Source organism: Mobula birostris, chromosome 8, assembly GCF_030028105.1.
Source record: "Mobula birostris isolate sMobBir1 chromosome 8, sMobBir1.hap1, whole genome shotgun sequence".
Taxonomy (NCBI): domain Eukaryota; kingdom Metazoa; phylum Chordata; class Chondrichthyes; order Myliobatiformes; family Myliobatidae; genus Mobula; species Mobula birostris.
In genome coordinates this window covers 305,999-440,697 of record NC_092377.1, presented here as the reverse complement: position 1 = coordinate 440,697, position 134,699 = coordinate 305,999, and the positions used below count along the sequence as shown (strand labels likewise).

The following is a 134,699-nucleotide window of genomic DNA, read 5'->3' as shown; positions in this document are numbered from 1 at the left end:
CCCTGGTGTATTCTCCCACTCACAGTGACAGAGTCTCCACTTTAATCTCCCATTCACAGTGACAGAGTCCCCAGTGTAATCTCCCACTCACCGTGACAGATTCCCCAGTGTAATCTTCCACTCACCGTGACAGAGTCCCCAGTGTAATCTCCCACTCAGAGTGAAACAGTCCCCGGTGTAATCTCTCCCTTACCGTGACAGAGTCCACGGTGTAATCTCCCACTCACAGTGACAGAGTCCCCGGTGTAATCTCTCCCTCACAGTGACAGAGTTCCCAGTGTAATCTCCCACTCACAGTGACAGTGTCCCCGGTGTAATCTCCCACTCACCGTGACAGAGACCCCAGTGCAATCTCCCAATCACAGTGACAGAGTCCCCAGTGTAATCTCCCAGTCACAGTGATAGAGTCCCCAGTGAAAACACCCATTCACCATGACAGAGCCCCGGTGTAATCTCCCACTCACAGTGACACAGTCCCCGGTGTGATCTCCCACTCACAGTGACAGAGTCCCCAGTGTAATCTCCCATTCACAGTGACACCGTCCCCAGTGTTTCTCTCCCTCACCGTGACAGAGTCCCCAGTGTAATCTCCCACTCACCGTGACAGAGTCCCCAGTGTAATCTCCAATTCACAGTGACACAGTCTCCGATGTAATCTCCCATTCACAGTGATAGAGTCCCCAGTGTAATCTCCCATTCACGGTGACACAGTCCCCAGTGTAATCTCTCCCCCCCCCCCCGTGACAGAGTCCCCAGTGTAATCTCCCACTCACAGTGACAGAGTCCCCGGTGTAATCTCTCCCCCACCGTGACAGAGTCCCCAGTGTAATCTCCCATTCACAGTGACAGAGTCCCCAGTGTAATCTCCCATTCACAGTGACAGAGTCCCCGGTGAAATCTCTCCCATTCACAGTGACAGAGTCCCCGGTGCAATCTCTCCCTCACCGTGACAGAGTCCCCAGTGTAATCTCCCACTCACAGTGACAGAGTCGTTGGTATAATTGCTCCCACACTGTGACAGAGTCACCGGAGTAATCACCCCCTCACAGTGACAGAGTCACCAGTGTAATCTCCCATTCACTGTGACAGAGTACCCGGTGAAATCTCTCCCATTCACAGTGACCGAGTCCCCGGTGTTATCTCCCACTCACAGAGACAGAGTCCACAGTGTAATCTCCCACTCATAGTGACAGAGTCCCCGGTGTAATCTCTCACTCACGGTGACAGAGTTCCCAGTGTAATCTCCCACTCACTGTGACAGAGTCCCCAGTGTAATCTCGCATTCACAGTGACAGAGTCCCCAGTGTAATCTCTCCCTCACCGTGACAGAATCCCCAGTGTAATCTCCCAATCACAGTGACAAATTCCCCGGTGTAATCTCTCCCTCACCGTGACAGATTCCACGGTGTAATCTCCCATTCACAGTGACAGAGTCCGCAGTGTAATCTCTCCCTCACCGTGACAGAGTCCCCAGTGTATTCTCCCACTCACTGTGACAGAGTCCCCAGTGTAAGCTTGCATTCACAGTGACAGAGTCCCCAGTGTAATCTCTCCCTCACCGTGACTGTGTCCCTGGTGTATTCTCCCACTCACAGTGACAGAGTCTCCACTGTAATCTCCCATTCACAGTGACAGAGTCTCCAGTGTAATCTCCCACTCACCATGACAGAGTCCCCAGTGTAATCTCGCATTCACAGTGACAGAGTCCCCAGAGTAAACTCCCACTCAGAGTGACACAGTCCCCGGCGTAATCTCTCCCTCACCGTGACAGAGTCCCCAGTGTACTCTCCCACTCACAGTGACAGAGTCTCCAGTGTAATCTCCCATTCACAGTGACAGAGTCCCCGGTGTAATCTCCCACTCACAGTGACAGAGTCCCCGGTGTAATCTCCCACTCACAGTGACAGAGTCCACGGTGTAATCTCCCACTCTCAGTGACAGAGTCCCCGGTGTAATCTCCCACTGACCGTGACAGAGTCCCCAGTGTAATCTCCCTTTCACAGTGACAGAGTCCCCAGTGTAATCTCCCAATCACAGTGACAAAGTCCACGGTGAAATCTCCCATTCACAGTGACACAGAGTCCCCTGTGTAATCTCTCCATCACAGTGACAGAGTCCAAAGTGTAATCGCCCATTCACAGTGACACAGTCCCCGGTGTAATCTCTCCCCCACCGTGACAAAGTGCCCAGTGTAATCTCCCATTCACAGTACAGAGTCCCCAGTGTAATCTCCCACTCACAGTGACAGAGTCCCTGGTGTAATCTCTCCCTCACATTGACAGAGTCCCCAGTGTAATCTCCCACTCACAGTGACAGAGTCCCCGGTGTAATCTCTCCCTCACAATGACAGAGTCGCCAGTGTAATCTCCCATTCACAGTGACAGAGTCCCCGGTGCAATCTCTCCCTCACCGTGACAGAGTCCCCGGTGTAATCTCCCACTTACAGTGACAGAGTCCCTGGTATAATTGCTCCCACACTGTGACAGAGTCACCGGAGTAATCACCCCCTCACAGTGACAGAGTCACCAGTGTAATCTCCCATTCACTGTGACAGAGTACCCGGTGAAAACTCTCCCATTCACAGTGACCGAGTCCCCGGTGTTATCTCCCACTCACAGAGACAGAGTCCACAGTGTAATCTCCCACTCATAGTGACAGAGTCCCCGGTGTAATCTCTCACTCACGGTGACAGAGTTCCCAGTGTAATCTCCCACTCACTGTGACAGAGTCCCCAGTGTAATCTCGCATTCACAGTGACAGAGTCCCCAGTGTAATCTCTCCCTCACCGTGACAGAATCCCCAGTGTAATCTCCCAATCACAGTGACAAATTCCCCGGTGTAATCTCTCCCTCACCGTGACAGATTCCACGGTGTAATCTCCCATTCACAGTGACAGAGTCCGCAGTGTACTCTCTCCCTCACCGTGACAGAGTCCCCAGTGTATTCTCCCACTCACTGTGACAGAGTCCCCAGTGTAAGCTTGCATTCACAGTGACAGAGTCCCCAGTGTAATCTCTCCCTCACCGTGACAGTGTCCCTGGTGTATTCTCCCACTCACAGTGACAGAGTCTCCACTGTAATCTCCCATTCACAGTGACAGAGTCCCCAGTGTAATCTCCCACTCACCGTGACAGATTCCCCAGTGTAATCTTCCACTCACCGTGACAGAGTCCCCAGTGTAATCTCCCACTCAGAGTGAAACAGTCCCCGGTGTAATCTCTCCCTTACCGTGACAGAGTCCACGGTGTAATCTCCCACTCACAGTGACAGAGTCCCCGGTGTAATCTCTCCCTCACAGTGACAGAGTTCCCAGTGTAATCTCCCACTCACAGTGACAGTGTCCCCGGTGTAATCTCCCACTCACCGTGACAGAGACCCCAGTGCAATCTCCCAATCACAGTGACAGAGTCCCCAGTGTAATCTCCCAGTCACAGTGATAGAGTCCCCAGTGAAAACACCCATTCACCGTGACAGAGCCCCGGTGTAATCTCCCACTCACAGTGACACAGTCCCCGGTGTGATCTCCCACTCACAGTGACAGAGTCCCCAGTGTAATCTCCCATTCACAGTGACACCGTCCCCAGTGTTTCTCTCCCTCACCGTGACAGAGTCCCCAGTGTAATCTCCCACTCACCGTGACAGAGTCCCCAGTGTAATCTCCAATTCACAGTGACACAGTCTCCGATGTAATCTCCCATTCACAGTGATAGAGTCCCCAGTGTAATCTCCCATTCACGGTGACACAGTCCCCAGTGTAATCTCTCCCCCCCCCCCCCCGTGACAGAGTCCCCAGTGTAATCTCCCACTCACAGTGACAGAGTCCCCGGTGTAATCTCTCCCCCACCGTGACAGAGTCCCCAGTGTAATCTCCCATTCACAGTGACAGAGTCCCCAGTGTAATCTCCCATTCACAGTGACAGAGTCCCCGGTGAAATCTCTCCCATTCACAGTGACAGTCCCCAGTGTAATCTCTCCCCCCCCCCCCCGTGACAGAGTCCCCAGTGTAATCTCCCACTCACAGTGACACAGTCCCCGGTGTAATCTCTCCCCCACCGTGACAGAGTCCCCAGTGTAATCTCCCATTCACAGTGACAGAGTCCCCAGTGTAATCTCCCACTCACAGTGACAGAGTCCCCAGTGTAACCTCCCACTCACAGTGACAGAGTCCCCGGTGTAATCTCTCCCTCACTGTGACAGAGTCCCCAGTGTAATCTCCCATTCATAGTGACACAGTCCCCGGTGTAATCTCTGCCTCACAGTGACAGAGTTCCCGGTGTAATCTCCCATTCACAGTGACAGGGTCCCCAGTGTAATCTCTCCCTCACCATGACAGAGTACCCAGTGTAATCTCCCATTTACAGTGACACAGTCCCGGTTGTAATCTCTCCCTCACCGTGACAGAGTCCCTAGTATAATCTCTCCCTCACCGTGACAGAGTCCCCAGTGTAATCTCCCACTCACAGTGACAGAGTCCCCGGTGTAATCTCTCCCGCACCGTGACAGAGTCCCCGGTGTAATCTCCGATTCACAGTGACAGAGTCCCCAGTGTAATCTCTCTCTCACTGTCACAGAGTCCCCAGTGTAATCTCCCACTCAGAGTGACACAGTCCCCGGTGTAATTTCTCCCTCACCATGACAGAGTCCCCAGTGTAATCTCCCACTCACAGTGACACAGTCCCCGGTGGAATCTCTCCCCCACTGTGACAGAGTCCCCAGTGTAATCTCCCATTCACAGTGACAGAGTCCCCAATGTAATCTCCCACTCACAGTGACAGAGTCCCCAGTGTAATCTCCCATTCACAGTGACAGAGTACCCAGTGAAATCTCTCCCATTCACAGTGACAGTCCCCAGTGTAACCTCCCACTCACAGTGACAGAGTCCCCAGTGTAACCTCCCACTCACAGTGACAGAGTCCCCGGTGTAATCTCTCCCTCACTGTGACAGAGTCCCCAGTGTAATCTCCCACTCACAGTGACAGAGTCCCCAGTGGAATCTCCCATTCATAGTGACAGAGTCCCTGGTGAACTCTCCCACTCACAGTGACAGAGTCCCGGGTGTAATCTCCCAGTCACAGTGACACAGTCCCCGGTGTAATCTCTGCCTCACAGTGACGGAATTCCCGGTGTAATCTCCCATTCACAGTGACAGGGTCCCCAGTGTAATCTCTCCCTCACCATGACAGAGTCTCCAGTGTAATCTCCCATTTACAGTGACACAGTCCCGGTTGTAATCTCTCCCTCACCGTGACAGAGTCCCTAGTATAATCTCTCCCTCACCGTGACAGAGTCCCCAGTGTAATCTCCCACTCACAGTGACAGAGTCCCCGGTGTAATCTCTCCCGCACCGTGACAGAGTCCCCGGTGTAATCTCCGATTCACAGTGACAGAGTCCCCAGTGTAATCTCTCTCTCACCGTCACAGAGTCCCCAGTTTAATCTCCCACTCAGAGTGACACAGTCCCCGGTGTAATTTCTCCCTCACCATGACAGAGTCCCCAGTGTAATCTCCCATTCACAGTGACAGAGTCCCCAGTGTAATCTCTCCCTCACCGTGACATAGTCCCCAGTGTAATCTCCCAATCACAGTGACACAGTCACCGGTGTAATCTCTCCCTCACTGTGACAGAGTCCCCATTGTAATCTCCCACTCACAGTGACAGAGTCCCCAGTGTAATCTCCCACTCACAGTGACAGAGTACCCAGTGTAATCTCCCATTCCCAGTGACAGAGTCCCCGGTGTAATCTCCCACTCACTGTGACACAGTCCCCTGTATAATCACTACCTCACAGTTACAGAGTCCCCAGTGTAATCTTTCCCTCACAGGGACACAGTCCCCTGTGTAATCTCTCCCTCACAGTTACAGAGTCCCAAGTGTAATCTCCCACTCACAGTGACAGAGTCCCCAGTGTAATCTCCCATTCACAGTGACACTATCCCCAGTGTAATCTCCCACTCACAGTGACAGAGTCCCCAGTGTAATCTCCCATTCACAGTGACACTATCACCAGTGTAATCTCCCACTCACAGTGACAGATTCCCAGTTTAATCTCGCATTCACAGTGACAGAGTCCCCAGTGTATTCTCCCACTCACCGTGACAGAGTCCCCGGTGTAATCTCGCATTCACAGTGACAGAGTCCCCAGTGTAATCTCCCACTCACAGTGACAGAGTCCCAAGTGTAATCTCCCATTCACAGTGACAGTGTCCCTGGTGTATTCTCCCACTCACAGTGACAGAGTCCCCAGTGTAATCTCCCACTCACCGTCACAGAGTCCCCAGTGTAATCTCGCATTCACAGTGACAGAGTCCCCAGTTTAATCTCCCACTCAGAGTGACAGAGTCCCCACGGTAATCTCCCATTCACAGTGACAGTGTCCCCAGTGTAATCTCCCACTCACAGTGAAATAGACCCTGGTGTAATCTCTCCCTTACCGTGACAGAGTCCACGGTGTAATCTCCCACTCACAGTGACAGAGTCCACAGTGCAATCTCCCACTCACAGTGACAGAGTCCCCAGTGTAATCTCACATTCACAGTGACACAGTCCCCGGTGTAATCTCTCCCCCACCATGACAGTGTCCCCAGTGTAATCTCCCACTCACAGTGAAATAGACCCTGGTGTAATCTCTCCCTTACCGTGACAGAGTCCCCGGTGTAATCTCCCACTCACTGTGACACAGTCCCCTGTGTAATCACTCCCTCAAAGTTACAGAGACCCCAGTGTAATCTTTCCCTCACAGGGACACAGTCCCCGGTGTAATCTCTCCCTCACAGTTACAGGGTCCCAAGTGTAATCTCCCACTCACAGTGACAGAGTCCCCAGTGTAATCTCCCATTCACAGTGACACTATCCCCAGTGTAATCTCCCACTCACAGTGACACTATCACCAGTGTAATCTCCCACTCACAGTGACAGATTTCCAGTTTAATCTCGCATTCACAGTGACAGAGTCCCCAGTCTATTCTCCCACTCACCGTGACAGAGTCCCCGGTGTAATCTCGCATTCACAGTGACAGAGTCCCCAGTGTAATCTCCCATTCACAGTGACAGAGTCCCCAGTGTAATCTCCCATTCACAGTGACAGAGTCCCCAGTGTAATCTCTCCCTCACCGTGACAGTGTCCCTGGTGTATTCTCCCACTCACAGTGACAGAGTCTCCACTGTAATCTCCCATTCACAGTGACAGAGTCTCCAGTGTAATCTCCCACTCACCATGACAGAGTCCCCAGTGTAATCTCGCATTCACAGTGACAGAGTCCCCAGTGTAATCTCCCACTTACCGTGACAGATTCCCCAGTGTAATCTTCCACTCACCGTGACAGAGTCCCCAGTGTAATCTCCCACTCAGAGTGAAACAGTCCCCGGTGTAATCTCTCCCTTACCGTGACAGAGTCCACGGTGTAATCTCCCACTCACAGTGACAGAGTCCCCGGTGTAATCTCTCCCTCACAGTGACAGAGTTCCCAGTGTAATCTCCCACTCACAGTGACAGTGTCCCCGGTGTAATCTCCCACTCACCGTGACAGAGACCCCAGTGCAATCTCCCAATCACAGTGACAGAGTCCCCAGTGTAATCTCCCAGTCACAGTGATAGAGTCCCCAGTGTAAACACCCATTCACCGTGACAGAGCCCCGGTGTAATCTCCCACTCACAGTGACACAGTCCCCGGTGTAATCTCCCACTCACAGTGACAGAGTACCCAGTGTAATCTCCCATTCCCAGTGACAGAGTCCCCGGTGTAATCTCCCACTCACTGTGACACAGTCCCCTGTGTAATCACTCCCTCACAGTTACAGAGTCCCCAGTGTAATCTTTCCCTCACAGGGACACAGTCCCCTGTGTAATCTCTCCCTCACAGTTACAGAGTCCCAAGTGTAATCTCCCACTCACAGTGACAGAGTCCCCAGTGTAATCTCCCATTCACAGTGACACTATCCCCAGTGTAATCTCCCACTCACAGTGACAGAGTCCCCAGTGTAATCTCCCATTCACAGTGACACTATCACCAGTGTAATCTCCCACTCACAGTGACAGATTCCCAGTTTAATCTCGCATTCACAGTGACAGAGTCCCCAGTGTATTCTCCCACTCACCGTGACAGAGTCCCCGGTGTAATCTCGCATTCACAGTGACAGAGTCCCCAGTGTAATCTCCCACTCACAGTGACAGAGTCCCAAGTGTAATCTCCCATTCACAGTGACAGTGTCCCTGGTGTATTCTCCCACTCACAGTGACAGAGTCCCCAGTGTAATCTCCCACTCACCGTCACAGAGTCCCCAGTGTAATCTCGCATTCACAGTGACAGAGTCCCCAGTTTAATCTCCCACTCAGAGTGACAGAGTCCCCACGGTAATCTCCCATTCACAGTGACAGTGTCCCCAGTGTAATCTCCCACTCACAGTGACACAGTCCCCGGTGTAATCTCTCCCCCACCGTGACAGTGTCTCCAGTGTAATCTCCCACTCACAGTGAAATAGACCCTGGTGTAATCTCTCCCTTACCGTGACAGAGTCCCCGGTGTAATCTCCCACTCACTGTGACACAGTCCCCTGTGTAATCACTCCCTCAAAGTTACAGAGACCCCAGTGTAATCTTTCCCTCACAGGGACACAGTCCCCGGTGTAATCTCTCCCTCACAGTTACAGGGTCCCAAGTGTAATCTCCCACTCACAGTGACAGAGTCCCCAGTGTAATCTCCCATTCACAGTGACACTATCCCCAGTGTAATCTCCCACTCACAGTGACACTATCACCAGTGTAATCTCCCACTCACAGTGACAGATTTCCAGTTTAATCTCGCATTCACAGTGACAGAGTCCCCAGTCTATTCTCCCACTCACCGTGACAGAGTCCCCGGCGTAATCTCTCCCTCACCGTGACAGAGTCCCTAGTGTACTCTCCCACTCACAGTGACATAGTCTCCAGTGTAATCTCCCACTCACAGTGACAGAGTCCCCGGTGTAATCTCTCCCTCACTGTGACAGAGTCCCCATTGTAATCTCCCACTCAAAGTGACAGAGTCCCCATTGTAATCTCCCACTCACAGTGACAGAGTCCCCAGTGTAATCTCCCACTCACAGTGACAGAGTACCCAGTGTAATCTCCCATTCCCAGTGACAGAGTCCCCGGTGTAATCTCCCACTCACTGTGACACAGTCCCCTGTGTAATCACTCCCTCACAGTTACAGAGTCCCCAGTGTAATCTTTCCCTCACAGGGACACAGTCCCCTGTGTAATCTCTCCCTCACAGTTACAGAGTCCCAAGTGTAATCTCCCACTCACAGTGACAGAGTCCCCAGTGTAATCTCCCATTCACAGTGACACTATCCCCAGTGTAATCTCCCACTCACAGTGACAGGGTCCCCAGTGTAATCTCCCATTCACAGTGACACTATCACCAGTGTAATCTCCCACTCACAGTGACAGATTCCCAGTTTAATCTCGCATTCACAGTGACAGAGTCCCCAGTGTATTCTCCCACTCACCGTGACAGAGTCCCCGGTGTAATCTCGCATTCACAGTGACAGAGTCCCCAGTGTAATCTCCCACTCACAGTGACAGTGTCCCTGGTGTATTCTCCCACTCACAGTGACAGAGTCCCCAGTGTAATCTCCCACTCACCGTCACAGAGTCCCCAGTGTAATCTCGCATTCACAGTGACAGAGTCCCCAGTTTAATCTCCCACTCAGAGTGACAGAGTCCCCACGGTAATCTCCCATTCACAGTGACAGTGTCCCCAGTGTAATCTCCCACTCACAGTGAAATAGACCCTGGTGTATTCTCTCCCTTACCGTGACAGAGTCCACGGTGTAATCTCCCACTCACAGTGACAGAGTCCACAGTGCAATCTCCCACTCACAGTGACAGAGTCCCCAGTGTAATCTCACATTCACAGTGACACAGTCCCTGGTGTAATCTCTCCCCCACCGTGACAGAGTCCCCAGTGTATTCTCCCACTCACAGTGACAGAATCCCCAGTGTAATCTCTCCCTCACCGTGACAGAGTCCCCAGAGTAAACTCCCACTCAGAGTAACACAGGCCCCGGCGTAATCTCTCCCTCACCGTGACAGAGTCCCCAGTGTACTCTCCCACTCACAGTGACAGAGTCTCCAGTGTAATCTCCCATTCACAGTGACAGAGTCCCCGGTGTAATCTCCCACTCACAGTGACAGAGTCCCCGGTGTAATCTCCCACTCACAGTGACAGAGTCCACGGTGTAATCTCCCACTCTCAGTGACAGAGTCCCCGGTGTAATCTCCCACTGTCCGTGACAGAGTCCCCAGTGTAATCTCCCTTTCACAGTGACAGAGTCCCCAGTGTAATCTCCCAATCACAGTGACAAAGTCCACGGTGAAATCTCCCATTCACAGTGACACAGAGTCCCCTGTGTAATCTCTCCATCACAGTGACAGAGTCCAAAGTGTAATCGCCCATTCACAGTGACACAGTCCCCGGTGTAATCTCTCCCCCACCGTGACAGAGTGCCCAGTGTAATCTCCCATTCACAGTACAGAGTCCCCAGTGTAATCTCCCACTCACAGTGACAGAGTCCCCGGTGTAATCTCTCCCTCACAATGACAGAGTCCCCAGTGTAATCTCCCACTCACAGTGACAGAGTCCCCGGTGTAATCTCTCCCTCACAATGACAGAGTCGCCAGTGTAATCTCCCATTCACAGTGACAGAGTCCCCGGTGCAATCTCTCCCTCACCGTGACAGAGTCCCCGGTGTAATCTCCCACTCACAGTGACAGAGTCGTTGGTATAATTGCTCCCACACTGTGACAGAGTCACCGGAGTAATCACCCCCTCACAGTGACAGAGTCACCAGTGTAATCTCCCATTCACTGTGACAGAGTACCCGGTGAAATCTCTCCCATTCACAGTGACCGAGTCCCCGGTGTTATCTCCCACTCACAGAGACAGAGTCCACAGTGTAATCTCCCACTCATAGTGACAGAGTCCCCGGTGTAATCTCTCACTCACGGTGACAGAGTTCCCAGTGTAATCTCCCACTCACTGTGACAGAGTCCCCAGTGTAATCTCGCATTCACAGTGACAGAGTCCCCAGTGTAATCTCTCCCTCACCGTGACAGAATCCCCAGTGTAATCTCCCAATCACAGTGACAAATTCCCCGGTGTAATCTCTCCCTCACCGTGACAGATTCCACGGTGTAATCTCCCATTCACAGTGACAGAGTCCGCAGTGTAATCTCTCCCTCACCGTGACAGAGTCCCCAGTGTATTCTCCCACTCACTGTGACAGAGTCCCCAGTGTAAGCTTGCATTCACAGTGACAGAGTCCCCAGTGTAATCTCTCCCTCACCGTGACTGTGTCCCTGGTGTATTCTCCCACTCACAGTGACAGAGTCTCCACTGTAATCTCCCATTCACAGTGACAGAGTCTCCAGTGTAATCTCCCACTCACCATGACAGAGTCCCCAGTGTAATCTCGCATTCACAGTGACAGAGTCCCCAGAGTAAACTCCCACTCAGAGTGACACAGTCCCCGGCGTAATCTCTCCCTCACCGTGACAGAGTCCCCAGTGTACTCTCCCACTCACAGTGACAGAGTCTCCAGTGTAATCTCCCATTCACAGTGACAGAGTCCCCGGTGTAATCTCCCACTCACAGTGACAGAGTCCCCGGTGTAATCTCCCACTCACAGTGACAGAGTCCACGGTGTAATCTCCCACTCTCAGTGACAGAGTCCCCGGTGTAATCTCCCACTGACCGTGACAGAGTCCCCAGTGTAATCTCCCTTTCACAGTGACAGAGTCCCCAGTGTAATCTCCCAATCACAGTGACAAAGTCCACGGTGAAATCTCCCATTCACAGTGACACAGAGTCCCCTGTGTAATCTCTCCATCACAGTGACAGAGTCCAAAGTGTAATCGCCCATTCACAGTGACACAGTCCCCGGTGTAATCTCTCCCCCACCGTGACAGAGTGCCCAGTGTAATCTCCCATTCACAGTACAGAGTCCCCAGTGTAATCTCCCACTCACAGTGACAGAGTCCCTGGTGTAATCTCTCCCTCACATTGACAGAGTCCCCAGTGTAATCTCCCACTCACAGTGACAGAGTCCCCGGTGTAATCTCTCCCTCACAATGACAGAGTCGCCAGTGTAATCTCCCATTCACAGTGACAGAGTCCCCGGTGCAATCTCTCCCTCACCGTGACAGAGTCCCCGGTGTAATCTCCCACTTACAGTGACAGAGTCCCTGGTATAATTGCTCCCACACTGTGACAGAGTCACCGGAGTAATCACCCCCTCACAGTGACAGAGTCACCAGTGTAATCTCCCATTCACTGTGACAGAGTACCCGGTGAAAACTCTCCCATTCACAGTGACCGAGTCCCCGGTGTTATCTCCCACTCACAGAGACAGAGTCCACAGTGTAATCTCCCACTCATAGTGACAGAGTCCCCGGTGTAATCTCTCACTCACGGTGACAGAGTTCCCAGTGTAATCTCCCACTCACTGTGACAGAGTCCCCAGTGTAATCTCGCATTCACAGTGACAGAGTCCCCAGTGTAATCTCTCCCTCACCGTGACAGAATCCCCAGTGTAATCTCCCAATCACAGTGACAAATTCCCCGGTGTAATCTCTCCCTCACCGTGACAGATTCCACGGTGTAATCTCCCATTCACAGTGACAGAGTCCGCAGTGTACTCTCTCCCTCACCGTGACAGAGTCCCCAGTGTATTCTCCCACTCACTGTGACAGAGTCCCCAGTGTAAGCTTGCATTCACAGTGACAGAGTCCCTAGTGTAATCTCTCCCTCACCGTGACAGTGTCCCTGGTGTATTCTCCCACTCACAGTGACAGAGTCTCCACTTTAATCTCCCATTCACAGTGACAGAGTCCCCAGTGTAATCTCCCACTCACCGTGACAGATTCCCCAGTGTAATCTTCCACTCACCGTGACAGAGTCCCCAGTGTAATCTCCCACTCAGAGTGAAACAGTCCCCGGTGTAATCTCTCCCTTACCGTGACAGAGTCCACGGTGTAATCTCCCACTCACAGTGACAGAGTCCCCGGTGTAATCTCTCCCTCACAGTGACAGAGTTCCCAGTGTAATCTCCCACTCACAGTGACAGTGTCCCCGGTGTAATCTCCCACTCACCGTGACAGAGACCCCAGTGCAATCTCCCAATCACAGTGACAGAGTCCCCAGTGTAATCTCCCAGTCACAGTGATAGAGTCCCCAGTGAAAACACCCATTCACCATGACAGAGCCCCGGTGTAATCTCCCACTCACAGTGACACAGTCCCCGGTGTGATCTCCCACTCACAGTGACAGAGTCCCCAGTGTAATCTCCCATTCACAGTGACACCGTCCCCAGTGTTTCTCTCCCTCACCGTGACAGAGTCCCCAGTGTAATCTCCCACTCACCGTGACAGAGTCCCCAGTGTAATCTCCAATTCACAGTGACACAGTCTCCGATGTAATCTCCCATTCACAGTGATAGAGTCCCCAGTGTAATCTCCCATTCACGGTGACACAGTCCCCAGTGTAATCTCTCCCCCCCCCCCCGTGACAGAGTCCCCAGTGTAATCTCCCACTCACAGTGACAGAGTCCCCGGTGTAATCTCTCCCCCACCGTGACAGAGTCCCCAGTGTAATCTCCCATTCACAGTGACAGAGTCCCCAGTGTAATCTCCCATTCACAGTGACAGAGTCCCCGGTGAAATCTCTCCCATTCACAGTGACAGAGTCCCCGGTGCAATCTCTCCCTCACCGTGACAGAGTCCCCAGTGTAATCTCCCACTCACAGTGACAGAGTCGTTGGTATAATTGCTCCCACACTGTGACAGAGTCACCGGAGTAATCACCCCCTCACAGTGACAGAGTCACCAGTGTAATCTCCCATTCACTGTGACAGAGTACCCGGTGAAATCTCTCCCATTCACAGTGACCGAGTCCCCGGTGTTATCTCCCACTCACAGAGACAGAGTCCACAGTGTAATCTCCCACTCATAGTGACAGAGTCCCCGGTGTAATCTCTCACTCACGGTGACAGAGTTCCCAGTGTAATCTCCCACTCACTGTGACAGAGTCCCCAGTGTAATCTCGCATTCACAGTGACAGAGTCCCCAGTGTAATCTCTCCCTCACCGTGACAGAATCCCCAGTGTAATCTCCCAATCACAGTGACAAATTCCCCGGTGTAATCTCTCCCTCACCGTGACAGATTCCACGGTGTAATCTCCCATTCACAGTGACAGAGTCCGCAGTGTAATCTCTCCCTCACCGTGACAGAGTCCCCAGTGTATTCTCCCACTCACTGTGACAGAGTCCCCAGTGTAAGCTTGCATTCACAGTGACAGAGTCCCCAGTGTAATCTCTCCCTCACCGTGACTGTGTCCCTGGTGTATTCTCCCACTCACAGTGACAGAGTCTCCACTGTAATCTCCCATTCACAGTGACAGAGTCTCCAGTGTAATCTCCCACTCACCATGACAGAGTCCCCAGTGTAATCTCGCATTCACAGTGACAGAGTCCCCAGAGTAAACTCCCACTCAGAGTGACACAGTCCCCGGCGTAATCTCTCCCTCACCGTGACAGAGTCCCCAGTGTACTCTCCCACTCACAGTGACAGAGTCTCCAGTGTAATCTCCCATTCACAGTGACAGAGTCCCCGGTGTAATCTCCCACTCACAGTGACAGAGTCCCCGGTGTAATCTCCCACTCACAGTGACAGAGTCCACGGTGTAATCTCCCACTCTCAGTGACAGAGTCCCCGGTGTAATCTCCCACTGACCGTGACAGAGTCCCCAGTGTAATCTCCCTTTCACAGTGACAGAGTCCCCAGTGTAATCTCCCAATCACAGTGACAAAGTCCACGGTGAAATCTCCCATTCACAGTGACACAGAGTCCCCTGTGTAATCTCTCCATCACAGTGACAGAGTCCAAAGTGTAATCGCCCATTCACAGTGACACAGTCCCCGGTGTAATCTCTCCCCCACCGTGACAGAGTGCCCAGTGTAATCTCCCATTCACAGTACAGAGTCCCCAGTGTAATCTCCCACTCACAGTGACAGAGTCCCTGGTGTAATCTCTCCCTCACATTGACAGAGTCCCCAGTGTAATCTCCCACTCACAGTGACAGAGTCCCCGGTGTAATCTCTCCCTCACAATGACAGAGTCGCCAGTGTAATCTCCCATTCACAGTGACAGAGTCCCCGGTGCAATCTCTCCCTCACCGTGACAGAGTCCCCGGTGTAATCTCCCACTTACAGTGACAGAGTCCCTGGTATAATTGCTCCCACACTGTGACAGAGTCACCGGAGTAATCACCCCCTCACAGTGACAGAGTCACCAGTGTAATCTCCCATTCACTGTGACAGAGTACCCGGTGAAAACTCTCCCATTCACAGTGACCGAGTCCCCGGTGTTATCTCCCACTCACAGAGACAGAGTCCACAGTGTAATCTCCCACTCATAGTGACAGAGTCCCCGGTGTAATCTCTCACTCACGGTGACAGAGTTCCCAGTGTAATCTCCCACTCACTGTGACAGAGTCCCCAGTGTAATCTCGCATTCACAGTGACAGAGTCCCCAGTGTAATCTCTCCCTCACCGTGACAGAATCCCCAGTGTAATCTCCCAATCACAGTGACAAATTCCCCGGTGTAATCTCTCCCTCACCGTGACAGATTCCACGGTGTAATCTCCCATTCACAGTGACAGAGTCCGCAGTGTACTCTCTCCCTCACCGTGACAGAGTCCCCAGTGTATTCTCCCACTCACTGTGACAGAGTCCCCAGTGTAAGCTTGCATTCACAGTGACAGAGTCCCCAGTGTAATCTCTCCCTCACCGTGACAGTGTCCCTGGTGTATTCTCCCACTCACAGTGACAGAGTCTCCACTGTAATCTCCCATTCACAGTGACAGAGTCCCCAGTGTAATCTCCCACTCACCGTGACAGATTCCCCAGTGTAATCTTCCACTCACCGTGACAGAGTCCCCAGTGTAATCTCCCACTCAGAGTGAAACAGTCCCCGGTGTAATCTCTCCCTTACCGTGACAGAGTCCACGGTGTAATCTCCCACTCACAGTGACAGAGTCCCCGGTGTAATCTCTCCCTCACAGTGACAGAGTTCCCAGTGTAATCTCCCACTCACAGTGACAGTGTCCCCGGTGTAATCTCCCACTCACCGTGACAGAGACCCCAGTGCAATCTCCCAATCACAGTGACAGAGTCCCCAGTGTAATCTCCCAGTCACAGTGATAGAGTCCCCAGTGAAAACACCCATTCACCGTGACAGAGCCCCGGTGTAATCTCCCACTCACAGTGACACAGTCCCCGGTGTGATCTCCCACTCACAGTGACAGAGTCCCCAGTGTAATCTCCCATTCACAGTGACACCGTCCCCAGTGTTTCTCTCCCTCACCGTGACAGAGTCCCCAGTGTAATCTCCCACTCACCGTGACAGAGTCCCCAGTGTAATCTCCAATTCACAGTGACACAGTCTCCGATGTAATCTCCCATTCACAGTGATAGAGTCCCCAGTGTAATCTCCCATTCACGGTGACACAGTCCCCAGTGTAATCTCTCCCCCCCCCCCCGTGACAGAGTCCCCAGTGTAATCTCCCACTCACAGTGACAGAGTCCCCGGTGTAATCTCTCCCCCACCGTGACAGAGTCCCCAGTGTAATCTCCCATTCACAGTGACAGAGTCCCCAGTGTAATCTCCCATTCACAGTGACAGAGTCCCCGGTGAAATCTCTCCCATTCACAGTGACAGTCCCCAGTGTAATCTCTCCCCCCCCCCCGTGACAGAGTCCCCAGTGTAATCTCCCACTCACAGTGACACAGTCCCCGGTGTAATCTCTCCCCCACCGTGACAGAGTCCCCAGTGTAATCTCCCATTCACAGTGACAGAGTCCCCAGTGTAATCTCCCACTCACAGTGACAGAGTCCCCAGTGTAACCTCCCACTCACAGTGACAGAGTCCCCGGTGTAATCTCTCCCTCACTGTGACAGAGTCCCCAGTGTAATCTCCCATTCATAGTGACACAGTCCCCGGTGTAATCTCTGCCTCACAGTGACAGAGTTCCCGGTGTAATCTCCCATTCACAGTGACAGGGTCCCCAGTGTAATCTCTCCCTCACCATGACAGAGTACCCAGTGTAATCTCCCATTTACAGTGACACAGTCCCGGTTGTAATCTCTCCCTCACCGTGACAGAGTCCCTAGTATAATCTCTCCCTCACCGTGACAGAGTCCCCAGTGTAATCTCCCACTCACAGTGACAGAGTCCCCGGTGTAATCTCTCCCGCACCGTGACAGAGTCCCCGGTGTAATCTCCGATTCACAGTGACAGAGTCCCCAGTGTAATCTCTCTCTCACTGTCACAGAGTCCCCAGTGTAATCTCCCACTCAGAGTGACACAGTCCCCGGTGTAATTTCTCCCTCACCATGACAGAGTCCCCAGTGTAATCTCCCACTCACAGTGACACAGTCCCCGGTGGAATCTCTCCCCCACTGTGACAGAGTCCCCAGTGTAATCTCCCATTCACAGTGACAGAGTCCCCAATGTAATCTCCCACTCACAGTGACAGAGTCCCCAGTGTAATCTCCCATTCACAGTGACAGAGTACCCAGTGAAATCTCTCCCATTCACAGTGACAGTCCCCAGTGTAACCTCCCACTCACAGTGACAGAGTCCCCAGTGTAACCTCCCACTCACAGTGACAGAGTCCCCGGTGTAATCTCTCCCTCACTGTGACAGAGTCCCCAGTGTAATCTCCCACTCACAGTGACAGAGTCCCCAGTGGAATCTCCCATTCATAGTGACAGAGTCCCTGGTGAACTCTCCCACTCACAGTGACAGAGTCCCGGGTGTAATCTCCCAGTCACAGTGACACAGTCCCCGGTGTAATCTCTGCCTCACAGTGACGGAATTCCCGGTGTAATCTCCCATTCACAGTGACAGGGTCCCCAGTGTAATCTCTCCCTCACCATGACAGAGTCTCCAGTGTAATCTCCCATTTACAGTGACACAGTCCCGGTTGTAATCTCTCCCTCACCGTGACAGAGTCCCTAGTATAATCTCTCCCTCACCGTGACAGAGTCCCCAGTGTAATCTCCCACTCACAGTGACAGAGTCCCCGGTGTAATCTCTCCCGCACCGTGACAGAGTCCCCGGTGTAATCTCCGATTCACAGTGACAGAGTCCCCAGTGTAATCTCTCTCTCACCGTCACAGAGTCCCCAGTTTAATCTCCCACTCAGAGTGACACAGTCCCCGGTGTAATTTCTCCCTCACCATGACAGAGTCCCCAGTGTAATCTCCCATTCACAGTGACAGAGTCCCCAGTGTAATCTCTCCCTCACCGTGACATAGTCCCCAGTGTAATCTCCCAATCACAGTGACACAGTCACCGGTGTAATCTCTCCCTCACTGTGACAGAGTCCCCATTGTAATCTCCCACTCACAGTGACAGAGTCCCCAGTGTAATCTCCCACTCACAGTGACAGAGTACCTAGTGTAATCTCCCATTCCCAGTGACAGAGTCCCCGGTGTAATCTCCCACTCACTGTGACACAGTCCCCTGTATAATCACTACCTCACAGTTACAGAGTCCCCAGTGTAATCTTTCCCTCACAGGGACACAGTCCCCTGTGTAATCTCTCCCTCACAGTTACAGAGTCCCAAGTGTAATCTCCCACTCACAGTGACAGAGTCCCCAGTGTAATCTCCCATTCACAGTGACACTATCCCCAGTGTAATCTCCCACTCACAGTGACAGAGTCCCCAGTGTAATCTCCCATTCACAGTGACACTATCACCAGTGTAATCTCCCACTCACAGTGACAGATTCCCAGTTTAATCTCGCATTCACAGTGACAGAGTCCCCAGTGTATTCTCCCACTCACCGTGACAGAGTCCCCGGTGTAATCTCGCATTCACAGTGACAGAGTCCCCAGTGTAATCTCCCACTCACAGTGACAGAGTCCCAAGTGTAATCTCCCATTCACAGTGACAGTGTCCCTGGTGTATTCTCCCACTCACAGTGACAGAGTCCCCAGTGTAATCTCCCACTCACCGTCACAGAGTCCCCAGTGTAATCTCGCATTCACAGTGACAGAGTCCCCAGTTTAATCTCCCACTCAGAGTGACAGAGTCCCCACGGTAATCTCCCATTCACAGTGACAGTGTCCCCAGTGTAATCTCCCACTCACAGTGAAATAGACCCTGGTGTAATCTCTCCCTTACCGTGACAGAGTCCACGGTGTAATCTCCCACTCACAGTGACAGAGTCCACAGTGCAATCTCCCACTCACAGTGACAGAGTCCCCAGTGTAATCTCACATTCACAGTGACACAGTCCCCGGTGTAATCTCTCCCCTACCGTGACAGAGTCCCCAGTGTATTCTCCCACTCACAGTGACACAGTCCCCGGTGTAATCTCTCCCCCACCGTGACAGTGTCCCCAGTGTAATCTCCCACTCACAGTGAAATAGACCCTGGTGTAATCTCTCCCTTACCGTGACAGAGTCCCCGGTGTAATCTCCCACTCACTGTGACACAGTCCCCTGTGTAATCACTCCCTCAAAGTTACAGAGACCCCAGTGTAATCTTTCCCTCACAGGGACACAGTCCCCGGTGTAATCTCTCCCTCACAGTTACAGGGTCCCAAGTGTAATCTCCCACTCACAGTGACAGAGTCCCCAGTGTAATCTCCCATTCACAGTGACACTATCCCCAGTGTAATCTCCCACTCACAGTGACACTATCACCAGTGTAATCTCCCACTCACAGTGACAGATTTCCAGTTTAATCTCGCATTCACAGTGACAGAGTCCCCAGTCTATTCTCCCACTCACCGTGACAGAGTCCCCGGTGTAATCTCGCATTCACAGTGACAGAGTCCCCAGTGTAATCTCCCATTCACAGTGACAGAGTCCCCAGTGTAATCTCCCATTCACAGTGACAGAGTCCCCAGTGTAATCTCTCCCTCACCGTGACAGTGTCCCTGGTGTATTCTCCCACTCACAGTGACAGAGTCTCCACTGTAATCTCCCATTCACAGTGACAGAGTCTCCAGTGTAATCTCCCACTCACCATGACAGAGTCCCCAGTGTAATCTCGCATTCACAGTGACAGAGTCCCCAGTGTAATCTCCCACTCACCGTGACAGATTCCCCAGTGTAATCTTCCACTCACCGTGACAGAGTCCCCAGTGTAATCTCCCACTCAGAGTGAAACAGTCCCCGGTGTAATCTCTCCCTTACCGTGACAGAGTCCACGGTGTAATCTCCCACTCACAGTGACAGAGTCCCCGGTGTAATCTCTCCCTCACAGTGACAGAGTTCCCAGTGTAATCTCCCACTCACAGTGACAGTGTCCCCGGTGTAATCTCCCACTCACCGTGACAGAGACCCCAGTGCAATCTCCCAATCACAGTGACAGAGTCCCCAGTGTAATCTCCCAGTCACAGTGATAGAGTCCCCAGTGTAAACACCCATTCACCGTGACAGAGCCCCGGTGTAATCTCCCACTCACAGTGACACAGTCCCCGGTGTAATCTCCCACTCACAGTGACAGAGTCCCCAGTGTAATCTCCCATTCACAGTGACACCGTCCCCAGTGTTTCTCTCCCTCACCGTGACAGAGTCCCCAGTGTAATCTCCCACTCACCGTGACAGAGTCCCCAGTGTAATCTCCAATTCACAGTGACACAGTCTCCGATGTAATCTCCCATTCACAGTGACAGAGTCCCCAGTGTAATCTCCCATTCACGGTGACACAGTCCCCAGTGTAATCTCTCCCCCCCCCCGTGACAGAGTCCCCAGTGTAATCTCCCACTCACAGTGACAGAGTCCCCGGTGTAATCTCTCCCCCACCGTGACAGAGTCCCCAGTGTAATCTCCCATTCACAGTGACAGAGTCCCCAATGTAATCTCCCACTCACAGTGACAGAGTCCCCAGTGTAACCTCCCACTCACAGTGACAGAGTCCCCGGTGTAATCTCTCCCTCACTGTGACAGAGTCCCCAGTGTAATCTCCCATTCATAGTGACACAGTCCCCGGTGTAATCTCTGCCTCACAGTGACAGAGTTCCCGGTGTAATCTCCCATTCACAGTGACAGGATCCCCAGTGTAATCTCTCCCTCACCATGACAGAGTACCCAGTGTAATCTCCCATTTACAGTGACACAGTCCCGGTTGTAATCTCTCCCTCACCGTGACAGAGTCCCTAGTATATTCTCTCCCTCACCGTGACAGAGTCCCCAGTGTAATCTCCCACTCACAGTGACAGAGTCCCCGGTGTAATCTCTCCCGCACCGTGACAGAGTCCCCGGTGTAATCTCCGATTCACAGTGACAGAGTCCCCAGTGTAATCTCTCCCTCACCGTCACAGAGTCCCCAGTGTAATCTCCCACTCCGAGTGACACAGTCCCCGGTGTAATTTCTCCCTCACCGTGACAGAGTCCCCGGTGTAATCTCTCCCTCACCGTGACAGTGTCCCCAGTGTAATCTCTCCCTCACCATGACAGAGTCCCCAGTGTAATCTCCCATTCACAGTGACAGAGTCCCCAGTGTAATCTCCCATTTACAGTGACACAGTCCCGGTTGTAATCTCTCCCTCACCGTGACAGAGTCCCTAGTATAATCTCTCCCTCACCGTGACAGAGTCCCCAGTGTAATCTCCCACTCACAGTGACAGAGTCCCCGGTGTAATCTCTCCCGCACCGTGACAGAGTCCCCGGTGTAATCTCCGATTCACAGTGACAGAGTCCCCAGTGTAATCTCTCTCTCACTGTCACAGAGTCCCCAGTGTAATCTCCCACTCAGAGTGACACAGTCCCCGGTGTAATTTCTCCCTCACCATGACAGAGTCCCCAGTGTAATCTCCCACTCACAGTGACACAGTCCCTGGTGGAATCTCTCCCCCACTGTGACAGAGTCCCCAGTGTAATCTCCCATTCACAGTGACAGAGTCCCCAATGTAATCTCCCACTCACAGTGACAGAGTCCCCAGTGTAATCTCCCATTCACAGTGACAGAGTACCCAGTGAAATCTCTCCCATTCACAGTGACAGTCCCCAGTGTAACCTCCCACTCACAGTGACAGAGTCCCCAGTGTAACCTCCCACTCACAGTGACAGAGTCCCCGGTGTAATCTCTCCCTCACTGTGACAGAATCCCCAGTGTAATCTCCCACTCACAGTGACAGAGTCCCCAGTGGAATCTCCCATTCATAGTGACAGAGTCCCTGGTGTACTCTCCCACTCACAGTGACAGAGTCCCGGGTGTAATCTCCCAGTCACAGTGACACAGTCCCCGGTGTAATCTCTGCCTCACAGTGACAGAATTCCCGGTGTAATCTCCCATTCACAGTGACAGGGTCCCCAGTGTAATCTCTCCCTCACCATGACAGAGTCCCCAGTGTAATCTCCCATTTACAGTGACACAGTCCCGTTTGTAATCTCTCCCTCACCGTGACAGAGTCCCTAGTATAATCTCTCCCTCACCGTGACAGAGTCCCCAGTGTAATCTCCCACTCACAGTGACAGAGTCCCCGGTGTAATCTCTCCCGCACCGTGACAGAGTCCCCGGTGTAATCTCCGATTCACAGTGACAGAGTCCCCAGTGTAATCTCTCTCTCACCGTCACAGAGTCCCCAGTTTAATCTCCCAGTCAGAGTGACACAGTCCCCGGTGTAATTCCTCCCTCACCATGACAGAGTCCCCAGTGTAATCTCCCATTCACAGTGACAGAGTCCCCAGTGTAATCTCTCCCTCACCGTGACATAGTCCCCAGTGTAATCTCCCAATCACAGTGACACAGTCACCGGTGTAATCTCTCCCTCACAGTGACATAATCCTGTGTTTAATCTCTCCCTCCCAGTGATAGTGTCGCTAGTACTTTTGCTTTCTCACAGAAATAGACTCCTTGGTTCAATCACTGCCGAATAAAACCATAAGATTAGAAGACACAGGAGCACAATTAGGCCATTCAACCCATCGAGTCTGCTCCAAAATTCCATCATCGCTGGTCCCAGATCCCACTCGAACCCATACACCTGCCTTCTCGCCATATCTCTGGATGCCCTGACCAATCAGGAAACAATGAACTTCTACCTTAAATATACCCATGGACTTGGCCTCTTCCACAGTCTGTGGCAGAGCATTCCACGGAGATACTGTTCTCTGGCTAAACAAATTACTCCTAACTTCTGTTCTAAAATGTTGTCCCTCAAATCTGAGGCTGTGCCTCTAGTTCTGGACATTCTCTCTATGGAAACATCCTCTCCACATCCACCCTATCTAGTCCTCTCAACATTCGTTAGGTTTCAATGAGATCCCCCTGCATTCTTCTCAATTCCAGTGAGTACAGTCCCAAAGCTGCCAAACACTCCTCATATGTTAACATCTTCATTCCTGGAATCATCCTCGTGAAACTCCTCTGGACTCTTCCAATGATAAAACATCTTTTTTGAGATATGGCGCCCAAAACTGTTGACAATAGTCTAAGTATGGCCTGTCTAGTGTCTGATAAAGGCTCAGGATTATCTCCTGCCTTTATAATCTATTTCCCTTGAAATAAATGCCAACATTGCATTTGCATCCTTTATCACAGAGTCAACCTGTAAATTAACCTTCTGGGAGTCCCTTTACAGAAACCATGCTGACTTTGACTTATCTTATCATTAGCCTCCAAGTACCCTGAAACCTCTTCCTTAATAATAGACTCCAACACTTTCCCAACCACTGAGATTAGGCTAACCGGCCTATAATTTTCTTTCTTTTGCCTTCCTCCCTTCTTAAAGAGTGGCGTGACATTTGCAATCTTCCTGTCCTCTGAGACCATGCCAGAATCAATTGATTCTTGAAAGATCATGACCAATGCATCTGTCATCTCTTCAGCAACCTCTCTCAGGACCCTGGGATGTAGTCCATCTGCTCCAAGTGACTTATCCACCTTAAGAACTTTGAGTTTGCCTAGCACCTTTTCCTTTGTAATAGCAATGGCACTCACTCCTGCTCCCTGTGTTACGTACCCCGTAACTGGGTTGCCAAACCAGCAGAAATGGAACACTCGTTGGAGTCTGTGATTACTAGGAACTAATAAAGTTTTATTAAAGAAATAAGTAATACAGTACACTAATCACAAGGATATAAATGTAACAGGTTAGCAATGATAATACGCAGATATACACAGAAATAGGGTAATAGGAATCAACCAAGCTCTATCGCAGTCTAGGGGTAAAATGATCAGTCTTAAGTGAAGCAGAGTTCAGTACAGTTTAATGCAGTTCGAAGTAATCGTTGTTGTTGTATGGTTGGGTGGGGGAAAGAGAGAGAAAAAGTGAGAGATGCAGTTGGTTTCGGGCAGACCTTTTGATGTCTTCTGATCCCGCTGTGGTCACTGACTGTGACCCCTCTGTTCCGGATACGATCGTTCTTCCGCGGTGAACCTGGCACCCAGGCAAGGGCAGACACACACCCCAGGTTCCAACCAATCGTACCTTTACACCCTGCGAGCCTTTGACCAATTCCCACGAACCGCCCTCCAAACTCCACCAACTTGTGGGGGCACACTGCTCTTTCCAGGGTCTTGTGGCATGTCATGCCTTAGCAAAAACTGCTCTTTTGATCCCCTTGCTGGGGTATCACCTGTCCATCAAACTTCAAACAGTTCAGGTTCAAAGCAACCGGTCTGTCAATATCTGAATTGTGTTTCTTTCTGGTTGATCTCTCTCTCTCTCTTATTAGCATTTTGAATGTTTCTCCATTGTCTTCTGTTATCTCTCTCATTAGCATCATCCGTCTGGTAGCTCTGCTTGGCGTCACACATCACACCCCCACCCTTAAAAAGATTTTTGCTGGGGTAAAAATTATGGGCATGAATTCACATTATAAGATACACACTAATATACAGGTAGTCATCAGTTATTCGGCTAATACAGAGAACTTTAAGTTTTAACACCTTGACAGACAATCAGCAATCACATTGTCAGTTCCTTTTATATGTTTTATCTTAATATCAAATTCCTGTAATACCAGGCTCCAACTCAACAAGCATTTGTTTTTATCCTTCATTGTGGCCAAAAACACTAATGGATTGTGATCAGTGTAAATTATCAGTGGTTTCCGTGCCGGACAAATATAAACCTCAAAATGTTGTAATGCTAGTATGATTGCCAGTAATTCCTTCTCCACAGTGAAATAATTTCTCTGATGGACATTAAACTTCTTAGAAAAGTAAGCCACTGGATGTTCAATTTCTTCTTTGTCTGTCTGCAACAGCACCGCCCCTGCTGCTTCGTTGCTAGCATCTGTTGCTAGGGAGAAGGGTTTTGAAAAGTCAGGCGCATTCAATACAGGGTGGTGACACAGAATCACCTTCAGACTCTCGAAGGCTTGTTGACAAAGGTCGTTCCACACAAACTTCGCATTCTTCGGCAAGAGCTTAGTAAGAGGGAGGGTAATATCCACAAAGTTTTTGCAAAACTTCCGATAGTACTCCACCACCCCCAAGAACCTTCTCAGGGCTCTCTTGTCCGTCGGGATGGGAACTTCAGAGATAGCCGGCACCTTAGCCTGCATCGGTGCCAGCTGCCCCTATCCTACCACGTATCCCAGATAAGTGACCTTCGCGTGGCCAAACCCACTTTTTGCAAGGTTCACTGTCAGGTTGGCTTCAGACAGCCATTTAAACAGTTCCTCTACTGCCACAATGTGCTCCTCCCACGTGTCACTCCAGACCACTAAATCATCAATATACGCTTCTGCGTTCTTTAACCTTTTTATCACTGAATTAATCATCCTTTGGAAGGTCCCTGGGGCGTTCTTCATGCCAAAAGGTAAAACATTATACTCGTATAACCTGGATGGAGTGACAAATGCTGAGATTTCTCTAGCCCGGTCGGTTAAAGGAACGCACCAGTACCCTTTCAGCAAATCAATCTTTGTGATGTACATAGTTCTCCCCACTTTATCGATGCAATTGTCTACCCTTGGGATGGGGTAAGCATCAGTTTTTGTGATGACGTTCAACTTTCTGTAATCTGTACACGATCGTATGCTCCCATCGGGTTTCAGGACAACCACACAGGGAGAAGCCCATTCCGATTTGGATGGCCTAATAATACCTGTGGCTAGCATGTGTTCAATTTCTTTCTCCACTAGCTTGCCCTTCTCCAAGTTCATCCTATAAGGGTGTTGCTTAATAGGCTGATCTGATGTAATGACAACATCATGTACCGTCCCCTTGAATCGCCTCGGGACATCCAGACATACGTCTGCATGCCGGTTAATTAGCTTTATCAGCAGTTCGCTCTGTTCAGGGGTTAAGTGAGAGACCTTATCAGCAAAATTGGCCAAAACAATAGAGTTCTCCAATCTGGTCGGCACCATATTTATCTTTTCAAGATGGGTTTCCCCCTTATCATTTGGCATCCCAGCCTCATTTATTTTTGTGATAACACTGACTAGATCTGCTTCGTTATCGTGGTAAGCTTTTAACATATTAACATGCATTAACTGTGTCGGCTTACATCTACAATACTCAATAATATCCTTCCTCATGTCTGGCCAGTAAAACTCTTTCATAATTCTATCGACTGTTTTCCTCATCCCAAAATGTCCACCGAGGGGTATCTTGTGGGCCAGGTTAAAGATCTCATCCCTATAAATTTTCGGCACTACCACCTGGTGTACCACCCCCCACTCTTCATCTGCGGGTACGGTACTTGGTCTCCACTTCTTCATCAGTACTCCCTCCTTCACATAATAGCCCACTAGTTCCCTTTTTATTTCTGCTTCGGAGAGAGCTGTCTCCATCAAAACCATCAGCTCCTCGTCTCGTTCCTGTGCCTCGTCTCGTTCCTGTTCCTTCCTCGCTAATGATAAATCTACCTCAACTCCCTCACTTCCTTCCACTCCACTATGCTCCTTCTTCTCACTTTCTAACCCCTCCTGGTACAAGGCTGGTAAAAACGTCTCGGCTAAATCTACATTTGCTTTGGCAGCCTTTCTCGACATGCGCTGAGTTACTGCGCAAAGGGGAAAAACCTGTGAGTCCATGGGCGGGGTCTCAGTCCTGGCAGGCTTGCTCGTCAGCTTTACTGCCGGGTACACATCTCCACCTGCAAGGTCATTACCGAGTAAGACCTCCACGTCTTCCATCAGTAATTCGGGCCTCACCCCTATCGTGACCAGTCCGGAGACCAAGTCACTTTTTAGGTGTATCTGGTGCAAAGGTACTGCTTCAGTCCCTTTCCCAATGCCTTTTATCACACTGATCTCCTCAGTCTCAGTCTCTGCACTAAAGTCTAATACCCTTCTTAAGATGAATGACTGACAAGCCCAGTGTCTCTCCAGATCCGTACTGGAACTGGGGTTGACCCCTCCTTCATCGACACCAATCCGGCCGAAATAAACTTCTCGTGTCCTTCTTGAACTCTATCAGACCTCTTCTCCCCTAGCGGTTTGTTTGCCGGCTCAATACAGCCAGTCGGAGTCGAGTTTTTCCTTTCCCCGTCTCCTTCTTTGGGGCAAAACACCTGGACGCAATGTGACCAGCTTTCCCACAACTTTAGCATACGACTCCAGGAGACTTCCTACCAAACTGCTTCCTGTCTTCCTTATCCTTCTCACTAGTCCCCGGCTTACTTTCTGGCTTTTCCGGCGGACTTTCTCCGCCCTCTCGACTACCCTTCTGGTAGCTCCTACTTGAGGTAAACTTTGTTTTGTGTGTTAACGCATACTCATCCGCTAACTTAGCAATTGCTGCTAAGGTTTCTGCCTCTTTCTCATCTAGATAGGGCCTCATACCTTCAGGGACACAACCTTTAAACTGCTCAATCAGTATTAGCTGTAGCAGTCTGTCATAATTCCCAGTGACCCCTTTCGAGGCGCACCAACGCTCACAATACATCTGCATCTCACGGGCAAACTCTAAATACTTGCGGCCCCACTGCTTCCTCACATTCCGGAAACTCTGCCGGTATGCCTCCGGGACCAACTCATAAATCCTGAGTATAGCCTCTTTCACCACATCATACCTCTGGGCATCTTCTGCTGACAACGCTGAATAAGCTCGTTGGGCCTTCTGCTTAAGTACGCTCTGAAGCAAAACATCCCGCTTATCCCTCGGCCAGTCCTGACTTGCAGCGACTTTTTCAAAAATGTAGAAAGTACTGATCAACATCGGCCTCCTCAAATGGGGGAACCAACCTAACCTCCTGGGTCGCCCTGAACCCTCCACCTTGGTTCGGCATTTGGCCCCCCTCTAGCGTCATCCTTAACTTCTCCAGCTCAAACTCCCTTTCCTTCTGCTTCTCTCTCTTTTCCCGTTCTAGCTGCCTTTCTCTCTCTTCCCATTCTAACTGCTTTACTCTCTCTTCCGGTTCTAGCTGCTTCTCTTCTCGTTCTAATTGCCTTACCCAGAACTCGTGCTTGAGCCTTAATTCTTCCATCTGCAGCTGCACCGCCTCTCCACCAGCTTTGCCCGTAGACACCACCTCCAGCTCTCCGTGGGGAAACACCTTTAGATACATAATGCTCTATGATAGCTCTGTGCATCTCCACTCTCCTCATTGTCGACTTCCCCTTAAAAAGATTCAACCGTTTGGCAACAGTTGCCAATTCTGATTTCCTGGCATCCTCTAATGCCTCCAAGGTTGGCGCCTTTAGAAATTCCTCAATCTCCATTTCTGCCGTTTGCCTTTTCTTTCTTTCGGGAATTTTAACCCAATCAATTTACCCAGTCCCAATTTTGGCTTTCAAAATCCCGGACGAGATCCCCACTTAGTTACGTACCCCGTAACCGGTTTGCCAAACCAGCAGAAATAGAACGCTCGTTAGAGTCTGTGATTACTAGGAACTAATAAAGTTTTATTAAAGGAGTAAGTAATACAATACACTGATCGCAAGGATATAAATGTAACAGGTTAACAATGATAATGCACACATATACACAGAAATAGGGTAATAGGAATCAACCAAGCTCTATCGCAGTCTAGGGGTAAAATGATCAGTCTTAAGTGAAGCAGAGTTCAGTTCAGTTTAGTGCAGTTCGAAGTAATCGCTGTTGTTTTACCATTGGAGGGGAGAGAGAGAGAGAGAGAGAGGGAGATAGAGAGAGAAAGAGAGAGAGAGAGAGGAGGGAGAGAGAGAGAGAGGGAGAGAGAGAGAGAGAGAGAGAGAGAGGGAGAGAGAGAGAGAGAGTGTGAGAGATGCAGTTGGTTTCGGGCAGACCTTTTGATGTCTTCTGATCCCGCTGTGGTCACCGACGGCGACCCTTCTGTTCCGGATACGATCGTTCTTCCGCGGTGAACCCGGCACCCAGGCAAGGGCAGACACACACCCCAGGTTCCCACCGATCATACCTTTACACCCTCCGAGCCTTTGACCAATTCCCGCGAACCGCCCTCCAAACTCCACCAACTTGTGGGGGCACACTGCTCTTTCCAGGGTCTCGTGGCATGTCATGCCTTAGCAAAAACTGATCTTTTTATCCCCCTGCTGGGGTATCACCTGTCCATCAAACTTCAAACAGTTCAGGTTCAAAGCAAATGGTTTGTCAATATCTGAATTGTCTTTCTTTCTCGTTAATCTCTCTCTCTCTCTCTTATTAGCATTTTGAATGTGTCTCCATTGTCTTCCATTATCTCTCTTATTAGCATCATCCTTCCGGTATCTCTGCTTGACGTCACACATGACACCTGACAGTCACAGACCTCTGGCACACTGCTAGTGTCTTCCACAGTGAAGACTGATGCAAAGTACCCATTAAGTTCATCTGCCATTTCTTCCTCCCCCATTACTACCTCACCAGCATCATTTTCCAGTGGTCCAATATTGACTCTCACCTCCCTTTTACTCTTTAGATAACCAAAAAAGCTTTTGGTATCCTGCTTCATATTACTGGCAAGTCTGCTCTCATATTTCATCCTTTCTCTTGTAGTTTTTTCAGTTGCCTGTTGTTGGACTTTCAAAACTTCCCAGTCATCCAATTTTCCACTCACATCCACTACATTATATCCCTTTCCTTGGTTTTTATGCTGTCCTTAACTTCCCTTGTCAGTCATGGTTGCCTACCCCTGCCACTTGAGAATGGGTGTATGTGTGTGTAAGTTGGGTGTGATTATGGTTGGTGTGTGTGTGGAGCTGAGCGTATGTACAGGTGGTATATGTAGGGGTGGTGTGTGCAGGGGCATATATGTGTGTAGTGGAGGGGGGTATGTGTGTGTAAGAGTGAGATTACAAAGGGGTGTTTATGTGTGTAGGGATGCTTCTGCGTAGCGTGGGTGTGCGTTGGCATGTGTGTGTATGGGGATGTATGTAGAGGAGTGGGTTTGTAGGGGTGTATGTAGCGGGATGTGTATGTGCATTGGGCTGTATGTTTGCTTAGGGGTGTATGTGTCTGTACGGGTGGAACTTGTACTGTGAGTGTGTGTAGGGATGTATGTGTGTGTAAGTGTCTGTGTAGGGGTGTATGCGTGCGTAAGGTTGAGTTTGTGCAGGAGCGTATGTGTGTATGGCTGTGAGAGTGTCGGGGTGTATGATTACATAGCGGTGGGTTTGTATCGGGCTGTATTTCTGTGTAGGGATATATGTGCATTTATGGGTGGGTGTGTGTGGGGTGGCTGTTTGTATAGAGATAGGTGTAGTGTTGTATGTGTGTGTGTGTGGATGACTGTGGGTAATGGTGTATGAGTGTGTTAGGGTGAGAGTGTGTACTGCTGTACGTATGTTCGGCGAAGGTGCCGCTGTGAAGGAGAGTATGTGTGCAGAGGTGAGTTTAGTGGTGAATGTGTGTGTAGGGGTGGGTGTTTGTGAAAGAGTGGGCGTGTGCAGAGGTATGTGTGTGCAGGGGTGCCTTGCAGTGTGTGGCTGTGTGTGTTTGTGTGTGTGTGTGTGTGTGTGTGTGTGTGTAAGAGTTGGTGTGTGTAAGGGTGGGAGTGTGTAGTGCTGAGTGTGTGTGTAGGAGTGTATGTGTGTGTAGAGAGGTGTATGTGAGTGTAAGGGTCTATGTGTGTGTAGGGGTTTGTGTGTGTGGGGTGAGTGTGTAGGGGTAGAGCTTTGTAGGGGTTAGTGTGAATGGTGTGTGTGTCTAGGAATGTATGTGTGCTTAGGAGTAGGTGTGTGTAGGGGTGGGTCTGTGTTTAGTAGTGTATAGGAGGGAGTCTGTGTTGTGTTGTGTTGTATTAGTACTTGATGTGGATGTGTAGGGTTGTATGTGTGCTGGGGTTTTCCGGTGTGTGTTGGGATCTATGTGTGTATGCATGTGTAGGAGTGGGTTTGTGTCAGGGTGTATGTTTGTGTAAGGGTGCGAGCATGCAGGGGTGCGAGTGTGTGTAGGTGTGTATGTGTTTCTAGGGGTGTATGCATTTGTAGGGGTGGGTGTGTGTTGCAGTGTGGAGCAGTGGTTGTGTAGGGGTAGGTGCATGAAGAGGTTTATGTTTGTAGTAGTGGTTGTGTAGGGCTGTATGTGTGTGTAGGGTCGGGTGTGGGCGTCGGGTCAGGTGTGACTAGGGGTGCGTCCAGCAACAGGTGTGTGAATGGGTGTATATGTGTGTGTAGGAGAGGGTGTGTATGTAGGGGTGTATGTGTGCGTGTAGGGGCAGGGGTGTGAATGGGTGTATGTGTGTGTGTGGAGGAAGGTGTGTGTTGGGATCTATGTTTGTAGCAGTGGTTGCGTAGGGTTGTATGTGTGTGTCGGGTTGAGTGTGTGTCTGAGCCGGGGGTGTGTCAAGGGTGGGTGTATGTTTTGGTGTATGTTTGTAGTGGTGGTTGTGTAGGGTTGTATGCATGTGTTGGGTTGGGTGTGTCTAGGGGCAGGGGTGTGTCAGGGGTGGGGTTGTGTAGTGGCGGGTGTGTGTGAGGTATATGTTTGTATCTAGGGGTGGGTGTGTATAGGGGTGTATGTAGTGTATGTATGTAGTATGTGTATGTATGTACGTAGTGGTGGGTGCATGTTGGGTGGAGGTGTGAATGGGTGTATGTGTGTGTGCAGGGGAGGGTGTGTGTCGGGGTCTATGTTTGTAGCAGTGATTGTGTAGGGTTGTATATGTGTCAGGGTGGGTGTGTGTCTGGGAGCGAGGGGAGTGTACGGGTGGGTGTGTCTAGGGTGCAGGTTGTCTAGGGATGGGTGTGTGTGTGTTGGGGTGTATGTTTGTAGCAGTGGTTGTGTAGGGTTGTATGTGTGTGTCAGATTGGGTTTGTCTAGGGATGTGGTGTGTCTAGGGGTGGGGGTGTGAATGGGTGTATGTGTGTGTGTAGGGGTGGGTGTGTGTTGGGGTGTATGTTTGTAGCAGTGGTTGTTTAGGGTTGTATGTGTGTGTCAGGGCCGGGGGTGTGTAGGGGTGGGTGCGTGTGTTGGGGGCTCTGCAGTGTGAGTGTGTGGGGGGTGTTGGGGTGTATGTGTGTGTTGGAGGAATCTGTAGTGTGTGTGTGTTGGGAGGCTCAGTTGTGTGAATGTGTGTAGGGGTGTATGTGTGTGTTGAGGAATCTGTAGTGTGTGTGTGTAGGGGTGTATGTGTGTGTTGGGTGGACTCTACAGCGTTAGTGTATATTTGTGTTGGTGGTCTCTGTAGTGCAAGTGTGTGTAGGGGTGCATGTATGTGTTGGGGGATCTCTGTAGTGTGTGTGTATGTGTGTGTTGGGGGTTCTCTGTAGTTTGAGTGTGTGTTGGGGTGTAACTGTGTGTTGGACTCTGTAGAGGTGTATGTGTGTGTTGGAGGTCTCTGTAGTGAGTGTGTGTTAGGGATCTCTGGTTTGAGTGTGTGTAGAGGTGTATGTGTGTGTTGATTCTGTCGTGTGAGTGTGTGTAGGGTGGACTCTGTTTTCGGAGTGTGTGGGTGTGCAGGGCTATGTGTGAGTATACCTGTGTATTTGGACGTGGCAGTGCGTGTCGATGTGGGTTTGTAGGCAGGGTACGGGTGTGCTGTAGTGTGTGTGTGTGTGTGTGTGTGTGTGTGTGTGTGTAGATGTGTGCGTCTGTGCTGTAGTGTGTGTGGGTATGGTTGTGTGTGTGTGTGTGTGTGTGTGTGTGTTTATGTAGAGGTGTATGTGTGTGGGGTTGGGGGTGTGTGTGTGTGGGTTGGGTGTGTGTGTGTAGAGGTGTATGTGTGTGGGGTTGGGGGTGTGTCTGTGTGTGTGTGTGGGTTGGGTGTGTGTGTGTGGAGGTGTATGTGTGAGGGGTTGGGGGTGTGTCTGTGTGTGTGTGTGGGTTGGGTGTGTGTGTGTAGAGGTGTATATGTGTGGGTTGGGTGTGTGTGTTTAGAGGTGTATGTGTGTGCGGTTCGGGGTGTGTTTGTGTAGAGGTGTATGTGTGTGGGTTGGGTGTGTGTGTGTATGTAGAGGTGTATGTGTGTGGGGTTGGGTGTGTGTGTGTAGAGGTGTATGTGTGTGGAGTTGGGTGTGTTTGTGTAGGGGTGTGTGTGTAGAGGTGTATGTGTGTGGGGTTGGGTGTGTGTGTGTAGAGGTGTATGTGTGTGGGGTTGAGTGTGTGTGTGTAGGGGGTGTGTGTGTAGAGGTGTAAGTGTGTGTGGGTTGGGTGTGTGTGTGTAGAGGTGTATGTGTGTGGGGTTGGGTGTGTGTGTGTAGAGGTGTATGTGTGTGGGGTTGGGTGTGTGTGTGTAGAGGTGTATGTGTGTGGAGTTGGGTGTGTTTGTGTAGGGGTGTGTGTGTAGAGGTGTATGTGTGTGGGGTTGGGTGTGTGTGTGTAGAGGTGTATGTGTGTGGGGTTGGGTGTGTGTGTGTAGGGGGTGTGTGTGTAGAGGTGTAAGTGTGTGTGGGTTGGGTGTGTGTGTGTAGAGGTGTATGTGTGTGGGGTTGGGTGTGTGTGTGTAGAGGTGTATGTCTGTGGGGTTGGGTGTGTGTATGTGGGGGGGTGTGTGTAGAGGTGTATGTGTGTGGGGTTGGGTGTGTGTGTGTAGAGGTGTATGTGCGTGGGATTGGGTGTGTGTGTGTAGAGGTGTATGTGTGTGGGGTTGGGTGTGTGTGTGTAGGGGGTGTGTGTGGGTTGGGTGTGTGTGTGTGTGTGTGTGTGTAGAGGTGTATGTGTGTGGGGTTGGGTGTGTGTGTGTGTAGAGGTGTATGTGTGTGGGGTTGGGTGTGTGTGTGTAGAGGTGTATATGTGTGGGTTGGGTGTGTGTGTTTAGGGGTGTATATGTGTGCGGTTGGGGGTATGTTTGTGTAGAGGTGTATGTGTGTGTGGGTTAGGTGTGTGTGTGTAGAGGTGTATGTGTGTGGAGTTGGGTGTGTTTGTGTAGGGGTGTGTGTGTGTAGAGGTGTATGTGTGTGGGGTTGGGTGTGTGTGTACAGGTGTATGTGTGTGGGGTTGGGTGTGTGTGTGTGTAGGGGGTGTGTGTGTAGAGGTGTAAGCGTGTGTGGGTTGGGTGTGTGTGTGTAGAGGTGTATGTGTGTGGGGTTGGGTGTGTGTGTGTAGAGGTGTATGTGTGTGGGGTTGGGTGTGTGTGTGTAGGGGGGGTGTGTGTAGAGGTGTATGTGTGTGGGGTTGGGTGTGTGTGTGTAGAGGTGTATGTGTGTGGGGTTGGGTGTGTGTGTGTAGAGGTGTATGTGTGTGGGGTTGGGTGTGTGTGTGTAGGGGGGGTGTGTGTAGAGGTGTATGTGTGTGGGGTTGGGTGTGTGTGTGTAGAGGTGTATGTGTGTGGGATTGGGTGTGTGTGTGTAGAGGTGTATATGTGTGGGTTGGGTGTGTGTGTTTAGGGGTGTATATGTGTGCGGTTGGGTGTGTGTGTGTACGGGGGGTGTGTGTAGAGGTGTATGTGTGTGGGGTTGGGTGTCTGTGTGTAGAGGTGTATGTGTGTGGGGTTGGGTGTGTGTGTGTAGAGGTGTATGTGTGTGGGGTTGGGTGTGTGTGTGTAGAGGTGTATATGTGTGGGTTGGGTGTGTGTGTTTAGAGGTGTATGTGTGTGCGGTGGGGGTATGTTTGTATAGAGGGGTATGTGTGTGGGGTTGGGTGTGTGTGTGTAGAGGTGTATGTGTGTGGGGTTGGGTGTGTGTGTGTAGGGGGTGTGTGTGTAGAGGTGTATGTGTGTGTGGGCTGGGTGTGTGTGTGTAAAGGTGTATGTGTGTGGGGTTGGGTGTGTGTGTGTAGAGGTGTATGTGTGTGGGTTGGGTGTGTGTGTGTAGGGGGTGTGTGTGTAGAGGTGTAAGTGTGTGTGGGTTGGGTGTGTGTGTGTAGAGGTGTATGTGTGTGGGGTTGGGTGTGTGTGTGTAGAGGTGTATGTGTGTGGGGTTGGGTGTGTGTGTGTAGAGGTGTATGTGTGTGGAGTTGGGTGTGTTTGTGTAGGGGTGTGTGTGTAGAGGTGTATGTGTGTGGGGTTGGGTGTGTGTGTGTAGAGGTGTATGTGTGTGGGGTTGGGTGTGTGTGTGTAGGGGTGTGTGTGTAGAGGTGTAAGTGTGTGTGGGTTGGGTGTGTGTGTGTAGAGGTGTATGTGTGTGGGGTTGGGTGTGTGTGTGTAGAGGTGTATGTGTGTGGGGTTGGGTGTGTGTATGTGGGGGGGTGTGTGTAGAGGTGTATGTGTGTGGGGTTGGGTGTGTGTGTGTAGAGGTGTATGTGCGTGGGATTGGGTGTGTGTGTGTAGAGGTGTATGTGTGTGGGGTTGGGTGTGTGTGTGTAGGGGGTGTGTGTGGGTTGGGTGTGTGTGTGTGTGTGTGTGTGTGTAGAGGTGTATGTGTGTGGGGTTGGGTGTGTGTGTGTAGAGGTGTATGTGTGTGGGGTTGGGTGTGTGTGTGTAGAGGTGTATATGTGTGGGTTGGGTGTGTGTGTTTAGGGGTGTATATGTGTGCGGTTGGGGGTATGTTTGTGTAGAGGTGTATGTGTGTGTGGGTTAGGTGTGTGTGTGTAGAGGTGTATGTGTGTGGAGTTGGGTGTGTTTGTGTAGGGGTGTGTGTGTGTAGAGGTGTATGTGTGTGGGGTTGGGTGTGTGTGTACAGGTGTATGTGTGTGGGGTTGGGTGTGTGTGTGTGTAGGGGGTGTGTGTGTAGAGGTGTAAGCGTGTGTGGGTTGGGTGTGTGTGTGTAGAGGTGTATGTGTGTGGGGTTGGGTGTGTGTGTGTAGAGGTGTATGTGTGTGGGGTTGGGTGTGTGTGTGTAGGGGGGGTGTGTGTAGAGGTGTATGTGTGTGGGGTTGGGTGTGTGTGTGTAGAGGTGTATGTGTGTGGGGTTGGGTGTGTGTGTGTAGAGGTGTATGTGTGTGGGGTTGGGTGTGTGTGTGTAGGGGGGGTGTGTGTAGAGGTGTATGTGTGTGGGGTTGGGTGTGTGTGTGTAGAGGTGTATGTGTGTGGGATTGGGTGTGTGTGTGTAGAGGTGTATATGTGTGGGTTGGGTGTGTGTGTTTAGGGGTGTATGTGTGTGCGGTTGGGTGTGTGTGTGTACGGGGGGTGTGTGTAGAGGTGTATGTGTGTGGGGTTGGGTGTCTGTGTGTAGAGGTGTATGTGTGTGGGGTTGGGTGTGTGTGTGTAGAGGTGTATGTGTGTGGGGTTGGGTGTGTGTGTGTAGAGGTGTATATGTGTGGGTTGGGTGTGTGTGTTTAGAGGTGTATGTGTGTGCGGTGGGGGTATGTTTGTATAGAGGGGTATGTGTGTGGGGTTGGGTGTGTGTGTGTAGAGGTGTATGTGTGTGGGGTTGGGTGTGTGTGTGTAGGGGGTGTGTGTGTAGAGGTGTATGTGTGTGTGGGCTGGGTGTGTGTGTGTAAAGGTGTATGTGTGTGGGGTTGGGTGTGTGTGTGTAGAGGTGTATGTGTGTGGGTTGGGTGTGTGTGTGTAGAGGTGTATGTGTGTGGGGTTGGGTGTGTGTGTGTAGAGGTGTATGTGTGTGGGGTTGGGTGTGTGTGTGTAGAGGTGTATGTGTGTGGGGTTGGGTGTGTGTGTGTAGGGTGTGTGTGTGTAGAGGTGTATGTGTGTGTGGGTTGGGTGTGTGTGTGTAGAGGTGTATGTGTGTGGGGTTGGGTGTGTGTGTGTAGAGGTGTATGTGAGTGGAGTTGGGTGTGTGTGTGTAGGGGTGTGTGTGTAGAGGTGTATGTGTGTGGGGTTGGGTGTGTGTGTATACAGGTGTATGTGTGTGGGGTTGGGTGTGTGTGCGTAGGGGGTGTGTGTGTAGAGGTGTATGTGTGTGTGGGTTGGGTGTGTGTGTGTAGAGGTGTATGTGTGTGTGGTTGGGGGTGTTTGTGTAGAGGTGTATATGTGTGGGTTGGGTGTGTGTGTTTAGAGGTGTATGTGTGTGCGGTTGGGGGTATGTTTGTATAGAGGTGTATGTGTGTGTGGGTTGGGTGTGTGTGTGTAGAGGTGTATGTGTGTGGGGTTGGGTGTGTGCGTGTAGAGGTGTATGTGTGTGGGGTTGGGTGTGTGTGTGTAGGGGGGTGTGTGTAGAAGTGTATGTGTGTGGGGTTGGGTGTGTGTGTGTAGGGGGGTGTGTGTAGAGGTGTATGTGTGTGGGGTTGGGTGTGTGTGTGTAGGGGGTGTGTGTGTAGAGGTGTATGTGTATGTGGTTTGGGTGTGTGTGTGTAGAGGTGTATGTGTGTGGGGTTGGGTGTGTGTGTGTAGAGGTGTATGTGTGTGGGGTTGGGTGTGTGTGTGTAGAGGTGTATGTGTGTGGGGTTGGGTGTGTGTGTGTAGAGGTGTATATGTGTGGGTTGGGTGTGTGTGTTTAGAGGTGTATGTGTGTGCGGTTGGGGGTATGTTTGTATAGAGGTGTATGTGTGTGTGTGTGTAGAGGTGTATGTGTGTGGGGTTGGGTGTGTGTGTGTGTAGAGGTGTATGTGTGTGGGGTTGGGTGTGTGTGTGCAGGGGGGGTGTGTAGAGGTGTATGTGTGTGGGGTTGGGTGTGTGTGTGTGTAGAGGTGTATGTGTGTGGGGTTGGGTGTGTGTGTGTAGAGGTGTATGTGTGTGGGGTTGGGTGTGTGTGTGTAGGGGGTGTGTGTGTAGAGGTGTATGTGTGTGTGGGGTTGGGTGTGTGTGTGTAGAGGTGTATGTGTGTGGGGTTGGGTGTGTGTGTATAGAGGTGTATGTGTGTGGGTTGGGTGTGTGTGTGTAGAGGTGTATGTGTGTGGGGTTGGGTGTGTGTGTAGAGGTGTATGTGTGTGGGGTTGGGTGTGTGTGTGTAGAGGTGTATGTGTGTGGGGTTGGGTGTGTGTGTGTAGAGGTTTATGTGTGTGGGGTTGGGTGTGTGTGTGTAGGGGGTGTGTGTGTAGAGGTGTATGTGTGTGTGGGTTGGGTGTGTGTGTGTAGAGGTGTATGTGTGTGGGGTTGGGTGTGTGTGTGTAGAGGTGTATGTGTGTGGGGTTGGGTGTGTGTGTGTAGAGGTGTATGTGTGTGGGTTGGGTGTGTGTGTGTAGAGGTATGTGTGTGGGGTTGGGTGTGTGTGTGTAGAGGTGTATGTGTGTGGGGTTGGGTGTGTGTGTGTAGAGGTGTATGTGTGTGGGGTTGGGTGTGTGTGTGTAGAGGTGTATATGTGTGGGTTGGGTGTGTGTGTTTAGAGGTGTATGTGTGTGCGGTTGGGGGTATGTTTGTATAGAGGTGTATGTGTGTGTGGGTTGGGTGTGTGTGTGTAGAGGTGGGTGTGTGTGTGTAGAGGTGTATGTGTGTGGGGTTGGGTGTGTGTGTGCAGGGGGGGTGTGTGTAGAGGTGTATGTGTGTGGGGTTGGGTGTGTGTGTGTGTGTGTAGAGGTGTATGTGTGTGGGGTTGGGCGTGTGTGTGTAGAGGTGTATGTGTGTGGGGTTGGGTGTGTGTGTGTAGGGGGTGTGTGTGTAGAGGTGTATGTGTGTGTGGGCTGGGTGTGTGTGTGTAGAGGTGTATGTGTGTGGGGTTGGGTGTGTGTGTGTAGAGGTGTATGTGTGTGTGGGCTGGGTGTGTGTGTGTAGAGGTGTATGTGTGTGGGGTTGGGTGTGTGTGTGTAGAGGTGTATGTGTGTGGGGTTGGGTGTGTGTGTGTACAGGTGTATGTGTGTGGGTTGGGTGTGTGTGTGTAGAGGTGTATGTGTGTGTGGGCTGGGTGTGTGTGTGTGTAGAGGTGTATGTGTGTGGGGTTGGGTGTGTGTGTGTAGAGGTGTATGTGTGTGGGTTGGGTGTGTGTGTGTAGAGGTGTATGTGTGTGGGGTTGGGTGTGTGTGTGTAGAGGTGTATGTGTGTGGGGTTGGGTGTGTGTGTGTAGAGGTGTATGTGTGTGGGTTGGGTGTGTGTGTGTAGAGGTGTATGTGTGTGTGGGCTGGGTGTGTGTGTGTAGAGGTGTATGTGTGTGGGGTTGGGTGTGTGTGTGTAGAGGTGTATGTGTGTGGGGTTGGGTGTGTGTGTGTAGAGGTGTATGTGTGTGGGTTGGGTGTGTGTGTGTAGAGGTGTATGTGTGTGGGGTTGGGTGTGTGTGTGTAGAGGTGTATGTGTGTGGGGTTGGGTGTGTGTGTGTAGAGGTGTATGTGTGTGGGGTTGGGTGTGTATGTGTAGAGGTGTATGTGTGTGGGGTTGGGTGTGTGTGTGTAGGGTGTGTGTGTGTAGAGGTGTATGTGTGTGTGGGTTGGGTGTGTGTGTGTAGAGGTGTATGTGTGTGCGGTTGGGGGTGTGTTTGTGTAGAGGTGTATGTGTGTGTGGGTTGGGTGTGTGTGTGTAGAGTTGTATGTGTGTGGAGTTGGGTGTGTGTGTGTAGGGGGGGTGTGTGTAGAGGTGTATGTGTGTGGGGTTGGGTGTGTGTGTATACAGGTGTATGTGTGTGGGGTTGGGTGTGTGTGTGTAGAGGTGTATGTGTGTGCGGTTGGGGGTATGTTTGTATAGAGGTGTATGTGTGTGGGGTTGTGTGTGTGTGTGTGTAGAGGTGTATGTGTGTGGGGTTGGGTGTGTGTGTGTAGAGGTGTATGTGTGTGGGGTTGGGTGTGTGTGTGTAGAGGTGTATGTGTGTGGGTTGGGTGTGTGTGTGTAGAGGTGTATGTGTGTGGGGTTGGGTGTGTGTGTAGAGGTGTATGTGTGTGGGGTTGGGTGTGTATGTGTAGAGGTGTATGTGTGTGGGGTTGGGTGTGTGTGTGTAGAGGTGTATGTGTGTGGGGTTGGGTGTGTGTGTGTAGGGGGTGTGTGTGTAGAGGTGTATGTGTGTGTGGGTTGGGTGTGTGTGTGTAGAGGTGTATGTGTGTGGGGTTGGGTGTGTGTGTGTAGAGGTGTATGTGTGTGGGTTGGGTGTGTGTGTGTAGAGGTATGTGTGTGGGGTTGGGTGTGTGTGTGTAGAGGTGTATGTGTGTGGGGTTGGGGGTGTGTCTGTGTGTGTGTGTGGGTTGGGTGTGTGTGTGTAGAGGTGTATATGTGTGGGCTGGGTGTGTGTGTTTAGAGGTGTATGTGTGTGGGGTTGGGTGTGTGTGTGTAGAGGTGTATGTGTGTGGGGTTGGGTGTGTGTGTGTAGAGATGTATGTGTGTGGGTTGGGTGTGTGTGTGTAGAGGTGTATGTGTGTGGGGTTGGGTGTGTGTGTAGAGGTGTATGTGTGTGGGGTTGGGTGTGTGTGTGTAGAGGTGTATGTGTGTGGGGTTGGGTGTGTGTGTGTAGGGGGTGTGTGTGTAGAGGTGTATGTGTGTGTGGGTTGGGTGTGTGTGTGTAGAGGTGTATGTGTGTGGGGTTGGGTGTGTGTGTGTAGAGGTGTATGTGTGTGGGTTGGGTGTGTGTGTGTAGAGGTATGTGTGTGGGGTTGGGTGTGTGTGTGTAGAGGTGTATGTGTGGGGGGTTGGGGGTGTGTCTGTGTGTGTGTGTGGGTTGGGTGTGTGTGTGTAGAGGTGTATATGTGTGGGTTGGGTGTGTGTGTTTAGAGGTGTATGTGTGTGGGGTTGGGTGTGTGTGTGTAGCGGTGTATGTGTGTGGGGTTGGGTGTGTGTGTGTGTAGAGGTGTATGTGTGTGTGGGGTTGGGTGTGTGTGTGTAGAGGTGTATGTGTGTGGGTTGGGTGTGTGTGTGTAGAGGTGTATGTGTGTGGGGTTGTGTGTGTGTGTGTAGAGGTGTATGTGTGTGGGTTGGGTGTGTGTGTGTAGAGGTGTATGTGTGTGGGTTGGGTGTGTGTGTGTAGAGGTGTATGTGTGTGGGTTGGGTGTGTGTGTGTAGAGGTGTATGTGTGTGGGTTTGGAGGTGTATGTGTATGGGTCGGGGGTGTGTGTGTTTGCAGGTCTGGGTGTGTCGGTCGAGTCTGTGGTGACAGGTAACCGGGCCAGAGCTTCTTAATGTTGAGTTGAGCGCCGAGCTCCGCTCTGAGTTTCGGGAAGGGCGGGGGGAGAGTTCCTGGAAGAAACCGCATTTGGCAGCAGATATTTTTCTTACATTCCGGAGCTGAGTTTAACAAGGAACAGATGTGAGGAAACCAGAAAAACAGAGCGGGGGCAGGAAGGAGAAGGAGACGGAGAGGATTGGGGCAAGCGACGAGAATCGCAACATCGAACTGGATGAAATTTGGACAGATACCGAGGTAAGGATTTGTGGCAAGGGGGGTCCCATTCCGCTCTGTCCCGGGAGGTCTCCGATCCCCTCCGTTCTGGGCGGGTTTTGACCCACCCGGTTCGACACTCGGTGCGGATGCTAGAGAAAGTTGCGTCCCGTCCAGATGCGAGTTTAACATCTTGTGAATCTTACTAGGACGTCGTGAGGCAAATTCCTGGAGACATTCGGGGACAAGATGCGAGGGCTGAACTTGTGTGCCGCTCTTTGTCTTGTCTCGTTATCGCTCTTCACCCGCGGGGTGAGTTACTCCCAGAGGTACCCCTTGTACACCGGAGGAACCGGGCGGCTGGACGGGCAGGAGAGTCAGCCAGGAGCGGGACCGCGGGCTACCAGTCGATACAGGTAAGGCCGGGGACCGGACCGGACGGGATCGGGATCGGCTGATTATCATCAGGGAGGGAGGCAGGCAGGTGGGAGAGAATGACGGAGGGAAGGTGGGAGTGGGAGTGGAAGGGATGGAGGAGAGTTCGGAGAGATGAGAGAGAAGTAAGGCGGTACTGGGGAAAGGGGGCCGCTGAATTGGAGGTAATTTTCACCCAGTCTTTAGTGTGAATAATCCCCTTTGAAAACGGTCCATTCTTCCCTGTCCCTCTCCGCTGATCCTCCCCCCGAGTTCCGAGACATTTGCCCTCACAGATTTAGTGGATGTTCCGCCGTATAGTTATTATAGGAAAATCCGGTCTTAACTCTCCGAACTTTCTCCCTGATTGAGAAAAGCGGCGGTCGAGCCTGCGGGAAGGTGAGGCTGGGACAAACTGAATTTAACCGAGAAGGCTGTGAGTCACGTTTGCGGAGCGGCTCACTTCCCAAATAAAAGGAAGGTTAGAGAAGTGTACGACACAGGTCAAGGTGTCTCACCTGATGACAGAACAAGAACGAAGTACCCCTATATTTGGCCGGGACAACTTCCTTTCTGAGTGCAGGCATTAGGATATAACACCGGGGGGTTTGGCTAGGATTCTGTGTACTTCGGTACGGCAGTCGACAAGACCAGAACGACGGAGCAGAATTAGACCGCTCCGCCATCCCATCCTGGCTCATTTATTATCCCTTTCTCAGGCCTTCTCCCCGCAACCTTTGATTTCCTGATCAATCAAGAACCTATCAGCCTCTGGTTTAAATATACCCAATGACTTGGCCTCCACAACCGTTTGCGACAATGAATTCCAAAGATTCACCACTCTCAGGCTAAATAAATTCCTCCTTGTGTCTTCTAAATGGACCTCCCTTTACTCTGAGGCTGTGCCGTCTGGTCCTAGACTCCACACTATTGGAAACACCCTCTCCGCATCCACTCTGCCCAGGCCTTTCAATATTCTATAGGTTTCAATAGGTCACCTCCCCTTTGCAGAAGGAGGTAGGATGTACCTCCCATGTAAGGAGGGTTTGAGCTGAGGTCACGTGTGACCATCCAGGTCACCATACAAGCAGAGTAGTGAACATAGAAACATAGAAAACCTACAGCACAATACAGGCCCTCCGGCCCACAAAGTTGTGCCAAACATGTCCCTACTTTAGAAATTACTAGACTTCCCCATAACTCTCTGTTTTTCTAAGCTCCATGCACCTATCCAAAAGTCTCCTAAAAGACCCTATTGTATCTGCCTCCTCCACCACCATTGCCGGCAGCCCATTCCATGCACTCACCACTTTCTGTGTAAAAAAAACTTACCCCTGACATCTCTTCTGTACCTACTCCCCAGCACCTTAAACCTGTGTCCTCTTGTGGCAGCCATTTCAGCCCTGGGAAAAAGCCTCTGACTATCCACACGATCAATGCCTTGTACACTTCTATCAGGTCAACATAGAACAGGCCACTCGGCCCACGAATATTGTGCCGACCTTTTTATGCATAATTTGCCGGAACTATAGAGTGTATGTGGGATAATTTGGAGAGTGAGGCGAGGGTCTGAAATCCCACTGGCATCAAAGTTAATGAAAATCACAAATTGTCAGTGGTATTAAAGTGTGAATTTAGCAGGTTTGATACATTTTCAGACGATAGGAAAGCTGATGGTGTTGTGAGTAGTGAGCTCGGCGGGAGGTGGAAGAGTTTGGCAGAGTGTTGGCAAATGGACTGTAATCCCAAAAAGTGGAAGTTATGTCATTTTAAAACATTCTTCCCCACAGGCAGTTAATCTGAGCAACCATTTTAGTTCACCACTCCCCCAGCCCCGTCATGGCATTTCACTGTAAACACTTCTGATAATGTTGTTTACACTGTAATGATATGCTGGTATTTCTGTATTTATCCACATTTTATTCCATATCCACACTTTAACCTCTAACTTTGTTGTTTATAATTGTTGGTTTTTTTGTTACTTGTTGTTCCCTAACCAACATAGACCACAGCAAATTCCTAATACATTTAAGGCCGATACAGAAAGTAAAATGGCATGGGATCCAAGGAGACCTTCTTTTGTGGATTCAGAATTGGCTTGCCCACAGAAGGCAAAGGGTAGTTGTAAATGGTTCATAGAAACATAGAAAACCTACAGCACAATACAGGTCCTTCGGCCCATAATGCCGTGCCAAACATGTACTTACTTTAGAAATTACCTGGGGTTACCCATAGCCCTTCATTTTAGTAAGCTGCATATCCAGGAGTCTCTTAAAAGACCCTATTGTATCCGTCTCCAACACTGTTGCCGGCAGCCCATTCCACGCGCTCACCACTCTGTGCGTAAAATATTTACCCCAACATCTCCTCTGTTCCTACCTCCAAGCACCTTAAAACTGTGCCCTCTTGTGTTGGCCATTTCAGCCCTGGGAAAGATAGGCTGGGCTTGTTTTCTCTGGGGCGAAGGAGGCCGAGAGGTGACCTGATAGAAGTTGAAGTGAGGGGCCTGTTTTGTGCTGTACAATCCCATACCTTTCTGACTCCAGATGAGATCAATAGAGGTGCAGATAGGGTAAACAGTCAGAATTTTAAGGATGTTAGGAACAATCTAAATGGACGAGCCATGACTAGTAAGTTTCAAGATGATATGAAAATTGTTTGTATGTATTTATTTTATTTGGAGATACATCGTCCCAATGAGCTGCATGGTCCAGAAAACCATCAAGTTAACTCTAACCTAATCACAGACAATTCACAATGACCAATTAACCTACTAACTGGTTCATCTTCAGACAGTGAGAGAATAGCGGAAATGCACGCAATCATGAGACGAGCAGAAAAACTATTCAGAGATAGTGACAGAATTGTACTTTGAACTCTGATGCCCCAAGCTGTAATAGCATCGCTCAAGCTGCTGCAATATCATGATGTTGTTGATAATGAGCACCGTAATTGGGTGAAACGCTGTGATACCATGGTGTTGTTCATAACAAGGATTGTAATTGTACAAACTGCTGCAGTGCCATAGTGTTGTTCATACCAAGGACTGTAATTGAACAAACTGCTGTGATACCATGCTGCCGTTGATAATGAGGACTGTAATTGAAGTAACAGTTGCGATACCATGGTGTTGTTGATAATGAGAACTGTAATTGGATGAACCGTTGCATTACCATGTTGTTGCTTGTAATGAGGACTGTATTTGGATGAACCATTGTGATACCATGGTGTTGTTCATACCAAGAACTGTCATTGGATTAACCATTGTGATACCATGGTGTTGTTGATAATGAGCAGAGTAATTGGATGAACCGTTGTGATACCATAATATCATTGAAAATAAGGACTGTAATTAGATTAGATTAGAATAGATTATGAGGACACTCAGTCCTCATTTATTGTCATTTAGAAATGCATGAATTAAAAAATCATACAATGTTCCTCCAGAATTATATCACAAGAAACACAGGACAAACCAAGACTAAAACTGACAAAACCACATAATTATAACATATAGTTACAACAGTGCAAAGCAATACCGTAATTTGATAAAGAGCAGACCATAGGGACGGTAAAAAAAGTCTCTAAGTCCCAATAGCCCCATCATCTCATGCAGACAGCAGAAGGGAGAAACTCTCCCTGCCATGAACCTCCAAGCGCCGCAAACTTGCCGATGCAGCACCATTGGAAGCACCCGACCGCAGCGGACTCTGAGTCCGTCCGAAAACTTCGAGCCTCCGACAAGTCCTTCAGCACCGAGCACCATCCTCTGCCAAGCACTTCGACACCACCCCAGCCACTGAACAACAAGCAAAGCTGAGGATTCGGGGCCTTCCCCTCTAGAGATTTTGGACCACACAGTAGCAGCAAGCGAAGCAGGCATTTCAGAAGTTTCACCAGATGTTCCTCTGTGCTCTCACATCTGTCTCCAGCAAATCAGGATTGTGCACGGACCCTACTTGACAGATAACAGACATCACCACCGGAGTGGCTGCTGCGAGCTGCGTCGCACCGCCACCTTCTCTGTTGTTTCGGACAAACTGTTGCAATACCATGGTGTTGTTTATAACAAAGACTGTAATTGGACGAGCCACTGCGATACCATGGTATTGTTGATAATGAGGACTGTAATTGGATGAACATTTGCATTACCATGGTGTTGTTGTAATGAGTAGTGTAACTGGACAACATACTGCAATGCATGATGTTGTTTATAACAAAGTCTGTAATTGGATGAACCATTAGATAGCCATGCTGACTATTCCTAATCAGATTATGCCTCTCCATCTTCCCCAACAACTTTCCCAACACTGAAGTCAAACTCACTGGTCTATCCTGGGTTATCTCTACTCCGTATCTTGAACAAGGGAACAACATTTGCAACCTTCCAATCCTCTGGTACTTCTCCCACCCCTATTGAAGATGCAAAGATCATCGCAAGAGGCTCAGCAATCTCCTCCCTCACTTCCCACAGTAGCCTGGGGTAGATCTCATCCGGTCCCAGTGACTTATCTAACTTAATGCTTTTCAAAAGCTCCAGCACATCCTCTTTCTTAACGTCTGTATCTCAAGCATTTCAGTCTGCTGTGAGTCATCCCTACAATTGCCAAGGTCCTTTTCTCTGGTGAATTCTGAAGCAAAGTATTCATTAAGTACCTCAGCTACTTCCTCCAACTCCATGCACATGTTTCACCTATCACACCTGATTGGTCCTATTCTCATATGGCTTATCCTCTTGTTCTTCACATACTTGTAGAACGTCTGGGGTTTTCCTTAATCCTGCTCACCAAGGGCTTCTCATGGCCCCTTCAGGCTCTCCTAATTCCATTGTTAAGCTCCTTCCTAGGAACTTTGTAATTTTCTAGATCTCTAACAGTACCTAGTTTCTTGAATCTTTTGTAAACTTTTCTTTTCTTCTTAACTAGATTTTCTACATCCTTTGTACACCATGGTTCTTTAACTCTACCATCCTTTTCCCATCTCAATGGAACATACCTATGCAGAACTCCATGCAAATGTTCCCTGAACATTTGCCACATTTCTGCCATGCATTTCCCTGAGAGCATCTGTTCCCAAGTTCCTGCCCAATAGCTTCATATTTCTCTCTAACCCAATTAAATGTTTTCCCAAATTGTCTGGTCCTATGCCTCTCCAGCGCTATGGTGAAGAAGATAGAGTTGTGGTCGCTACCTCCAAAATGTTCTCCCACCGAGTGATCTGACACCTGAATGTTCTCCCACCGAGCGATCTGACACCTGACCAGGTTCGTTTCCCAATACCAAATCAAGTACAGCCTCTCCTCTAGTTGGCTTATTTACATATTGTGTCAGGAAACCTTCCTGAACACACCTAGCAACTTCCACCCCATCTAAATAAGGAGATGCTAATCAATATTAGGAAAGTTAAAATCTCCCATCACAACAACCCTATTATTATTGCACCATTCCAGAATCTGCCTCCCTATCTGCTCCTTGATATCCCTGTTACTGGGGGATCTACAAAAAACACCCAGTAGAGTTATTGCCCCTCTCCTGTTTTTTGACTTGTACCCACACTGACTCCGTCGACCATCCCTCCATAACTACCATTTCTGCAGCTGTGACACTATCCCTAATTAGCAATGCCATGCCCCACCTCATTTGCCTCCTTCTCTGTTCCTTTTGAAGCCCGGAACACTCAGCAGCCATTCCTGCCCCTGAGACAAGTCTCTGTAATGGCCACAACATCATAGTTCCATGTATTGATCCATGCTCTAAGTTCATCCACCTTGTTTATGATACTCCTTGCATTAAAACAGACACATCTCAAACCATCAGGCTGAGTGCATCTTTGCTCTAGCATCTGTCTATCTTCCCTCACAGACTCCTACAAGCTGTCTCTACTTGTGCTCCAACCTCCCCATCCTCTGCCTCTTCACTTCGGTTCCCACCCCCTGCAAATCTAGTTTAATGAGGGGATTTCGGGGTAAGTTTTTCACACAGAGGGTGGTGGGTGTGTGGAATGCATGGCTGGCAGTGGTGGTGGAAGCAAATACAATAGGGTCTTTTAAGAGCCTCTCAGGTAGGTACATGGAGCTTAGAAAAATAGAGGGCTATGTGCTGGGGAAATTCTCGGCAGTCTCTAGAGTAAATTTGTTTTCAAGGGACTGTTTAATGTCTTTTTCTCAGTTAGTGGATAAATATGATTTATCTGATGTACACTTTTTTAGATATTTACAAATTAGGAATTTTTTACGTGGTTTGTTGTCAAATTACCCTTCTGCTTATCCACCTAATATGACAGATGTCCTCTTTCAGTTTAAACCATTTCAAAAAGGGTTGATAGCTATAAACGGTTATTGAACTCACGAATGATATCTAATGATAAAATTAAACGTGCTTGGGAATTGGAAGTTCAAGGGTCATTTTCAGATAATCAATGGAGTAATATTTTTCATTTGGTTAACAACTCATCTATTGTGCCTGTCATTCCTTGATACAGTTCAAGGTAGTGCATCGGGCCCGTATGTCAAAGGATAAACCAGCACGTATTTTCTCCAATATCAATCCTATTTGTGACAGATGTAATACTGAGCTGGCCACTTTAACTCATATGTATTGGTCTCTATAAAACTAGATAACTTTTGGAGAGATGTTTTTACAACACTATCAAAAGTCTTGGTCTGGATCTACAACCTAATTTGCTTACGGCAATTTTGGGGATTATCCCATCGGAAGCAGGAAACATTCCTGTTTCCGCTCAACATATGATAGCCTTTTCGACTTTATTGGCCAGGAGAGCCATTTCTTGAAGTGGAAAGATGCTAACCCACCGACTGTGTTTTATTGGCTCTCCTCCATCATGTCCTGTTTAAGTGTAGAGAAAATAAGAAGTCAGACATTTGATACATCCTTTACACAAAATAATCTGCAGATGCTGGGGTCAAAGCAACACTCACAACACGCTGGAGGAACTCAGCAGGTCAGGCAGCATCCGTGGAAACGATCAGTCAACGACTCAGGCTGGAACCCTTCGTCAGGACTGTAGGGGGAAGAGGCAGAGGCCCTATAAAGAAGGTGGGGGAGGGTGGGAAGGAGAAGGCTGGTAGGTTCCAGGGGAAAGATAAAGGGGTGGGGGAGGGGAAGCAGGGAGGTGATAGGCAGGAAAGGTGAAGAAAGATTAGGGGAAAATACAATGGGTAGTAGAAGGAGGCGGAACCATGAGGGAGGTGGTAGGCAGCTGGGGGAGGGGCAGAGTGACACAGGAATAGAGGAAGGGAGGGGGAGGGAATTACTGAAAGTTGGAGAATTCTATGTTCATACCAAGGGGCTGGAGACTACCTAGACGGTATATGAGGTGTGTTCCACCTCCTTCCTGAGTTTGGTCTCATCATGGAAGTAGAGGAGGCCATGTATGGACATATCTGAATGGGAATGTGAAGCAGAGTTGAAGTAGGTGGCAACCGGAAGATCCCGTCTGCTGCTTTTATACTAGTTTAACAATATCAATGATTTTGACAATGTCCATCTTAGTCTCGGTTTGTATTGGTACTGATATATATATATTTGAGATAATTCTCCTCTTGATGTATCTATGCTCCTTTTAAATCAATAAAAAGATTAATAAAGAGGGTGATGTGTGGTGTTGATCTGAAGGTAATTGTTTCACATGGAGATGGTGATGTGTAGTGTGGATCTGATGGTAGTGAGGAGGGAGGAAAAGATGGCGGCACGATGCATCTCACAGCGGCCACTTCGGTGGTGATTTTTGTTATTTGTCAAGTAGGGTGCCGTGCACAATCCTGATTTGATGGAGACAGACGTGAGAGCACGGAGGAGCATCTGGTGAAACTTCTGAAATGTCTGCTTCGCTGCTGCTGCTACTGTGTGGTCCAGAATCTCTGGAGGGGAAGACCCCGAGCCCTCAGCTTTGCTTGTTGCTTGGTGGCCGGGGCAAGGTCGAAGTGCTGGGCAAGGCTGGTGTTCGGTGCTCAGTGTTGGAGAGCTGGTCGGAGGCTCGAAGTTTTCAGACAGACTCAGAGTCCGCTGCGGTCGGGTGTTTCCAAAGGTGCTGCATCGGCAAGTTTGCGGCGCTTGGAGGTTCATGGCAGGGAGAGTTTCTCCCTTCTGCCGTCTGCCTAAGATGATGAGGCTATCGGGACTTTGAGACTCTTTTTTTACCGTGCCCATGGTGTGATCTTTATCAAATTACGGTATTGCTTTGCACTGTTGTAACTATATGTTATAACTATGTGGTTTTGTAAGCTTTCGTCTTGGTTTGTCCCGTGTTTCTTGTAATATCATTCTGGAGGGATATTGTATCATTTTTTAATGTATGCATTTCTAAATGACAATAAATGAGGACTGAGTGTCCTCATAATCTAAAAAAAATTGTTTTACTCTGTGAGGGTGATGTGTAGTATGGATCTGATGGTAATTGTTTCACACAGAGAGGGTGATGTATAGTGTGGTTCTGAGGGTAATTCTCTCACACCGAGAGGGTGATGTGTCGTTTGGATCTGATGGTAATTGTCCCACTCCCTGAAGGTGATGTGTAGTGTGGCACTGATGGTAATTGTCTCACACGGAGAGGGGGAGGTGTTGTGTGGATCTGATGGTAATTTTCTGACACGGGGAGGGTGATGTGACGTGCAGATCTGAAGGTAATTTTCTCACACCAAGAGGGTGATATGTAATGATACTGAGGAGCAGATTGGGAGGCAGATTTTGGAAAGGTGCAAAAATAACAGGGTTGTTATCATGGGTGACTTTAACTTCCCGAATATTGATTGGCACCTGATTAGTTCCAAGGGTTCAGATGGGGCAGAGTTTGTTAAGTGTTTACAGGACGGATTCCTGTCACAGTATGTTGACAGGCCGACTAGGGGAAATGCCATAGTAGATCTAGTATTAGGTAACGAACCGGGTCAGGTCACAGATCTCTCAGTGGGTGAGCATCTGGGGGATAGTGACCACTGATCCCCGGCCTTTAGCATTATCATGGAAAAGGATAGAATCAGAGTGGACAGGAAAATTTTTAATTGGGGAAGGGCAAATTATGAGGCTGTAAGGCTAGAACCTGCGGCTGTGAATTGGGATGATGTTTTTGCAGGGAAATGTACTATGGACATGTGGTCAATGTTTAGAGATCTCTTACGGGATGTTAGGGATAAATTTGTCCCGGTGAGGAAGATAAAGAATGGTAGAGTGAAGGAACCATGGGTGATAAGTGAGGTGGAAAATCTAGTCAGGTGGAAGAAAGCAGCAGCATACATGAGGTTTAGGAAGCAAGGATCAGATGGGTTTATTGAGGAATTTCGGGTAGCAAGAAAGGAGCTTAAGAAGGGGCTGAGAAGAGCAAGAAGGGGGCATGAGAAGACCTTGGCGAGTAGGGTAAAGGAAAACCCCAAGGAATTCTTCAATTATGTGAAGAACAAAAGGATGACAGGAGTGAAGGTAAGACCAATTAGAGATAAAGGTGGGAAGATGTGCCTGGAGGCTGTGGAAGTGAGCGAGGTCCTCAATGAATATTTCTCTTCGGTATTCACCAAAAAGAGGGAACTTGATGACGGTGAGGACAATATGAATGAGGTTGATGTTCTGGAGCATGTTGATATTGAGGGAGAGTAGGTGTTGGAGTTATTAAAATACATTAGGACAGATAAGTCCCCAGGGCCTGACAGAATATTCCCCAGGCTGCTCCACGAGGCAAGAGAAGAGATTGCTGAGCCTCTGGCTAGGATCTTTATGTCCTCATTGTCTACAGGAATGGTACCGGAGGATTGGAGGGAGGCGAGTGTTGTCCCCTTGTTCAATAAAGGTAGTAGGGATAGTCCGGGTAATTATAGACCAGTGAGCCTTGCGTCTGTGGTGGGAAAGCTGTTGGAAAAGATTCTTACAGATAGGATCTATAGGCATTTAGAAAATCATGGTCTGATCAGGGACAGTCAGCCTGGCTTTGTGAAGGGCAGATCGTGTCTAACAAGCCTAATAGAGTTCTTTGAGGAGGTGACCAGGCATATAGATGAGGGTAGTGCAGTGGATGTGATCTATATGGATTTTAGTAAACCATTTGACAAAGTTCCACATGGTAGGCTTATTCAGAAAGTCAGAAGGCATGGGATCCAGGGAAGTTTGGCCAGGTGGATTCAGAATTGGCTTGCCTGCAGAAGGCAGAGGGTGGTGGTGGAGGGAGCACATTCAGATTGGAGGATTGTGACTAGTGGTGTCCCACAAGGATTGGTTCTGGGACCTCTACTTTTCGTGATTTTTATTAACGACCTGGATGTGGGGGTAGAAGGGTGGGTTGGCAAGTTTGCAGACGACACAAAGGTTGGTGCTGTTGTAGATAGTGTAGAGGATTGTCAAAGATTGCAGAGAGACATTGCTGGTATGCAGGAGTGGGCTGAGAAGTGGCAGATGGAGTTCAACCCGGAGAAGAGTGAGGGTGTACACTTTGGAAGGACAAACTTCAAGGCAGAGTACAAAGTAAATGGCAGCATACTTGGTAGTGTGGAGGAGCAGAGGGATCTGGGGTTACATGTCTACAGATCCCTGAAAGTTGCCTCATAGGTAGATTGGGTAGTTAAGAAAGCTTATGGGGTGTTAGCTTTCATAAATTGAGGGATAGAGTTTAAGAGTCGCGATGTAATGATGCAGCTCTGTAAAACTCTGGTTCGGCCACACCTGGAGTATTGTGTCCAGTTCTGGTCACCTCACTATAGGAAGGATGTGGAAGCATTGGAAAGGGTACAGAGGAGATTTACCAGGATGCTGCCTGGTTTAGAAAGTATGCATTATGATCAGAGATTAAGGGAGCTAAGGCTTTATTCTTTGGAGAGAAGGAGGATGAGAGGAGACATGATAGAGGTATACAAGATAATAAGAGGAATAGATAGAGCGCATAGCCAGTGCCTCTTCACCAGGACACCACTGCTCAATACAAGAGGACATGGCTTTAAGGTAAGGGGTGGGAAGTTCAAGGGAGATTTTAGAGGAAGGTTTTTTACTCAGAGAGTGGTTGGTGCAGGAATGCACTGCCTGAGTCAGTGGTGGAGGCAGATACACTAGTGAAGTTTAAGAGACTACTAGACAGGTATATGGAGGAATTTAAGGTGGGGGCTTATACGGGAGGCAGGGTTTGAGGGTCGGCAGAACAACGTGTGCCGAAGGGCCTGTACTGTGCTGTACTATTCTATGTTCTATGTTCTATAGTGTGGATCTGATGGTAATTGTCTCAGTCTCTGAGAGTGAGGTGCAGTGTGTATCTGACGTAAATTATCTCACAAGCTGAGGGTTATCTGTCGTGTGGTTCTGATGGTAATTGTATCATATGGAAATGGTGATATGTAGTGTGGATTTGATGGTAATTGTCTCACATGGAGAGGGTGATTTGTAGTGTGTATCTGATGTAAGTTATCTCACAAGCTGAGGGTTATCTGTCGTCTGGATCTGATGGTAATTGTATCATACGGAAATGGTGATATGTAGTGTGGATTTGATGGTAATTGTCTCACATGGAGAGGATGATGTGTAGTGTGGGTCCGGTGGGAATTCTTTCACACGGAGAGGGTGATATGTAGTGTGGATCTGTTGGTAGTTGTCTTCCTTTGAGAGGGTGATGTGCAGTGCGGATCTGATTGTAATGGTCTCACACGGAGAGGGTGATGTGTAGTGTGGATCAGATGGTCATTGTCTTACACGGAGGGGGTGTGTGTAGTATGGATCTGATGGTAATTGTTTCACTCTGTGAGGGTGATATGTGGTGTGGATCTGATAGTTATTGTCTCACACGGACAGGGCGATGTGTCGTGTGGATCTCATGGTAATTGTTTTACACAGAGAGGGTGATGTGTAGTGTGGATCTGATCGTAACTCTCTCACCCTTTTATAGTAATCTGTAGTCTGGAACTGATGGTAATTATCTCACACAGAGAGGGTAATATGTCATGTGGATCTGATGGCAATTGTCTCACACAGAGAGACAATAGACAATAGGTGCAGGAAGTAGGCCATTCTGCCCTTCGAGCCAGCACCGCCATTCACTGTGATCCTGGCTGATCATCCACAATCAGTATCCAGTTCCTGCCTTATCCCCATAACCTTTCATTCCGCTATCTTTAAGAGCTCTATCCATCTCTTTCTTGAAAGCATCCAGAGACTTGGCCTCCACAGCCTTCTGGGGCAGAGCATTCCATATATCCACCACTCTCTGGGTGAAAAGGTTTTTTCTCAACTCCGTTCTAAATGGCCTACCCCTTATTCTTAAACTGTGGCCTCTGGTTCTGGACTCACCCATCAGCAGGAACATGCTTCCTGCCTCCAGCGTGTCCAATCTCTTAATAATCTTATATGTTTCAATAAGATCCCCTCTCAGCCTTCTAAATTCCAGAGTATACAAGCCCAGTTGCTCCAATCTTTCGAAATATGACAGTCCCGCTATCCCGGGAATTAACCTTGTGAACCTATGCTGCACTCCCTCAATAGCAAGAATGTCCTTCCTCAAATTTGGAGACCAAACCTGCACACAGCACTCCAGGTGTGGTCTCACCAGGGCCCTGTACAGCTGCAGAAGGACCTCTTTGCTCTTATACTCAATTCCCCTTCTTATGAAGGCCAGCATGCCATTAGCTTTCTTCACTGCCTGCTGTACTTGCATGCTTGCTTTCAGTGACTGATGTACAAGAACACCTAGATCTCGTTGTACTTCCCCTTTTCCTAACTTGACTCAATTTAGATAATAATCTGCCTTCCTGTTCTTACCACCAAAGTGGATAAGCTCACATTTATCCACATTAAACTGCATCTGCCATGCATCTGCCCACTCACCCAGCCTGTCCAAGTCACCCTGCATTCTCATAACATCCTCCTCACATTTCACACTGCCACCCAGCTTTGTGTCATCAGCAAACTTGCTAATGTTACTTTTAATTCACTCATCTAAATCATTAATGTATATTGTAAACAGCTGCGGTCCCAGCACTGAACCCTGCAGTACCCCACTGGTCACCACCTGCCATTCCGAAAGGGACCCATTAATCACCACTCTTTGTTTTCTGTCAGCCAGCCAATTTTCAATCCATGTCAGTACTCTGCCCCCAATACCATGTGCCCTAATTTTGCCCACTAATCTCCTATGTGGGACTTTATCAAAGGCTTTCTGAAAGTCCAGGTACACTACATCCACTGGCTCTCCTTTGTCCATTTTCATAGTTACATCCTCAAAAAATCCCAGAAGATTAGTCAAGCATGATTTCCCTTTCGTAAATCCATGCTGACTCGGACCAATCCTGTTACTACTATCCAGATGTGTCGTAATTTCATCTTTTATAATTGACTCCAGCATCTTTCCCATCACCGACATCAGGCTAACCGGTCTATAATTCCCTGGGATGATATGTAGTGTGGATCTGATGGTAATTGTTTCTCATGGACAGGGCGATGTGTCGGGTGGATCTGATGGTAATTGTCTCACACGGGGAGGGTGATGTGTAGTGTGGATCTGATGGTAATTGTTTCTCATGGACAGGGCGATGTGTCGGGTGGATCTGATGGTAACTGTTTTACATGGAGTGGTTGATGTGTAGTGTGGATCTGATAGTAATTGTCTCACACCGAGAGGATGATGTGTAGTGTGGATCTGATGTTAAATGTGTCACATGGAGAGGGTGGTCTGTTGTGTGGATCTGATGGTAATTATTTCACAGGGAGAGGGTGATGTGTAGTGTGAATCTGACTGTAATTGTCTCACCTTGTGAGGACATTATGTAGTGTGTATCTGATGGTAATTGTCTCACACGAACAGGGTGATGCATTATGTGGATCTGATTGTAAATATTTTACACATTGGGGGTGATGTGTAGCTTGTATCTGATTGAAATTGTTTCACACGGTGAGGGTGATGTGTAGTGTGAATCTGATGGTAATTGTCTCAGTCTCTGAGAGTGAGGTGCAATGTGTATCTGATGTAAATTAGACTGCAGAAAATAGCCGAAAGGGCATATCCTGAGTCTCAGTGCGGTTTCAGGTCAGAACGCTCCACAAGCAACATGATCTTCTCCCTTCGACAGCTACAAGAGAAATGCAGAGAGCAAAGACAACCACTCTACATCGCTTTCATTGACCTTACGAAGGCCTTCGACCTTGTGAGCAGAGACGGCCTGTTCAAAATCCTCGCCAGGATTGGTTGTCCCCCGAGGCTCCTTGGGATAGTTCAGTCATTCCACACAGTTCAGTTCAACGGCTCTTCTTCGGAGGCCTTCAACATCCGCAGTGGTGTGAAGCAGGGCTGTGTCCTTGCCCCCACCCTGTTCGGCATCTTCTTCGCAGTCATGCTGAAGCACGCCCTTGGAACATCAACTGATGGTGTCTACCTCCACACCAGATCGGATGAGAGGCTGTTCAGTCTGTCCCGGCTGAGGGCAAAAACCAAGGTTCGTGAAGTACTCATCAGGGACATGTTGTTTGCAGACGATGCGGCAACACACTCTGAAGAGCAACTGCAACGCCTCATGGACAGCTTCTCAAGAGCCTGCCAGGACTTCAGCTTGACCATCAGCCTGAAGAAAACCAATGTGTTGGGCCAATGTGTTGGGCCAAGAAAACCAATGTGTTGAACCTTTGTGTCATCAGCAAATTTACTAACCCATCCCTCCGTTTCCTCATCCAGGTCAATGTGTTTAGTCTCATCACAAAATATTCAATCAGGGTTGTCAGGCCTGACCTGCCTTTGACAAAGCCATGCTGACTATTCCTAATCATATTATGCCTCTCCAAATGTTCATAAATCCTGCCTCTCAGGATCTTCGCCATCAACATACCAACCACTGAAGTAAGACTCACTGGTCTATAATTTCCTGGGCTATCTCTACAACCTTTCTTGAATGAGGGAACAAAATCTGCAACCCTCCAATCCTCCGGAACCTCTCCCACCCCCATTGATGATGTAAAGATCATTGCCAGAGGCTCATTAATCTCCTCCCTCACCTCCCACAGTAGCCTGGGGTACATCTCATCCAGTCCCAGAGACTTATCCAACTTGATGCTTTCCAAAAGTTCCAGCACATCCTCTTTCTTAATGTCTATATGCTCAAGCTTTTCAGTCCACTGCAAGTCATCCCTACAATCAGCAAGATCCTTTTCCATAGTGAATACTGAAGCAAAGTATTTAGTAAGTACCTCCAGTATGTCCTCCAGTTCCCAACACACTTTTCCACTGTCACACTTGATTGGTCCTAGTCTCTCACGTCTTATCCTCTTGCTGTTCACATACTTGTAGAATGCCTTGGGGTGTTCCCACCCACCGACCCAGCAACCATTATATCCCAACTCTTCTACGGCCCCACCACCCATCGACCTAGCAACCATTGTATCCTAACTCTGCCCCGGCACCACCACCATTCGACCCAGGAACCACTATGTCCCAACTTTGCCCCATACCCATCAACCAAACCACCGCAATGTCCCAACTCTGCCCCAGCCCCATCGAACCAGCAACTATTGTATCCCAACTCTGCAATTCCTATCAGCGGAGTCACAGCTGATAAAGGCCACATTGCCCAACGTATTCCCACGACCCATGTAGCCGGCTTTAGGGAACAGTTGACAGCAAAGGCTCACTATCAGCACTGAGTTTACACCAGCACGGGAATCTGAAATAATAAAATGCCATTTTGTTAGTAATCCAAAGTTAAATTTGAATCATTAAAATATATGCAATGGAATGGAACTTTTTACGCACTTTTCTGTGTGCTCCAGAACTCTGAGGTGCTTGAAAAGATAAGCACGTCACCCTCTGGAGAGATTTAGAAGTGCAGGCTGTAAATAACGTAACTGTGACCCAATAGATTACCATAATGCAGCACAGTGAGGTAATATGTGATCGTACACCACGATGGGGTAATGAGAGATAATCGTACCCCACGGTGTGGTAATGTGTGATAATCGTACCCCACGGTGTGGTAATGAGTGATAATCGTACCCCACGGTGTGGTAATGTGTGATAATCGTACCCCACAGTGTGGTAATGTGTGATCAAACCCCACGGTGGGGTAATGTATGATAATCGTACTCTGGGGTATGATTTTGTGTGATAATTGTACACCAGAGTTTGGTAATGAGTGATAATTGTACCCCACGGTGTGGTAATGACTGATAATTTTACCCCACGGAGTGGTAATGTGTGATAATTGTACCCCACTGTGGGGTAATGTATGATCGTACCCCACGGTGTGGTAATGTGTGATTGTATCCCACAGTGTTGTAATGTGTGATAATCGTACCCCACGGTGTGGTAATATGTGATAATCGTACTCCAGGGTGTGATATTGTATGATAATTTTACACCAGAGTTTGGTAATGTGTGATAATCGTACTCCACGGTGTGGTAATGAGAGATAATCGTACCCCACGGTGTGGTAATGTGTGATAATCGTACCCCACAGTGTGGTAATGTGTGATAATCGTACCCCACGGTGTGGTAATGAGTGATAATCGTACCCCACGGTGTGGTAATGAGAGATAATCGTACTCCATGGTGTGGTAATGAGTGATAATCGTACCCCAAAGTGTGGTAATGAGGGATAATCGTACCCCACGGTGTGGTAATAAGAGATAATCGTACCCCACGGTGTGGTAATGTGTGATAATCGTACCCCACGGTGTGGTAATGAGTGATCAAACCCCACGGTGGGGTAATGTGTGATAATCGTACTCTGGGGTATGATTTTGTGTGATAATTGTACACCAGAGTTTGGTAATGAGTGATAATTGTACCCCACGGTGTGGTAATGACTGATAATTTTACCCCACGGAGTGGTAATGTGTGATAATTGTACCCCACTGTGGGGTAATGTATGATCGTACCCCACGGTGTTGTAATGTGTGATAATCGTACCCCACGGTGTTGTAATATGTGATAATCGTACTCCAGGGTGTGATATTGTATGATAATTGTACACCAGAGTTTGGTAATGTGTGATAATTGTAGCCCATGGTGTGTTAATGAGAGATAATCATACCCCACGGTGTGGTAATGTGTGATCGTACTCCACGGTGTGGTAATGAGAGATAATCATACCCCACGGTGTGGTAATGTGTGATCGTACTCCACGGTGTGGTAATGAGAGATAATCATACCCCACGGTGTGGTAATGTGTGATCGTATCCCACGATTTGGAAATTTGTGATAATTGTACCCACAGTAGTAAAAGCATTCTGGTTCATTGGTTATAATGGTGGTGTTCAGAGGCAAACAAGTTCTTGGAATGATCTTATTACACACAAAGATATAAACCTGAATATGTAGCTTCGTGGTGGACCATATCATGTACATACAGTATCATTGTACATACTCCTGTTATTCCATATACAGTATTGTTGTACATACAGTATCATTGTACATACTCCTGTTTTTCCATATACAGTATCATTGTATAAAATGGCGGAGAAGACTCGATGGGCCGAATGGCCGACTTCTGCTCCTTTGTCTTATGATCTTATTGTACATATTCCTGTTTTTCCATATGCAGTATCATTGTACGTACTCCTGTTATTCCATATACAGTATCATTGTACATACAATACAACTTTGGACAGCCATTTCAGTCCAGAATCTTGTACTGATCTTGTCAATTTGTACTAAATATCCTCTTCTTGTGTCTCATCCACATCCCTCCGTGCTCTTCCTATCCATGTGCCAATCTAAAATCCTCTTAAACTCCACTAGATTTCCTGTTTCCTGGCTACCGATTCCAACCACCTACCATTCTCTAAATTGAGTTAACTTGATTTCTTACATCCTTCACACACATGAGGAGTAAAAATCTTTTCGTTATGTCTCCATCTAAATGTGCAATGTGCATTCATAGTAACTTATAATAATTAGAACAGTCAATGTAATACAGAGTACACTCATGTCAGCGTAAATTAATCAGTCTGATGGCCCTGTGGAAGAAGCTGTCCCGGAGCCTGTTGGTCCTGGCTTTTATGCTGCACTACTGACTCCCAGATGGTAGCAGCTGGGATAGATTGTGGTTGGGATGGCTTGGGTCCGCAATGATCCTACAGGCCCTTATTACACATCTGTCCTTGTAAATGTCCTGAATCATGGGAAGTTCACAACTACAGATGCACTGCACTGTCCGCACCACTCTCTGCAGAGTCCTGCGATTAAGGGAGGTACAGTTTCCACACCAGGCAGTGGTGCAGCCAGTCAGGATGCTGTCAAATGTGCCCCTGTAGAAAGTTCAAGTTCTCTGCATAACATACCTGCACCTTTAGGTAAGTCTGTGTCTTAGCTATTGCTTTCCTCACGCTTGAGTTCTCTGTGGTGGTGCTGATGTTTTTTTTCGCTGGTGGGGGAAGGGGAATTGTTGGTCGCTGCCGCTTATACGTGGGAGGGGGGAGCTGGGGGGGAACTTCAGGGTTCTAACATTTAACTGTTGTTCATTCTTTGGGGGCACTCCTCTGTTTTTGTGGATGGTTACGAAGAAAAAGATGTTTGTTGTATATAGTTCTCTGACATTAAACTGTACCTTTGAACCTTTAAACTTCCCTCTCTGACCTTATAAGCATGTCCTCTGATGCTTGGCATGTCTATCCTCGGGGAAAGATTCTGAATGCTTTCCCCGGTTACGCTTCTCATAACATTAAAAAAAACTCTTGTCAGCTCTGCCCTCAGCCTCGGGAGAACAACCCATGTTTGCTTGACCTCTCGTAGCCTCTAATCCAGGCTACCCTCCCCACAGTCTTTACATCCTTCCTAGAAAGGGGTGGCCACAACTGCACACAATACTCCACAAGTGTGGTCTGATTAAAGTTTTATACAACTACAGTATAACCTCCAACTCTTGTACTCCAGCATGCTTTACAATCTTATCTACTTTCAGTGATGCATGGTCCTGAACCCCAAGACCCTTCTGTACCTCAGTGCTGTTAAGAGGTCTATCATTAACTGTATACTTTCTCCTTTCATTGACCTCCCAAAGGGCAACACCTCACACTTGCCCAGATTAAACTCCATCTGCCCCATCTCTCCCCAAATCTGTAACTGCATCTCAGATGTCCCTGTACATCAACATGCCCCACGTTCCTTTCACTATTGTCCAAATCCTTCTCCTCGGTAAATACCAGTACCAAGTACTCATATGGTACTTCAGCCACTTGCCCTGACTCCAAATACAAATTCCCTCCTTTATCCCTGAGTGACCTAGTTTTCTCAATATCAGTGTAAAATGCTTTGGGATTCTCATTGATCCTACTCACCAAGCCTCATCAAGACAAACACACACAAGACTGTCCTCTTCTTAAGGAGCTCCATCTCATCTGCAATGGAGCTTTGTCAGGGAGAGTCACCACCTTCCTCAATCTCCCCTCAGTCTTCTGGGAAATTCCCTGCTGCTCAGGGAAGTACAGTTCTTCAATGCTTTCACTAGGCAAATACTCCATCGGTTTGTGTCCTTCCCGAAACATTCGAACTTCCCCCAGCCCTGAATGTGTCAACACTTTCAAAAGATCCCTCAACTGCCTCCTGTCATTCCATCACAGTCTCCTTCTTTTCCTGGATCGTCTCCAATCTCGCACATGCCATAACCGTAACAGAAATCTTTCCCCTAACTATATTCTGGTGTAATCAATAGACACTATTTCTAATTGCCAACTCTGTCAGAAGTCAGTTACCTGAATAGGCTGTGGTTTGTGTGACGGGAACATTTGTATTTAGCAGTCCATTTCAGCACTGACGAAAAATGATCCTTGTTGATACAGCTGTCCTTTGGATTTCAGTTGCCTTCCTTGCTCATATTGATATAACCTCCATCTCTTTTTCACCAAATATTGAGGACTGTTCATTATAAACATATTCTTTATATTTCTCCAATGAACCTCTGGATTAGGAGCAGGAGTAGGCCTGTTCCACCATTCAATGAAAGAGTTATGGTTGATTGAATTGGAACCTCAGCATCCCATCTCCAAAATCCTGTGACACCTTTGCTCCATCTACATCTGCCTTTCAAAGTGTCTGCTTGCACCACCTCCTGATGAAGACAGTTTCCAGGATTAGAGCATGGGGGAATACTTTTTTACCTCATAATTCTGTGACGGGGGTAATCCTTGGTCTCAATTTCCCCATGACCAGACATTCTCTCCACAAGGTCTCTCTGGGCCGATTACATTATGATGAAGTTTCCTCTCACTTTCTTAAACAAGTAGATTTAAACCTCACGCACGGCAGTGGGGCAGAAGTTATTGTTGAACCTTGGGGGGTGAGTCTTCAGGTTCGTGTACCTCCTGCCAGATGGCAGTATTGAGAAGAGGATATAGATGGTGAGGTCCCTGATGATGAATGTCTCCTTCTTGAGAACTGTAGCGGTAATGAAACTTGAACTGAGCCCACCACTCTCATCTTGTCCTGTACAAGAGTTCCCACCACTCTCACATCGTCCCGCACAGGAGTTCCCACCACTCTCACATCATCTCGTACGGGAGTTCCCACCACTCTCATCTCGTCCCGTACAGGAGTTCCCACCACTCTCATCTCGTCCCGTACGGGAGATCCCACCACTCTCATCTCGTCCTGTACAGCAGTTCCAACCACTCTCACATCGTCCTGTACAGGAGTTCCCACCACTCTCATCTCGTCCCGTACAGGAGTTCCCACCACTCTCATCTCGTCCCGTACGGGAGTTCCCACCACTCTCATATCATCCTGTACAGGAGTTCCCATCCCTCTCATATCGTCCTGTACAGGAGTTCCCACCACTCTCATCTCGTCCTGTACAGGAGTTCCCACCACTCTCATCTCATCCTGTACAGGAGCTCCAACCACTCTCACATCGTCCTGTACGGGAGTTCCCAGCACTCTCATCTCATCCCATACGGGAGTTCCCACCACTCTCGTCTCGTCCCGTACAGGAGTTCCCACTGCTCTGACATCGTCCTCTACGGGAGTTCCCACCGCTCTCATCTCGTCCCGTACAGGAGTTTCCACCGCTCTCATCTCGTCCCGTATGGGAGTTCCCACCACTCCAATCTCGTCCCGTACGGGAGTTCCCACCACTCTCATCTCGTCCTGTACGGGAGTTCCCACAACTCTCATCTCATCCTGTACAGGAGTTCCCACCACTCTTATATTGTCCTGTACAGGAGTTCCCATACCAGGCCACAATGCATCAGTCACTGTACATCTGTAGGAATTTGTCAGTTTTGATGACGTGACATGTTAAATCTCCTTTTAAACTCCTGGGAAAGTAGAGACCCAGCTGCCTTCCTGTAATATGGAGACCAGAACTGATGGTACTCGAGCTGTGAGCAAACCAAAACCTTATATAGCTGCTCTTTGACTTCCTAACTTTATACTCAATGTCCCAACCAAGTGTACCGTATGCGATCTTTACCATCCTGTCTACTTGTGCTCTTAAATGTAGTGATTGGGTTTGACACTGTTACTTCCTTTAGCACTCATCCTCTCTGCAAAAAAAAACTCATTAAATCCACTTTAGAAATGGCAGGATTCTTAGGAGCACTGACATACAGAGGGATTTTGGGTCACAAGTCTGAGAGCTCTCCGAAAGTGGTAACGCAAGTAGATAGGGAGTGAAGAAGGCAGACAGGCTACTTGCATTCATCAGTTGGAGCACTGAGTAGTGAAATCAGCAAGTCATGTCACAGCTACAGAAAACCTTTTTCAGCCACATTTGAATGGTGTGCAGTTCTGGTCACCCAATTACAGGAAAGGTGTGGAGACTTTGGAGAAGAGGTAGAAGGGTTTCACCAGGATTAGAACATATAAAGTAGAAAACATGAACACAAGAAGGTTTACCTGAAGTAGGGTGTGACTGGGTGTCCAAAGGACTTCTCCCAGCAGGGAGTAACTGCACTGGGGCCTGCCAGTTCTCAGGTATTGTGCCTTGTTGAGTCTTGTTGACGACATTTCCCATCCAGGTGCAGATCCGGATTTCACCAGGAATTGTGGGGATTGTGGTACAAGGCACCATTCTCCAGTGCATCTGAAAATAAATACCTGCTTCTCCAACTTTGCAATGGCCATCTCCACTAGAAACCCTGTGAAGCTAATTAAGTGCAAGACACACTCAGGCCACATTACTTGCTACCTCTTGTACTTAATAGAGTAGCCACTGAGTGTATGTTCATGGTCTGCTGATGTTGTAGTCCATCCACTTCAAGGTTCAAAGTGCTGAGCGTTCAGAAACACTCTTCTGCACACCATGGTTGTAGCATGTGGTTATTTGAGTTACTGTCGCCTTTGTCAGCTTGAAGCAGTCCGGCCATTTTCCTCCGACCTCTCTCATTAACAAAGCATTTCTGCCCACAGAACTGCTACTCACTAGACTTCTTTTCCACCATTCTCTGTCCGCTCACTTGATGTTTTTTTTTCTGTTTTTCATACTGTTCTCTGTAAACTCTGGAGATTTTTATATGAAAATCCCAGGTGATCAGCAGTTTCTGAGATACTCAAACCACCCCACCTGGCACCAACAATTATTCCACAGTCAAAGTCACTTACATCACAGTTCTTGGCCAGTCCTGATGAAGGATCTCAACCCAAAACATCAACTGTACCCTTTTCCATAGATACTGCCTGGCCTGGGGAGTTCCCCAGCATTTAGTGTGTGTTGCTTAGCTTTCCAGCATCTGCAGATTTTTCCAAGTTTGGAATCCCATTTCTTCTCCACTCTGAACCACTGAACCTCTTGACCATGTTTGCATGCTTGTATGCTTTGAGTTGCTGCCACGCGATTGGCTGATTAAATATTAACAAGCAGATGTACAGGTGTAGCTAATAAAGTGACCACTGATTGTACCTTTCAGCTCAATTAAGTTTAACTTTTCAAATTGTGCAAGTGTGGAACGAGCTGCCAGTGGAAGCAGTGGATATGCAACATCTGAGCAGAAAGATGGATGACAGGGGTAGGGAAGGCTATGGTTCAGATGCAGGTCAATGAAACGAGACAGAATAACAGCTCAGCATGTAGATGGGCTGAAGAGCGTGCAGCAGTGGTCTATGACTCAACTATTCTGAAGCTGTTTTGAGGGGTTGGTACTCAGGTCTAATTTATCTTGTTTTTGACAGGAACTGGTGCGCTTATGTGGTGACACGAACGGTGTCCTGTGTCATAGAGGATGGTGTGGCAACATACGTCAGGCCAGAGTATCAGCCCTGTGGATGGGGCCAGATGCAGTGCTCACGGACAGTGAGGTAAGTGTTTTAATGACATCTCCTAAAGTTAGACAATGGGTTATAGCAGCGGCAGACAAGAATGTCCAATGCCCATGACTGGGACATAATGCCTGTTGATGAGAGGTCAGCGGCTGTCTTTTCCTCTCACTATTCCCATCACAGAGTCATACAGCATGGAAACAGGCCGTTCAGCCCGACTCGTCCATGCTAACTGTGTTTCTCATCTTCCTGTATTTGGCCCATAGCCCTCTAATTGTCTCCTGTCTCCAAGTCCAGGCAGCATCCTCTGTGCTCTTTGTAGCATTTTTCATATTTGGTTCAGTTCAGTGCTTTGAGCAGCGTGCACTGCACAGCATTGGGGAAAGTTATTGTCGGAGATGTAATTGGAAAGGCAGGGACTGTCAAGGCATTGTTATCATGGCTTTGTCTGTGTATCGCAAATCCAAATGAGGTTTTGAAGAAAAGACCATGAAGAGTGAAGTGGGGAGGGGATGGATGTTGTCTACATGAACTTTGGCAAGGCCTTTGACTAGGTTTATCATGAGCTAGCCAATTGAATACAAAATTGGCTTAGTTATCTTTCAGACTTGAGGCCTGTGACCAGCGCTGTACCACAGGGATTGGTGCTGGGTCCACTGATGCTTGTTATCCATATGAACTATTTGACACCAGAATTAGTGATGTTGTGGACAGTGAAGGAGGTTATCTAAGACTAAGATTACAACACAATCTAGATGGAATGACCATCAAGTGGGAGGTCTTTCCTCCCACTAGTCCTCCATTTTTTGTTCACCCATGTGCTTATCTAAGTGTTTCCAAAATTCCGTCATGTATATGTCTCTAGCACCATCCTTGTAGTGTGTTCCATGCATTTACCACTCTCTCACCTACGTCTGACATCTCCCCTTTACTTTCCTCCAGCCACCTTTAAATTCTGTCTCTCATATTAGCCATTGCCACTGGATGTCTGCTCTATCTATGCCTTTTATCATCTTAAATCATGTCACCTCTCATCCTCCTTCACTCCAAAGAGAAAAAGCTCTGTATCACTCACTCTATCCTCACAGGACATGCTGTCTAATCCAGGCAGCATTCAGGGAAATCTTTACACCCTCTCTAAAGCTTCCACATTCTTCCTATAATGAGCCAACTAGCATTAAACACAATATTCCAAGTGCGGTCTAACGAGTGTTTTATAGATCTACAATATTACCTCGTGGCTCTTGAAATTAATCACCATAAGAGCATAAGATATAAGAGCAGAATTAGGCCATTTGGCCTGTCGAGTCTGCTCTGCCATTGCATCATGGCTGATCCAATTTTCATCTCGGTACCAATCTCCTGCCTTCACCCCATATCCCTTCATACCCTGACCAATAAAGAATCTATCAACCTCTGCCTTAAATAAACACAAAGTCTTGGCCTCCACAGCTGCCTGTGGCAAAGAATTCCAGAGATTCACCAAGAAAGAAATTCCACCTCATCTCTGGTCTAAAAGGACATCTCTCTATTCTGAGGCTGTGCCTTCTGGTCTTAGGCTCTCCCATCATAGGAAACATCCTCTCCACATCCACTCTATCCAGGCCTTTCACCATTCAAAGGGTTTCAATTAGGTCACCCAGCCATCAAACACTCTTCATATGACAAGCCATTCAATCCTGGAATCATTTTTATGAACCTCCTTTGAACATTCTTCAGTTTCAGTTTTTCCTTTCGAAGATAAGGGGCTCAAAACTGTTCACAATTCTCAAGGTGAGGCCTCACCAGTGCTTTATAAAGTCTCAACATTACATCCTTGCCTTTATATTCTAGTCCTCTTGAAATGAATGCTAACATTGCATTTGCCTTCCTCAGCATAGACTCAACCTGCAAATTAATCTTTAGATTGTTCGGCACAAGGACTCTGACCCTTTGTACCTCAGACTTTTGAATTTTCTCTCCATTTAGAAAATAATCAGCCTTTTCATTTCTCCTACCAAAGTGCATGACCATACACTTCCCAACACCGTATTCCATTTGCTATTTCTTTGCCCATTCTCCTAATCTGTCTAAGTCTTTCTGTAGCCTCTCTACTTTCTCAGAACTACCTGCCCCTCCACCTATCTTCGTATCGTCTGCAAACTTTGAAACAAAGACATCAATTCCATCATCCAAATCATTGACATATAATGTAAAAAGTATCGGTCCCAACATAGACCCCTGTGGAACAATGCTAGTCACTGGCAGCCAACCGGAAAAGGCTCCCTTTATTCCCACACATTGCCTCCAGCTAATCAGTCACAGCTTTAACATTGCTAGAATCTTTCCTGTACTACCATGGTCCTGTAGTTGATTAAGCAGCCTCGCATGTGGCACATTGTCAAAGGCCTTCTGGAAATCCAAGTACACGACATCAGTCGGTTCTCATTTTGTCTCTCCTGCTTGTTATTTCTTTAAAGAATTCCAATAGATTTGTCAGGAAAGATTCAGAAAGCCATGCCTACTTTATCATGTGCCTCGACTCCAAAAACCACATCCAACCAATCAACTAACAATTTCCCAACCACTGAGTTCAGTCTAACTGGCCTATAATTCCCTTTTGTCTGCCTCTATCCCTTCTTGAAGAGTGAAGTGACTTTTGCAATTTTCCAGTCTTCTGGAACCATTCCATAATCTAGTGACTCATGAAAGATTGTTACTAATGCCTCCATAACCTCTTCAGCACCTCATTCAGATCCCTGGGATGTACACCATCTGGTCCAGGTGATTTATCTACCTGCAGACCTTTCAGTTTCCCAAGGATCTTCTCTCTAGTAATGGTAACCACACACTTCATGAGCCCTGACACCTGGAACTTCCACCAAACTGCCAGTGTCTTCTAAGTCAACACGAAAGCAACATACTTATTCTGTTCATCTACCATTTCCTTGTACCCAATTACTACCTCTCCAGCATCGTTTTTCAGCAGTCAGAAATCCACCCTTGCCTCCATAAGACCATAAGACATAGGAGCAGAATTAGCCATTCGGCCCATCAAGTTTGCTCTGCCATTCCATCATGGCTGATCGCGGATCCCACTCAACCCCATACATCTGCCTTCTCACCGTAGGGAGGTGCCGGAGGATTGGAGAATGGCAAATGTAGCTCCCTTGTTTAGAATAGAATAGGATAGTACAGCACAGTACAGGCCCTTTGGCCCACATTGTTGTGCCGACCCTCAAACCCTGCCTCCCATATAACCCCCCACCTTAAATTCCTCCATATACCTGTGTAGTAGTCTCTTAAAAAAGGTAATAGGGAGAATCCTGGGAACTACAGACTGGTGAGTCTTATGTTGGTGGTCTGCAAACTATTGGAAAGGATTCTTAAAGATAGGATCTATGAGCATTTGGAGAAGTCCAGTCTACTCAACGATAGTCAACATGACTTTGTGAAGGGAAGGTCGTGCCTCACTAGCCTAATTGAGTTTTTTGAAGAGGTAACAAAAGAAATTGATGAGGGTAGGGTGGTAGATGTGATTTACATGGATTTTAGCAAGGCATTTGACAAGATCCCCCATGAGAGACTCATCCAGAAAGTCATGAGGCATGAGATCAGTGGAACATTGGCTGTTTGGATAAAAAATTGGCTTAAAGGAAGAAAGCAGAGGGTAGTAGTGGAAAGAAAGTATTCTGCCTGGAGGTCGGTGACTAGTGGAGTGCCGCAGGGATCTGTCCTGTGACCTCTGCTCTTTGTGATTTTTATAAATGACCTTTGATGAAGAGGTGGAAGGATGGGCGAGTAAGTTTGCGGATGACACGAAGATTGGAGGAGTTGTGGATGGAGCTGTAGGTTGTCAAAGGTTACAAGACGATATAGACAGGATGCAGAGTTGGGCAGAAAAGTGGCAGATGGAGTTCAATCCTGATAAGTGTGAGGTGATGTGTTTTGGAAGGACAAACCAGAAGGCTGAGTACAGGGTTAATGGTCGGTTACTTAAGAGTGTGGATGAACAGAGGGACCTTGGGATTCAAATCCATACATCTCTCAAGGTCGCTGCACAGATTGATAGGATAGTTAAGAAAGCCTATGGGATGCTAGGCTTCATTAATAGGGGGATTGAGTTCAAGAGTAGAGAGGTCATGTTACAACTCTACAAATCTCTGGTGAGACCACACTTAGAGTATTGTGTTCAGTTCTGGTCACCTCATTATAGGAAAGATGTGGAAGCTATGGAGAGGATGCAGAGGAGATTTACCAGGATGTTGCCTGGATTGGAAAACAAGTCTAATGAGGCAAGCTTAGCAGAGCTGGGATTTTTTCTCTTTGGAGTGTAGAAGGATGAGAGGGGACTTGATAAAGGTCTACAAGATTATGAGAGACATAGATAGGGTGGATAGACAGTACCTGTTTCCCAGGGCACGAATAGCAAACACCAGAGGCCATATGTACAAAGTTAAGGGAGGGAAGTTTAGGGGAGACATCAGGGGTAAGTTTTTTTACACAGAGGGTTGTGGGTGCCTGGAATGACTTGCCGGGGATGGTGGTCGAGGCTAAAACATTAGGGGTATTTAAGAGCCTCTTGGACAGGTGCACAGATGAAAGAAAAATAGAGGGCTATAGGGTAGTGTGGGTTTAGTACTTTTTATTTTAGGAATATATGGGTGGGCACAACATCAAGGGCCAAAGGGCCTGTACTGTGCTGTAGTATTCTAGTATCTAGTGTCTAGTATCCTTTGATGCTCTGATCAATCAGGAAGTGATCAACTTCCGCCTTAAATATACCCATGAACTTGGCCTCCACCGCAATCTGTGGCAGAACATTCCACAGATTCACTACTCTCTGGCTAAAAAAAAATTCTCCTTACCTCTGTACTAAAAGGTTGCCCCTCAATTTTGAGGCTGTGCTCTCTAGTTCATATTCTCTCCACATCCACCCTATCTAGTCCTTCCAACATTCGGTAGCTTTCAATGAGATCCCCGCGCATTCTTCTAAATTCCGGTGAGTACAGGCCCAAAGCTGCCAAATGCTCCTCAAATCTTAACCCCTTCATTCTGGGAATAATCTGGACTCTCTCCAATGACAACACATCTTTTCTGAGATATGGGGCCCAAAACTGCTGACAATACTCCAAGTGCCTCTCTTTTACCCTTACGTATCTTAAGAAACTTTTGGTATCCTCTTTAATTATATTGGCTAGCTTACTTTCATATTCCATCTTTAACTAATTAATGACTACTTAGTTGCCTTCTGTTGGTAATTAAAAGATTTCCAATCCTCTAACTTCCCACTAATTTTTTCTATGTTATATGCCTTCTCTTTGGCTTTTATATTGATTTTGACTTCTCTTGTTAGCCTTGGTTGTATCGTCTTGCCTTTAGAGTACTTCTTCCTCTTTGGGATGTATATATCCCGTGTCGTCCAAATTGCTTCCAGACCTCCAACCATTGCTGCTCTGCTGTTCCTCCTGCCAGTGTTCTTTGCCAATCAATTCTGGCCAACTCTTCCCTCACGCTTCTGTAATTCCTTTTACTCCACTGTTATACTGATACATCCGACTTCTCAAATTCTCTCTCTCCTTCTCAAATTTCAGGGTGAATTGATCACTTACCCCAGAGGGTTGTTTTAGCTTAAGCTACCTAATGAGAGAGGAAGGATGAGGAACCTAACTGTGGCACCGTAGTCCAGGGAGGGAGGAAAGAAGAGAAATGTAATGATAATTGGGGATAATATAGTCAGGGGAATAGACAGAGTTCTCTGTCATGAGGATAGAGTGTCCCAAGTGCCTGCCTGGTGCCTGGGTTCAAGACATCAAATCTGACCAACAGAGGAATTTGCAGTGGCAAGGGTAAGAGCCAGTTGTGAGGTCCATGTGGGTACCAATGACATAGGCTGAACAAGGAAAGAGGTTCTGCTGAGGGAATTTGAGCAGCTAGGGACTAAATTAAAGAGCAGAACCAAAAAGGTGGTAATCTCTGAGTCACGTGCAAATTGGCATTGGGTCAAGACGATTACAGAGTTAAATGCGTGGCTCAAGGATTGGTGTGGGAGAAGTGGGTTTGAATTCATGGAAAATTGGCACCAGTATTAGGGAAGGAGGGAGCTGTACCAATGGGACGGGCTCCACCTGATCTGTGATGGGACCTGGATCCTGGCGAATTGCATAACTAGGAACGTGGGTAGGGCTTTAAACCAAACAGTAGGAGGGGTGGGTTCAACAGATTGGAGAAGTATGGATAAAGTAAAAAAAAAGTGTGGATAAAGATAAAGAAAAAACAAAAGATAAAAAAAGAGAAAAGGAAGAATGGAATGAAGAAAAGTCATGCAAAAGTGTAAAAGATTACAAGTTTTAAAAGCACAATGAGTGTAGGGACAACACACACAAAAAATGCTGGTGAACGCAGCAGACCAGGCAGCATCTCTAGGAAGAGGTACAGTCGACGTTTCGGGCTGAGACCCTTCGTCAGGGCTAACTGAAAGAAGAGATAGTAAGAGATTTGAAAGTGGGAGGGGGAGGGGGAGATCCAAAATGATAGAAGACAGGAGGGAGAGGGATGGAGCCAAGAGCTGGACAGGTGATGGGCAACCCATCCTCTGGGCTTCCCCCTCCCCTTTTCTTTCTCCCTAGGCCTCCCATCCCATGATTCTCACCCTTCTCCAGCCTTGTATCCCGTTTGCCCATCAACTTTCCAGCTCTTAGCTCCATCCCTCCCCCTCCTGTCTTCTCCTATCATTTTGGATCTCCCCCTCACCCTCCCACTTACAAATCTCTTACTATCTCTTCTTTAAGTTAGTCCTGACGAAGGGTCTCGGCCTGAAACATCAACTGTACCTCTTCCTAGAGATGCTGCCTGGCCTGCTGCGTTCGCCAGCATTTTTTGTGTGTGTTGCTTGAATTTCTAGCATCTGCAGATTTCCTTGTGTTTGCATTTTAAATGTAAGGGCACTTTATTTACACAATGAATGTATGGGCACTTTATCTGAATGCCCATAGTATTTGAAATAAGTAAAAGATTACAAGTTTTAAAAGCACAATGAGTGTAAGGGCACTTTGTCCGAATGCCCATAGTATTCGAAACAAGGTCAGTGAACTTGTGGCACAAATCAGTGCAAAGGGGTATGATTTAGTGGCCATTACAGAGACGTGGTTGCAAGGGGGAAGAGGATTGGAAATCAAATATCCAAGGATATCAGGTAATCCCGAAGGATAGGCAGGAAGGTAAGGGAGATGGCGCTCTAAATTAAGGATGAGATCGGGGTGATAGTGAGAGATGATATAAGATCCAAGGAGCAGAATGTTGAATCCATCTGGGTAGAGATTAGGAATAGTAATGGGAAAAAAATCAGTGGTGGGAGTTGTCTATTGGTCACCGAATAATAGCATTGCAGTGGCACAGTCAATAAACAGAAATATCTGAGGCATGTAAGAATGGAACAGCAGTTATCATAGGGGATTTAGCTTGCACATAAATTGGGTGAATCAAGTTGGTCGAGGCAGTCTTGAGGAGGACTTCATAGAATGTATCCCTGATGGCTTTCTTGAACAGCATGTTACTGAACCTACAAGGGAATGTGTTATCTTAGATCTGGTGTTCTGCGATGAGACTGGTAAAATTAATGATCTTGTAGTTAAGGATACTCTTGGAAAGAGTGACCACAGTATGATTGAATTTCTTGTACAAATAGAGGGGGCAGTAGTTCAATCAAAAACCAGTGTACCATGCCTAAACAATGGAGACTACAATGGGATGAGGGAGGATTTGGCTAGTAGAGACTGCATGCAGTTCTGGTCTCCTTACTTGAGGAAGGATATACTGGCTTTGGAGGCAGTGCAGAGGAGGTTCACCAGGTTGAGTCCAGAGATGAGGGGGTTAGACTATGAGGAGAGATTGAGTCACCTGGGTCTGTAATTCAGAAGAAGGACAGGAGATCTTATAGAAACATATAAAATTATGAAAGAGATAGATAAGATAGAAGCAGGAAAGTTGTTTCCACTGGTATGTGAGACAAGAACAAAGGGACATAGCCTCAAGATTTGGGGGAGTAGATTTAGGATGAAGATGAGGAGGAACTACTTTTCTCAGAGAGTGAATTTCCAACCCTCTGTGAAGTTCTCTGCCCAATGAAACAGTTGAGGCTACCACAGTAAATATATTTAAGACAAGGTTGAATAGGTTTTTGCACAGTAGGGGAATTAAGGGTTATGGGGAAAAGGCAGGTAGGTGGAGATGAGTCCATGGCCCAACCAGCTGGGATTTTATTGAATGGTGGAGCAGGCTCGATGGGCCAGATAGCCTATTCCTGCTCCTATTTCTTATGTTCTTATGTTCTCATAATCAATTCTGTTTCATTGCATAACACCCAGTCCAGAACAGCTGGTCCCTAATGGGCTCAAACACAAGCTGCACTAAAAAGCCATCTCATAGGCATTCCAGAAACTCCCCCTCTCGGAATCCCACACCAACCCGCTTTTCCCAATGTACCTGCATATCGAAATCCTCCATGACGATTGTAACATAGCCCTTTTGGCATGCATTTTCTATCTCCCGTTGTAATTTGTAGACCACGTCCTTACTACCGATTGGTGGCTTGCATAAAACTCCCATTAGGGTCTTTTTACCCTTGCAGTTCCTTAGCTCTATCCACAATGATTCAACACTTGCCAACCCTATGTCACCTCTTTCTAATAATTTGACTTCACTTTTTACCAACAGAGCAACACTACCCCTTCTGCCTTCCTGCCTATCCTTTTGATACAATGTGTATCCCTGGACATTGGGCTTCCATCTGAAACCTTCATTCAGCCATGATTCAGTGATGCCTACAACATCATACAAGCCAATCTGTAACTGTGCTACAAGTTCATCAACCGTACTCTGTATACTGTGAACATTCAAATATAACACCTTCAGTCCTGCGTTCATACATTTTGATTTTGTCCACCTTTTACATTGCAACTCATCCTATTGACTGAAATTTTGCCTAACACCAGCCTCGCTTTGCTAGCTGTCTCACTGCACACTCCTTTTTGTAAATCAACTACCTCAGCACTGTCACTCTGGTTCTCACCCCGCTGCCAAATTAGTTTAAATCCTTCCTAACAACTCGAGTTAACCTGCCTACGAGGATATTGAACCTCCTTAGTTCAGATGTAACCCGTTCCTCTTGTACAGGTCATATCTACCCCAGAAGAGATCCCAATGATCCATAAATAGAACATAGTACTGTACAGCACAGTACAGGCCATTCGGCCCAGAATGTTGTGCCGACCCTCAAACACTGCCTCCCATATAAGCCCCCACCTTAAATTCCTCCATATACCTGTCTAGTAGTCTCGTAAACTTCACTAGTGTATCTGCCTCCACCACTGACTCAGGCAGTGTATTCCACACACCAACCACTCTCTGAGTAAAAAACCTTCCTCTAATATCCCCCTTGAACTTCCCACCCCTTACCTTAAAGCCATTTCCTCTTGTATTGAGCAGTGGTGCCCTGGGGAAGAGGTGCTGGCTGAACACTCTATCTATTCCTCTTATTATCTTGTACACCTCTATTATGTCTCCTCTCATCCTCCTTCTCTCCAAAGAGTAAAGCCCTAGCTCCCTTAGTCTCTGATCATAATGCATACTCTCTAGACCAGGCAGCATCCTGGTAAATCGCCTCTGTACCTTTTCCAATGCTTCCACATCCTTCCTATAGTGAGGCGACCAGAACTGGACACAGTACTTCAAATGTGGCCTAACCAGAATTTTATAGAGCTGCATCATTACCTCGCGACTCTTAAACTCTATCCCTCGACTTATGAAAGCAAACACCCCATAAGCTTTCTTAACTACCCTATCCACCTGTGAGGCAACTTTCAGGGATCTGTGGACATGTACCCCCAGATCCCTCTGCTCCTCCACACTACCAAGTATCCTACCGTTTACTTTGTACTCTGCCTTGGAGTTTGTCCTTCCAAAGTGTACCACCTCACACTTCTCCGGGTTGAACTCCATCTGCCACTTCTCAGCCCACTTCTGCATCCTATCAATGTCTCTCTGCAATCTTTGACAATCCTCTACACTATCTACAACACCACCAACCTTTGTGTTGTCTGCAAACTTGCCAACCCACCCTTCTACCCCCACATCCAGGCCCATGCAACAGTTCCTCAGCCATGCATTCACCCGCCAGCTCATCCTATTGTTATATGACAGTGGCAGAAATGCAGAGATTACTTCCATGGTGGTCCCGTTTCTCAGTTTTCTACCTAGCTCCCTAAAAATTCTCTTCAGAACCTCCTCACCTTGCCTACCTATGTCATTGCCAAGACTTCTGGCTGCTCACACCCCACCCTTGAGAATACCATGGACCCTATCTGAGACATCCCTGATCTGGGCACCAAAGAGGCAACATACTATTCAGAAAGTCAGAAGGCATGGAATCCAGGGAAGTTTGGCCAGGTGGATTCAGAATTGGCTTGCCTGCAGAAAGCAGAGGGTCGTGGTGGAGGGAGTACATTCGGAATGGAGGGTTGTGACTAGTGGTGTCCCACAAGGATCGGTTCTGGGACCTCTACTTTTCGTGATTTTTATTAACGACCTAGATGTGGGGGTAGAAGGGTGGGTTGGCAAGTTTGCAGATGACACAAAGGTTGGTGGTGTTGTAGATAGTGTAGAGGATTGTCGAAGATTGCAGAGAGACATTGATAGGATGCAGAAGTGGGCTGAGAAGTGGCAGATGGAGTTCAATCCGGAGAAGTGTGAGGTGGTACACTTTGGAAGGACAAACTCCAAGGCAGAGTACAAAGTAAATGGCAGGATACTTGGTAGTGTGGAGGAGCAGAGGGATCTGGGGGTACCTGTCCACAGATCCCTGAAAGTTGCCTCACAGGTGGATAGGGTAGTTAAGAAAGCTTATGGGGTGTTAGCTTTCATAAGTCGAGGGATAGAATTTAAGAGTCGCAATGTAATGATGCAGCTCTATAAAACATTGGTTAGGCCACACTTGGAGTACTGTGTCCAGTTCTGGTCACCTCACTATAGGAAGGAGGTGGAAGTATTGGAAAGGGTACAGAGGAGATGTACTGGTTTAGAGAGTATGGATTATGATCAGAGATTCAGGGAGTTAGGACATTACTCTTTAGAGAGGAGGAGAATGAGAGGAGACATAATAGAGGTGTACAAGATATTAAGAGGAATAGATAGAGTGGACAGCCAGCGCCGCTTCCCCAGGGCACCACTGCTCAATACAAGAGGCCATGGCTTTAAGGTAAGGGGTGGGAATTTCAAGGGGGATATTAGAGGAAGGTTTTATACTCAGAGAGTGGTTGGTGCGTGGAATGCACTGCCTGAGTCAGTGGTGGAGGCAGATACACTAGTGAAATTTAAGGTGGGGGCTTATATGGGAGGCAGGGTTTGAGGGTCGGCACAACAATGTGGCCAAAGTGCCTGTACTGTGCTGTACTATTCTATGTTCACTATGTTCTATGTTCTCTAGATGTCTCTATCGTGCCCACAGAACCTCGTTTCTATTCCTCTGATGAAGGAATCCCCTATCAACACTGCAGTTTTCTTCACCTCTTTGCTCTTCTGAGCCATAACACCAGACTCAGAGCCAGAGACCCGGTCACTGTGGCTCCCCCCGGAAGTTCATCCCCCTCAACAGTATCTAAAGTGTTATACTTATTATTGAGGGAATGGCCACAGGTGTACTCTGTACTGGCTGTTCATTTCCCCTCCTCCTCTTAACTGTCACCCAGTTACCTGTCTCCTGCAACCTAGGGGTGACTACCTCCCTGTAGCTCCTATCACCTCCTCGTTCTCCCATATGAGTCAAAGATCATCGAGCTGCAGCTCCAGTTCCTCCGTACGTCTCTCAGGAGCTGCAACCTGGTGCAGATGTGCTTATCCAGGAGACTGGAGGTCTCTCCGACTTCCCAGACTCCACTCAGAGTACGATACATTGTCTCTGGAGCCATTCTGGCTAAACCACTGTGCCCTAACACGAGGAATGAACAAGTAAGAACGGAGAGACAGTAACTTACAAGATGAAGAGCAAAAGGATAAGATGTGAGAGAATAGGACCTATCAAATGTGACAGGGGAAAAGTATGTATGGAACTGGAGGAGATAGCTGAGGTACTTAATGAGTACTTTGCATCAGTATTCACAATGGAAAAGGATCTTGGTGATTGTAGGGATGACTTACTGTGAATTGAAAAGCTTGAGCAAATAGACATTAAGAAAGAGGACGTGCTATAGTTTTTGGAAAGCATCAAGTTGGATAAGTCGCCAGGATTGGATGAAATGTACCCCAGGCTACTGTGGGAGGTGAGGGAGGAGATTGCTGAGCCTCTGGCGATGATCTTTGCGTCATCAAGGGGTCAGGAGTGATTACGGAGGATTGGAGAGTTGCAGATGTTTTTCCCTTATTCAAGAAAGGGAGTAGAGATAGCCCAGGAAATTATAGACCAGTGAGTCTTACTTCAGTAGTTGGTAAGTTGATGGAAAAAGTCCTGAGAGGCAGGATTTATGAACATTTGGAGAGGTATAATATGATAAGGAATATTCAGCATGGCTTTGTCAAAAGCAGGTCGTGTCTTACTAGCCTGATTGAATTTTTTGAAGATGTCACTAAACACATTGATGAAGGTAGAGCAATAGATGTAGTGTATTTGGATTTCAGTAAGGCATTTGATAAGGTTCCCCATGCAAGGCTTATTGAGAAAGTAAAGAGGAATGGGATCCAAGGGAACATTGCTTTGTGGATCCAGAACTGGCTTGCCCACAGAAGGCAAAGAGTAGTTGTAGACGGGTCATATTCTGCATGGAGGTCAGTGACCAGTGGTGTGCCTCAGGGATCTGTTCTGGGACTCCTTCTCTTCGTGATTTTTATAAATGACCTGGATGAAGAAGTGGAGGGATGGATTAGTAAATTTGCTGATGATACAAAGGTTGAGGGTGTTGTGGATAGTGTGGAGAGCTGTCAGAGGCTACAGCGGGACATTGATAGGATGCAAAACTGGGCTGAGAAGTGGCAGATGGAGTTCAACCCAGATAAGTGTGAGGTGGTTCATTTTGGTAGATCAAATATGATGACAGAATATAGTATTAATGGTAAGACTCTTGGCAGTGTGGAGGATTAGAGGGTTCTTGGGGTCAGAGTCCATAGGACACTCAAAACTGCTGCGCAGGTTGACTCTGTGGTTAAGAAGGCACATGGTGCATTGGCCTTCATCAACCATAGGATTGAGTTTAAAAGCTGAGAGGTAATCTCACAGCTATATAGGGCCCTGGTCAGACCCCACTTGGAGTACTGTGCTCAATTCTGGTCACCTCACTACAGGAAGGATATGGAAACCATAGAAAGGGTGCAGAGGAGATTTACAAGGATGTTGCCTGGATTGGGGAGCATGCCTTATGAGAATAGGTTGAGTGAACTTGGCCTTTTCTCCTTGGAGTGACGGAGGATAAGAGGTGACCTGATAGAGGTGTATAAGATGATGAGAGGCATTGATCGTGTGGATAGTCAGAGGCTTTCTCCCAGGGCTGACATTGCTATCATGAGAGGGCACAGTTTTAAGGTGCTTGGAAGTGGACACAGAGGAGATGTCAGGGGTAAGTTTTTTATTTAGAGAGTGGTGAGTGCATGGAATGGGCTGCCAGCAACGGTGCTGGAGGCGGATACGATAGGGTCTTTTAAGAGACTCCTGGATAATTACATGGAGCTTCGAAAAATAGAGGGCTATGTGTAACCCTAGGTAATTTCTAAAGTAAGTACATGTTTGGCACAACATTGTGGGCTGAAGGGCCTGTATTGTGCTGTAGTTTTTCTCTGTTTCTATGAGCCATGCCACTTTAAAAACATAGGCTGTGGCCATTCTTATGAATGTGCCAATCAGCTTATGCAGCAACTTTGAGGGATCTCTGGACGTGGACATCAAGATCCTTCTTTCTCCACACTGTTAAGAATCTTGGCATTAATCTTGTATTCTGCCTTCAATTTCAACCTTCCAAAGTGAATCACTTCCCACTTTTCTAGGTTGAACTGCATCTGCCACTTCTCAGCCCAGCTCTGAATCCTATCAATATCCCATTATAACCTACAATAACTTTCCATGCTTTGCACAACACCACCAACTTTTGTATCATCTGCAAACATTCCACTTCCTTATTCAATTCTTTTATAAAAATCACAACGAGCTGGCATCCCAGAACAAATCCCTACAGAAGACCACTGGTCACTGACCCCCAGGCAAAATACATTCCTTTAACAACCGCCTTATGCCTTCTGTGGGCAAGCCAATTCTGTATCTGGATCCCACTGTTCCTCCTGGCCTTGCTTCCATGTATGGGTCTCATAGCTACTGATTGTCCTCCTATGAAATTTGCCTCTCAAAGGTATCGTTCCTTTATGAAACCACGATACAAAATTGCCTACAAAATGGTTTCTGAAATGGAATGGAGGTGTTGTCACGGTTATTCCGGAGATGACTGTTCAGTGAGTCTACCTGGATTGATTGAGGAAGAGAGCTCAAGGCCTGATAACAAACAACCAGAGGAAGGTAAGGCACTCTGTTTCTGGCCATTCAGCCCCTTCCTGCATTGTACACCACACTGGGTGGGGCTTGGTCCTGTCATCAGCAGCTCCACACTTCCTAGCAGGTCATTGATTATCTCCTCATTGTCTGATCACAGGTGGAAACAACTTGGATAAATCTCGTCAGATGGAGGAGAAGATCCACAGCCTAACCCAGCAAGTCCATAAACTGCAGAACACCATTGAAACAATGACAGAGAAGTTTCAAGAGGAAATGCAGAGAGTGATCGAGAGAGCAGTGAACGGGGAACAGCCAGCCGATGCTGCCTCTCACACAGACATGAAGGAGACCATCAATGAGATTCAGAACAAACTCCAACAGATTGACAACCGAGTGAGGGAGCATGATACTGAGATTGACCTCTTGAATACCATTGGAGCATCTGGAACAGCTGGCACCCCATCTGAGGTCGGCCAGAAGTTGTCTGACCTGAAGGAGGAACTGGTACAGGAGGTGGAACTTCGAATTCAGCACTCCTGTTTCTCTTGTCGGGCTGACATCAAAATTCTACGACAGCAGCAGGAGACATTCAGGCAAAGGCTGCAAGATCTGGGAAGAATATTTAATAGGACTGAGCAGCACAATCGGCTTCTCATAGAGGGCATGCACAAACACCTCACTGGGCTGACTACTTCAGTGGATGACTCCTGCTGCCGGGAAACAGAGAGCATTCAGGCAAAGGTGGAGGATATTGAAGGCAAGCTTGTGTCCCTCTCTGATGTGGTGACTGGACTGGAACAGAGGTTACACAGAAAGTCTCCATCTCCTGGTTTCTCTTCAGGAACCTCTCTGTGGGATGATCAATTGCAAAATCTTGGACAGAAACTGAATCTGACTGAGATGCGCCTTGAGAAGCACATTGTGAGCCAGCTGGAGCATCTGAGAAATGAATTTGGGGATAAAATCCATGAGAATGAGGAACGGATCAACACAGTGGTGTCTGTTCTGGGCAACTCCACAGCCTTTGATGACTGGCTGAGAGAGACAGTTCGTGGAATAGGTGAGGATGTCACAACTCTGAAGAAGAACATGGGGGAAGATGGACACAACCTGGAGTCAGTGGTGAGTCAACTGCACCAACTGGAGTCTAAGGTGGAAGCGGCTGTCAGTGACTGTGCTCAGAACTGTAACTCTTCACTTCTCACTCAGGATGGACAAGATACTGCTCAGATGTTGGAGCTTTTAACAAAGCTTCAGATAAGGCCAGCAGAGAATGAGATGAACATTCAGGACACTGGGAAGAGGGTGCATAACCTGACCACAGGAGGACGTTCACTGAGAAACAGACTACAACAGTTTGGGGAGGAAGTTAAGCAGTTGGAATCAATGTCTCATTCTAATGAGGACCAAATGAGATTCGTTAACTCTGGCCTCAGGGACTTGGAAGGTAAACTGCAGTCTTCAGCTGAGACCAGTTTAATGATCTGTAACACCATGAAAGATGAAGTCCTTCGGAGCGGGGAGGAAACAAAGAGAAAAGTTGAACAGCTGAGTGAGGAGCTGGAAAAAGTGAGGCAGAGATTCAGCCGTTTGGAGAGTGATTGCAGACACTCCTGCTCACGAGTTCAGACTGAATTCAACAAATTTAAAGTGGAGCTTGGTGACCCAAACAAACAGTATGAAGACTTGCTATTAAAAATAGAAAACTTCAACAATACGCTCCAAAGGCTTGGAATGTTTGGTGGCAATTTGGGGATTGATCTCGGATCGATAAATGGGGAGCTACGAGATGTCATCTTAACCTTCAACTCAGTAAATAATACAATAAAGGCCCTTCAAGACATTGTCCATCAGCAAGGCCACAACACCGATAAACTGAACACGACCTTCTACATAAATGCCAATAAACTGAAGACAGACATCAGCAAGTTCCAGGAGAAAACATCTCACATTGAGGACATAGACAAAAAGCTTGAAATCCTCCAGGATGACTTAGGGAAGGTGAGAAGCCAGATAGTGGTGGAGGGCAGTAAATTCAAAATTTCTGGAGAAAGGCTAGAAGAACGAATGTCCAGGATGGAGCAAGTCTGCAACAAGCTAGATTCTGTCTCGCAGAGTTTGGAGAAGATCAAAGAGGGTTTAAACCGACACGTTTCAAGCCTGTGGAATTGCCAACAGGATTTCAATGCCTCATTGCAGAGACACTCTGAAGAGTTACAAAATATCAAAAATACTCACCTAACAAATCTCAAACAGAAAATATCATTGCTCAATCATTCGGTGTCTGAGATACACACAGAAATTCACAACTTCACCATGCAGGAATTCACAGGTGAGTTCAATGACGAAATCGAACTAAAACAGATTCATTCTGTTCTGGTGGGAATAATCTGTCACTGCATAACACGAGGGCACAGTACTGGTGGGGATGGGTCTGTCACTGTATAACACTGGCATACAGTACCAGTGGTGATGGGTCTTTCACTGTATAACACTGGGGTACAGTACCATTGGAAATGGGTTTGTCACTGTATAACACTGGGCTACAGTACTATTGGAACTAGGTCTCTCACTGTATAACACCGGGGTACAGTACTGGTGGGGATGGGTCTGTCACTGTATAACACCAGGGTACAGTACCTTTGGGGATGGGTCTGTCACTATATAGCTGTGGGGTACAGTAACCATGGGGATCACTCTGTCACTGTATAACACTGGTGCGCAGTACCAGTAGTGATGGGTCTGTCAGTGTATGAATCCACCAGCTATCTCACCCTAGATCCCTTACAATGTACAGTATATCACCTTCCAGACTCAATGTGGACAGCATACACAAAATTCTGGAGGACTTCATCAGGTCTGGCTGCATCTATGGTGCTAGATAAACAATCGACGTTTTGGCTCAGTAAGAAAGTGGGAAGTAGCCTGAATAAGATGGTGGGGGGAGGGGCAACGTGTACAAGCTGGCAGGTGATAGGTGAGAACAGGTGAGGGGGACAGTGGGTGGGTGTGGATAAAGTAAGAAGCTGGGAGGAAAAGATAAAGGGCTGAAGAAGGAATCTGATTGGAGGGGAGAGTGGACTATGGAAGAAAGGAAGGAAGGGGACAACTAGAGGTAGGTGATGGGCAGATGAGAGGAAGAAGCAGGGTGAGAGGATAACTAGAAAGGGGAATGGAAAATGAGAGAAGAAGTTGGGGAAGAAGTTATCAGGTTAGGAAAATCAATGTTCATATGTCAGGTTGGAGGCTTCCCAGATGAATTATGGGGTATTGTGCCTCCAACCTGAGGGTGGCCTCATCGTAGCAGTAGAGAATGCCATGGACTGACATGTCAGAAAGTAGCCACTCATTTCAATTCAACTTCCTATTCCCATCCTGAAAGCTTTTTTTAATCAATAGAAAGAGGGTCAGAATCACCTTTAATATCCCTGGTATATTTTGTGAAATTTGTTAACTTTGCAGCAGTAGTACTATGCAATACGTGATAACAGAGGGGAAAAAACTAGAATTTCTGTAAGTATATATATATTTTTTTTCCTCTGGGTTTACTGCCGAAGCTTTCCCCATGAGTGGGTGTAGCTGCCAGGCAGCAGAGGTTTGAGATCAGAGTTTCCCTTCTCCTAGATCATATTCTGCATTGAGGTCGGTGACCAGTGGTGTGCCTCAGGGATCTGTTCTGGGATCCCTACTCTTTGTGATTTTTATAAATGACCTAGATGAGGAAGTGGAGGGATGGGTTAGTAAGTTTGCTGATGACACAAATGTTGGGGGTGTTGTGGATAGTGTGGACGGCTGTCAGAGGTTACAGCACAACAACAGGATGCAAAACTGGGCTGAGAAGTGGCAGATGGAGTTCAACCCAGGTAACTGTGAGGTGGTTTATTTTGGTAGGTCAAATATGATGGCAGAATAGAGTAGTGTGGAGGATCAGAGGAATCTTGGGGTCCAAGTCCATAGGACACTCAAAGCTTCTATGCAGGTTGACTCTGTGGTTAAGAAGGCATATGGTGCATTGGCCTTCATGAACCGTGGGATTGAGTTTAAGAGCCAAGAGGTAATGTTGCAACTATAGAGGACCCTGGTCAGACCCTTCTTAGAGTACTGTGCTCAGTTCTGGTCGCCTCACTACTGGAAGGATGTGGAAACCATAGAAAGGGTGCAGAGGAGATTTACAAGGATGTTGCCTGGATTGGGGAGCATGCCTTATGATAATAGGTTAAGTGAACTTGGCCTTTTCTCCTTGGAGCGACAGAGGATCAGAGCTGACCTGATAGAGGTGTACAAGATAATGAGAGGCATTGATTGCATGGATAGTCTGAGGCTTTATCTGAGGGTTGAAATGGCTAGCATGAGAGGGCATAGTTTTAAGGTGCTTGGAAGTAGGTACAGAGGAGATATCAGGGGTAAGTTTTTTTATGCAGAGGGTGGTGGTGAGTACATGGAATGGGCTGCCGGTGGCGGTGGTGGACGTGGAAACCATAGGGTCTTTTAAGAGACTCCTGGATGGATACATGGAACTGAGAAACATAGAGGGCTATGGGTAAGCCCAGGTAGTACTAAGGTAAGGACATGTTTGGCACAGCTTTGTGGGCCGAAGGGTCTGTATTGTGTTGTAGGTTTTCTATGTTCTATGTTCTAGATATATATATATTTAAATAAGTCCTGTTTTAAAAAAAGGAAGTGAGAAAGTAGTGTGGTAGTGTTCATGGGCTCAACGTCCATTCGGAAATTGGATGGCAGAGGGGATAGATAGATAGATAGATATACTTTATTAATCCCGAGGGAAATTTGGTTTCGTTACAGCCGCACCATCAGGATGAAACTGTTGATGCTTTCTTGATGGTCTCTCCTTCCTGACAGTTACAAGGAGAAGAGACCATTTCCTGGGTGGTGAGGGTCATTAATGATGGAGGCCGCATTGTGAGGTACTGCTTGTTGAAGATGCAGTCGCTCTGTGAAGGAGGCTGGTGCCCATGATGGAGCTGGCTAACTTTACACCTCTCTGCACCTTACTTCGATCCTGTACAGTAGCACCCCTCCACTCCACCACCGCGGCCACCAACCACCCCCCCCCAGGCCAGATGGTAATGCAACCAGTCACAATGTTCTCCATTCTACATCTGTAGAAATCTGTGAGTGCTTTTGGTGACATACCAAATCTCCACAAACTCCGAATGAAATATAGCCACTGTCTTGTCTTCTTCATAGCTTCATTGATATATTGGTTCCAGGTTAGATCCTCCGAGATATTGACACCCAGGGAACATGAAATTGCTCACTCTCTTCACTTCTGATCCGCCTATGAGGATTGTTGTGTGTTCCCTTATCTTATCCTTTCTGAAGTCCACAATCAGCTCTTCAGTCTTACTGACGTTAAGGTTGTTGCTGTGACACTGCTCAACTAACTGGTGTATCTTATTCCTGTACACTTCCTCATCACCATCTGATCTTCTACAAACAATGGCGGTATCATCAGCAAACTTATAGATGGCATTTGAGCTATGCCTAGCTACCCAGTCATGAGTATAGAGAGGGTAGAGCAGTGGGCTAAGCACACATCCCTGAGGTGTGCCAGTGTTGATCAGTGAGGTGGAGACATTATTATCAATTGTGGTCTTAAGTTAGGAAGTCATGGATCCAGTTGCAGAGCGAGGTACCGAGGCCCAGGTTCTGTAGCTTTTCATTCAGAACTGTAGGAATGATGGTGTTAAATGCTGAACTATAATCGATGAACAGCATCCTGGCATAGGTATTTGTATTTTCCAGGTGATCTAAAGCCATGTTGACAGCCAGTGAGATTGTAGACCTATTGTGGAGATAAGCAAATTGCAGTAGGCCCCAGTCCTTGCAGAGGCAGCAGTTGATTCCAGTCATAACCGACCTCTCAAAGCTCTTCATCACTGTAGATGTGAGTGCTACTGGATATTGGTTTTAAGGCAGCTCTCCCTGCTCTTCCTGGGCACTGGTATGATTGTACTTTTGAAGCAGATGGGAAGTTCCAGCTGTAACAATGAGAGATTGGAAATGTCTTTGAGCACCTCTGACAGTTGATTGGCACAGATCTTCAGAGCCTTACCAGGTAGATCATCGGAGCCTGTTACCTTGCGTGGGTTCACCCTTTTGAAGGCCTGACATCGGCCTCCGAAACAGGGATATCAGGGTCACCAGGTGCAGCAGGGATCTTCACAGCTGTAGTTATCTTCTCCCTTTCAAAGTGAGCACAAAAAGCATTTAACTCATCTGGGAGAGAAGCATTACTGCCGTTCATGATGTTGGGTTTCGCCTTATTGAAAGTAATGTCCTGAAATAATCCCTGCCAGAGTTGATGTGCATCCAATATCACCTCCAAACTCACTTGAAATTGTCCTTTAGCTCTTGAAATAGCCCTCTGCAAATTATACCTTGTACAGATCTGGGTCATCAGACTTGAATGCCATAGCTCTAGCCCTCAACAGACTATGAATCTCCTGGTTCATCCACGGCTTTTGATTGGGTATGTACAGTAAGTTGTGGTAGGCACACATTCATCCACACGGGTTTTAATGAAGTCAGTGACAGCTATGACATACTCATTCAGACTCGAAGATAAATCTCTGAATACGGTCAGGTCCACTGATTCAAAGCAGTCTTGTAGGCGTTCCTGTGCTTCCCTTGTCCATACCGTCCTGGTACTGAGTACCGGTGCTTCAGTCTTCAGTCTCTGCCTATAATCGGGGAATAGTGGAACAGCCAGGTGATCAGACTTCCCAAAGTGTGGGTGTGGAATAGCACAGTAAGTGCTCTTGATGGTGGTGTAACAGTGGTCCAGTGTGATGGTTCCTCTGGTACTACAAGTGATTTGTTAGAAATAATTATTTAGAGACCTTTCCAAGCTGGCCTGGTTAAAATCCCCCAGAGAAATGGGAAAACATTGGGATGTGCTGCTTCATGCCTGTTGATCACATCACTTAGTTTGTTTAGAGCCTGTTTGACATTGGCCTAAGGTGTAATGTACACCACTACCAAAAGATCACGGAAATCTTAGCAGTAAGTAAAATGGATGACACTTGATCACGAGGTGTTCCAGGTCTGGTGAACAGGACTCGAACAGCATCGCCATGTTTGTACACAATAAGGAGTTAGTCATGAAGCTCATTCCTCTCCAACTGTTGTATCTTGGCAGTGTATTGTGAATCAGTCAATCTGAATCATTGTGTCCAGAATGAAGGGGTTAACCAAGATTCCATGAAGCAAAACACACAAGTGATCCTACTGTCTCTCTGATACAGACAGCACCCTAGCTCTGAGATCATCAATTTTATTTACCTGGGACTGTAGGTTTGCCAGCAAGATGGGCAGTACTGGGAGTCGAAAGTTTTGTTTTCATAAACGAACTCCTAGCCCAGCTTGGCAACCTCTCTTTCGCCATCTTAAAAGCGAACCATCCCAGTGCCTGCAACCAGTTTTGTTGATTTTAAGTAGCAATAGATTTACTTTAATCGCATGAAAATGGCGATACTAACAGTACAGATTTTAGATGTAGATGTGGTTTCCATCTGTAGCAGTCTGAGATGGGAGTATTCGATAGGAGCCTTTGATGGGAATAAAGGGAGCCTTTTCTGGTTGGCTGCTGGTGACTATTGATGCTCCACAGGGGTCTGTGTTGGGGCCAATTCTTTTTACGTTATATGTCAATGATTTCGATGATGTAATTGATGGCTGTGTTGCAAAGTATGCAGACGATATGAAGCTACGTGGAGGGACAGGTTGTTTTGAGAAAGCAGGGAGGCCACGGAAGGACTTAGACAGATTAGGAGAATGGGCAAAGAAATGACAGATGGAATACAGTGTCGGGAAGTGTACGGACATGCACTTCGGTAGAAAAATACAAGTGTAGACGATTTTCGAAACGGAGAGAAAATTCAAAAATCTGAGGTACAAAGGGACTTTGGGAGTCCTCATGCAGGATTCCCTAAAGATTAATTTTCAGGTTGAGTCAGTGGTGAGGAAGGTAAATGCAATGTTAGCATTTATTTCAAAAGGACTAACATATAAAAGCAAGGACATAATGTCGGGATTTTATAAAGCGCTGTAAGGCCTCACTTGGAGTATTGTGAGCAGTTTTGGGCCCCTTACCTAAGAAAGGATGTGTTGAAACTGGAGAGGGCTCAAGGGAGGTTCATGAATATGTTTCCGATTTGAAAGGCTTTCCATGTGAAGAGCATTTGATGGCCCTGGACCTGTACTCACTAGAAATCAAAAGAATGAGGGGTGACCTCATTGATCTTTCAAAAGTCGATAGATTCTGGCATGGTTCCGGATGACTGGAAGATTGCAAATGTCACTCCGCTATTTAAGAAGGGGGCAAGGAAGCAAAAAGGAAATTATAGACCTGTTAGCTTGACATCGGTGGTTGGGAAGTTGTTGGAGTCGATTGTCAAGGATGAAGTTACAGAGTACCTGGAGGCATATGACAAGATAGGCAGAACTCAGCATGGATTCCTTAAAGGAAAATCCTGCCTGACAAACCTATTACAATTTTTTGAGGAAATTACCAGTAGGCTGGACAAGGGAGATGCAGTGAATGTTGTATATTTGGATTTTCAGAAGGCCTTTGACAAGGTGCCACACATGAGGCTACTTAACACGATAAGAGCCCATGGAATTATGGGAAAGTTACATACGTGGATAGAGCATTGGCTGATTGGCAGGAAACAGAGAGTGGGAATAAAGGGATCCTATTCTGGTTGGCTGCCGGTTACCAGTGGTGTTCCACAGGGATCAGTGTTGGGGCCGCTTCTTTTTACATTGTACATCAACGATTTGGATTATGGAATAGATGGCTTTGTGGCTAAGTTTGCTGACGATACGAAGATAGGTGAAGGGGCCGGTAGTGCTGAGGAAATGGAGAGTCTGCAGAGAGACTTGGATAGATTGGAAGAATGGGCAGAGAAGTGGCAAATGTAGTACAATGTTGGAAAGTGTATGGTTATGCACTTTGGCAGAAAAAATAAACGGGCAGACTATTATTTAAATGGGGAAAGAATTCAAAGTTCTGAGATGCAATGGGACTTGGGAGTCCTCGTACAGGATACCCCTAAAGTTAACCTCCAGGTTGAGTCAGTAGTGAAGAAGGCGAATGCAATGTTGGCATTCATTTCTAGAGGAATAGAGTATAGGAGCAGGGATGTGATGTTGAGGCTCTATAAGGCGCTGGTGAGACCTCACTTGGAGTACTGTGGGCAGAAAGGATGTGCTGACGTTGGAGAGGGTACAGAGAAGATTCACTAGAATGATTCTGGGAATGAGAGGGTTAACATATGAGGAACGCTAGTCCACTCTTGGACTGTATTCCTTGGAGCTTAGAAGAATGAGGGGAGACCTCATAGAAACATTTCAAATGTTAAAAGGCATGGACAGAGTGGATGTGGCAAAGTTGTTTCCCATGATGGGGGAGTCTAGTACGAGAGGGCATGACTTAAGGATTGAAGGGCGCCCATTCAGAACAGAAATGCGAAGAAATTTTTTTAGTCAGAGGGTGGTGAATCTATGGAATTTGTTGCCACGGGCAGCAGTGGAGGCAAAGTCATTGGGTGTATTTAAGGCAGAGATTGATAGGTATCTGAGTAGCCAGGGCATCAAAGGTTATGGTGAGAAGGCGGGGGAGTGGGAATAAATAGGAGAAAATGGATCAGCTCATGATAAAATGGCGGAGCAGACTCGATGGGCTGAATGGCCTACTTCTGCTCCTTTGTCTTATGGTCTTATGGTCTAAATAGTGGAAGACCTTGATAGAGTGGATGTGGAGAGGATGTTTCCCATGGTGGGAGAGTATTAACCATAAGACCATTAAATATAGGAGCAGAATTAGGCCATTTGGCCCAGCGACTCTGCCCTGCCATTTCATCAAGGCTGATCCAATTTTCCTCTCAGCCCCAATCTCCTGCCTTCTCACTATATCCCTCCATGCTCTGACCAATCAAGAATCTATCAACCTCTGTCTTAAATATACACAAAGACTTTTCCTCTGCAGCTGCCTGTGGCAACGAATGCTGCAATTTACCACTCTCTGGCAAAAGAAATTCCTCATCTCCATTCTAAATGGATGTCCCTCTTTTCTGAGGTTGGGTTGTGTCATCTGGCCTTAGACTCTTAATTAGAGCTTTAAAAGCTGCAACATAATTTTCTGACTTTTGAACTCAGTGCCTCAATTAATAAAGGCAAGCATACCATATGCCTTCTTAACCTTCTGATCAACCTGTGTAGCCAATTTCATGGAGCTATAAACTTGGACCCCTAGGTCTCTCTGCTCAGCAGCACTCTTGCCTTCGACAGTGTTCTATCTCAAGTAAATACATGTTTGGCACAGTATTTGGGCCGAAGGGCATGTATCGTGCTGTAGGTTTTCTATCTTTCCATGTTTCTATCTGTTTACATTTGTCCTGCCAAAGTTTACTAACTACGGACAGTTTATTTAATTTACATTTGACCTACCAGCGTTTACTAACCAGGGACAGTTTAGTTCATTTACATTTGACCTATCAGAATTTACTAACTTAGAAACATAAAACATAGAAACATAGAAAACCATAATGAATGCAGTGGATAGAGGGGAACAGGTGGATGTCATATACTTGGATTTCCAGAAGGCGTTCGATAAGGTGTCGCACAAGAGACTTATAAATAAGATACGGATGCATGGAGTCGGAGGAAGTGTATTGGCATGGATAGTGGATTGGTTAACCAGTAGAAGGCAGAGAGTTGATATAAATGGATGTTTCTCTGGTTGGCAGTCAGTAGTGAGTGGGGTGCCGCAGGGGTCGGTGCTGGCCCCACAGCTGTTTACCATTTATATTGAAGATTTGGAAGAGGGTACTGAGTGTGGTGGAGCAAAATTTGCTGATGACACTAAACTGAGTGGAAAAGCAAATTGTACAGAGGATGTGGAGAGTCTGCAGAGGGATATAGATAGGTTAAGTGAGTGGGCCAAGGTCTGGTAGATGGAATACAACGTTGGTAAATGCGAAATCATCCACTTTGGAAGGAATAATAGAAGAGCAGATTATTATTTAAATGGTGAAAGATTGCAGCATGCTGTTGTGCAAAGGGACTTGGGAGAGCTTGTTCATGAACTGCAAAACGTTGGCTTGCAGATACAACAGGTTGTTAAGAAGGCAAGCAGAATGTTGGTCTTCATTGCTAGAGGGACTGAATTCAAGAGCAGGGAGGTCATGCTGCAACTATACAGGGTACTGGTGAGGCTGCACCTGGAGTACTGTGTGCAGTTCTGGTCTCCATACTTGAGGAAGGATATACTGGCTTTGGAGGCAGTGCAGAGGAGGTTCACCAGGTTGATTCCAGGGATGAAGGGGTTAACCTATGAGGAAAGATTGAGTCGCCTGGGACTATACTTTCTGGCGTTCAGAAGAATGAGAGGGGATCTTATAGAAACATACAAAATTTTGAAAGGGATAGATAAGATAAAAGTAGGAAAGTTGTTTCCATTGGTAGGTGAGACTAGAACTAGGGGACATTGCCTCAAGGTTCAGGGGAGAAGATTTAGGATGGAGATGAGGAGAAACTGTTTTTCTCAGAGAGTGGTGAATCTGTGGAATTCTCTGCCTAGGGAAGCAGTTGAGGCTTCTTCACTAAACATAGAAAAAATAGGTGCAGGAGTAGGCCATTCGGCCCTATGAGCCTGCACCGCCATTTATTATGATCATGGCTGATCATCCAACTCAGAACCCTGCACCAGCCTTCCCTCCATACCCCCTGATCCCTGTAGCCACAAGGGCCATATCTAACTCCCTCTTAAATATAGCCAATGAACTGGCCTCAACTGTTTCCTGTGGCAGAGAATTCCACAGATTCACCACTCTCTGTGTGAAGAAGTTTTTCCTAATCTCGGTCCTAAAAGGCTTCCCCTTTATCCTCAAACTGTGACCCCTCGTTCTGGACTTCCCCAACATCGGGAACAATCTTCCTGTATCTAGCCTGTCCAATCCCTTTAGGATTTTATACGTTTCAATCAGATCCCCCTCAATCTTCTAAATTCCAATGAGTACAAGCCCAGTTCATCCAGTCTTTCTTCATATGAAAGTCCTGCCATCCCAGGAATCAATCTGGTGAACCTTCTTTGTACTCCCTCTATGGCAAGGATGTCTTTCCTCAGATTAGGGGACCAAAACTGCACACAATACTCTAGGTGCGGTCTCACCAAGGCCTTGTACAACTGCAGTAGTACCTCCCTGTTCCTGTACTCGAATCCTCTCGCTATAAATGCCAGCATACCATTTGCCTTTTTCACCGCCTGCTGTACCTGCATGCCCACTTTCAATGACTGGTGTATAATGACACCCAGGTCTCGTTGCACCTCCCCTTTTCCTAATTGGCCACCATTCAGATAATAATCTGTTTTCCTATTTTTGCCACCAAAGTGGATAACTTCACATTTATCCACATTAAATTGCATCTGCCATGAATTTGCCCACTCACCCAACCTATCCAAGTCACACTGCATCCTCTTAGCATCCTCCTCACAGCTAACACTGCCGCCCAGCTTCGTGTCATCCGCAAACTTGGAGATGCTGCATTTAATTCCCTCATCCAAGTCATTAACATATATTGTAAACAACTGGGGTCCCAGCACTGAGCCTTGCGGTACCCCACTAGTCACTGCCTGCCATTCTGAAAAGGTCCCGTTTATTCCCACTCTTTGCTCCTGTCTGCTAACCAATTCTCTATCCACATCAATACCTTACCCCCAATACCGTGTGCTTTAAGCTTGCACTCTAATCTCCTGTGTGGGACCTTGTCAAAAGCCTTTTGAAAATCCAAATATACCACATCCATTGGTTCTCCCCTATCCACTCTACTGGTTACATCCTCAAAAAATTCTATGAGATTCGTCAGACATGATTTTCCTTTCACAAATCCATGCTGACTTTGTCCGATGATTTCACCGCTTTCCAAATGTGCTGTTATCACATCTTTGATAACTGACTTCAGCAGTTTCCCCACCACCGACGTTAGGCTGACCGGTCTATAATTCCCCGGTTTCTCTCTCCCTCCTTTTTAAGATACAGTTCGATAGGTTTTTACATAGTAAGGGATTTAAGAGTTATGGAGAAAAGACAGGTAGATGGAGCTGAGTTTATGGACAGATCAGCCATGATCTTATTGAATGGTGGGGCAGGATCGATGGGCCGGATGGCCTACTCCTGCTCCTTGTTCTTATGTTCTACAGCACAATACAGGCCCTTCAACTCACAATGCTGTGCGAAACACGTACTTACTTTCAAAATTACCTAGGGTTACCCATTCTAGGCTCTATGTACCTATCTAAGACCCCTTCATATCTGCCTCCACCACCGTTGCTGGCAGCCCATTCCACACACTCACCACTCTCTGCATAAAAAATTTACCCCTGACATCTCCTCTGTACCTACTTCCAAGCAACTTAAAACTGTGCCCTCTCATGATAACTATCTCAGCCCTGGGAAAAGCCTCTGACTATCCACATGATCAATGCCCCTCATCATCTTATACACCTCTATCAGGTCACCTCTCATCCTCCATTGCTCAAAGGAGAAACGGCCAAGTTTACTCATCCTATTCTCATAAGGCATGCTCCTCAATCCAGACAACATCCTTCTAGCAACACACACAAAATGCTCATGGAACACAGAAGGCCAGGCAGCATCCATAGGAAGAGGTACAGGCAACTTTTCGGGCCGAGACCCTTCGTCAGGACTAACTGAAAGAAGAAATAGTAAGAGATTTGAGGGGGAGGGGGAGATCCAAAATGATAGGAGAAGACAGGAGGGGGAGGGATGGAGCTAAGAGATGGAAGGTTGATTGGCAAAAGGGATACCAGGCTGGAGAAGGGAAAGGATCATGGGACGGGAGGCCTAGGGAGAAAGAAAGAGGGAGGAGAGCCCAGAGGAAGATGGAGAGCAGGCAATGAGTTATAGTAAGAGGGACAGAGAGAGAAAAAAGAGAGAGAAAGAAAGGGGAAAGAAAGAATGAATAAATAAATAAATAAATAAATAAATAAATATGAATAAATGGATGGATGGATTGAGAAGGTAAGAAGGGGAGGAGGGGCATTAGCGGAAGTTAGAGAAGTCAATGTTCATACCATCAGGTTGGAGGCTACCCAGACAGAATATAAGGTGTTGTTCCTCCAACCTGAGTGTGGCTTCATCTTTACAGTAGAGGAGGCCGTGGATAGATATATCAGAATGGGAATGGGACATGGAATTAAAATATGTGGCCACGGGGAGATCCTGCTTTCTCTGGTGGACAGAGCGTAGGTGTTCAGCAAAGCGGTCTCCCAGTCTGCGTTGGGTCTCACCAATATATAGAAGGCCACATCGGGAGCACCGGACTCAGTATATCACCCCAGCCGACTCACAGGTGAAGTGTCGCCTCACCTGGAAGGACTGTCTGGGGCCCTGAATGGTGATAAGGGAGGAAGTGTAAGGGCATGTGTAGCACTTGTTCCGCTTACAAGGATAAGTGCCGGGAGGGAGAACGGTGGGAAGGAATAGGGGGGATGAATGGACAAGGGAGTCGCGTAGGGAGCGATCCCTGCGGAAAGCAGAGGTGGGGAGGGGGGTAAAGATGTGCTTGGTGGTGGGATCCCGTTGGAGGTGGCGGAAGTTATGGAGAATTATATGTTGGACCCGGAGGCTGGTGGGGTGGTAGGTGAGGACAATGGGAGCCCTATTCTTAGTGGGGTAGTGGGAGGATGGAGTGAGAGAAGATGTGCGTGAAATGGGAGAGATGCATTTGAGAGCAGAGTTGATGGTGGAGGAAGGGAAGACCTTTTCTTTAAAAAAGGAGGACATCTCCTTCGTCCTGGAATGAAAAATCTCATCCTGAGAGCAGATGCAGCAGAGATGGAGGAATTGCGAGAAGGGGATGGCAGGGAGGAAGTGTAAGGGCATCTGTAGGCTTATAAGGCTATGGACTCTCACAGCTACCTGGACTATTCCTCTTCCCACCCTGTCTCTTGCAAAAATACCATCCCCTTCTCGTGAGGGATTCCGTTGGAGGTGGCAGCAGTTACGGAGAATAATATGTTGGACCCGAAGGCTTACGGAGAATAATATGTTGAACATCTTTCCCTCCCCCCCACCCCCGCCCTCTGCTTTCCGCAGGGATCGCTCTCTACGTGACTCCCTTGTCCATTCGTTCCCCCCTTCCCTCCCCACTGATCTCCCTCTTGGCACTTATCCTTGTAAGTGGAACAAGTGCTACACATGCCCTTACACTTCCTCCCTTATCACCATTCAGGGCCCCAAACAGTCCTTCCAGGTGAGGCGACACTTCACCTGTGAGTCGGCTGGGGTGATATACTGCGTCCGGTGCTCCTGATGTGGCCTTCTATATATTGGCGAGACCTGACGCAGACTGGGAGACCGCTTTGCTGAACATCCACGCTCTGTCCGCCAGAGAAAGCAGGATCTCCCAGTGGCCACACATTTTAATTCCACATCCCATTCCCATTCTGATATGTCTATCCACGGCCTCCTCTACTGTAAAGATGAAGCCACACTCAGGTTGAAGGAACTACACCTTATATTCCATCTGGGTAGCCTCCAACCTGATGGCATGAACATTGACTTCTCTAACTTCCGCTAATGCCCCACCTCCCCCTCGTACCCCATCCGTTATTTATTTTTATACACACATTCTTTCTCTCACTCTCCTTTTTCTCCCTCTGTCCCTCAGACTATACCCCTTGCCCATCCCCTGGGTTCCCCCCCCCCTTGTCTTTCTCCCTGGGCCTCCTGTCCCATGATCCTCTCGTATCCCCTTTGCCAATCACCTGTCCAGCTCTTGGCTCCATTCGTCCCCCTCCTGTCTTCTCCTATCATTTTGGTTCTCCCCCTCCCCCTCCCACTTTCAAATCTCTTACTAACACTTCCTTCATGTTAGTCCTGAAGAAGGGTCTCAGCCTGAAACGTCGACTGTACCTCTTCCTAGAGATGCTGCCTGACCTGCTGCGTTCACCAGCAACTTTGATGTGTGTTGCTTGAATTTCCAGCATCTGCAGAATTCCTGTTGTTAACATCTGCAACCCTCCAATCCTCTGGAACCTCTCCCATCCCCATTGATGATGCAAAGATCATTGCCAGAGGCTCAGCAATTGCCTCCCTCACCTCCCACAGTAGCCTGGGGTATATCTCATCCGGTCCCAGTGACATATCCAACTTGATGCTCTCCAAAAACTTCAGCATATCCTCCTTAATGTCTATATGCTCAAGTCCACTGTAAGTCAACCCTACAATTGCCAAGGTCTTTTTCCATAGAGAATACTGAAGCAAAGTATTCATTAAGTACCTCCATTACCTCCTCTGGTTCCATACATACTTTTCCACTGTCAAACTTGATTAGTCCTATAATCTCACATCTTATCCTCTTGTTCTTCACATACTTGTAGAATTCCTTGGGGTTTTCCTTAATCCTGCTCACCAAGGCTTTCTCATGGCCTCTTCTGGCTCTCCTAATTTCATTCATAAGCTCTTTCCTGCTAACCTTATAATTTTCTAGCTCTCTATCATTACCTAGTTTTTTGAGCCTTTCATAAGCTTTTCTTTTCTTCTTCACTAGATTTTCTACAGGCTTTGTACACCATGGTTCCTGTACCCTACCATCCTTTCCCTGTCTCATTGGAACGTACCTTTGCAGAACTCCACACATATATCCCCTGAATACTTGCTACATTTCTGCCATACATTTCACTGAGAATGTCTGCTCCCAACTTATGCCCCCAAATTCCTGCCTGATAGCTTCATATCTCCCTTTACTCCAATTAAGTGTTTTCCTGACTTGTATGCTCCTGTCTCTCTCCAATGCCATGGTAAAGGAGATAGAATTGTGATCACTGTCTCCAAAATGCTCTCCCATTGAGAGACCTGACAACTGATCAGGTTCATTTCCCAATACCAGATCAAGTACAGCCTCTCTTCTTGTAGGCTTGTCTAAATATTGTGTCAGAAAACTTTCCTGAACACACCTAACAAACTCTACCCCATCTAACCCTTTGCTCTAGGGAGATGCCAATCAATATTGGGGAAATTAAAATCCCCCATCACGACAACCCTGCTATTATCGCACCTTTCCAGAATCTGTCTCCCTATCTGCTCCTCAAGGTCCCTGTTACTATTGGGTGATCTATAAAAACACCCAGTAGAGTTATTGACCCTTTCCTGTTTCTAACTTCCACCCACAGAGACTCTGTAGACAACCCATCCATGACTTTCTTCTTTTCCACAGCCGTGACACTATCTCTGATCAGCAGTGCCATGCCCCACCTCTTTTGTCTGCCTCCCTGACCTTTCTGTACTCGACGTAACCATTCCTGCCCTTGAGCCATCCAGGTCTCTGTAATGGCCACAGCATCATAGCTCCAAGTACTGATCCATGCTCTAAGCTCATCTGCTTTGTTCATGCTACTCCTTGCATTAAAATAGACACATCTCAAACCATCAGTCTGAGTGCATCCCTTCTCTATCCCCTGCCTATCCTCCTTCTCACACTGTGTACAAGCTTTCCCTATTTGTGAGCCAACCGCCCCTTCCTCCATCACATCAGTTCGGATTCCAACCCCCAGCAGTTCTAGTTTAAACTCTCCCCAATAGCCTCAGCAAATCTCCCCGCCAGGATATTGGTCTCTCTCAGATTCAAGTGCAACTCATCCTTATTGTACAGTTCATGCCTGTCCTAAAAGAGGTCCCAGTGATCCAGAAATCTGAATCCCTGCCGCCTGCTCCAATCCCTCAGTCACGCATTTATCCTCCACCACACTTTATTCCTATACTCACTGTCTCAGGCAGTAATCCTGAGATTACTACCCTTGTGGTCCTGCTTCTGACTATCTTTCCTTACTCCCTGTAGTCTGTTTTCAGGACCTCCTCCCTTTTCCTACCTATGCCATTGGTACCAATATGTACCACGTCCTCTGGCTGTTCACCTTCCCACTTCAGGATATCGTGGACATGACCAGAAACAACCCAGACAGTTTATTTCGTATACCTTCGTCCTACCAGGGTTTACTAACTTGGGACAGTTTATTAAGTGGGGCGACACTTCACCTGTGAGTCTGTTGGGGTTACCTACTGTATCTGGTGCTCCCAGTGTGGCCTCCTGTATATCGGTGAGACCTGACATAAATTGAGAGACCACTTCGCTGAACATCTACCCTCTGTCCATGGGATCTCCCAGTGGCCACCCATTTTAATTCAACTTCCTAGTCCCATTCTGATATGTCCATCCATGGCCTCCTCTACTGTCATGATGAGGCCACACTCAGGTTGGAGGAGCAACACCTTATATTTCATCTGGGTAGCCTCCAACCTGATAGTATGAACATCGATTTCTTGAACTTCCGGTCATGCTCCCCCCACCCCCTTCACCAATCCCATTCCCCTCTCTCTCCTTATCACTTTACCTGCCTATCATATTCCTCTGGGCTCCGCTCCTTTTCTTTCTTCCATGGCCTTAGAGCCATAGAACACTACAGCACAGAAAACAGGCCATTCAGCCCTTCTAGTCTGTGCTGAAACTTTATTCCGCTAGTCCCATTGACCTGCACCCAGTCCATAACCCTCCATGTATCTATCCAATTTATTCTTAAAATTTAGGAGTGCTCCCACATTTACCACATCAGACAGCAGCTCGTTCCACACTCCCACCACTCTCTGAGTGAAGAAGATCCCCCTAATGTTCCCCCTAAACCTTTCCCCTTTCACCCTAAAGCCGTGTCCTCTCGTATTTATCTCTCCTAATCTAAGTGGAAAGAGCCTACTCACATTTACTCTGTCTATATCCCTCATAATTTTGTAAACCTCTATCAAATCCCCCCTCATTCTTCTATGCTCCAAGGAATAAAGTCCTAACCTGTTCAATCTTTCCCTGTAGCTCAACTCCTGAAGACCCGGCAATATCCTAGTAAATCTTCTCTGCACTCTTTCAATCTTACTGATATCCTTCCTATAGTTAGGTGACCAGAACTGCACACAATACTCCAAATAATGTCTAATACAACTTCACCGTAACATCCCAACTCTGATACTCAATACTTTGATTTATGAATGTCAGAATGCCAAAAGCCTTCTTTACAACCTGTGACACCAATTTCAAGGAATTATGTATCTGAACTCCCAGATCCCTTTGTTCCTTCGCACTCCTTAGTGCCCTACCATTTATTGTGTATGTCCTACCTTGATTTGTCCTTCCAAAATGCAACACCTCACACTTGTCTGCATTAAATTCCATCTGCCATTTTCTGGCCCATTTTTCCAGTGATATAGACAACAAACAACAATGGTCCCAGCACAGATCCCTGAGGCACACCACTAGTCACAGGCCTCAAGTCTGAGAAGCAATCATCCACTACCACTCTCTGTCTTCTCCCGCACGGTCAATTGTTCTCTCCAATCAGATTCACCCTTCTCCAGCCTTGTATCTCTTTCACCAATCAACTTTCCAACTCTTTACTTCACCCCTCCCCACTCCCACCTATCACCTTGGGGTTCTCCCTCCTCTCGCCTAACTTCCTTACTCTGACTCCTCATCTTTAGACAGTGGGAGGAAACCAGAGCACCCAGAGGAAACCCACACATTGCATGGGGAGGACATCCAGACTCCTTACAGAGGACACTGAGATTGAACGCTGAGCTGTAATAGTACCATGCTAACTGCTACACTACCGTGCTGTTATTCTGGAAGTGAGTGTAAGTGCTCCTGGACAATAATTGCTCTTCTGGGACATTGGTGTAATGCCATCTTGTTGATAGAAGTTGTGGATTTAGAAGTATAAATAGTCAGACTGGTGCCTCTGTGTGCTGTTGTTAAAGAATGTACCATGGTTGTACTTGTGTTCCAGATTTGCAGAGGTTCATATTGTGGCTGAATCACCCAGCCAAGTGCAGCTTCAATCCTCTCAGGGGAGGAGTTGGTAACAACAGGAGAGAGTGAGGGTAATGCTTGGGTGGGTGGGGAGCAGGGGGAAGAGGGGTGGTAGAGGTGGAGTATCATTCAGTTCCTCTCCAAGTAACCAGGATTATGGAAACAGTGGTTCAATTTATCGGCTTGTGAAGACAGTGTGACAAGTTCAGATCTGCTTCTTCATTCTGTTGTCTTTTCCAGGTGCTGAAGGACCTCGTGGACCTCCTGGACCACCTGGACCCCAAGGTAATGCGTACATCCTAAATCCACGGTCTTCCACCTTCCACCACTTCCACTCATTGATATGCCTACTTCCACAGGGGTTTAGATATCAGGCCATGTTCTCCTTAAAAGCTCCACTGTCCATCATCAGCAACCTGCTGGCTGTTGTTGACAAGAGTTATTGGGCACACTGAACAACAACATGCTGAAGACAGTTGGTGTCTTCTAGCATTTTGTGTGTGTTGCTCCAAGTTCTGTTGATTCAGGAATCATTTCTATCAACCAGCAAGTTGTGTCTGTCACACAACTTTTTAAGAGAGCTTCAAGAGGGTTGCATTTGGTAAAAGAAACCAGGGCAGGACTCACAGAGTAAAATGATAGGGCCCTGGGGAGTGTTACAGAACAGAGTCCCAGAAGTATGAGTAGGTAGTTCCTGGAGAATACAGACATAGGTAGACAGTATGATAAAGAAAACATTTGGCTGAGATATAGTGGAACATCTGACATGCATACAGAGATTCAGAGGTAGGTCGTTTACACAGAGGGGTGGGTATGTTGACTGCACTGCCAGAGGTGGTGAGGCTAATACATTAGGGACATTGAAAAGATGCTTAGATAAGCACATGGATTTATTAAAATGGAGGATAATGAAGAAGGGATGGTTAGATTGATCATGGAGTAAGTTTATATAGATTGGTACAACATTGCGGACCAAACTAGGTAAATGTGACTGTGGTGTATGGATTGATTTCTTTTTCTTTCAGTACAATGACTCCCCTCAGTACTAATTATTGACTGATAACTTTGATTTCTTAGGCCCTCTGCAAAGTGAATATACACGTTAACTTCACCTCCAAGTGTGTGTCTTTATTTACAGGGGTGCAGTGCTAGCCGGAGCACGCCGGAGCACACCGGAGCGCATCTGGCACCTCTTTAAGAAAAAAGCCGAAATAAACAAGTTAATTAATTAGGTGCCACCCAAGGTGATTTGAGTATCTCAGAAGCTGCTGATCTCAGCAGTGGATCAAGCTGAGGATTTAACAAGATGTTTTTGCTCATAGAACAGCAACACACTGGATGTTTTTTTGTTTTTGGCATCATTCTTTGTAAACTCCAGAGTCTGCTGTGCATAAAAAATCCCAGGAGATCAGCAGTTTCTGAGATACTCAAATCACCTTGAGTGGCACCTAGTTAATTAGTTTGCTTATTTCTTCTTTTTTCTTAAAGATGTGCCGGTCGCACTCCAGTGCGCTCCGGCTAGCACTGCACCCCTGTTTATTTATTTCATATTTAGTTGTACAGTCACAACAAATTGGCGACAAGTACAAACCTGAATGTCTGTAAATATCACCAACTGCACTGACAGTTACGAGATGACAGGACTCAGAGGAAGGGAGAGAGACAGTGAGAGGAAAGAGTGAACCAGTACAGAGAAAGCAGTCATGGATGCTAGCACAGGGATGCATGAATGACAGTGCACAGTACACAGTGGGAGATGCACAACTCTCACTGCAAAGCTAAAATGAAAGTAACATGGTGATGACCTTAGTTGGGAAAGATGACAAACTTGATAGTGCTATTGAGGACTGGGAATCATATGTCAAGAGGTTTGAACTGTATTGTAATGCTAACAACATGGATGAGGAAAGAAAGTCTCCACACTTTTTCGCATAATGGGTGTTAAAATGTAGTCTCTTACGCAATTTAGTAACTCCGGAAAAGTCAGCAAGCAAGATGTCTGACGAAATTGTTGAAATTTTACAAAAACACTTGAGCCCAAGAAATAGAAATAGCTGAAAGATTTAGCTTTCACAAAAGAAACCTGTCAAAGGATGAAAGCATTTCTTAATACTTTGCAGAACTGCGCAAACTTTCCCAATATGTTAACTTTGAAGAGGGACTTTCTGATGCTTTAAGGGACAGGCTTGTATGTGGCATGGATAGTCAAGGAATTCAAAAGAGACTACTATCAGAAAGAGGACCTAACCTGAGAATGGACTTTGACTATTGCAACATCAATGGAGAGAGCAGCAACAGATGCATCAGAATTACAGAAAATGGGTTTAGAATATGAAACACACAAAATCTCCCTGAATGGAGTAAGAAGCCAAAAATGTTATCGATGTGGCAAATCCTCTCATTATGCAAATTACTGTTTGTTCAAAGAAAAAGTTTGCAGAAAGTGTCACAGACAAGGCCTCATAGAGTGTGCAAATCAGACGAAAAGCACAACCAAAGAGAAAAACCACACCGAGTGAAAAGCTTCAAACACAAAACTAAACAAATTCATAAAATGACTGAATGTGAAACTGAATCAGACAACACAGAGTCTGACAAAGATGAGCTTTTATGCCTAGAACTGTATAGCATTACTGAAGCAGATCACAAAAGCATATGGATAACAACTGATGTGTCTGGTGTCAAACTGAAACTGGAGCTGGATACAGGGCCAGCTTCATCTGTAATTTCAGAGGACGACTACAAGAGACTGTTTTCGAAGCTAACACTAGTAAGACTTCAGTGATGCTTAAGACCTACACAGGTGAAGAAGTGTCTTCTAAAAACAATTTGAAAATGAATGTGATGTATAGTGGGGAAAAAACAGCAGTTACAGTATTGCTTATATATTGAAAAGTGGAGGGCCATCTCTTTCAGACATGAATGGTTGAGAACAATCCAACTAGACTGGCAAACAGTCAAAGCTCTCAATATGTCATCAACAGGCAACAGCATCCCATATGGTAGCACTAATCAGAGACTGGCACAGCTGCTTAATGCTAATAAGAAGGGGTTTGAGAAGGGTATTGGTAAACTCAAAGGCATGAAGGCCAGAATTGAACTGGATGTAGCAGCAACACCAATATTCCATAAAGCGTGACCATTGTGTTCTAAAGTGGATGCTGAACTTCAGAGCTTGGAGGCGTCTGTTAATTCTCCCCAAGGTTGAGTGGAGCAACTGGGCCATGCCCATTGTCTCAGTAATCAAGAAAGGGAAGGCCAGAGCTGTTCGCATATGCAGGGACTGCAAAGCGAGCATCAGCCCTGTGCTGCGTACTATCCCCTGCCGTGGCAAAGACATTTTTTCATCTTTGGTAGGCAGGAAGAGGTTTTCAAAGATTGACTTGTCACAAGCCTATCTGCAAATGGAGATTGAGGAGTCAAGCATGAAGTTCCTCAAAAGCAACACTCATAAGGGACTGTTCCAGTATAATCATTTCGTCTTTGGTGCTGCATCAGCTGCAGTAATTTGGCAAAGAGCAATGGAACAAGTGATCCAAGATATCCTAGGTATGCAATGCTACCTTGATGACATCATTGTGTCTGGCAAGAATGGTGAAGAGCACCTCCAGAACCTTGGTAAATTGCTTACCAGGCTGAGTGAGTATGTTATGTTCTGTGTGCAAAGAGAGAAATGTGAGTTTTTCAAGAATGAAATCTCATATTGTGCACATGTCATTGACAAGCATTGCTTACGTAAGTCACAAGAGAAGGTTGAAGCAATGTTGCATGTACTCAAACTGGGAAATGTTTCACGACTCAGGTCATACTTGGGCCTTGTAAACTACTACCACTGGTATCTCTCAAATCTTGCTGCAGTGCTGCATCCATTGAATGCATTGTTGCAGACATGAACAAAGTGGACATGGTCAAAACGATGTGAAAGAGCATTCAAGGAAAAAAAAGGAGATCAATAACATCTGATGAACCGCTCACCCATTATGATCCGTTTCTGCCCATCAGACAGGTGTGTGAGGCATCCTCTTATAGCATTGGAGCTGTTTTGTCACACATTATGAAAGTTGGATCTGAATGCCCAATTGTACTTACATCAAGATCACAGATGAGTGAAGAACGCAACTAAGCTCAGATCAACCGTGAGTCTCTTAGTCTAGTACGGGGAGTAAAGAAGTTCCAACACTACCTCGACCGGCAAAGGTTTACTCCAGTGACAGACCACCTGCCCGTTATTTTCAATGAAGGGAATCCCGGTGATGTTTGCTACCCGGCTACAACATTGGGCACTTTTCCTAGGAGTCCACTCTTATGACCTAGAGTTCAAGGTTACCAAACAACCCAACAACATTTACAGCTTGTCACATATTCCACTGTTGACAACTGAAGAAAAAAGTCTCATTCTGTGACCCAGCAGAGGTGTTCCACACGGCTGTTAGTAACAAATTCTGAAATACAAAGAGAAATAAGGAATGACCCGACATTGTCAAAAATCTGTGACATCACCATGCAAAGATGGCCAGCTCATGGTAATCCTGCGATTCCAGAGTTCTCAGTTAGACGAGACCAACTATCAGTATGTCAAATAACCCTGATGTGTAGACCTCATGTTGTGGTTCCCTCTAACCAGCACACCAGAGTGTTAGAGAACCTGCACGAAGGACACCTGTGGTGGTATACAATCAAAATGAAGAGTCTCGCCTGCCTAGAGCTACATGTTGTGGCCAGGAATAGATGGACAGTTTGAAAATTTGACCAAACGTTGTTCAGGATACCACAAAGTTCAAAAGGCACCCCTGTGTGTGGCTGTCTTCAGCACAGCAAAGAGTACATATTGAACTTTGCTGGGCCAGTCATGGACTCCATGCTTCTGATTGCTGTGGATGCTCATTCAAAGTGGCCTCAGGTCATACCTATGAAGTCAACCACATCAAAAAAGATTGTTTCTGCTCTGAGGACTAGCTTGTCTGGAAATGACTTACCAGAACAAGCTGTGAGTGACAATAACCACAATACACATCAGGAGAGTTCAGACTATTCATGAAGAAGAATGGCATTAAGCATTTCAAGTCAGTTCCTCACCACCCAGCAATGAATGTGTTAGCTGAAAGGTTTGTCCAAACCTTCAAGAAGTCCACTAAAGCTATAGGCAAGGAGGACATTTCTCTTCAACACAAGGTGGACAATTTCCTTTTTATGTATCGTAGCTCTGTTCCTGCAATGACAAATCAAACACCTGTAATGCTGTTCATGAGCTGGAATCTGAGATCTCACATAGATCTCCTGAACCCAGTTCTATGGTGGGAAGAACAGAATAACAGTTCAGCCAGTTGTCAAGTAAATTAACAAGGAGCTTCGAGGCTGAAGATCATACATGGAGACATCTTGTGGACCAGATACTCGATGCTCAGTCAAAGAACACACCTGGGTCATATGTGTCCCACAAGACGGACATGTTGCATCCATCGGACTTGTCCCTCAGTGATGATCATGTCACCAACAGCAAAGTGACACCTACAACAGAGAATGGTGTCTTTGACAAGATACCTGCCAAACCTGATGACACTCCAGTGGCACTGTCCTGAAAGAAACAGAGTGCCATCAAAAAGACTGGATATTTAGTACAGTGAAGTTAGTTATGGTCTGTTTTTTTTTAAAAGAAGAAAACTCTAGACAACACTGTTATTGTGAAAGCATGTTTATTTAAACATGGTCTGTTAAAGGGAAATTGAATGTTTTGTTACATATACAGTTTTACGTTTTTTTGAACCCTCGGTGACTTTAGACCTCTCAACCCAAAGTATGTGGAGACTGGATTTGGCAGACTGCGTGGAGGAAATAGCCAGCTGGTTCAACGGGCAGGAAGGTGTTTCCCAGCACGTGTCGTGGAGCATGAAGAGCACAGCAAGACACATAGATCACCCTGGTTATCCACTGCATCCTGACCTATCTCCAGTCGTCTTGCAAGTCACAACATTGCAAATACACACCCCCAAGGATGTCAGTGTTCCTTATTGTTCATGATGATCGCGCGTGCGCGCACACACATGCGCATCTTCCACAATGAACACAGATGCAAAGTACCCATTAAGATCATCTATTAAGTTCACCCATTAAGCGGCAGATGGAATACAGTGTCAAGAAGTGTATGGTCATGCACTTTGGTAGAAGAAATAGAAGGGTAGACTATTTTCTAAATGGAGAGAAAATTCAAAAATCTGAGATACATAGGGATTTGGGAGTCCTTGTGCAGGATTCCCAAAAGGTTAATTTGCTGGCTGAGTGACTGGTGAGGAAGGTAAATGCAATGTTTGCATTCATTTTGAGAAGACTAGAATTTAAAAGCGAGATGTTATGTTAAGGCATTCTAAAGCACTGGTGAGAACTTACTTGAGTATTGTGATCAGTTTTGGGCCCCTTATCTTAGAAAGGATGTGCTGACATTGGGGAGGTTCACAAAAATGATTCTGGGATTGAAACGCTTATCATGTGAGGTTCTGGGACTCTAGTCCCTGTAATTCAGAAGAATGTGAGATGACCTCATTGAAGGCTATTGAATGTTGAAAGGCCTTGATAGAGTTGATGTAGATAGGATATTTCCTATGAGGAGGGGCTCGCCCAGGCAGATTAGAGGAGGATACGGGTGATGATGACGACAGAGCAGATTTGGCTGAAGTTTTGGGAATAAGGCGCAGGATCGATATGCCCACGGAACAAGTTCTCAAATGGCAGGGTTAGGCAACCATGGCTGACAAGGGAAGTTAAGGGCTGCATAAAAGCCAAGGAAAGAGTATATGGGTAGCAAAAGTAAGTGAGAAGTTGGATGATTGGGAAGCTTTTAAAATCCAACAAAAGACAACTAAAAAGGCTATAAGAAGGGAAAAGATGAAATAGAACATAGAACATAGAATAGTACAGCACAGTACAGGCCCTTCGGCCCACAATGTTGTGCCGACCCTCAAACCCTGCCTCCCATGTAAGCCCCCACCTTAAATTCCTCCATATACCTGTCTAGTAGTCTCTTAAACTTCACTAGTGTATCTGCCTCCATCACTGACTCAGGCAGTGTATTCCACGCACCAACCACTTTCTGAGTAAAAAACCTTCCTCTAATATCCCCCTTGAACTTCCCACCCCTTACCTTAAAGCCATGTCCTCTTGTATTGAGCAGTGGTGCCCTGGGGAAGAGCTGCTGGCTATCCACTCTATCTATTCCTCTTATTGTCTTGGACACCTCTATCATGTCTCCTCTCATCCTCCTTCTCGCCAAAGAGTAAAGCCCTAGCTCGCTTAATCTCTGATCATAATGCATATTTTCTAAACCAGGCAACATCCTGGTAAATCTCCTCTGTACCCTTTCCAATGCTTCCACACCCTTCCTATAGTGAGGTGACCAGAACTGGACACAGTACTCCAAGTGTGGCCTAACCAGAGTTTTATTACATCGCGACTCTTAAACTCTATCCCTCGACTTATGAAAGCTAACATCCCATAAGCTTTCTTAACTACCCTATCCACCTGTGAGGCAACTTTCAGGGATCTGTGGACATGTACCCCGAGATCCCTCTGCTCCTCCACACTACCAAGTATCCTGCCATTTACTTTGTACTCTGCCTTGGAGTTTGTCCTTCCAAAGTATACCACCTCACACTTCTCCAGGTTGAACTTCATCTGCCACTTCTCAGCCCACTTCTGCATCCTATCAATGTCTCTCTGCAATCTTCGACAATCCTCTACACTATCTACAACACCACCAACCTTTGTGTCGTCTGCAAATTTGCCAACCCACCCTTCTACCCCCACATCCAGGTCGTTAATAAAAATCACGAAAAGTAAAGGTCCCAGTACAGAAACTTGTGGGACACCACTAGTCACAATCCTCCAATCTGAATGTATTCCCTCCACCACCACCCTCTGCCTTCTGTAGGCAAGCTAATTCTGAATCCACCTGGCCAAACTTCCCTGGATCCCATGCCTTCTAACTTTCTGAATAAGCCTACCGTGTGGAATATGAGGACAAACTAGCCAATAACTTAAAGCAGGATACAAAAAGTTTTTTTCAGTTATATAAAGAGTAAAAGGGAGGTGAGAGTTGATACTGGACAACTGGAAAATGATGCTGGTGAGGTAGTAATGGGGAACAAAGAAATGGCAGATGAACTTCATTGTGGAAGACACTAGCAGTGTGCCAGAGGTCCATGAGTGTCAGGGAGCAGGAATGAATATCATCAAGTCTGTGGTGAAGAAGGTAAATGCAATGTTGGCACTTATTTCAAGGGGAATAGAATATAAAAACAAGGTGATAATGCTGAGACTTAATAAGACACTAGTCAGGCTGTAGTTGGAATATTGTCAACAGTTTTGGGCCCCATATCTCAGAAAGGATATGTTGTCTTTGGAAAGAGTCCAGAGGAGGTTCACGAGGATGATTCCGAATTAAGAGGTTAACATATGAGGAGCATTTGGGAATGTTGGTCTTGTACTCACTGGAGGAGGGGGGATCTCATTGAAAACCACAGAATGTTGAAATGACAAGATAGGGTGGATGTGGAAAGGATGTTTCCTACGACGGGGGTATCCAGAACTAGAGGGCACAGCCTCAAAATTGAGGGGTGACCTTTTATAACAGGTAAGGAAGACTTTTTAGCCAGAGAATAGTGAACCTATGGAATGCTCTGGAACAGACTGCAGTGGAAGTCAAGTCCGTGGGTATATTTAAGGCAGAAATTGATCATTTCCTGATCGGTCTGGCATCAAAAGATATAGTGAGGAGTCAGGAGAGGGAAGAGCAAGAGTCAGATACTAGAGAGTACCATTGTGGCTGTCTCCCTTAACAATAAGTACTCCTGTTTGAGTACTTTTCCTGGAATGGCCTACCTGGGGGAAGCAACAGTGGCCTTGCCTCTGGCACAGAGTCTGGCCCTGTGGCTCAGAAGGGTAGAGAAAGGAAGTGGATGGCAGCAGGGATAGAGGACTCTATAGTTAGGGGGTCAGGCAGGTGATTCTGTGGTCGCAAGAAAGAAACGCGGATGGTAGTTTGCCTCCCAGGTGCCAGGGTCCGGGATGTTTCTGATCGCGTCCACGATATCCTGAAGTGGGAAGGTGAGCAGCCGGAGGTCGTGGTATATATTGGTACCAATGACATGGGCAGGAAAAGGGAGGAGGTCCTGAAAACAGACTACAGGGAGTTAGGAAGGAAGTAGAGAAGCAGGACCTCAAAGGTAGTCATCTCAGGATTATTGCCTGTGCCACATGACAGTATGTATAGGAATAGAGTGAGGTGGAGGATAAATGCATGGCTGAGGGATTGGAGCAGGGGGCAGAGATTCAGATTTCTGGATCATTGGGACCTCTTTTGAGGCAGGCGTGAACTGTACAAAAAGGACTGGTTGCATTTGAATCCAAGGGGGACCAATATCCTGGCGGGGAGGTTTGCTAAGGTTACTGGGAAGAGTTTAAACTAGAATTGCTGGGGGGTGGGAACGGAACTGAAGAGATGTAGGAAGGAGCTTCTGGCTCACAAATATAAGACCATAAGACAAAGGAGCAGAAGTAGGCCATTCAGCCCATTGAGTCTGCTCCGCCATTTTATCATGAGCTGATCCATTCTCCTATTTAGTCCCACTCCCCCGCCTTCTCACCATAACCTTTGATGCCCTGGCTACTCAGATACCCATCAATCTCTGCCTTAAATACACCCAATGACTTGGCCTCCACTGCTGCCCGTGGCAACAAATTCCATAGATTCACCACCCTCTGACTAAAAAATTTCTTCCCATTTCTGTTCTGAATGGGCGCCCTTCAATCCTTGATTCATGTCCTCTCGTACTAGACTCCCCCATCATGGGAAACAATTTTGCCACATCCACTCTGTCCATGCCTTTTAACATTCGAAATGTTTCTATGAGGTCTCCCCTCATTCTTCTAAACTCCAAGGAATACAGTCCAAGAGCAGACAAACATTCCTCATATGTTAACCCTCTCATTCCCAGATTCATTCTAGTGAATCTTCTCTGTACCCTCTCCAACGTCAGCACATCCTTTTTTAAATAAGGAGACCAAAACTGCCCACAGTACTCCAAGTGAGGTCTCACCAGCGCCTTACAGAGCCTCAGCATCACATCCCTGCTCCTATACTCTATTCCTCTAGAAATGAATGCCAACATTGCATTCACCTTCTTCACTACTGACTCAACCTGGAGGTTAACTTTAAGGGTATCCTGTACGAGGACTCCCAAGTCCCGTTGCATCTCAGAACTTTGAATTCTTTCCCCATTTAAATAATAGTCTGCCCGTTTATTTTTTCTGCCAAAGTGTATAACCATACACTTTCCAACATTGTACTTCATTTGCCACTTCTCTGCCCATTCTTCCAATCTATCCAAGTCTCTCTGCAGACTCTCCATTTTCTCAGCACTATCGGCGCCTCCACCTATCTTCGTATCGCCAGCAAACTTAGCCACAAAGCCATATATTCCATAATCCAAATCGTTGATGTACAATGTAAAAAGAAGCGGCCCCAACACTGATCCCTGTGGAACACCACTCGTAACTGGCAGCCAACCAGAATAGGATCCCTTTATTCCCACTCTCTGTTTCCTGCCAATCGGCCAACGCTCTATCCACGTATGTAACTTTCCCATAATTCCATGGGCTCTTATCTTGTTAAGTAGCCTCATGTGTGGCAACTTGTCAAGGGCCTTCTGAAAATCCAAATATACAACATCCACTGCATCTCCCTTGTCTAGCCTACTGGTAATTTCCTCAAAAAATTGTAATAGGTTTGTCAGGCAGGATTTTCCTTTAAGGAACCCATGCTGAGTTCTGCCTATCTTGTCATATGCCTCCAGGTACTCTGTAACCTCATCCTTGACAATTGACTCCAACAATTTCCCAACCACCGATGTCAAGCTAACAGGTCTATAATTTCCTTTTTGCTTCCTTACCCCCTTCTTAAATAGCGGAGTGACATTTGCAATCTTCCAGTCTTCCGGAACCATGCCAGAATCTATCAACTTTTGAAAGATCATCGCTAATGCCTCCGCAATCTCCACAGCTACTTCCTTCAGAACACGAGGGTGATTTCCATCTGGTCCAGGAGATTTATCTACCTTTAGCCTATTCAGCTTCCTGAGTACTTTCTCTGTCGTAATTGTGACTGCACACACTTCTCCTCCCTGCCACCCTTGAGTGTCCGGTATACTGCTGATGTCTTCCTCAGTGAAGACTGATGCAAAATACTCGTTCAGTTCCTCTGCCATCTCCTTATCTCCCATTACAATTTCTCCAGCATCATTTTCTATTGGTCCTATATCTACTCTCACCTGTCTTTTACTCTTTATATACTTGACAAAGCTTTTAGTATCCTCTTTGATATTATTTGCTAGCTTCCTTTCATAGTTAATCTTTTCTCTCTTAATGACCTTCTTGGTTTCCTTTTGTAAGCTTTTAAAAACTTCCCAGTCCTCTGTCTTCCCACTAATTTTTGCTTCCTTGTATGCTCTCTCCTTTGCTTTAACTTTGGCTTTGACTTCTCTTGTCAACCACGGTTGCATCCTTTTTCCACTCAAAAATTTCTTCTTTTTTGGAATATACCTGTCTTGCACATTCCTCATTTCTCGCATAAACTCCAGCCACTGCTGCTCTGCCGTCTTTCCCACCAGTGTCCCTTTCCAGTCAACTTTGGCCAGTTCCTCTCTCATACCACTGTAATTTCCTTTACTCCACTGAAACACCGACACATCAGATTTCGGCTTCTCTTTTTCAAATTTCACAGTGAACTCAATCATGTTATGATCACTGTCTCCTAAGGGTTCCTTCACCTCAATCTCTCTAATCACCTCCGGTTCATTACACAATACCCAATCCAGTACAGCCGATCCCCTAGTGGGCTCAACAACAAGCTGTTCTAAAAAGCCATCTCGCAGACATTCTACAAATTCTCTCTCTTGAGATCCAGTGCTGACCTGATTTTCCTAATCTACTCACTTGTTAAAATCCCCCACAATTATCATAACACTGCCCTTCTGACAAGCCTTTTCTATTTCCAGCTGTAATTTGTAGTCCACATCCCTGCAGCTGTTTGGAGGCCTATAAATAACTGCCATCAGGGTCCTTTTACCCCTGCTATTTCTTAGCTCAACCCATAAAGATTCTGCACCTTCCGATCCTATATCACCTCTTTCTAATGATTTAATATCATTTCTTACCAATAAAGCCACATCTCCCCCTCTGCCTACCTTCCTATCCTTCCGATACACCGTGTATCCTTGGACGTTCAGCTCCCAGAGACATGCATCCTTTAGCCAGGTCTCAGTGATGGCCACAATATCATACCTGCCAATCTGTAGCTGTACAACAAGATCATCCACCTTATTCCTTATGCTGCGTGCATTTAAGTACAACACCTTAAGACCAGTATTTGATACTTTTTGCTTTGATTTCACTGCAACTTTATTGCACTGCAACTCATCCCAATGGCTACAAATTTGCCCCATCACCTGCCTGTCTTTCCTGACATCTTTACTGCTCACTATCTTAGATTTATTTCTGTTTTCCCCTTCCTCCGCTCTATCATTCCAGTTCCCATCCCCCGGCCAAATTAGTTTAAACCCTCCCTAACAGCTCTATTAGACTTTCCAACCAGGATATTGGTCCCCTTCGGGTTCAGGTGTAAGCTGTCCATTTTGAACAGGTCATACTTCCCCCGGAAGAGATCCCAATTATCCAAGAATCTGAAGCCCTGCCCCCTACACCAGTCTCTCAGCCACGCATTCATCTGCCTGATCCGACTATTCTTGCCCTCGCTAGCACGTGGCACAGGTAGCAATCCCGAGATTACTACCCTGGAGGTCCTGCTTCTCAGCTTCCTTCCTAGAAAGTTTGGAGACAGTGCAAGAGGGAGGATAGGCAGATGGTAGAGAAGGATGCACTCAGACTGATGGTTTGAAATATGTATACTGTATTTTAATGCAAAAAGCATCATGAACAAAGCGGATGAGCTTAGAATGTGGAGCAGTATTTGGAGCTGTGATGTTGTGGCCATTACAGAGACTTGGATGGTTCAGGGGCAGGAAAGGCTACTTAGAGTGCCAGACTTTAGCTGTTTCTGAAAGGACAGGGAGGGAAGCAAAAGATATGGGGGCGTGGCACTGCTGATCAGAGAGAGTTTCACGGCTGCAGAAAAGGAGGAAGTCATGGAGCGGTTGTCTATGGAGTCTCTGTGTGTGGAAATTAGAAACAGGAAGGAGTGAATAACTCTACAGGGACATCGAGGAGCAGATAGGGAGACAGATTCTGGAAAGGGGTAATAATAACAGGGTTGTCATGATGGGAGATTTTATTTCCCCAATATTGATTGGCATCTCCCTAGAGCAAGGGATTCAGATGGGGTGGAGTTTGTCAGATGCGTTCAGGAAGGTTTTCTGACACAATATGTAGATAAGCCTTCAAGAGGAGAGGCTGTACTTGATCTGGTTTTGGGAAATGAACCTGGTCAGATCTCAGGTCTCTCAGCGGGAGAGTATTTTGGAGATCGTGATCACAAGTCTATCTCCTTTATCATAGCACTGGAGAGGGATAGGAACAGACAAGTTCGGAAAGCGTTTAAATGGAGGAAGGGAAAATATAAAGCTATCAGGCAGGAACTTGGAAGCATGAATTAGGAACAGATGTTCTCAGGGAAATGTATGGCAGAATGTGGCAAATGTTCGGGGAATATTTGCGTGGTATTCTGCATAGGTACATTCCAGTGAAACAGGGAAAGGATGGTAGGGTACAGGAACCATGGTGTACAATGGCTGTTGTAAATCTAGTCAAGAAGAAAAGAAAAGCTTATGAAAGGTTCAAAAAACTAGGTAATGATAGAGATCTAGAAGATTATAAGGCTAGTAGGAAGGAGCTTAAAAATGAAATTCGGATAGCCAAATGGGGCCATGAGAAGGCCTTGACGAGCAAGATGAAAGAAAACCCCAAGGCATTCTACAAGTACATGAAGAGCAAGAGGATAAGACGTGAGAGAACAGGACCAATCAAGTGTGACGGTGGAAAAGTGTGTATGGAACTGGAGGAGATGGCAGAGATACTTAATGAACACTTTGCTTCAGTATTCGCTATAGAAGAAGATCTTGGCGATTGAAAGGAGGACTTAAAATGGATTGAAAAGCTTGAGCATATAGACATTAAGAAAGAGGATGTGCTGGAACTTTTGGAAAGCACCGAATTGTATAAGTTGAGGCCAGTTCATTGGCTATATTTAAGAGGGAGTTAGATATGGCCCTTGTGGCTAAAGGGATCAGGCAGTATGGAGAGAAGGCAGGTACAGGGTTCGGAGTTGGATGATCAGTCCTGATCATACTGAATGGCAGTGCAGGCTCAAAGGGCCGAATGGCCTACTCCTGCACCTATTTTCTATGTTTAAGTCTCTGGGAGCAGATGAGATGTACCTCAGGTTACTGTGGGAGGCAAGGAAGGAGATTGCTAAGCCTCTGTAATGACCTTTGCATCATCAATGGAGATGGATGAGGTTCCGGCGGATAGGAGGGTGGATTGCCTTGTTCAAGAAAGGGAGTAGAGATAGCCCAGGACATTATAGACCAGTGAGTCTTACTTCAGTGGTTGGTAAGTTGATGGAGAAGATCCTGAGAGACAGGATTTTAGAATATTTGGAGAGGCATAATCCTTCAGGAGGGTGAACCCAAAGAAAATATCCAGCACAGATGGGGTATCTTGCTGACTAAAGAAGACCTACGTTGGTCAACTGGCTGGAGTGATCACTGAGATCTTTAACCTCTTGCTTCGACTGTCTGAGATACACACTTGTTTCAATACACCGGTGCCTGAGAAGAACATTATAACCTGCCTCAATGACTACTGTCCAGTCTCACTTACATCCACTGTAATGAAGTACTTTGAGAAGTTGGTGATGAAACATACAATTCTTGCCTGAGCAGCAACTTGAATCTGCTCCATTTTGCCTACTGGCTGAACAGGTCCATAGGAGATGCTGCTTTATTGGTTCTTCAATCAAACCTGGACAGCATCAGGGTGCTCTTTATCAACTATAGCTCAGCATTCAATGCTACCATCTCCTAACAACCAATCAATAAGCTTCAAGATCTTGGCGTCAATGCCTCCTTGTGCAATTGAATCCTAGATTTTCTCACTTGCAGACCCCAGTCACTCTGATTGGCAGCAACATCTGCTCCACAATCTCCAATACCACAGATGCACAACAAGGCTGTGGGCTTAGCTCTCGACTCTATTAGCTTTACATTTACAGTGTGAATGTGTGGCTAAGTACAGCTCCAATGCATTGTTTAAGTTTGCTGATGACACCACTGTCGTAGGCTGAATCAAAGGTGGTGACAAATCAGCAAATAGGAGGGAGGTGAAAAATCTGGTTGATTGATGCCACAACAGCAACTTCTTACTCAGTGTCAGGAAGACGAAGGAGATGGTTAGTGACTTCACGTGGTGGAAACTAAACATCCATGAGCCAGTCTGCATTATGGGATCATAGGTGGAGAGGATTAGCAACTTTAAGTTCCTCAGTATTATGATTTATGAGGACTGGTCCTAGGTTCAGAATGTAACTGCAATTATGAAGAAAGCACGGTAGTGCCCCTAGCTCCTTAGGAGTTTGAAAAGATTTGGCATGAAATCTAAAACTTTGAAAAACTTCTATATGTGTGTGGTGGAGAGTATATTGACTGGCTGCAGCACAGCCTGGTATGGAAATGTCAATGTCCTTGAATGGAAAATCCTACAAAAAGTAGTGATATGGCTCAGTCATCATGAGTAATGTCCTCTCCATCATTTGGCACATCTACTTTGTTGTAGGAAAGCAGCATCCATCGTCAGGATCCCCACCACCCAGGACATGCTCTTTTCTTGCTGCTGTCATCAGGAAGAAGGTACAGGAGCCTCTGGTCTCACACCACCAGGTTCAGGAACAGTTATTACCCTTCAACCATCAGGCTCTTGAACCAGAGGGGCAACTTCACCAAACTTCATTTACTCCATCACTGAACTGCTCCCACAACCTATGAACTCACTTTCAAGGACTCTTCATCTCATGTACTCGATATTTATTGTTTATTTATTATTTCTCTTTTTTTTTCTTTCTTTTGTATTTACCCAGCTTGTTGTTTTTTGCACACTGGTTGTCTGCCCTGTTGGTGAGGTCTTTTATTGATTCTATTCTGATTATTGGATTTATTGAGCATGCCTACAAGAAAATGAATCTCAGAGTTGAATATGGTGAGAAATATGTACTTTGATAATATATTCACTTTGAACTTTGCTCAGTGTGTCCATCTAAATGCACCTTAACCATATTTATTGAAAGTGCTTCTAGCACCTCTCCTGGCCACATGTTGCACTCTCTATATACAGTAAATCTCCTTTAAATGTTCCCCCTCTCACCTTAAAGCTATGCCTTCAACCCTGTAAAAATTCTGATTGTCTAGTCTACTCTAGTCTATCTCTACCTCATAACTTCCTAAATTTCTATTGATTCTCATCTCAGTCTTCAATATTTCAGAGAAAACAATCTAATGCATGTAAACTGCTGCAGGATTGTCCTCGGACACAAGACTTTATTATGTGTGATTTAGCCTACAGCTCTTTGTGTTTTGATTTCTCCTCAGGTTTCCCCGGTCTACCTGTCTACATAGAGCGGGTTTCATTCTCGGCAGCACTTACCACGCCACAGCACAGACCAGGAACCATTCTATTTGACAAAGTGCTGGTGAATGAAGGAAATCATTATGATCCAGGCACAGGTGAGGTCTGCTGCTGTGTCCTACTGCTCTGTGTAGTTTGATTAGAAGGATGTGGAGGTATTGGAGAGGATGCAGAAGAGGCTCACCAGGATATTGCCTGGGTTGGAGAGTACTAGCTATAAGCAGAAGTTGAAAAGACTTGAGTTGTTTTCTCCAGAGCACTGAAGACGAGGGAGAGATCTGATAGAAATATATAAGATTTTGGTGGGACTTGGTAGTGTAGATATCAAGAGTCCTTGTAAATGCCAAATATGAAACTAAAGGCTTAAGGCAAGAGGAAAAAGCTTAATGGTGATATCTGGTCTAGGGTGTTTTTGGACAGACAGAGGAGGTTGCCAGCAGTGGTGGCGGAGGCTGGAATGGTTTTGGAGAGTTAGGAGGTGAGTTACAGCCTCTGACCTGAGACTGCAGCCGAAGAGTGTATACAGTTACTCCAGCTGAGTTTCTGGAGGATTCAGTGAGGTAAATACCATGGAACATTAGGAAGTGAGAGCTGGATTCTATCTTGTTTGGTATCAACATTGACCGGCACTTCTGTGGGGTGGTGTCGGCCCAGTCCGGATATTGTTCAGCTCTTGCAACACTTTGATATGGACGGCTTCATTCTGTGAAAAGTCGTGAATGATGCTGAACATCGGGAACAGCCCCAATTTTGAAATTCTGATTGAAAGAATAGGCTGAGTAGAGATGAGCTGATTCAGATGGCGAACGGATGGGCTGAAGGGCCTATCTCTGGCCTGTTGTGTTCACTGACTCTAACAGAATCAGGTGATCATTAGATGGGCTGAAGGGCCTTTCTCTAGTCTGTTGTGTTCTGTGCACACAGTGCACAGAATAAGGTAGATGAATTTGTAGCACAGTGAAAGATTAGCAGGCATGATGTAAACATCACTGAGTCATGACTGAAAGAAGATGATAGCTGGGAGCTTAATATCAAGGATACACATTATATTAAGGGACAGGCAGGAAGCCAGAGGGGGTGGTGTTGTTCTGTTGGTAAAAAATGAAATGAAATCATTAGGAAGAGGTGACATTGGGTCAGAAAGTGGTGAATCTTTGTGGAACTGCAAGGGTAAAAATACCCTAATGGGGATTGTATGTAGACCACCAAACAGTAGTAAGGATGTGGTCTACAAATTACAAAAGAGATAGAAAATACATACCAAAAGAGCAATTATACAATTGTCATGGGTGATTTCAATATGAGGGTAGATTGGGAAAATCAGGTTAGTGCTGAATGCCTAAGAGATGGCTGTTCAGAGCAGCTTGTGGTTGATCCCACTAGGCAAGCAGCTATTCTGTTTTGGGCGTTCTGTAATGAACCAGAATTGATTGGAGAGCTTAAAGTAAAAGAACTCTGAGGGGACATGTGATCATAATATGATCAAATTCATCCTGAAATTTGAGAAGGAGAAGCTAAAGTCGGATGTATCAGTATTACAGTGAAGTAAAGGGAAATACAGAGACATCAGAGAGGAGATGGCCAGAATTGATTGGAAAAGAACACTGGTAGCGATGATGGCAGAGCAGCAATGGCTGGAATTTCTGGAAATAATTTGGAAGGCACGGGATATATATGTACATCCCAAAAAGGAAGAAGTATTCTAAAGGAAGGATGACACAATCGGGGCTAACAAAAAGAGTCAAAGCCAGCATAAAAGCCAAAGAGAAGGCATATAATAGTGCAAAAATTTGTGGGAAGTTAGAGAATTTGGAAGCTTTTAAAAACCAACAGAAGGTAATTTTAAAAAGTCTTTAAGAAGGTAAAGATGGAATACGAAAGCAAGTTAGCCGGTAATATTAAAGAGGATACCAAAAGTTTCTTTAGATACATAAAGTGTAAAAGAGAGGTGAGAATGGACTTTGAACTGCTGGAAAACGATGTTGGAGAGTTAGTAAAGGGGGACAAGGAAATGGGGAATGAACTGAATAAATATTTTGCATCAGTCCTCACTGTGGAAAACACTGGCAGCATGGTGAAAGTTCCAGATGTCAGGGTATTCTTTTAGAATGAAGGTAAGGAGTCAGTGAGAGCAGGGGTGCAAGATGACTCAAGGATGGATATTTTGGTAACAGAACATGGCATGACTTTGACTGTGAGAAACATAGTACTTGAGTCAGTGACATCAGCAGGAAGCACAGTCCAGAGTTGAATCTACGGCTGGTATAAAGTATCACCAGCTAGGGGCTTGAAGATACACCAGGGCAGGATGAAGCACTTGAAGGAGACAAGATTGGGACCCCGCATCAACCATTATTTCTTGAGGGAAAGGACGAGTAAGTCAAATGAAGTTCAGTGGCATGATGGAGCCCACAGACATCGGTAACCCAGGCACCATCTCAGAAAAGCACATCAGCACTGAAGACCACTACTCACAGGAAAGACAAGGTCAACCAGCAGAAAAGAAGCTGCAGATGAAAAAGCCATGAAAACCTGCAACAAAAGAGCGTTGGCAATGGTTGGCGAGGATCTATGCAGACCTCAGTGGTCTAAAGCGCACAGTTGAGAAGAGAATTGAGATGATGGGTGACCTTATACACAGAAACATTCGGAGTGAGGGAAATAATTAAGACAAAATTGCCAGCACAGCCCAAATCAAGAAGACAAAAGGAGATAGAGGGCCTCATTAAAGAGAGACAGCAACTGAGGAAACAGTGGAGAAAATCAATCATGGAGGAAAGAGAAGGAATCAACATCTGCAGGCAGAACTAAAGGCATGACTATCAACTCTAAGGAAGGCAGAAAACCTCAGGCTTCAAAGAAAGAAGAAAGCACACACAATTATATAAAGACCTCTACAAGTTCATGAAAAGCATTTTCACAGAGCAGAAGAATGGAACTGCTAAGATGTCAAAGGAAGAGTTGGAAGATCATCTGAAGCTGAGATACTCAGACAGCTGGAGAGCTGAACACATCTCAATACTTTCAGATATGCCACCCATCCCCCACTCTCAATGGAAAAAGCCTATCCACGTCAACTCTATCTATCCCCCTCATAATTTTAAATACTTCTATCAATTCCCCCCTCAACCTTCTACACTCCAAAGAATAAAGACCCAACTTGTTCAACCTTTCTCTGTAACTCAGGTGATGAAACCCAGGGAACATTGTCGTAAAGAATGAACTCAGCAGGTCAGGCAGCATCAGTTAGAAACGATGGGTCGACGTTTCGGGCCAGAACCCTTCGTCAGGAATTAAATTATTAAATCGTTAAATCCTGACGAAGGGTTCCGGCCCGAAACGTCGACTCATCGTTTCTAACTGATTCTACCTGACCTGCTGAGTTCATCCAGCGTACTGAAAGGGTTGCTTTGATCACAGCATCTGCAGATTATTTTGTGTTTAATATTCTAGTAAATCTTCTCTGTACTGTCTCAATTTTGTTGACATTTTTCCTATAATTCGGTGACCAGAACTCTTCTAACTGGCCTAAATCTCTCTGCAAGCTTTGAAAACCCACTTCATTATCCATAACGCCACCTATCTTAGCATCATCTGCATACTTACTCATCCAATTTACCACCCCATCATCCAGATCATTAATATATATGACAAACAACATTGGACCCAGTACAGATCCCTGAAGCACATCACTAGTCACTGGCCTCCAACCTGACAAACAATCATCCACCACTACTCTCTGGCATCTCCCATCCAGCCAGTAAAGCGGGCGAGAGCTGCTTCAGCACCAGGGCCAGATGGAGTTCCAAACAAACTCTACAAAAATGTACCAAGAGTCCTGAACTTCTTATGGAAACAGATGAAGGTGGTCTGGAAGAATAAACTTATTCTTGGAGTGCGGCGGCAGGCAGGAGAAATTCTAATTCCAAAAGAAAAAGATTCCTCAGAAATTGGACAGTTTTGGCAAATAAATCTATTAAATGTTCAAGGGAAAATATTTTTCAGAGTCATAGCACAAAGGTTGTCTACTTACCTGGAGAAAAATAACTTCATCGACACACATGTGCAGAAGGCAGGGTTGCCGGGTTTCTCTGGCTGCATGGAACAGACAGGTATAATTTGGCATCAGTTACAAACTGCTAGAAGGGAAGGAGGAGTCCTCCATGTCGTGTTCCTAGAGCTAGCCAATGCCTTTGGGTCCGTCTCACAGAACCTCCTGTGGTCTTCATTTGAATTCTTCTGTGCACCAGAATGTGTTACAACCCTGGTCAAAGCCTGCTTTCGAGATCTCCAGTTCTCATTGATAATCGCGGAGTACAACACAGCCTGGCAGCCCGTGGAGATAGGCGTAATGGCAGGTTGCACCAGCTCTCCACTGGCCTTTATTATGGCAATGGAAGTAATCATTAGAGCTTCTAAACGGAAGGAGAATGACTGGTCAGGACTACACCTACCACCAATCCGGGCATTTATGGATGATTTAATCATCCTGACAACTACCATCCCATGTACCAAACGGTTGTTAAGAAGCTCCATTCAAACATCAAGTGGGCCGGAATGACAATTAAAACAAAGAAGTCTAGAAGCATTTCTATAGTCAAGGGAAGGTTGGTTGACTATAAGTTCCATGTGGATGAGAGCAGGGAGTAAATAAGGTGCTTGAGGAGTATAAGAAGTGCAAGAAAATACTTAAGAAAGAAATCAGGAGGGCTAAAAGAAGACATGAGGTTGCCTTGGCAGTCAAAGTGAAGGATAATCCAAAGAGCTTTTACAGGTATATTAAGAGCAAAAGGATCGTAAGGGATAAAATTGGTCCTCTTGAAGATCAGAGTGGTCAGCTATGTGCGGAACCAAAGGAAATGGGGGAGATCTTAAATAGGTTTTTTGCGTCTGTGTTTACTAAGGAAACTGGCATGAAGTCTATGGAACTACGGGAAACAAGTAGTGAGATCATGGAAACTGTACAGATCGAAAAGGAGGAGGTTCTTGCTGTCTTGAGGAAAATTACAGTGGATAAATCCCCGGGACCTCCGGTGTTCCCTCGGATCTTGAAGGAGACTGGTGTTGAAATTGCAGGGGCCCTGGCTGAAATATTTAAAATGTCGCTGTCTACAGGTGAGGTGCCTGAGGATTGGAGAGTGGCTCATGTTGTTCCATTGTTTAAAAAAGGATCGAAAAGTAATCCGGGAAATTATAGGCCAGTAAGTTTAACGTCGGTAGTAGGTAAGTTATTGGAGAGTACTAAGAGACAGAATCTACAAGCATTTGGATAGACTGGGACTTATTAGGGAGAGTCAACATGGCTTTGTGCGTGGTAGGTCATGTTTGACCAATCTATTGGAGTTTTTCGAGGAGGTTACCAGGAAAGTGGATGAAGGGAAGGCAGTGGATATTGTCTACATTGACTTCAGTAAGGCCTTTGACAAGGTCCTGCATAGGAGGTTAGTTAGGAAAATTCAGTCGCTAGGTATACATGGAGAGGTGGTAAATTGGATTAGTCATTGGCTCGATGGAAGAAGCCAGAGAGTGGTGGTAGAGAATTGCTTCTCTGAGTGGAGGCCTGTGACTAGTGGTGTGCCACAGGGATCAGTGCTGGGTCCATTGTTATTTGTCATCTATATCAATGATCTGGATGATAATGTGGTAAATTGGATCAGCTAGTTTGCTGATGATACAAAGATTGGAGATGTAGTAGACAGTGAGGAAGGTTTTCAGAGCCTGCAGAGGGACTTGGACCAGCTGGAAAAATGGGCTGAAAAATGGCAGATGGAGTTTAATACTGACAAATGTGAGGTATTGCACGTTGGAAGGACAAACCAACGTAGAACATACAGGGTTAATGGTAAGGCACTGAGGAGTGCAGTGAAACAGAGGGATCTGGGAATACAGATACAAAATTCCCTAAAAGTGGCATCACAGGTAGATAGGGTCATAAAGAGAGCTTTTGGTACATTGGCCTTTATTAATTAAAGTATTGAGTATAAGAGCTGAAATGTTATGATGAGGTTGTATAAGGCATTGGTGAGGCCGAATCTGGAGTATTGTGTTCAGTTTTGGTCACCAAATTACAGGAAGGATATAAATAAGGTTGAAAGAGTGCAGAGAAGGTTTACAAGGATGTTGCTGGGACTTGAGAAACTCAGTTACAGAGAAAGGTTGAATAGGTTGGGACTTTATTCCCTGGAGCGTAGAAGAATGAGGGGAGATTTGATAGAGGTATATAAAATTATGATGGGTATAGATAGAGTGAATGCAAGCAGGCTTTTTCCACTGAGAGAAGGGGAGAAAAAAACCAGAGGACATGGGTTAAGGGTGAGGGGGGAAAAGTTTAAAGGGAACATTAGAGGGGGCTTCTTCACGCAGAGAGTGGTGGGAGTATGGAATGAGCTGCCAGATGAGGTGGTAAATGCGGGTTCTTTTTTAACATTTAAGAATAAATTGGACAGATACATGGATGGGAGGTGTATGGAGGGATATGGTCTGTGTGCGGGTCAGTGGGACTAGGCAGAAAATGGTTCAGCACAGCCAAGAAGGGCCAAAAGGCCTGTTTCTGTGCTGTAGTTTCTATGGTTTCTATAGGAAAGTAATTCCTACTGTGTCAGAAATGCCAGTTAAAGGCTTGAGGTGTCGGTACAATGTAAACCTTAGTGTTACAAATCAAGTGAAACTGCTGAGAGAAGAAATCATCAAAGGGCTTAAAGCCATCGATAAGACCTTGCTACCAGGAAACCTCAAGCTCTGGTGCCTTCAGTGTGGATTGCTCCCTCGGGTGTTGTGGCCACTGACTCTGTATGGAGTCCCTATCACTCAACGTTGAAAAGCTGGAGAGGATAGTTAGTTCCTTCATTAAGAAGTGTATGAGCCTACCAAGATTGCTAAGTAACATCTACCTGTATAGCAAAGGAGCTCTGGGGCTGACTGAAGAGTTCAAGTATGCCAATGTGGGGCTTACTTCTGATTTGTAGTGTTCTATTGCTAACAGTGTCAGGTAGTGATTGGATGGGCTGAAGGGCTTATCTCTGGTCTGTAGTGTTCTATGTCTACAACAGAATCAGATGGTCATTAGATGGGCTGAAGGGCCTGTTTCTAGTATGTTGTATTCTATGATGTATTCAGAATCAGACAGTGATCAGATGGGCTGATTGGCCTGATTCTGGTCTGTAGTGTTCTATGGTTAACAGAATCAGTGATCAGATGGGCAATGTCAAGATCTCGCTGGCTGGAGGAAAAGGTTTATGGGCTCACATGATCTAATCTTTCCGATTCAGTACCTCAGCCTTAATTTGTTTTTTCCATTAGGTTCTCTTCCTTTGTTTTCTGGTTTACACATCTGCAGAAATTGGATTACATTACATACAGTTTTCCATTTGTTATATTTCTCAGTTCTGCCTATATCCCACTTCCGGACATTTCTTTTAAACTTAACTTTTCTGTTTGCCTTCAGGTACATTCACTGTCCCATTTGATGGCCGTTACTTCATCAGTGCTATTCTGACGGGACATCGCAATCAGCGTATTGAAGCTGTCCTCGCTAAATCCAACACAGGACTGGCAAGAATAGACTCTGGGGGATTCCAACCAGAAGGGCTGGAGAACAGGCCAGTGATAGGACCCCAGCCTACGTCGGGTTCTCTGGGCATTTTCAACATAATTTTACCCCTCAGCCAAGGCGACACAGTTTGCATCGACCTTGTGACTGGCAAACTGGCCCACTCGGATGAACCCTCGACTATCTTTAATGGGGTTCTTCTGTACCAGGACAAGGACATTTGATGCCTCATCATTGCTCTGGGCTTAAGGTGGGGATATATTTATACACTAATATATTCGGAGCATCATTCACAAATGGGATTGACAACAGGAGTCCAATCTCTACATTAGTTTCTGCACTGCTGTTGAACTCTTATTTAATATAAAGCAATGTCTGATATCAGCTGCTGCTGTGGGAGGAAGGCTTGGTGATCACAGTGTCTTCAATCACACTTTACATCTCTGTCTTATCTTTTCAAGAAGACTTAATTGAACCAAAGACTCAAAACCACCCAGTCACATCGATCTGAAATGGCGATGAGGAAACATCCTGAATGGAAGAACAGACCCACCGGCAGTGCTTGCATCTGCTACGACAGAGTTTGAAAAGTGCCCAGGGACAGATTCCAAGTCTAGAACTGAAACCAGGATTTGCATTGCAGACTGATGTCACAGAAGACTGGTTATAAATAAAATGAACTCACCAATTGTTTAACGCCGGGATTTTCTGATTTCCCTCCTCTCCGCTTCCTAATGCCCATTTTCACCTCCCCTAGTCCCAGTAATACCACTGTAGAATAATAATACCTTTACTCTAGAAAGCTATCATATGGCCTCACTCAAACTAAATCACGCAGAACAAGTAATCAAAGACTTGGATAAAACTGTTGGATTTTAAGGAATTTTGTGGAGAAATATAAAGGTTGAGGCACAGCTGCCCAGAAGAGCTGCATTATAAGAGTACAGATGACGTACAACAATTGAAAGGCAATAAAACTGCAGAATGCTGAAAATCAGAAATTGAAAATATTTTCTGCTTTCATTTAAGGTCACAGATAGATTTGAAAGCAAGGGTAAAAGTGTTGTAAAACAAGGCACTGATGGGGCAGGGAGGAGTTCTGAGAACTGAAAAAACAGGCACTAAATCAACAGCATTTTCCACGGCTCCTTCAGTTTCATTTCACCGCTTAGCTGAGGAGAAAGCTTGTGACAGTTGGTGAGCGATGCAATAAGTGTATCAGAATTTTGGATAAGCAGCTGAACGGAAGGTTGAAGGTATGGTGCCCACATGGAGATAATAATTGAGTCTACAGACAATAAATGGAGGATATAAATAGCAAGTAAAGTGGAAATGGAACATACCAATGATCTGAAAATGAGCAGTTTGGCAACAAAGGGGGCAAGGGGTCAGAAATAGTTCACATCAAATTAACAGACGATACATCCTCCCACAGCCAGAAGGTGTAGACAATATGCAGTATTGCAGTTGGGACACACACGGCTACTGCAGCCTCGCTTCCAACTCCTTGTACACCAGTTCCTCTGATTTCAATTGGAGTAGGATGTTTGCAAAGGGGCGTCCAGAAAGCAGGATGCTTAAAACTACGAGAGTTCAAGATCTGCATGTTCCTCTTTGAGTGAAGGACAAGGATAAGGTAGGGAACTCTGGATTACATTAGATATTACATCCTTGGCTAGGAAAACGGTTTGGGTCAGGTATAGACTGCTGGGATTGTGAATCCCCAGAGGAGTATACTGGATACATAAGAAAGTAATCTGGAACAGGAATGTTAGATTTGTAGAAGATTGAGAGGCACAGATAGAATGGGCAGCCAGCACTTTTTCCACAAGACAATAGCCAACACCAGAGGACATCCATTTAAGCTGAGTGCAGGAAAATTTAGGGGAGATGTCAGAGTGATGGGTGCCTGGAATGCACTGCTGGGGGGATGGTAGAGTCTGACACAACAGGGACATTTAATACTCTTAGATAGGCACATGGATGTAAGAAAAATGGGTTATGGGCTGTGTGGGAGGGAAAGGTTAGATTAACCATGGAGCCAGTTTAAAAAGGTCAGCACAACATTGTGGGCTGAAGGGCCTGTACTGTGCTGTACTGTTTTATATTCTGTGTTAGTGGGTATGCCTTGTGGGAGGTTCACATTACTGTAGAGGTGCTGTACATTTTAAAACATATGGTAGATATCCAAGAATGCAGTGGGAAATGATATCATGCAGTTGATCAAGATCCCTCTATAATTTTTGATAAGTTTCATCACTGACGATATACATAGAACATAGAATAGTACAGCACAGTACAGGCCCTTCGGCTCACAATGTTGTGCCGACCCTCAAACCCTGCCTCCCATATAAGCCCCCACCTTAAATTCCTCCATATACCTGTCTATATTTTCTGATATGATCTGTAAACTTAGTAACCAAACCTTGCACATTCCCATTAATGTACTGTAGATGATGTTGTGGCCATCACTGAATCGTGGCTGAAGGTTGGTTGTAGTTGGGACTTGAATGTCCAAGGTTACACATTATATCGGAGGGATAGGAAGGTAGGCAGAGGGGGTGGTGTGGCTCTACTGGTAAGGAATGTCATCAAACCTGTAGAAAGACGTGACATAAGATCGGAAGATATTGAATCCTTGTGAGTTGAGTTAAGAAACTGCAAGGATAAAAAGACGTAGATGCAGTTATATACAGGCCTCCCAATAGTGGCTGGGAGGTGGATAGAAACCATAGAAAACTACAGCACAGAAACAGGCCTTTTGGCCCTTCTTGGCTGTGCCGAACCATTTTCTGCCTTGTCCCACTGACCTGCACACGGACCATATCCCTCCATACACCTCCCATCCATGTATCTGTCCAATTTATTCTTAAATGTTAAAAAAGAACCCGCATTTACCACCTCATCTGGCAGTTCATTCCATACTCCCACCAGTCTCTGTGTGAAGAAGCCCCCCCTAATTTTCCCTTTAAACTTTTCCCCCCTCACCCTTAACCCATGTCCTCTGGTTTCTTTCTCCCCTTGCCTCAGTGGAAAAAGCCTGCTTGCATTCACTCTATCTATACCCATCATAATTTTATATACCTCTATCAAATCTCCCCTCATTCTTCTACGCTCCAGGGAATAAAGTCCTAACCTATTCAACCTTTCTCTGTAACTGAGTTTCTCAAGTCCCAACAACATCCTTGTAAACCTTCTCTGCACTCTTTCAACCTTATTTATATCCTTCCTGTAATTTGGTGACCAAAACTGAACACAATACTCCAGATTCGGCCTCACCAATGCCTTATACAACCTCATCATAACATTCCAGCTCTTATACTCAATACTTGGATTAATAAAGGCCAATGTACCAAAAGCTCTCTTTACGACCCTATCTACCTGTGACGCCACTTTTAGGGAATTTTGTATCTGTATTCCCAGATCCCTCTGTTCTACTGCACTCCTCAGTGCCTTACCATTAACCCTGTATATTCTACCTTTGTTTGTCCTTCCAACGTACAATACCTCACACTTGTCTGTATTAATCTCCATCTGCCATTTTTCAGCCCATTTTTCCAGCTGGTCCAAGTCCCACTGCAGGCTCTGAAAACCTTCCTCACTGTCAACTACACCTCCAATCTTTGTATCATCAGCAAATTTGCTGATCCAATTTACCACATTATCATCCAGATCATTGATATAGATGACAAATAACAATGGACCCAGCACTGATCCCTGTGGCACACCACTAGTCACAGGCCTCCACTCAGAGAAGCAATTCTCTACCACCACTCTCTGGCTTCTTCCATCGAGCCAATGTCTAATCCAATTTACCACCTCTCCATGTATACCTAGCAACTGAATTTTCCTAACTAACTTCCCATGCGGGACCTTGTCAAAGGATCACAGATTAAAACAGGAAGTAGAAAAGATGAGTCAAAAGGACAATGTTGTGGTAGTCATGGGAGATTTTAATATGCGGGTCATTTGGGAAAATCAGGTTGGTAATGGATCTCAAGAGAGTGAGTTTGTTGAATGCCTATGAGATGGCTTTTTTAGAGCAGTTTGTCATTGAGTCTACCAGGGGATCAGCTATACTGAATAGTGTGTTATATAATAAACCAGAGGCGATGAGGAAGGTTATGGTAAAAGAACCGGTAGGAACCAGTGATCACGATATGATTGAGTTCAACTTGAAATTTGATAGGGAGAAAGTAAAGTCTGATGTAGCAGCATTTCAGTGGAGTAAGGGAAATTACAGTGGTAAGAGAGAGGAGTTGGCCAAAGTAAATTGGAAGGAGCTGCTGGCAGGGATGTCAGCACAGTAGCAATGGCATGCATTTCTGGGAAAAATGAGGAAGGTGCAGGACATGTGGATTCCAAAAATGAAGAAATACTCAAATGGTAAAATAGTACAGCCATGGCTGACAAGGGAAGTCAAAGCTATTGTAAAAGCAAAAGAAAGGGCATACAATAAAGCAAAAATTAGTGGGAAGATAGAGGATTGGGAAGTTTTTAAAAACTTACAGACAGCAACAAAAGCAACCGTTAGAAGGGAAAGGACGAAATATGAGAGCAAGCTAGCAAATAATATCAAAGTGGATAGTAAAAGCTTTATCAAATATGTAAAATATAAAAGAGAGATGAGAGTGGATATAGGACCACTAGAAAATGAGGCAGAAGAAATAATAATGGGGGACAAGGAGATGGCTGATGAACTAAATTAATATTTTGCATCAGTCTTCACTGTGGAAGACACTAGCAGTATGCCTGATGTTGTAGTGTGTGAAGGAAGAGAAGTGGGTGCAGTTACTATTACAAGAGAGAATGCGCTCAAAAAGCTGAAAGACCAAAAGGTACATAAGTCCCCTGGACCAGATGAACTGCACCCTAGGGTTCTGAAAGAGGTAGCATTAGAGATTGTGGTGGCATTAGAAACATAGAAACATAGAAAATAGGTGCAGGAGTAGGCCATTCGGCCCTTCGAGCCTGCACCGCCATTTATTATGATCATGGCTGATCATCCAACTCAGAACCCTGCACCAGCATTCCCTCCATACCCACTGATTCCCGTAGCCACAAGGGCCATAACTAACTCCCTCTTAAATATAGCCAATGAACTGGCCTCAACTGTTTCCTGTGGCAGAGAATTCCACAGATTCACCACTCTCTGTGGCTCTGGCACTGTGCTGGAGAACTGGAAAATTGCAAATGTCATTCCACTCGTTAATAAAGGAAGGAGGCAGCAGAAAGGAAATTATAGACCAGTTAGCCTGACCTCAGTGGTCGGGAAGATGTTAGATTCAATTGTTAAAGATGAAGTGATGGAGTCCTTGGTGACACAGGACAAGATATACAAAGTCAGCATGGTTTCCTTCATGGAAAATCCTGCCTGATGAACCTGTTGGAATAATCTGAGGAGATTACAAGTAGGATAGATAAGGGGATGCAGTGGATGTTGTATATTTGGACTTTAAGAAGGGCTTTGACAAGGTGTCACACATGAGGCTGCTTACCAAGTTAAGAGCCCGTGGTATTACAGAAAGTTACTAACATGGTCAGAGCATTGGCTGATTGGTAGCGAGTGGGAATAAAAGGATCCTTTTCTGATTGGCTGCAGGGGTCGATATTGGGACCACTTCTTTTCATGTTGTATATAAATGATTTAGATGATGAAATAGATGACTTTGTTGCCAAGTTTGCAGATGTTACAAAGATTGGTGGTGGGGCAGGCAGCGTTGAGGAAATAGGTAGGGTGCAGAAGGACAGTGGCACATTAGGAGAATGGGCAAGAACGTGGCAAATGAGATATATTGTTGGAAAATCTATGTTCATGCACTTTGGTAGTAGAAATAAATGTATGGACTATTTTCCAAACAGGGAGAAAAATCAAAAAATCAAAAAATTTGAGTTGCAAAGGGACTTTGTAGTCCTTGTGCAGAACACCTTAAAGGTTAACTTGCAGGTAGAGTTGGTGGGGAGGAAGGCAAATGCCATGTTAGCATTCATTTCAAGAGGTCTAGAATTCAAGAGCAAGGATGTGATGCTGAGGATTTATAAGGCACTCCCCTTGTGAGGCCTCCCCTTGAGTATTGTGAACTGTTTTGGGCTCCTCATCTTAGAAGAGATGTGCTGGCATTGCAGAGGGTCCAGAGGAGGTTCACAAGGATGATTCCAGGAATAAAAAGGTTATCATATGATGAACATATATATTTGTCATATACATTTATGATCTGGATGATGGGGTGGTAAATTAGATTAGTAGGTATGCAGATGATACTAAGGTAGGTGGAGTTATCGATAATGAAGTAGGTTTTCAAAGCTTGCAGAGAGATTTAGATCACTTAGAAGAGTGGGATGAAAGATGGCAGATGGAGTTTAATGCTGATAAATGTGAGGTGCTACATTTTGGTAGGACTAATCAAAATAGGACATACATGGTAAATGGTAGGGCATTGAAGAATGCTATAGAACAGAGGAGTCTAGGAATAATGGTGTATAGTTCCCTGAAGGTGGAATCTCATGTGGATAGGGTGGTGAAGAAAGCTTTTGGTATGCTGCCCTTATAAATCAGAGCCTTGAGTATAGCAGTTGGGATGTAATGTTGAAATTGTACAAGACATTGGAGAGGCCAAATTTGGATTATTGTGTACAATTCTGGTCACCAAATTATAGGAAAGATGTCAATAAAATTGAGAGAGTACAGAGGAGATTTACTAAAATGTTACCTGGGTTTCATCTCCTAAGTTACAGAGAAAGATTGAACAAGTTAGATCTTTATTCTTTGGAGCACAGAAGGTTGAGGGGGGACTTGATAGAGGTATTTAAAATTATGAGGGGGATAGATAGAGTTGATGTGGATAGGCTTTTTCCATTGAGAGTGAGGGAGATTCAAACAAGAGGACATGAGTTGAGAGTTAAAGGGCAAAAGTTTAGGGGTAATATGAGGGGGAACTTCTTTACTCAGAGAGTGGTAGCTGTGTGGAACGAGCTTCCAGCAGAAGTGGTTGAGGCAGGTTCAATGTTGTCATTTAAAGTTAAATTGGATAGATATATGGACAGGAAAGGAATGGAGGGTTATGGGCTGAGTGCAGGTCGGTGGGATTAGGTGAGAGTAAAAGTTCGGCAACAACTAGAAGGGCCAAGATGGCCTGTTTCCGTGCTGTAATTGTTATATGGTTATATGATTATATAACATTTAATAACTCTGGCTCTGTACTCATTGGAATTCCGAAGGATGAGGGGGATCTCATTGAAACCTTTCAAATGCTGAAAGGCCTAGACAGAGTAGATGTGGAAAGGATGTTTCCCATGTTGGGAGAATCTAGGACAAGAGGGTACAGCCTCAGGATAGAGGTGTGTCCTTTCAAAACAGAGATGTGGAGAAATTTCTTTAGCTAAAGGGTGGTGAATTTATGGAATTTGTTGCTACATGCAGCTGTGGAGGCCAAGTCACTGGGTGTATTTAAGATAGATTCTTGATTGGACATGGCATCAAAGGTTATAGGGAGAAGGCTGCAAACTGGGGTTGAGCAGGAGAAGAAAAAAGAATCATCTATGATTGAATGGTGGAGCAGACTCGATAGGCCAGATAGCCTAATTCTGCTACTATGTGATATGGTCTATTAGTATTATGACAAGAGTGACATCAGCTCTGATCTCAGGTACACCGTTAGTCACAAGCCTCCAGTTTGAGAAACAATGTTCCCCATTACCCTCTGCTTCCTACCATGAAGCTAATTGTGTATTCAATTAGCCAGCTTTCCCTGGATCCTATGCAAACTAACCATCCAGAGCAGCCGAACATATGGAACCAGATAGATTATGTTTACCAACCCGCCCTCATCGGGCTTCTTGGTCACTTCATCAAGGAACTCAATTAAGTTTCTAAATCATGATTTCCCACACACAAAACCATGCTGACTACCCCGAAGAAACCCGTCTTTTCAGATGTATTGTATGTCTATCTTAGCCTTCAGAACTCTCTCCGGTAACTTTCCAATGAGATAATTCACAGGCTTTTCTCTGCTGCCTTTCTTAAATAAAGGAAAACTTTCACCAGTCTTCTAGCACACCAGCCATGACTAACAATAATGCAAATATCTCAGCCAGAACTCATGCATATTCTGCACTTGCATCCCACCGGATCAGGCTCTGGTGACTTGTCTACCTTCTCACACTTTAAGACCACAACCCAGAATTAGGCCATTAAGCCCACTGAGTTTCGTCCACCTGGTTTATTACCATAGAAACATAGAAAACCTACAGCACAATACAGGCCCTTTGGCCCACAATGTTGTGCCAAACATGTGCTTACTTTAGAAATTACCTAGGGTTACCCATAGCCCTCTAATTTTCTAAGCTCCATGTAGCCATCCAGAGCCTCTTAAAAGACCCTATTGTATCAGCCTCCACCACTGCTGCCAGCAGCCCATTCCACGCACTCACCACTCTCTGCATAAAAAACCTACCCCTGACATCTCCTCTGTACCTACTTCCAAGCACCTTAAAACTGTGCCCTCTCATGTTAGCAATTTCAGCCCTGGGGAAAAGCTTCTGACTATCCACACAATCAATGCCTCTCATCATCTTATACACCTCTATCAGGTCATCTCTCATCCTCCGTCGCCTTAAGGAGAAAAGGCCAAGTTCACTCAACCTATTCTCGCAAGGCATACTCCCCAATTCAGGCAACATTCTTGGAAATCTCCTCTGCACCCTTTCTATAGTTTCCACATCCTTCCTGTAGTTAGGTGACTAGAATTGAACACAGTACTCCAAGTGGGGTCTGACCAGGTTCCTATATAGTTGTAACATTACCTCCCTGCTTTTGAATTCAATCTCATGGCTGATGAAGGCCAATGCAGCATATGCCTTTTTAACCACACAGTCAGCCTGCCTATGGACATAGACACCAAGATCCCTCTGATCCTCCACACTGCCAAGAGTCTTACAATTAATACTATATCCTGTCATCATACTTGACCTCCCAAAATGAACCACCTCACACTTACCTGTGTTGAGCTCCATCTGCCACTTCTCAGCCCAGTTTTGCATCTTATCGATATCCCGCTGTATACTTTGACAGCCCTCCACACTATCCACAACACCTCCAACCTTTGTGTCATCATGAAATTCACTAACCCATCCCTCCACTTCCTCATCCAGGTCATTTATAAAAATCACGAACAGTAAGGGTCCCAGAACAGATCCCTGAGGCACACCACTGGTCACTGACCTCCATGCAAAATATGACCTGTCTACAACCACTCTTTGCCTTCTGTGGGCAAGCCAATTTTGGATCTACAAAGCAAGGTTCCCTTGGATCCCATGCCTCCTTATTTTCTCAATAAGCCTTGCATGGGGTACCTTATCAAATGCCTTGCTGAAATCCATATACACTACATCCACTGCTCTACCTTCATCAATGTACTTAGTCACAACCTCAAAAGACTCAATCAGGCTGGTAAGGCACGACCTGCCTTTGACAAAGCCCTGCTGATTATTCCTAATCATATTATGCCTCTCCAAATAATCATAAATCCTGCCTCTCAGGATCTTTTCCATCAACTTACCAACCACTGAAGTAAGACTCACTAGTCTATAGTTTCCTGGGCTGTATCTACTCCCTTTCTTGAATAATGGAACAACATCTGCAACCCTCCAATCCTCTGGAACCTCTCCTGTCCCAATTGATGATGTAAAGATCATCGCCAGAGGCTCAGCAATGTCCTCCCTCACCTCTCATAGTAGCCTGGGGTATATCTTGTCCAGTCCCGGAGATTTATCCAACTTGATGTTTTCCAAAAGCTCCAGCACATCCTCTTTCTTAATGTCTACATGCTGAAGCTTTTCAGTCATTGTAAGTCAACCCTACAATCGCAAAGGTCCTTTTCCATAGTGAATACTGAAACAAAGTATTCATTAAGTACCTCTGCTGTCTCCTCTGGTTCCATACACACTTTCCCACTGTCACACTTGGTTGGTCCTATTCTCTCATGTCTTACCCTCTTGCTCTTCACATACTTGTAGAATACCTTGCGGTTTTCTTGAATCCTGTTCGCCAAGGCCTTCTCATGGCCCGTTCTGGCTCTCCTAATTTCACTATTGAGCTCCTTCTTGATAGCCTTATAATTTTCTAGATCTTTATCATTACCTAGTTTTTTCGAACCTTTCGTAAGCTTTTCTTTTCTGCTTGACTTTCAACAGCCTTTGTACACCATGGTTCCTGTACCCTACCATCCTTTCCATGAATCATTGGAATGTACCTATGCAGAACTCCACGCAAATATCCCCTGAACATTTGCCACATTTCTGCCATATATTTCCCTGAGAAAGTCCTGGGTATGACTCTAAACTGCAACCGGTGATGAGGCTCTGATTGGGGACTTTCAGAGCTTTGGGGAAAGTGGAGTTACCCCTTAGTCATTCATTGCTCCCAGGGCCACTCTGACCTGGAACGGCAGCACCTGCAAGGGTTCCTGCTCAGGATATGAGCGGAGGCCAACGGCAGATCCGGCAGGTTCAGTAACTGAACTTATGACGGAGAAGGCGGATGAGCTAGGACCTCAAATGTCAACGGCTATAGTACAGGTGGATGAACACTTGGGAAGAGAAATGGCAATTTCTTTAGTTCACCCAATAGTAGGCAATAGCAAACCACCGTTGCTAGATATTAGGTTTCCTAGAATCTATTTGCTAAGAACACTATTGTCGAACTCACAAAATGTATCACACAACAACAGCATCAAGAGGATCTTCAAGACAACTCTGAAGATGCTTCGCTCGGTAGGGTTGATTCTGGTCAGCAGGGGATCCCTGACCATCATCAAGCAACTGCTCATAAAATTTATTCTTGTGGAACATCCCATACTAATGGAGTAGGAATTCTTATGGATGAAAACATGGCAAAAAGTGTTTTAGGACATTGGGCAATATCAGGAAGAGTGCTCCTTGTTAGATTCAGAGGACAACCATTTGATCTAACAATTATACAGGTATATGCACCAACAACAGATGGAACAAATGAGGATATAGATAAATTCTATGAAGAGCTTGAACAAGCAAAGAATGGTTGCAAATCTCAAGATATTGTTATTGTCATGGGAGATCTACATGCTAAAGTAGGACAAGGTGCTGA

At 46.5% G+C, this 134,699-nt stretch overlaps 1 protein-coding gene across 1 annotated transcript; it reads left to right on the top strand.

Moving 5' to 3' along the window:
• Nucleotides 1–41,291: 41,291 nt before the first annotated feature.
• emilin1b (elastin microfibril interfacer 1b) lies at nt 41,292–124,585 on the top strand. Its single transcript, XM_072264673.1, has 8 exons — nt 41,292–41,420; nt 41,588–41,794; nt 64,860–64,985; nt 79,310–79,473; nt 79,607–81,781; nt 99,589–99,633; nt 115,992–116,126; nt 123,473–124,585. Exons 2-8 carry the CDS (start codon nt 41,628–41,630, stop codon nt 123,799–123,801), a joined length of 3,141 nt encoding a protein of 1,046 aa, XP_072120774.1. The 5' UTR covers nt 41,292–41,420; nt 41,588–41,627; the 3' UTR covers nt 123,802–124,585.
• The last annotated feature ends 10,114 nt before the right edge of the window (nt 124,586–134,699 follow it).

Excerpts from the sequence above, each read along its gene's own strand:
- emilin1b (XM_072264673.1), top strand. The coding sequence starts at position 41,628 with ATGCGAGGGCTGAACTTGTGTGCCGCTCTTTGTCTTGTCTCGTTATCG. Across the intron at positions 41,795-64,859 it reads CGGGCTACCAGTCGATACAG|GAACTGGTGCGCTTATGTGG; the intron begins GTAAGGCCGGGG and ends TGTTTTTGACAG. Across the intron at positions 116,127-123,472 it reads TCATTATGATCCAGGCACAG|GTACATTCACTGTCCCATTT; the intron begins GTGAGGTCTGCT and ends GTTTGCCTTCAG.